Raw genomic sequence first — 131,514 nt, forward strand, 5'->3', positions numbered from 1 at the left:
TGCAATGGTTTCACCTCTCAGTGCAAAAGCAATGTTTTGAGAACATATACCATTCAAAGTAAGGGAAAATGAGTTGCATGCATTTTCTGAGTAAGAGAAAGAAAGAGGTTGTAAAAGCCTTATTTTTCCTACTTTTGAAGCTATTAGAATGCAAAGTAAACCCCATTAACTGAAACTTTGTGCATCTCCTTAGTGAACATATAGGCAAATTCACATATCAGGTATTTCTTCACCAGACCTTCGAGGATGCATTCTCTTCTCGCTTCAGTGACATCATATTAGCTCATTTTGAGGTTGATGAATTATCCTGTCTGTGGGCCAGACCTTTCACCAGTTGATAACATCTGGCTCATTATAAAATGAAAAATACAACAATGACAAAGGAGCAGGACATTTGAGAATCCTGCATCAGAAAATATTCATTTTCAGTTTGCATGTCCTCTCATTCTCTTCGGATACTCCGACATCCTCCCAAAGTCAAAATACATACAGGAAGAGCATGGATGCATGGAGATCTGCTTGCCATTACATTCTATGTGTATTTACTTTTTTTGTAACAACCACATAGTGGAGAGATAATTGCTCACTCAGAGAACCAAGGTTACAGAGTAACCGTATGATTTCAATAAGTCAGGGTGTCCCAATGGTTTCACTTCAAACCTCTGCTGATAATGACTGGCTTAAAATCTGGGATTCTACACCATCATGGTCTTAGAAATAAAGACGACAAAATAAAACATTCTTTACAAAATGGCAGGTACAAGGATAGAAGAACTGGACTAAAAGTGAGTGAAAAGCAGACAGTGTTCAAAGAAAAACTCTGAAAAACCTTCTGGCTCTACAATACCCTACAGCAGAGGGCCAGGGTATAGACTGGTTTTTAAGTCAATTTAAAAAAAAAAGTTTGTTGAAACGTGTTTGATGTTTATTGTATTTTGTGTTTTTAGTAGTGATTAAGAGGACACTAGTCAAGTTGTGCAGCAAACATAGCAGCAGAGGCACGGTAATTTAATATATTTGACATAAAGAATGTATTAATGCACTGAAATGTAATTTATTTTGTACTGTCTGTAGGATGGGCGGCACATGTGATTGTGTCAGTGTTTCCCTTTCTCTTTTTCTTGCACTTTCTCCCTAGTTTGTTTTAGAGTAAGGGTCGCGTTTTAAAAGGGATTTTTTTGGCATTTGGGTCTGCTTTTATGTTAACTGGGCCAGGTGGAATATTGGTAGTGGGAGGTCCCTGAGCTGGGGCTCACACCTTATAGAAATTAGGCCTTGCATAATGGTGATTGCAGTGGTACCAATCATTTCCTTAGGGAAACACTTGGCTTCCCCAAGGAAAAGGAAGCTGGCTGATGCTGGCTGATATTGAGAGTTCAAATGAACAATTGAGAGACCAGTTACAGGAATGCTCACTGGTGACTGGTCCAGTGCCAGGCTCGTCCACTGCACCATCAAATTTGAACCCAAAAAATGAAGCTCCAAATGTGTGTTATGCTTATGTGCCCCAAGAGCATAAATGTCTGAAGTTTAATGGGAAATTGTCAGTGGGCTTGTTAACTGTTGATCAGTGCGTTGAAGAAGTGCGTAGATGTCTGGAGATTCGCCCTTTGTCATGAGCAGAACAAGTGATGTTTATGATGGACATATCTGATGGCAGTGTCCGTTTTCACCGGAGAGATGCTCCAGTAAAGATTTTTGCTATTTTAAATGAGAATTATAGCTGTACTCAGTCTTAGGGAGCTGCTCAGTTACAGTTTTTCCAGCGTATCCAGAGAGAGGGGGAATCTCTGCAAGACTACTTTTATGCCCTTAAATCATTAATGGATGTTGGAATATCCAAGACACCAGCTTGTATCCCCAAAAGTGATACAGTGTTAAGAGAGCAGTTTAACATGTTCATGATGATACGCTGCGGAGAGAGTTGAAACAGTGGGTTCTTCAAACACCAGACATTTCCTTTGTTACTCTACGCAGTATTACCCTTAGGTTGGCTGAGGCGAGCTGACAGGGAGGGAAAACTAGGTCTCGAGTGAATTCCCTTGATACCAACCGTCAGGGGGAGAGGGAGGTAATGCAACTATGCACTCAGTTACCGCTAAGCCTAGTGATGGCATTTTAGAGATAAAGGAGTGTCTTTGTAAACATCAGGTTCAGTTGCATACTCTTATGAAGCAAATGTCTGTCCATTTTTCTTCTCAGACTGGACTAACCCCCACCTCTCCCTCAACTAGGCATTTTCGTTTTCAGGCCGATGGCAAGTCAATATAGGTTACATGGAGCTTGATATGACTGTTTTTGGTGGCATCCTGACAAAAATGGGCATAGTGGTAGAGGACCCTCCAGATGGACATATTCAGCAGCTAAGGAGTGTGCCTGGCCTCTTTTGTAATGGATATCATTAGCCGTTGTTACCGCCTACTGTTTGAGCGGTTCAGCTCTGGTCTGTTTGAATCTCCTGCCCTTGAAAATACCACTGAGACATGGAAGGAAAGTGTCAGTGCATTGAGGCTTTGGATACATTGGGGTACTTGGGTAAAGCCAAGGTCCACAGTCGAGCTGTTTGTGTCCCTGCTGGTTCTTTGAAATGGATTTTTGATATGAGTAAAATTCCCTGAACTTTTGGAACAAACATCATAGCATGTGTGTGTGTGTGTGTGTGTGTGTGTGTGTGTGTGTGTACACCACCTCCCTCCAAGTGTGTGTCCATCTGTTCCTCTATTTGTCACACTGCTTCATCTCTAAATCTTTTGCTTAGTGTTCTTCTGTCGGTCCTATAGATGTGGTTTTAACAAGATCTGATATTTAGTGGTCATGTTGATGTTATTCCTTTGTTAGTGGACCTCAAAATCAGACTGTTTGTGTGCATGTGCATAACAAAAGATATGATAAAACATGAGATTACACTATGGAGTAATAAAGTAGTAAAAGTAGCTGACTTCCTGTCCTTACAAAACCTCTTGATTTGACTTGATTTCATCAGACTGCTAAACACTGACCACTAATATATATATATATATATATATATATATATATATATATATATATATATATATATATGTCATCATATATAAATATATGCATATTTTGTAATGTGCATTCATTCTTATATTTATACTTGTATTTATTCCTATATATTTTTTTGTTTTTTATGTTTCTTGTGTTGTGCACACCTCTGTTGCTTGTAATGCTTGCACACAAGAATTTCACTCACATGTGCTGGACCAGTGTAAAGGTAATGTGATGTAACAATAAAAGTGATTTGATGTGATGTTTCTGATGAATTTCCTGTCTTTTCCTGAGGACTGTTTCTCCAGCTAAATGTCACAGAGAACATCTTATTAGCCAATTATTCTAATATAAACTTTGTAAATGTCTATAACAGTTTTAAGGGCCATAAAGCTCCACAATACATATTCTGAAGTACCACCAACACATAGAAAACTGCATTTGTACTACTCCACTCTTGGTTGTCTTTATACAGAGATTGAAAAGGCAAAGTGGTTTGTAAGTTTTCCCTGTAATGCTCTAAAACTTAAAACTAGAATTTTAAAATGGAACCTAAATCTGATTGGTAGCCAGTGCAGCGACTTTAAAACAAGAGTCATACAAGCTCCCTTGTTAGAGCGGGTCAGTAGCCTCACTGCAGAGTTTTGAACAACCTGTAGACAAGCTAGCCCGTTCTTGTTTAGACAAGTAAACGGGCTGTTACAGTAGTCAAGTCTTGTAGAGACAAAAGCATGTATTATCATCTCAAGTTCACTTGTTGACTCGATGGAAGTTTTGAAATGTTCCTCAAGTGAAAAAGCAGGTTCTTACTATCTGATTTAAATGTCCCTCCAAAGAAAAAACTTCATCAAAAATAACACCTAGATTTCTAAGGTTATGCCTCTGTGAGGAACCTAAGTCACCCAGTGGCAGTTTAATATCAGGTATTGCACTGTCGGGTGCAATAATCAAACTTTCTGTTTTGTCTGAGTTAAGCTGTAAACAGTTATTGTTCGAACATTGTTTAATGTTGGTTAAACAGTCAATCAGACCGGAGAGCTTGTGAACTTCAGAAGGCTTAAATGAATAAGGCAAGGCAAGGCGCTATAGTATAGTATAGCTGAATATCGTCAGCAAAAGATGATAAGATACTTCAGGAAACTGCCGTATTATCTGGCCTAAAGGGAGAAAGTATATTAAAAACAGAATAGGTCCCAGCACGGAGCCCTGAGGAACTCCACACAGCAGCTCTGTAGATTCCGACATGATCTGATTTGCAGCCACACTAAAACTCCTTTCCAGATATGTAGGATAAAAACCAGTCTAGAACAGAGCAGACATCCCAACAAGGTCTCTCAGTCTGTTTATCAGGATGGTATGGTTGACTGTATCAAAGGCTGAGGTGAGGTCTAACAAGACTAGGACTGTGTATTCTCCGGAGTCTGCTGACATCATAATATCATTAGTGACTTTTAGTAGTGCTGTCTCAGTGGAATGCCATTTACGGAAACCAGATTGAAAACAGTCATAGATGTCCCATATAGCAGACAGGTCCGGCCCGGATCTGGTGTCAAGCTGGCACTGCTGGTTGACTTCTGGCATGGTAAGTGTTATGTCATCCAGATATGGGCCAGGCCAGGTGCAGATGGCACTGTTTATGTGATGACATGCCACATCTGGCCTGATTGTGGTTTGGCTTATGCGGCCCAGGCTCATAAAACAAACAAACAAAAAAAAAAAAAACAGGTCTGGCCCAGATTCGGCATCAAGCTGGCACTTCTGACTGACTGGTGTCATGGCAGAGTGTATGTCAACCATATGTGGGCCAGGTCTGGCAATGATGGCACTATTTATGTTCATATTTTCCTATTTTAGTTAGAAGACCCAAATGCCATGTTGCAATACTATACTGCTATGGTAGCCAACATTTCAAATGCAGGTTTGAACGGTTTGTGAGTGTACACTTTATCCAAAACCTAGTGAGGAGTTACTCATGTTTACCACCGGGTGGCTGTAGCTCAGGAGGTAGAGCAGGTCACCTACTGATTGGAAGGTTAGTGGTTCAATCCCTGGCTCCTCCAGTCTGAATGTCAAGAGTGAATGTGTATGAAAGTAATTAGGAAGCACTCAGCGAGATAGTGGGTGAATGTGGCATGTTATATAGAGCACTTTGAGTAATCGGGGAGAGTAGAAAAGCACGATATAATTGTCAGCCCATTCACTGTGTGAAAAGGGTTTCCTCAAGTTAATTTTGCACTGTTATGTTCCGTCACATGTTGTTATTACATGCTTTGATTAAGGTACACATTAGGCTGACATCTGGAGCCAGAGCTGAAACTGTTCTGGGCCAGCACAGGGCCAGCAGTGTGTCTGCAACTGGCCTTACGTTGGCCCATGTGTGGGCCACATCTGGCAAACCAGATCTGGGCCACCAAAGGGCCGTCATTCTTTGCGGTATGTGGGCTATGTGTAAGCACAATGTGTGGCCAGATCTGGGCCATACCAATTTTGCTATGTGGGTCCATGTATGCTGTAAGGTGGACAGCAACTGTCTTCTCAAAGAGTTTTGACATAATGGGATGGGAGTTTGGAGAGAGGTCTAAAATGTTGAAGTAATGTTGGATCCAGGTTGGGGTTTTTTAAGCCTTGGTTCCACAATGGCATGTTTAAAAAAGCTGGGGAACACCCCAGTCTGAAGAGAAACATTAAAAAGGTTCACAACCCAAGGACCAATGGTGTCAAAGGCATTGATGAAAAGCTTAGTGGGAATAATATCTGATGGGCTTGAGGATGGCTTCATTTTGTCCACCAGATCTGCTATTTCATCATATGTCACCGTTGTAAAAGTTGACCCGGAGTGTAAAGGGAGTGCCTCACTTGGAGAACAAGAAAGCTTTGGGGAGATTTTAGCATTGATTTCTTTAATCTTATCAACAAATAATTGGAGGAGTTTATTACTGTCTGCTTTAGAGTGTACATCTAAAGGTACCACATCTGGGGATAATATAGCACTCTTTTGTCAAAAAGAAACTTGGGATTTCTCTTGTTTTTTGATATGCGTCTAGAAAAATATTCTGATCTAACAGTTTTCACCGTATCATTTAAGGAGAGCATGAGATCTCGAAGATGGAGCCTGTGTACTTCAAGTTTGGTTTTCTTCCATAGTCGTTCCCTTTTGCGGCATATTCTCCTTAAATTTAAGATAGACTCATTTATCCAAGGGCATGTCTTCTTTTGTAAGGCCGATTTTGTTTTAATAGGTGCCACTTGATCCAAAATGGATGTGCATTTTCTATTAAGGATAATGGAATGATGAATAAGGATGAAGGATGAATAAGAGTATTTACATTATGTTTGACAGTAAAGAACTGTCAAACATAATGTAAATAATTTATCGCGAGGACACAGTGATAGTGAGGTAATCAACAGAATCCAGAGCATCAGATGAGAAGGATCCAGTCTGTACTGGTCTGTACACGTTTCCAAACAAATCCGGAAGGCTAACTGGCAGCAAAAACCGGGGACGTCTCCAGGCCAGTCGGGGAATCTCTGATCTGTAGGCTCGTCTAATGTGTACCTGTATGCCGGCCCTACAGCCTCTTTTCCTCAATTTCTTCATGGAATTGCCTAAGGCACATTTCATAAGTAGCAAGAAGTAATCCGGCGAGGAAGAAGAGCACACAAATGGTGGGGGGAAAGTTTACTTATTACTGTCCCAATCATCATAAAGGCGTTCCATAGACTCTTTGATGTGGAGCAGGGAAGAACGGTCATAAATCACAGCAACATAGCTATGATATAATAGCATAAAATACAGTACAACGCAGACACCTCCCTTCCTTCCCTCCCCATCTCCAGCTGCCTCCCTCTTCCCGCTCCACCACAACCACCCACACATGCAGGACCTTGGAGTAGGGGTATGTCACCAGGGTGCAGAGGAGGCCACCCCCCCTGTCCCCTTCTGGCTGCCTCTGCCTCAATTTTATCCCACAACTTAGACATTCACATTACTCACACTCTCATTACACATACATATAGGATCTTGGGGGTGGGCACGATACACGGAATCCAAAGTACCATCAGGGTGTACACCCCACGCCTGGCGTCGTTGCCCACCTCTCAATGTTAAATACACGTAGACATTGAGGGCCAGCAGGAGGGACCATGCGCTTACCTGCTGCTCTCTGGCAGGTAGCTCCAAGCCCTCCTGGGTTTTAAATGCACCTTAGAACACACATGCATCAACACTACAATGAGCGGGTGGAGGGAGGTTTGGAGTCTTCTCTCACCCCCATTCTCTGCGACCTGCTGGAGCGGGGGGGCTAGGAGGAGGAGTTGGCCGTCCGACTGCGGTCTGGAGTGTGGGGCCTCCCTGCTACTGCGGAGTCGGGGCGGTCTGCCTCCCCCCACCGCAGGGAAAAGGGTAACACCACCTGGGTCTGGGGGCAGTTCCCCCCCCTCCAGGGGCAAGGGTACCTAGACCCGGGGCTTAGAGTACGCTTGGGGAGTGTGATCGTGTGTACAGCGTCTCTTTATGTCTGTCTCCACGTTGGTTGAGTGTGGAGTAAGTGCATATGAGAGCATGAGGGTGGGAATGGATGTTTGTGTCTGTGTGTGCCTGTATGTCTGTGTCTATATGTCAGGTTGGGTGTCAGGCGCCACCTCTCTGGGGACATCTCAGGCCCTCCAAGGTTTGGAGGCCTATCTCCCCCTACCACCACTTCCCCTGCCAGTGGCGGACTCCCTCAGACATCGGTGCGTTGGTGGTTCTTTGTGTCCGGGGATGGGCGTCCAGGTACACACCGGCTCACTCCTTGGCGGCCGCTTATCGGGGCCTGGAGCCTGGGGCTCGCTCGGGCCACTTCGGAGGTGGGGTGCCCCCGGCCTCTCGGCCTGGGGCTCGGTCACTCAGGCACGGCTGGCTGCCGGCGGAGCTCACGGGCGCGTCACTGCAACTCCCCCTGGTTTCTGCTCCGCGGCTGCTGAGTGAGCCCTCATCTGGGACTCTCCTCAGCTCTTTCCGGGACAGTGGCGCAGCTGCCCCTCTGTTGGTCTTCCTTGGTCTCTTGTGTTCTGGGGGCCTCTGGATGTCTGGAGTCTGGATCTCCTCCATACCTGCTTCATACCCTGGAGGACGGGGCTGTGGCCCCCCCCACACCCTCTAGCAGATCATTACATGAAGGAACCTTTTAAAAAACAAAAAACAAGCGCGTCCATGCTCACAGGTGTACACACGGGTGATCACACCCACAAACTACACCCTTTTTGGCTCCTACCTCAAAGCACACTGTGTTCTGTTGATCTTATGTGCTGCACAATAATGTTTAACATTTAGTATTTACTGTCATATTCCCATATATCATTGTGATGCTGTTTATTCTATTACTCTTGTTCTCTTCTGCTTGTTTTCTTTTTTCTTTCTCAGCAGGTGATCCAGGTGATTGATATATGCATTTTTTTTTTCTGCCCGTTCTGTTGGTTTTTGTCTTTTGCCCTTCTCCCCCGTCCCTCTTCTCAGCTGTTTCTCTTTCCCTCTTTCTTTCTCCCCTTCTTTCCCCCAGTCAAGTCTGTCCCATATTCAGTAAGTGAAAATAAAATAAACAATAAAAGGTGAATCAAATGGACCATTATGGCAAGGCTGGGATGGTCAATTTGGTAAAGTAAATCCGTTGGGCATCTTTCTTTGCCTTTAGACAACAATTCTGATGGCAAAAGAGCCAAACGGGACAGGCAAGAAAAAAAAAAAAAAAAAAAAAAATACAACGCAGACAGGTAGAAGTCAAGCTGAGCAAAGGGGCCATCTTCCTGTCACAGTCAGCTGATCTTCAAACTGATGTCATGATTTGGTTTTGTTTTATTTATATAGTAGTAATTTTTTGTTTTCTATCATTTATTAGTGAATGAGTCCTGGATTTGCTCTCTTTAGTAATATTTCTGTTTTCCTGTCACTGTCTCATCCCAGTGTCTGCTGTCAGTCTGTACTCTATGTTTCCTCGGTCTCCCCCGTGTGTCATGTGCATTCATGTGTGTTCTCCCGTCATGTCCTCTGTATTTGTTCCTCACTTATGTGCGTGTCTCGTCTCCCGTTCCTACTTTCCTGTCCCATGTCAAGTCTTAGTCTGCGTGTTTCCTGTTTTACTTTGACAGTCTTGCATCTCATGTTCAGTGTGTTCAGTTTTGTTTCCTTCCTTCATTTGTCATTATGTTTATTCACCCCAGCTGTGTTCCCTGAGTGTTTCCTTTTCCCTCCTCAGGCTCATGCGTATTTATGTAGTAAATCCCATCCCATTTATCCCAGTTAGGTTATTGTTGGTTCGCCTTTATTGTTGTTTTTCCACCAGCCTCATTAGATGGCTTGCTTTTCTGTTTAAATCAAGTTTTGTTCCACATGTCTGATTTTGGGTCCACTTTCTAACTTCCACTCAGTCTGCATCCACAGACCGTGACATGGGTATAATCTGCAGAGCTGTGAAAATGTGCGCTATGCCTTCTAATGATACTGCTGAGAGAAAGCATGTATAATGTAAACTGACGTAGTCCAAGAGCAGAATCCCATTGAACTCCATAATCAACCTTAGTGTGTGAAGACTCTAATTTGTTCATGTCTAGAGCAATGTTCCCTCTAATGTTTCATGTGTCTGAGCGAACACACAAACTCCCTGAGCGTCCCTTGGACCACTGTGAGCAACATCAGACGTGTGCGCTGTGGTCACGTCAGCATCCAAGTTACATGTTTATTAAAGTAATCAAATTACAGCATTTACATTTATGTTAGACTACTTTTAATTAATGCTTTAGCCCACTTACAATGAAAATTAAAAACAATCTTGTTCATGACCTGTGCAGCATGTTAACACTATTAGAAGGAAAAATAACTTGAACTCCAATTTTGAAAAGAAAACTCTCTCTCTCTCTCTCTCGCTCTCTTTTCTTTTAAAATAAAGCTCTGACTGTATTATGAGTCTGTGGTCTGGGAGAGAGTCTGTAACTCTGTCTGCAAAATACAGTAAATAATGACCAACGTTGGGCAATTAATTATATAGTTACTTCTTCAAAAAAGTAACTGAGTTTTGCAAACAACAAAGTTTTTTGCAGCTGTTTTTTTGCTGTGTGGACCACATGGATCACAGATCATGTCATCTGCCCTAAAGTGTCTCACCAACTCCAGACCTAATGTTTCCTGAGTCTTATCCTACAGCACATAAAGGCCTGCCTCCCATGGAACCTGGACTCTCATCAGTACAGGACAAACTGGACAAACATATTAATAGAATATTGAAGCAACCTTAAAAAGTCTGTGATAATTACCTAGAAACACCTGTGGTGGGTTCTGTGTAATAAGTATAAATAGAAACAGCCTGCAAAGAGCTGCCTGCCAGCAGGTGGCAGACTGCTGCCTACTGGGAGTCTGCACTTCCTATTTGAACCCTGGATAAAGACAAAGACGAGGGGTGCCAACTGCTAGCTTTAGCCACTCTGTACTCAGAATATAGCTATCTACCCCCAGTGCATTTTGCAGTGGTTTATTTTTAATGACAGACATGAAATATTCTAATATGTGGTTTTGCTTAGAAAAGGAAAAAGATGAATTATTTATTTTACTTCATACAAAATTATAATGGTGCACTTTTTCAATAGGACAGTCTGTATCTTTCAAATTGTTGCTCACCCATACGGTAAAAAAATATATTTTAAAATACATTTTGAAATATATTTCAAAATATACAAAAAATGGCCAAAAAATGTGCTAAAATACATTTTAAAATATGTATATATTTAAAATGTATTTTAGCACATATATTTTTTGGCGAAGCAGTAGTATTGGTCTGAATGACAACAAACATAACTAGTGTTTTGGAAAATCTGTTAGAAAACAGTTATTTCAATAATTATGATTAGCATGTGACACAGACACCGAATAAAAAACTACAACAACAAATACTTACTTTAGGAGGATGGGGGAGGGCAGCATGAGGTTGAGACTTTGACATCTGTAAGAAACAAATTCATGTATTACAAACAAGTCACTTAAAAATACATTAATGTGGCAGACTGTTCCCTGTTCAGATGCAGTGTATAAGTACAATCAGGGCTGTCACAACAATCTGTAGCCAGAAGGAGAGGTAGGATTTCTGTGAAAGCCAAATTAAATGTGAATAGGCTTTGATAGTTATTGAGAAGGCAGAATAATAAGAAAAGGCAAAAGTACGTCACAATATAATTAATTAAGTTACATATTTTGATTACCAAATTATGGAAGCGTGGAGCTGCCACCCAGGCAAAAGAAAAATAGAGCTGTATCACGTTATGACGTGAAATGTTTATTGTTCTAACATTATGCTTTTCATGTTTGTATAATATAATATCACGTTATTATAATATACATAATTGTCACGTTCGCACAATATTGTACGGACGTGATAATTATGTACATTTTTCGTACAATGTTGTTCAAACATGTTGTTCAAACATGATAGTATATTGTTAGAACGATAAACTTTTCACGTTATAACGTGATATACTTATATTTCTCTTTTGCCTGGGTGGCAGCTCTACGCTTCTGTTCCAAATACACGAGAATAAAGTAATATTATATGGGAAAAGGCACCTGCTAGCTTGATGATGGAGGCTTCTTAGACTGGCCACCCGCCTTGGCTTCTTGTCGCCACTCCATGAAATAAAGGTCCATTTCCTCCATGCCGGCTAATTATTCATCCTCATTAAAATCTCGTATATGTTCAGTTGGCAGAATTGAGAATTTTACATCTTCCAACCACTTAATTAACGCGAACATAATCGGCTTGTTTCTTCCCGTCTCCTGTATCCGGCCGTTCCTCTCGCTGTCAGATTTCGCGCCTCAGAGACGTCGTTATTTTTCAAAAAAAAAAAAAAGAAGAAAGAAAGAAAGAAACAGTAACAACTACTAAAGAGAGTTTTTGCACGTTCATTGCACATTTGTGGGAATGTTTAAATATTTAATTTTTATTAATTACTTTTCATTATATCTTTATTTTTTAAACCACCATGGCAATGCGCATGCGCATACACTCCTGCACGCAAAGGGCTTTGGAGTTGACGTAATGTCGCAATGCATTGTGGGAGCGCAGCACCATCTTGGCAGGTCACGAATCAAAACAAGATTGCTACGAACCATTCTGAAACGTAGCTCAAAAGAAAATGACGGTATAGAGACATATATATATATATATATAGGTACAGATTCTGTCCAGATGCAAAGAGACGGTACTTGATTGTTGAAATGTGGACCCGTATGAAATATAGCCGTGGAGTAGAAACCCTGAAGACCAAACCGCTATTGACTTAGCATGATCTACTCTCATACCTTGTCTGTGGAGTCAGAGCATACACGGCGCACCAATTTCGCAATTATAAATCTCTGGAGGCGCACATCCAATTCACCAAGGACTGGGTACAAGATTTGGCTATTTTTAAGCCTCCACGTTCAAGCAAAGGTAAGTCAGCTTGAGTACTGCGAGTAAAATGCGTTTGATTCCCCCCAGCATTCAAATTAGTGCTAGCAAAAATTCATTCGTGAGGGGGAAATTACAGTGAGAACATGTAGAGGCTCTGTTAGAGGGATAACATAGTGAGTTCAGTGCATTGATGTGACATTGTCCTGAAGGATTTAGTTATTCTCTATGGTTAAAGAAATTGCCCTAATTAATTCATATTTATTATAAATAATCCTAATTACACATCTTGCACACAAGAATTTCACTCACATGTGCTGTACCAATGTACCTGCACATGTGATGTGACAATAAAAAGTGATTTGATTTGTGATTTGATTTGATTTGCTTCCTTGTTTGTGTCCTGTGTCACTAAAAATACATTCATTACATACTTTAGGTTCATTTTTTGCTGATAGGTTTCTAAAAAGAAACATGCAGATTTAGAATATAACATGCAGCGTTCTATAGATGGATACATAAAAACACTTTATTTGTTACATTTATGATAAATGGATTTGAAAGTAAATAAAACACATTTGTGTCGGACTTGGCTTATTAAAGTTCTTGTCTTTAAATGAACTTTGTCTGTGTGTGTTTTAGGTGCTGCACTCTTAAAGACTGAATTGCAGCATTGCAGCCACAGGTCATTGTGAGCATCACAGGGAAGGTTGAAGCCACCCGCTGCAGCTGTATGGCTAGAGTCGTGGAGACTTGCAGCCATGTCACTGCTCTTCTGTTTAATGTAGAAGCAACAGTGAGGATCTGTGGCACAAGGACTGTTACAGATGAACCTGCATACTGGGTTTTGCTGGGTAATATGACCAAGATACAGCCAGAGGTTGGCCATAAGATAGACTTCTCCTCTTCAGCTGCCCAAAAAAAAGGTTCTTGATCAAAACATAAACAGACCATTCGTTGTGACAGGTAAAAGAAGCCATCCTCAAAAAAGAAAGGTTCCACCTGCTACTGTGGAGGAGTTGGATCAACTGATGGGACAATATTTTTCCAAGCATAGTTCTGTTCTGAATAACGCATAATGTTTTAATTTAGGGGGCCATGTAAATACTTTGCATTTACTGAATATGTACTTACTAAATACCACTGTTCAAAAGTTGAATAAAGAAACAAAGAAATGTTTGCCTATTTTTAATTAAAAGCACTTTGTCGAACATCACATCAGTTACAATGTAGAAAAAATGTTATGTATAGTTTACAAATGACAAAATGTTCACATAAAATCATGACAGCATTTGCATAATATCACCCACTACTAGCATTCTGTAATTTACTGTCTCTTTTGAAAACTTATCACTACATAAACAGCACAAGACTTAAAAGTATTTAACAAGAGCATTTTTCCCTGGTTTTACTACCACACTGGGGCACATGTTCACCAAAACGCAGCAAACCTTTGCCATCTTATCCAGGAAGGTCACCTTTTTACCCTCACATGGAAGAAGTAATCTGATTGGCATGGTGGTATGTAGCATGTAGTTTGAAGCAGGGATTTCGTAGTGCCCCATGTGTAGTGTTGGAACCCAGTCAGGATTTGTTTCATTCATTTCATAGGCTGGTTTGTTGCAATAATGCCAAATAATTAGCAACTCTATAAATAGAAGGTAGTTCTGCATGTTTGTTCTAAGTTTGTGCTATTGAAAATAAAATTAACAGGCTATAAATAATAATATGAACTTATTTAGAACTTACCTGAATGAAAATACTGGAGCACACCAACAGATATCTGTGGCTGGTAGAGAACTGAATATCAGCTCGTCTCGCAGCTGCTATCCAGGCTAGACGCCTTCTTTTGGTAACATCCAACACATAAGCTCCCTCATGATGTTTCCAGGTGAGGAAACAATGAAAAGAGAGCCTGTTTTCAAGCTTATTCCTTTGTCGGTAGTGCAATCTAACATTACAACCGACCACACAGCAAGCATTTGTTTGGCCTGCTAATATGGCGCCTTGACCAAAAATCGTGGCTACGCCCCATCCCGTAAGATCACGCTCCAGAGCCCTATTAACGTACGGATCTAGAAAGAAGACGCTGCATTTTTAACTCTGAGGGAGATGGAGAATGAGCCTATTTCCAAAACAGTGGAGTGTGTTCCTTTAAGTACTAAATTGTATATATTGTCAAAAACTAAAGTGTACATAGCAGTTGTTGTATCTTGTTTACTGTATCACTGACAGATAATTTCAAAGTCAATGAACGCTACATTATAGTGAGATATTGTGTAATGTGAAATACTGTAAGCAAATGAATAAACAACCTAATTCGTGATAGACCTTTGACTCTGTTTTGTTTGAATCCAACTGTTTTTTGCAGATGTGCATAAAACATGTTACTTTTAGTATTGTTATCATTATCATCATTATTGCACTAAATATATTTTAAATAAAGGATACTTTGATATACATTCTACTGTAAGGTTGGAAATGTATTTTCTTCACCCTAAAATATGTTTTGAAATGTATTTTGGTTTGAAAGAAATATATTTTCAATTTCAAAAATATATTTTTTTGGAGCATCACAAATACAAAATATATTTACCATATATTTGAAATATATTTTGGCCAGGAAAAATGTATTTTTTTACCGTATGGGCACAGAACTGCCAGTTACATCACGCTTGGTTTAACATTGTTTTTCTCTAAAACTTCTCATTTTTCAGTATGCAGTGGGCGGCTTTGTGCTCCTCACTGGAGGAAAGGCTGGATGTTTGGATGGTTAAGAGTCGGTTTAAAAATGTGCTCCACCTTCTCTCCTCCCTGAAATACAATGCTATGTGTTGTCATCCATGATAAACTAAGCTGTGAAAGAGGATCCTCTTTCAGTGTTTCCAGTTCATTGCAGACTTCCTGATGCTTGTTTTATTCAGCTATCATGACCAAAGTATTAGATTGCTGCTTATTACACAGAAACTGCCACAGGTGTTTCCTGGTAGTCATTACTATTCTTTAAGTTTGTTTTAGACGGTTATTTATTACCTGGTTATTAATATGTTATTAAATAGAAACAGGCAGTTTTGCAGCTCCGTTTCCTGCTTATTACACAGAAACTACCACAGGTAACTGAGTGGTAATAAAGTGTTACATAAATTTCATGGTAAAATCACTCAACTGTAACCGCTGTTGCTACCATGATATTACTTGGATATTACATTGTTATTACTCTGGTCATTGCATGGTAATAACTTTGATTACAAATGATTACACTCTTGTTTCCCCCCTCGTTACCCTACTATTACCCCTTTATTACCGAGCTGTAACAGGAAGTGCAACCTATCCAACCTGCTTAAATTATCCAAACAAAATGTGATCTTTGAGGTTGTCTTAAAAATAAATCACATGACTTAGGAAGCAGTAAAAACATCAGTAAACACTATTGTCATGGAGATTCCAGGTTTGCTTTGTATTTTTGTTGTTTCTTATTTTTGCACTATAGTAGATTTAGTTGCCAGTTGCCTCAGCTTTAATCCTTCCTTTGTGTTCCTGTTTTCCTCACATCTGGGGCCCGTTCTTCGTACCGCGCTAAGTAGGTTAGCCGGATTAGATTGTTGACGATTTCGCGTGATCCTGGATCAGTCGGTTCCCCGAAGCTCATCCGGGACTTGCTGTCATAGCAACAGAGCCGTAAGCGTAAACCTGCTGGGGAGCAGGTTTACTTTATGTAAACAGGATTAGATCGCGGCCACGCAGGTATGTCCGCTTCATTTATACGAAAGCAACAGCGATATTCCACCACTGTTTCACCATAAATAAATAACATCAGTGTAACTAAAGACAATGCAGCACCTGATCCTTTTATTGATTTCACACAGATACATACAGGTCATTTCCTAAAAAAGGGAAATGAACTATTAACATTCTATTACATGTATGTGATTATTACAGATGTAATTCATATTTCAGAGTAGTAATTGTAAATTACTTCGTGTAATCAAGATGAGAGACCACGGCTATAAAAGCGAAGGTGGATTTGGGAAGTCTGTCGCAGCCATGTCCTGTCCATATACGCGACCAACCCATTGCGGAAGGTGCAAGATTGATAAGGAGAGTCCTCAGAATTCAGCGTATATTGCGGGACAGACAGGATCCTTTAGCTCAGCGCGACAGTGTGCTCATAGAGAGATATCGATTTTCCCGTGAGGGTATTATTTACTTAACCAACTTGTTGACGAGGGGGTGCAGGACCACCACCTGTCTTTTTTTCCTCTGCCCTTTTCTTGGTTGCTGTTATGAACAAACTAACAGAGTATTACAGGCCAGTATTACCTTGCCAAGAGACGCAAAGCAATCTAAGAGATAAATATTACCATTCTGTAGAATACTCCTGTATTCCACTTTTACTTGTTCCCATGTTCTTGTGGGTCCTGTTGTGGCTCTAATGTGAAAGGGGATATAATATAACATATTATAATATAATATAATGCCATATGATATTGGACAATATAGTGTCATATGATAGATCTACCCTACCGCCTACTGGTGTTGGCCAGAGGGGCCGATGGCGCGATATGGCAGCCTGGCTACAACCGTAGCTGCCTCCACCAGTGTGTGAATGTGGGAGTGAATGAATAGTGGTATCGTAAAGCGCTTTGGGTGCCTTGGAAAGCGCTATATAAATCCACTCCATTATTATTGTTATTATTAAATTACCTACGAGTTTGATTTGTCAGCAACTTTCTGCCAGCCCTCTCTCCTTGCTTTTGCAGCCTTTGCAGTGTTCTCTTGCGTTTTAATTAAACTCTGAAACTCCTGAAATCCCTCACTCATGAGTTCTTGCTCTGCTGCCGGAAAATACCGAGCACGCCCCTTGGACATTTTCGCCGACCAATCAGCGGGTTGCCGATCAATGTTTCTACTATCGATGCGTAGCCCCTTTTACGACACCCAGTGATGTCACATTCCTGCGTCCAGCTGTAGTAATCGTCAACAGCAGGTGTGTTCGGGGAACCGGATTAGCGAGCTCACGGTTAGCGCGATGATTTGATCTTGGATGTGTCATTTGATCTTGGATGTAGTAAGCGACGTACGAAGAACGGGCCCCAGCTCCTTTTCTATTTTGTCCTGTCACATGTATGTTTCCCCATCTAGTTATTTCCCTTCCCGTTTCCTTTGCCTCTGCCCCGTGTTTTGTCCTTTTGTGTGGTTAGAATGAGCCAGCACAGCGGGGGAGATGCGCGCTGTAGCTGCAAACAGTTTTTTGACCGTGACATCGTGCTGTGGTAGCTTTGTTTTGTGTGTACGAGTCAGATATAAACCTGGACAGCTCACATTAAGAAGTGGAAGAATTATTTTTTCGACGCTTGGGACAGAAATGTGCAACTATAGTGGCATTATTAATTATCTGCAAATAAAGCTGCAACTCTGAGTGTTTCCCTGAGTCTGGGGTCCTTCATTTTGGATCCTTATGAACAAGTTATGAAAACTTTCAGTCACCATTCTTGGGAATTTTTTTACATAAGAGCAAAAACTTGAAACATGACATTTTTTTTTTTTAAAACCCCACAAACATTTCTAGCAGCAACAACAACAACAAAAATCTATTTTCTGGTGTAAATGAGGCAGTTATTTAAATTAAATAGTCTTTTTAGTGAATCTCAAAAAAGATGAGGACATTATTCATGGACTTACAGAATCACAATGATTTTATGGCATTTTATACTCACCAGATGATAAAGATGATAAGCTGTTTTTTGTTTTTTGTCATTCATAAACCTTTGAGTGTGACTTTCAGGATTACTGTGTCCTTTGCACAACCATATTTTCACAACAGGCATCACAGGCTGATGAACAGCAAACAAAGCTAGACAAAGTTCTTCATATATCATATATAGCTTTATTTATTTTTGCATGAGGAATACATGGTGAAAATCCCCTGCAAATAGAGCCCCAGTCAGCCCCTGAAAGCGACAGAGGAGGCTATACACAAAATGTTTAAACATCAGCAAGCAATCCTTACGTTTTGTAAGCTATACTTCAGCAATTAAGCATACAAACCTGAAATGAAAAATAAACTGTTTAGGATCAATAGACTCTTAGGCGAAAGCACTGAATTTGTATAAATTGTTTTTCAGAGAGGCTGAAACATTTATTAAAAAACCATCAGTGTGTTTGTTCATGTAAAGGAACCCACTGTAACAATAAATAAATAAGTTGTTAATTATTAGAGTAACCTTTAATTACCCTGTGTAATTTAGAGCTAGGCCATGGCTTCATTGACCCCCACAAGGAGAGTTGAAAAGGAATTATAAATTTATATGTAGTCTCATAAAAATCTTGACATTTATAATATGATTGTCTGAGTGATGTCTATGTTGTTTCAGTTGGATGCATGGATATTCCTCCTGTGTTCATCCAGCTTAAATATCAGTTGCAACTAACAGCATAATATGAAAATACAGTTAATATACACCGACCAATGTCACATTTTCATTATCAAGACATACAATAACATCAAAAATCTGACTGACATGTATAATGTCTCAAAGGTTAGCAAAAAGTGGACAGTATTATATATTTGTCAGGGGCAGAAAGAACAAACGCTTTCACTGAAGGACTGGTTCAGATTGTGTCATCGTTCTCACAGAGCCCTTGTTGTGCTTCCAGGTTTTATGATTCTGTTTCTCGTTTCATCCTTTGACACTAAGTTTTTTTGTGTCTAATTTCATATGTTTTTAAAGGCAGATGAGTCTATTCATCATATAAAACTGAGGCAAAGCTGTCTGTCTATGTACACCTTCTGGGTTTTCCACACAACGTTGCTGTTCTGATGATTTCAGCAGCGAGAAAGAAAATGGCATTAAAGGGACTGAGCTGGTTTTAACTAGTCTCTTGTTTTTCATGCATGTTCCTTTGTCTAACAGCAGAAACAGAAACATATTGGAGCCTTTTTGGAGAATTCAGTTGTGTTAAAGCAGAAAAGCACATCAACTGCAACGACAGAACAATAGAAAAGCAAACAGATGGTAACTATAGCCATATGAAGCATCCACCATACCGTGAGTTCCTCTTGTTGTGAGTAATCCACAGGGCCTTAAGATGCTGAGAGCCTGGGACTATATGAAGCCTGCTATGCTCATTCTTGCCACCAACAACAGAACAATTGATGCACTTTTCTCCCAGCAGAGACATTTCAGGGTCACATTCTTGGTTAATAAAGGTACAGAGCTCTATAAATGCAGTCCATTTACAGTTTTACACTCACATTATTGGAGGTTTAATACTGACTAACTCCAATCAGTCATCTGACATGGCACAAACAATGAAATGATCCTTTATCCAATCTATTCCCACAGAAGGAAATCTTCAGCAAAAGACCAGGATCCACTAAACACTGTAGTGCATTAACAGGACATGCACTCAATGCCATATCAAACTGCTGAGGTCTGTTCTTATTTTACTGCACTGTTTGTCAGTTTTAGGACCTTCTGTGCTTCTTCACAAGCCAAAACATAAGAAGAAAAATAGTTGTTTAGGGTTTAAATACAAAGTATGTTGGCACTGCTTTTAGTTGTCTAAGAAACATCACTTTACTAAAACAATTACAGATTTTGTAGCTTATTAAGACTTTAAAACAGCAGCAAATATGAGTATTTATTCACAAGTAATGAACAAATGTCAAATGCGTCTGGGTGTTCACAAACATAATAGGCACCTCTTGGCCAGAACTGAGCGTTATCAGATCCGCCATCAGTGCTCAATAAACTTTGTTCAGACTAACGTAAGGATAAACACTCTTTGCCCAAGCATCACACGAAGCAGAATTTAGGTTATGTCACAACATGAAACAAACCATTTTAACAGTGCATCTGACTTGAATGAGAATAACACAGCAGTGAACCTTTGACTTGTTGCATTTCATTCATTCTTTGTAAACTCTCCCGCCTCCCAGCGCAAAGCCATGGCACTCTTGCGTCTTCCTCCAGTGTGGATCTCTGGAAACTGGCAAAAGACACTTTATTGGTTTACTGCATTCACACCACTCCCTCCACCTCTTCCACCAGCTTTCTCAGCTTATTAGAATAAAGATGGGATAAGCAAGTTTTGCAATGACAGTCTACCTTTTCTTTCTGTTATTCTATTGTGACTCAAACTATTGTCAGTTAAGACAGGATGTGACTTCTTTCTTTCCGAGGTACAACCCTGTCACGCCAGCTGCTGCTATATTTGACGCACATACTTTTTTCAGATGTACAAATCATCATCGAAACTATAATGCAAGATGACTTCAGAGGGAGACTGATTCAACATGGCTTCCATTACTTAAATATAAATATTTGTCTTAAAGAGACATGTCTTTACTGTGCATGGCATACTAACTTTGACTAAATTCATGGTGAAAATTGGACATCAAATATGATACAGCCGGGTGCATGAAGTAGAGTTTATTTTATAAAGCTTGTAGTTTTGGCTGCTACAATAAATTGTGTGGAGGGCGAAATGTCCTAGTAAAAGTATTTCACCACAAAGAAAAAGGATGTAAAAGGTTTCCTGAATAAGCAAGTCTGTTTTTTCTGCCTAAAATAAAGACTATTGTAACAAACAAAGCCATAAAATATACCCCTGTGATCAGGAGTTACATACACTCAGTGTGCATTTGAATGTCAGAGTAATATTTTCTTTGGATTTGTTCAGCAGCACTCACTAGAATAACCAACATTCAGAATAAAATTCATCTCAGTGAAAATCTGGGAAGGAGAATTGTAGATTTCAACAGAAGATCTTTTGGAGCCATTTCTGAACACTCACAGATTCCAGTATTAATCCCAATAATATTTGAATGGAAGCAAGTATAATGTAAATAGAAATGACTCTAACACTGAACCCTGTGGAACTCCATAGTTAACGTTTATTGCATGAGGACTCTCCATTTACACGAACAAATAATCTACGCAGAAGCTTTAGTATCTGTTTATAATAAAATAAAAATAATAAAATTGTTTCTGGTGGGTGTCGGACTCTGACAAGGCTGCTCTTGGTCACAAATTCTGATTATAGTTTTTATGGAAGGAATATCAGAGCAGCCCGGACTGAGAGTCAAACTCCGAACTCTGTCGTCATGGCCATTGAGCTCTGCGGCTTTCCTGAGAGAGGGATGTTTCCAGACAACAGCATTGTTGTGGGCATATCCATGAGCAGAGACCAGCTACTTGTAGTTGGGTGCAAACACCAGGGACGAGATCTGGGACTGTGTCATGTGAACTGATACAGGAGCCACTTGGTGAGGTGTCTCCTCTTTAGTGGCCTCATGATTAAATTCTGCCTCCAGCCTTGCACTGAAGTAGCTGCACAGCTCAGTGTAAGGTGACATGAATGAGAAGCTGCCAGCTGGAAAAGGGTGGAGCGCCCACTCCAGCTCCAGAACGAGTTGCTGCCCCGAGTGGAGGAGTCTGTTGGGTTTGTGTTCACAAACGAGGGTGTGAGAGCAGAGTGTGTGACTAACAGACACTCTGCTGAGCATAAAAGTGAAGCTGTCAGTTTACCTATCAAATCTACGTTGCTCCCCTCAGCTATGATCACGAGCTGAGGGGAGTGACATGAGATCATGGACATGATCACTGAAAACAAATACTTCAAGTTATCGCTGCTAAACGTGGCTCCACATGCTTTTAAATCACAACATAGTTGTTGCAGTCGTGTTTTTCACAGGACTGCACAGTAGACTACAGTCCTCTGAAAAAAAGATTAGACTTTGAAGTTTAATAATGTCCCTCCTCAGTGAGCGCTTAATTCCTCATTTATAAAGTCGCCAGAAGCGTATTAACCTCTCCTGGTTAATCAGCTCATATACAGTAGAACATGTGCATGGTATCATTTAACAAGTCCAAATAAGTGATTTGTCATTTCTTACTGTGATTCATGGCTAATTCAAGCAGTAAATAGTTGTTGGTTAAGCATTCTGTGTGCTTAACTAACTTCATTAAATGAATTAATAAAAGAAAATTAATGAATTAATTAAATATCCTAAATTTAAAGTGATGACTACTTTTTTTTGCCTTATAAAGCATTTATAAATGAAAATTAAAGTACCTCAAGTACAACAAGTCTCAGCTCTATTCACAACAGAAACAACACACAAATGATGCACATAGAGATACAGAACAAAGACAAATGTATTGGCAGGTACAAACATTCCCATTCGAGGTTTCCAGAATACTGACATGTAAGAGGAACAGAGCCTTCAGTTCTTTATCTGGTAAAATTAGGACAGAGAAGAAAAAATACTAGAAATATGAGAAAGAATAAAAACCAAAACATCTGGTGTCAATTTTGTGGAAAATAAGGCAAAAACAAACTGTAGTGTGGGCTTCATAGGTGCCGTTGTCACTGAGGAGTGTAGAATTCTTAGTGTAATAATGTGTTGAGTTTACAATAACAGTGCACCTCCCTTTTGTGGCTACAAACATGGTGTTTTTATTATACTGTGAGTTTAGACGGAGGAATTCTTGCACCTTGGCTCAGGTGATGAGGCATATGATGTCCGTGTGAACGGCCAGTGTTTTTCCGTCTCCTCTTGTGTTTTCCCGGATCCTGGGCAGGACCTTGGACACTCACCTGTTTCATTCAGTGACGATCAGCGTGGCTGCATTTAAGCCCGGTGAGGTCATCTCTTCTTCTCCAGTCCATCAGCGACTCATGGTGACAACATGGCTCTATTTCCTTGTGATTTAGCTGTTGATTGTTGCATACTTACCTTGTCTCCTTGTGCCTACAGCTTTCTTTGCAACCCTTCTCAAGAAGCGTCATGGAATTTGTGATCAATTTGCACACCATGCCAGCTGAGGCAGGCTGACCCGATCGCGCCCTTCAGGGTATTTTCCTTCAAGGCCTGAATGATCAGATGTGGGACAACTTAGCCTCCCAAGATGCCTGAGTCCTTCGAGGATCTGGTCTCTCTCTCTCTCTCTTAGGATTGAAAATGGCCTGAGGGAGAGAGGGCTGAAAGGAGTCTCAAGTCTCAGCCCACCTATTTTCATTAGTCTCCGATCCCGGTCCCCGCGCCACCTCCTCTGGTCCTAGTTTCCATTCTGTTCTATATTCTGGATTCACTGGCAGCCATCCCATCATCTTTTTGAACCCATCCATGGTGCCACCATCTTCACAAAACTGGACCTGAAAAACACCTACCATTTAGTCCACATCAGATATGGGAATGAATGGAAGAGAGCCTTTAATTCCCCACTGGGTCACTTTGAATACCAAGTCATGCCTTTCAGTCTTACAAATGCATCATCACTTTTTCAGGCACTAGTGAATAACATTCTCAGAGATTTCCTAAACCTTTTCGTGTTTGTCCACCTCAATGACATTTTTTCCAAGGATCTCCCAGATAATTGAATCCGCTTTCACACGGTGTTTCAGTGGCTGCTGTATGTAAAGCAGAGAAGTGCGAGTTGCATTCACCATCCGTCATTTTTCTGGACTAATTTCTGGCAGGGGGGCAGGTGAAGACGGACCCTGCCAAAATCTGAGCAGTCGCTGAATGGCCCACTCCTTCCACTCGCAGGCACCTTCAACAGTTCCTTGGGTTTGCAAACTTGTACAGACGTTTCCCATTTTATCCACAACAACAGTCAGGTAGCAGCACCTGTAACTTATCTCCAAAGGTTGATTCTGTTCATCTGGACGTAGTGTTTTGTGGGAGAAACGTTTCTCACTCATCCAAGTGACGTCTTCAGTCTCAGCTGACTGCAGGTTTCAATCTTATAAACAGTACTTTTGCATAATGACTGAAACCAGCCCACTGAAGGAACAATGGGCTGGGAGGTCAGTTCCTTCATCATAATTATGCAAATTCTCATGACTCAACAACCACTGGCACATCTGTCACCATCTTACAATGCTGTGATTGCAGCTAATCCCCAACTCTCTGTGAGTGGTACTCATGGCCATTGATCAGTGGGCTTTGATCAATGGTCATGCGAATTTGCATAATTATGATGAAGGAACTGACCTCCCAGCCCATTGTTCCTTCAGTGGGCTGGTTTCAGTCATTATGCACATGTCCTGTTTATAAGATTGGGGAAACCTGCAGTCAGCTGAGACTGAAGAAGTCACTTACTCACCAGGTTGGTTGAGCATGCATCAAGACACCTGTAACTTACCTCATGTCAGCAAAGGTTTTGTTCACTTGGCCACCTGAAGCTGAATCAGATCACAAGAACTTAACCTATTTGAGAACAGCCAAGAGACTGAACGCCCGTCAAGGCTCACTGGTCACTATTTTTTGCACGTTTTAACTTTAACTCCTATCGTTCAAGGTCCAGAAATGTCAAACGCTCTCTCCCGCCAGTTCGTCACCAACACTAGTACTGCTGAGCCTGGCTACATCCTCCCTGGTTCCTGCAGGGTGGGTGCAGTAACCTGGAGAATCAAGGACACGATCCAGCAGGCCCTTCAGGAGAAGCCTAACCCAGGCACTGGCCCGCCTGGTTGCCAGTTTGTACCCACCTCTACATGTGCCACAGTACTCCACTGGATCCATACCTTCCATTTTTCCATTCATCCTGGGATGAGTAGGACCATATGTTTGCTTCGCTGTCACTTTTGGTGGATTCGGTAGAAAAGGATGTGAGAGAGTACGTAGTAGCTTGCCTGCAATAAACACCATAACCAGTGCTTTTTCAGGTTGCTCCAACCACTAGCCATTCCACAGAGACTCTGTTCCACATAAATTTTGTTACTGGTCTCCCCGCTTCCTCGGGAAAAACTGTAATACTCACCAGTGTTGATAGGATTTCTAATTCAGCCCACCTTTAGCATTGGACAAACTGCCATCAGCTGTTGAGACAGCTAAACTATTGACAGATCATGTTTTCCGACTCCACGGAATTCCAGATCCTGTCTGATCGAGGTCCTCAGTTTACTTCACAGGTGTGGAAGTCCTTCTGTTCTGCATTGGGAGCTGCTAGGGTTTAAAATGATTAATTAAAGCTGTTTTTATTATTTTTATATACACAACGCAATGTGCTCAAAAACAAGTTGGCGCTCCATGTTTTGAGGATCTAAAACGTTGTTCAGGGGTGGCTTGGGGTGGCTGTGGCTCAGGAGGTAGAGCAGGTCACTTACTGATCGGAAGGTTGGCGGTTTGATCCCTGGCTCCTCCAGTCTGCATGCCAAGTATCCTTGGGCAAGATGCTAACCCCAAGTTTCTCTCCGATGCATCCACCGGAGTGTGACTGTGTAGTTAGACAGCACTAAGTCCAAATATTGAGAACTGACGGGAAGCAGAGGGTTTTGCTACATGCTTACACATCACACTAGATAATGGTTAGAAGGATATTTGCTAGGCCGAAGAGAGTTAAATAGAAACAGTAGTAGGATATTATTAAAATGATCAAGGCTAGGCAGGGAGGTGTTTTCTTTTCTGTCTTGTCATTCCAGGAAAAGAAGCAGATAATGAGGGTCATGACTAGGGATGGGTATCGAAAACCGGTTCTTGTTGAGAACCGGTTCCCACTGTTTCAATTCCTTGGAATTGTTTGCCATTTTTGCAAACGATTCCCTTATCGATTCCAGTCGCCCCAAATGACGTCACCACGTTGTGGAGCGTCATTTACCTGGCAGGAAACATGGCGGCTCAAACGCTCAAAAGTTTGGTTATACTTTACGAGAACGGATGACAACAGGGCAACTTGCAATACTTGCAAAGTAGATATTTCATTTAAGGGAGGAAACACTACGAATATGCAAAAGCATTTGCTCACAAAACACGCGATGACCTTAAATGAATGTCGTGTTTTTAATTCCGCTCGACTCGTGAATCTCAACCCAGCAGCAGCGGTAACGTTTGCACGTCCTCTCCCGTTAATGCAGCAGGTAAATAATCAACTAACAGTGCATATTATGTTAGCGCGATCTGCCTTATTACAAAACCATTACTGTGCATTTAGTGACCATGATGAGACAGAGTCTGGCTCAGATGCTGGCAGCTCTCGCTGCAGTCTACCGGTAGCGTCTCCTTACAGGCCAGGATAGACGAATGTCACCGAGCAGTGACTCAGTTTGTGGTCAAAGGCTTGCACCCATTTGCCACAGCAGATGCCCCGATTTCACTTTGGTAAGTGAATGTGTTTAATTGTAGGCAGGGACATTACTGGATATTCTTGTGTAATTGCTACAGAACAATTTATGTTATACTTTGTTATTGCTACAGAAGAATATTTATTTTATTATTTTACATTTACAATTTTTTTTCCTGGGGATCCTGTGACACCCCATTGAAGAGCTGTAGGCTGGATCTCTTAAGATGTCACTGTTGGGTTTCTAAGGCCATGTTACTCCTAAATTTCTATCTTGTTCAAAGAGAAGATATAAACTGAACTGTGTGCTGTTGGACTCAGGCCGTATTATTTACCCAGGGAATTCTCTCACGTCATCTTGGTGGCTGTTTATGTTCCCCCCTCTGCTAACCCCACAGCTGCATGTGACACTATCCACTCTGCCATAGCTCGGCTACAGACTCAGCACCCGAGTGCCTTTATTGTGATCTCGGGTGACTTCAACCATGTATCACTGGACAATACACTACCAACATTCAAACAATATGTGGACTGTCCCACCAGGGGAGAGAAAACTTTAGACTTACTGTATGCTAACGTCAAGGATGCATACAGCTCCTCCTCCCTCCCCCCACTTGGTAGGTCAGATCATAACCTGATTCACCTCACCCCCCGCTATGTGCCAATTGTGAGGAGGGAACCTGTGACCACCAGGACTGTCAGGAGGTGGTCAGAGGAGGCAATAGCGGAACTACAGGGCTGTTTCGAGGTGACCGACTGGGAAACACTCTGTGAGCCTCACGCCGAGGACATCAATGGGCTTACTGAGTGTATCACAGACTACATAACTTTCTGCACCGACTCCATTGTTCCAGCTCAGACTGTTCATTGTTACCCAAATAACAAGCCGTGGGTGACTAAGGACATCAAAGCCCTCCTCAACAACAAGAAGAGGGCTTTCAGAGGGGGCAACAAAGAGGAGGTGAGGAAGATCCAGGTGTTACTAAAGGACAAGATCAGAGAGGCTAAGGACAATTACAGGAGGAAGCTGGAGTGGAAACTCCAGCAGAACAGCATGAGAGAGGTGTGGAGGGGCATGAAGACCATCACTGGATTCAGGCCAACCAACAGCAGGGGAGCTGAGGGAGGTGAGAATAGAGCCGACGAGTTGAATCTGTTTTTCAATAGATTCGACACCACAGTGTCTGCTCCCACCCCCACAACCTCACCTGCAGTCAGCCTGGAATCCAGAGCCACACCACTGTGCCAGCCTCTCTCTTCACATGTTGCCTCCTGTGAGATTCCTGACACCCCTCCCCCACCCATCACCTTCACTCAATACCAGGTTGAGATGCAAATGAGGAGACTTCACTCAGGCAAGTCTGCTGGACCAGACGGAGTGAGTCCCCTTGTCCTCAAGGCCTGTGCCCCCCAGCTGTGTGGAGTCTTTCATAAACTGTTTATGCTGAGTCTGAGTCTGCAGAGGGTCCCGGTGATGTGGAAGACATCATGCCTCGTCCCTGTACCAAAGACGCCTCGTCCCAGTGGCCCCCAGGATTACAGGCCCGTGGCACTGACCTCCCACATCATGAAGACCCTGGAAAGGCTCATCCTGGACCAGCTGCGACCCATAGTAAGACCACATCTGGATCCCCTTCAGTTCGCTTATCAGCCTCGTCTCGGAACAGAGGACGCCATCATCTACCTGCTCAATCGTGTCTACACCCATCTGGACCAGCCGGCGAGCACTGTGAGGGTCATGTTTTTTGACTTTTCCAGTGCTTTCAACACCATCAGGCCGACCCTCCTGGGTGATAAGTTAGCAGCGATGCAGGTGGATGCTTCTCTGGTGTCCTGGATTGTTGATTACCTGACAGGAAGACCACAATATGTGCGTCTCCCACAGTGTGTGTCTGACAAGGTGATTAGCAACACAGGGGCACCACAGGGGACTGTCCTCTCCCCCTTCCTCTTCACCCTCTACACCACAGACTTCAGCCACTGCACAGAGACCTGCCATCTTCAGAAGTTTTCTGATGACTCTGCGGTGGTTGGATGCATCAGCAGGGATGATGAGACAGAGTACCGGGCTGTGGTCGACTCCTTTGTCACGTGGTGTGAGCAGAATCATCTGCAGCTCAACGTGGCAAAGACCAAGGAACTGATCGTGGACTTCAGGAAGACCAGGAAACACTTGACCCCTGTTTCAATCCAGGGGGTCAGTGTTGACATTGTGGAGGACTATAAATACCTTGGAGTACACATTGACAATAAACTGGACTGGGCTAAAAACACCACAGCACTTTACAGGAAGGGCCAGAGTCGTCTCTATTTTTTGAGGCGACTGAGGTCCTTCAACATCTGCCAGAAAATGCTGAGGATTTTCTATGAGTCTGTTGTGGCCAGTGCGATCCTCTATGCTGTTGCATGCTGGGGGAGCAGGCTGAGGGTCGCAGATGCCAACAGACTTAATAAACTAATCCGTAAGGCCAGCAATGTTGTGGGGATGGAGCTGGACTCCCTCAAGGTGGTGTCGGAGAGGCGGATGCTGTCCAAGATAAAGACAATGTTGGATAACACCTCCCACCCACTCCATGACATGTTGGTCAGTCACAGGAGCTCGTTCAGTGAGAGACTGAGATTACCGAAAAGCACCACTGAACGACACAGGAAATCATTCCTGCCTGTGGCCATCTCCCTGTACAACGCATCCACTTAACATACTGTTTGCTGCTACAACTACACATGTTTCTTTTCCAAATATTTATTTATAAGTGACTTATGTATGTATGTATGTATATATATGTATATATTGTACTATTCTTAGTTAGCGTATTGTCTGTCTTGTCTTAATGTTGGTTTAAAATGGAGCACTGTAACAAAAAATAATTTCCCCCAGGGATCAATAAAGTATTCTGATTCTGATTCTGATTCTGATAAAACAAAGTTCTAAGCTAATCGACCTTAGTGTTCTCCTTTTTTAAAAATAATCAATAAGAGAATCGATAAAGAATCGAATCGTTAAACAGAATCGAAAATGGAATCGGAATCGTGAAAATCTTATCAATACCCATCCCTAGTCGTGAGTGAGGAGAAGGCCAAATGGAGACATCAGGATGGTTCGGGGAAGAAGACAGTTATAATAATAGTGTGTTATTGTTGGGTTATAAAAACGATACGGCCCGATCCAGGGCCGTCCTTTGTGTGAAGACAGGTGGCTGTGTTCACATGGAGGTCCAGTCCAACTTGTAATTCCAACTGCTGAAGCAAATTAAATCTTTTTAAATTACATATATTTCTCCTGTAATTCCTTCTGAAGAAACTGAACATGACAGAGCCCGGATCAGTCTCAGTTCCAGATATCATCCCCAGACCAACAGCCAAACAGAAGGGTTGGATCAGGAGCTGGAGGCTACGCTTCACTGCTTCACTTCCAACAATCCATCAACTTGGTCATCATATCTTGTCTGGGTGGAGTATGTACACATGTCTCACACCTCATCTGCACAGTTTTGTCTTCTGTTGAGATCTCCCTAGGATACCAACCCCCTTTATTCCCAGAGACACAGATTGAACTTGCTGCTCCTTCTGTGCGACATCACTTGCAGCGGTGTCAACATGTCTGGACACAGGCCAGAGACATTACATTTATTTATAAATGTTTATAAGGCAAAAATAGTCCTTACGTTAGATGAGGTCACACAAATTACTAGTAAATGCCGGAATTAACCATGAAAAAATTTGTATTTATGAAAACACACAAACAATCACCTCATATCTTATTTACACTATAAATGAGACAATGAGCACATTATGTTTGAGCTTATTTATCAAGTCTCAGGTTTCATAATGACAGTATAAATATGAAATGCAAAGCATGAAATTGCATGTTTTGGTTGATGACAAAGAAATTCAAAGATGTTTCATCAAGAACTCACTCTGTGATCACACGATAGAGCAGCACGATCCATCCTGTGGGTGGTTTTCATTGGTGAAGATGGAGACGACTTGCACTTCACAGGAACATCAACTAATACGACACACCACAATTGATAATTAGCATTAACATAGGCAAATGGAGGGAAAAACATGGTGAATATCATGCTAGCATACCTGAGTTATTAAAGGTCAACGTTTCCATGCGATTTGACAATACTCTTTCTGCGCAGAACCTGTCTTTGGCATACAGATTTTCCCTCTCCTTCTTCAGCTCATCCTCCCTCTGCTTTACCATCTTGATCTCTTCATCCACCAAGGATATTGTGCTTCTCGAACGTAGTTTGAAAAATGGGTTGTTCAGGAACATTTTTTCCTGGGGCTGCTCACATGCTTTACTGAGAGAGAACTCAGAGGCACTGCGAATAATCAAATTGGACGTCTCCAGGATGATGACACTGGAGCTGGTCTCTTTGGAGTGCCACTCACTAGACTGAGCTTTCATGTTGTCTTTAACATGCCTGGGACTAGAGGTAAAATCATTGCTAGGGTCCAGAATAATTACATTGTTCGCTGACATTTCATGTTTGAATGGTTCCTTGGTAGGTGAGGAGGTGATGATGAATGACGGCGTCAGTGGAGTGCTTATTGATCTAGGGATACTTCTTGATGGTGCACAATCAGTAGATTTGCCCATCCTGGAAAGGCCCCTCTCCCTTTTGAAATTTTCTTCCCTCTCCAGTGATATGCGAATATCCCTTTCAACTGCTTCTGGATCATCATAAGGGGACCTGTAACTGGAATCATCCAAACCAGAATCCTCTGAGCAGGGGCTGAATTGGGTGTGAGGATACTCCCCAACCAGATCTAAGTTTTCCAGATCATGTGCTTTCTTGTGAGGTCGGTCAATGTTGCGTACTGGAGTGTACATGAAGCTGTGGCTGCCGTGGAAGCTCAGCTGCTTGGTTGTAGGTAAGACTACCTTGTTTTTGGTTTGTTCCTCCATTTCCCGCCACTGTTTACGAGCCAGCTGGAAGTCCACGTGCTCTGTACTAACATTCTCACTCTTGGTTTCCTGTATCACACAGAAGTCTTTAGGTAGCTTCTTGACTGCATCTACACTGATGTGCGGTTGGTGAGTGATGTGGTTATAATTGGCATCTTTACCATTCTCACTCTCATCTTCAGATATTTTAGACAAGCCTTGAAGGCCTAACGGGTTATATTTAACCTCTTGTGAAGGGCTGGGAAAAGGAACGTTAACCTCGGGCTGTTCCAGAACGTCTTCCACTTGCGGGACCTCAAAACACACTTCATGAAAAGCGTTGCTGTCTTGGTCTTCAGCACCTGTCATCTCAGCTTTTTGTACAAAGAGCTCCTGGGCACTCAACTGAAGACTATCCAAGTATGAATCATCATCTTCTTTATTAATAGAAGAGGAGAATATTGTTCTCCATTTTTCATCCGTCTCACTATCTGAAGATGCTGCTGCAATCTCAACTCTCAGGCATTCTTCCATTTCATCAGGACCAGGTTCATGGCAGGATTCGGTGGAGACGTCTGACATAGCTTCTTCTCTAATGCACTGTGCTAACATAGACTCCTCTGTGACGGATGGTTCAAATATGAGTTCTTGGGCCTCTGGGTCTTTATATATTTCCAGATTTAGATAGCCATCTTGTTCAGAATGCAGATAATTGTCAACAGCCCCAGGCTCTGGCTCAGGATACTGATCTAGCACAGGGTCTAGCACTGGTTCAGGGTATTGCGTTGATTCTGGGAACGGCTCTGGCTCAGGGTCTAGCACTGGTTCAGGGAATTGCGTTGATTCTGGGAACGGCTCTGGCTCAGGGTCTAGCACTGGTTCAGGGTATTCCTCTGGTTCAGGGTATTGCGTTGATTCTGGGAACGGCTCTGGCTCAGGGTCTAGCACTGGTTCAGGGAATTGCGTTGATTCTGGGAACGGCTCTGGCTCAGGGTATTCCTCCGGTTCAGGGTATTGCTCTAGTTCAGGGTATTGCTCTAGTTCAAGACTTAGTTCCTCAGGATCTTCACAAGGCTCTGGGCTTTGTACTGGTACAGCATCTTGTTCTAGCTCAGGGGTCTGTTCTTGCGCAGGATCTAGTTCTGGTGTTTTCCTCCTCTTATGTTGGGGGTCATTCTCACACACACTGTCTACACTGGAGAGTGGGTCGGACACAGATGAGGTGACTGATTCATTCCTGCTGAGCTCTTCACAGGCCGGCTCCAAAACCAAAGCTTCTTTTTGATTCTGACAAGCCGTTTCAGTGCAGACGTTGGGGTCAGAGCAGTCAAGCTTGTCATTTGCGTCTCTGCTGCGTGGCATGTCAGTTAATAAAGTGTCGAGCGTTACCTTTTCCAATGGAGACTCTGGGACTAATGGCGGTGTCGCTGAACAAAGAAGCTCATCATCTGCAATAAAATCCTGTTGCTTAGGTGAATCAGCCATGCCAACATCCACTTCACAATCCATCTCCAACGCTGATTGTTCTGCTGTTTCCATGGTGATGGACATGGAGTTGTGATCCTCAGCTGTGCTGCAACCTTTCTTCAGCTCCTTTCCATCTGCCTCTCTATCCACTGAGGTAGCCTTCTGAGAGAAAAGAGAATAAGAGAAGGAAAGATTTGTTTTTTAGAACGGAGAATTGCTGTTTGTTTGTTTTAAACACACACACACATATAGAGGTGTGTGTGGGTGTGTGTTAATTTCTCTGTTTCCTCTGTCATTGAGTGCAGAAAGAAAGGCAGCGTATAAAAAACAGCTAAATTAGAGAGTATTTTTTGTCTATTGTGTCTACCCTTATGTAAGGACTGGGTCTGGGTACCACCACACACTTTAAGTAAGCTTTGTAGGGGCTGATTGCTGCTACATCAGGAAATGTGTCTGAAATCTTGTGTTGCAGCTTTATCTGTCAAAAAAATCAAGTCTTGTTTGCAGCGTTTTTGATAAATAATGTCATAGGAAAATGTAGCCTGTTCAGACCATAAGCCCTATATATGCTGTTTAGTTACACAAGTAACCAAATAATAAAGACAAGAAGTAGTGACAGAAATGTACACAATACAAAAGACTCTCCCTGTGTGTTTGTGTGTCTGTGTGCACACGTCTGTCTGTAAATATGTTTGTTAAACAAATAGAAAAAGTGAGTACTGCCATTACAAATGCCAGGATGCTACTTCCTACATACATTAACATTCAAACTATCAGCCACAACAGTGGCTTCTTAGCTTTGCCACTGAAGGATAGCATAAACTGTGCATGTATTTAAGCTGCAAACTTTCCTGTTATTAAAACTAAATTAGAAATAACACACAGAAAAGATATATGCTTACTAAAATGTATTTAATCTTTTGCACAAAAGCCTTTGTTGATGATGGCAGCTTCAAGCTGCCTGCTGTATGGAGAAACTAGTCGCATGTAGTGTCATTTTGGCCCATTCTGCCACACAGATTTTAAAATTCTTCTCATGGAAAAGAAGGTGTTGAGTAATCAGGCCTCATCCTATTTCAATGACCTTACAGTACCAGATCATCCTGTGGGTGATACGGTACAGTGAGCAATTTCTATATATTAGTGCTATTTTTTAAATATGTAAACTCTGTAACATGTTGTACTACTTAATTAGTTTAGTCTGTTACTGTCTGGAGCAACTGTAACCCACATCATTTCCTTAGAGCAGCGGTCTCCAACCTTTTTTGCGCCACGGACCGGTTTGTGCCCAACAATATTTTCACGGACCGGCCTTTAAGGTGTCGCGGATAAATACAACAAAATAAAACTAGTACCGGTACCGAAAAAAATAAGATTTATTCATAACACACGTGAAAAGACCCAGGAAAACAGAGTTAACGATAAAAACGATAACACAATAACTCTGACAACCGATAACAACCTTGAAAACCAGACATTTCACACCTGAGCCTCAACTCTCGCGGCCCGGTACCAAACGACTCACGGACCGGTACCGGTCCAAGGCCCGGGGGTTGAGGACCGCTGCCTTAGAGAATAATAAATAATATTCTGATAACCAACAAAACTACTATGGCCGCTGTTAGGGCCCTCACCTTGTTAACTCCCATTGTGTTTATACGGCACTCTGTATTTAGTCATTAGTTATCATTAATCTCTGGCTCTCTTCCACAGGGTGTCTTTCTCCTGTTGCAGCACATCCTAAGCCTGGTTCTGCCAGAGGCTTCTTCCTGTTGAAAAGGAGTTTTTTCTTCCCACTGTCAGCGAAGTGCTTGCTCAAAGGGGCTCATGTTTTGTTGGGTTTTCTCTGTTTTCTTTGTACCGTGAGGCAACTGCAGAAGCATCCACCCTCATTTTGTCTTCATCATCCTGCAGCAGCAGATTTTTAACAAGACTGTCTCGGTACATTTTTCTAGAGGTTGCAGATTTTACTCCACTCCTGAATCTATATCCACTCTCAGTGGTGGGCTGGCTTAGAGCAGCGGTCCCCAACCTTGTGACCACTTTAATCTCAGACAATATTTTCATGGACCAGCCTTTAAGATGTCGCAGATAAATTCAACAAAATAAAATGATACGATTAAGGCAAAAACTGTGGTATTTTGTAAATAAACACGAATTCACTGTGTAACTGTGTAACTTTATTAGCAGCGGCCTCCTGAAATGCGCCAACAATAACATCCTCCTCTTTCCCCCTTAATGCTCTCTGGTCGTTATGGTAACGCGTAAACATTTCTTTCAATATAAGACACAACTACAACACGGGAAAAGACCCAGGGAAACCCAGTTAACCATAAAAACCCTGAAAACCATAAATTTCACACCCGAGCCTCAACTCTCACGGCCTATGGCCCGGGTGTTGGGGACTGCTGGCTTAGAGGACTGAGGCCTGTGCAGATCAACAGTGGGGAACAGTGCATCACATTGGTATATTCCACATGTGATGGTAACTTGTGTGATTGCCTCAGAGTTCGTCTTAAGTGTTGTCGTCCATAGTACCATTAAGTTCCTGATGTTATTACAGTTCTCCCAGCAGGGATGTCATCTTCACTGCTCTTCATGCACTTCTTATCAAGTTATGGCATTTTCATAACACAGACTTGCTTGTGCAAAAGCCATGAAAACAATTAAACCTTATTTGACATTTGTCTAAACATGAATAGGAATTCAAACACTTTCAGCACAGTATGAAGACTTTGTTATCAAAATGTTTCATTTTATTATCAAAGCCTTGCTGACATTGGAAATAGTTCTGTAAAAATGTAGACATAAGCTAGAGAAAAAGTGTTCAGACAGAAAAATGAAACGTGAACGATTTGTTGAAACAAAACTGCGCGAAACTATATGCATGAGACAACAGATGAAGAAAATATATACAGTCTTAAAACAGCAGCAAGTCAAAGTGTGTAGGCACGTAGCTACAGTTGAGACAGCTCACTGAAGTTCAAACCAAGCCTCAACATAAAGAAAGATGATTGTTGATGCAGATGAGCTGCTGTGAGTAATTCAGGTTGATGTACAACCATGGGAATGGTCTGAAATGAGAAAATACTCAGTGAGCAGCAGTTCACCCTGTTGATGTCAGGAGTCAGAGGAGGATGTCCAGACTGCTTTGAGCTGATAAGGAGGCAAGAATAACTCAGTCAGCTACTTCTTACAAACGAGCTAGGCAGCATCTGTATATAGACATAGAAAATAATGAATCAAGCAGAAAAAACAAATTGAGTTCCTTTCCATCTTGCAGGAGACAAAAATGGCTTTTCAAAGAGCAAAAAGTGCAAAAAATATCATCAGCTGCATCTTCCTGGAAGATACTGAAACCCAGGCCATAACTTTCCAGAGTGAAGCAATATTTTAATGGATGTTTCACATGGTGGCCAACACCTGTTTGCTCACTGGGGAATCCTACAGGTCTTAGAAACTTCAACAATAAAACTCATGGACTTTATGGCTGGTCTTTTCCTTCTTTAACTGTATAAATTTACCGTGTAGTCTTAGTGTGTTGTAAGGCAGCGGTCCCCAACCCCCGGGCCTCGGACCGGTACCGGTCCGTGAGTCGTATGGTACCGGGCCGCGAGAGTTGAGGCTCAGGTGTGAAATGTCTGGTTTTCAGGGTTTTTATCGGTTTTCAGCGTTATTTTGTTATCGTTTTTATCGTTAACTCTGTTTTCCTGGGTCTTTTCCCGTGTGTTATGAATAAATCTTCTTTTTTTCGGTACTGGTACTGGTTTTATTTTGTTGTATTTATCCATGACACCTTAAAGGCCGGTCCATGAAAATATTGTCGGGCATAAACCGGTCCGTGGTGCAAAAAAGGTTGGGGACCGCTGTTGTAAGGTTTAACCTTTCGAGGTGGGGTATGGTTTGGGACCACAGCCCTTTATAGGTTTTAGGTTCTGTTAGCGATGCTTGTTTACATGTGGCTAAAATTCCTCCCGATCCTACTTTTAATTAGGACCAACAAGGAGTAATATTTAACTGTACTTTGGTCACTTTGTTATATTCAGGTCCTCAAAGCTGAGCTCAGTGTTTGTAGAAGACCCCGTCTTTGTGTTTCAGTCTCATCATACCTTCCTGGACCATGAATCAAATTGTTTTCTATCTGGTTTCATCTGCAGTTGGATAGTGACAGTGGCAAAGACTGCCAGTGGAAGGTTTCACACTCACAGACACACACACACGCACGCACGCACGCACACACACACACGCACGCACGCACGCACGCACGCACACACACACACACACGCACACACACACACACACACGCACGCACACACACACACGCACGCACGCACACACACACACACACACACACGCACGCACGCACACACACACACGCACGCACATGCACGCACACGCACGCGCGCACGCACGCACGCACACACACACGCACTCTCTCCTGTAACGACACAAGAATGCGACAGACTTGGTGCCATGGTAACCACTGAAAGGCCTGGCACTTATACTGCAATGCTCAGCTGTCACCTCCTCCACTTCCACCTCCCCCGCAACAACTCATCAGCAGCCTGTTAAATGTGACTGGAAGCAGTGCTGTACTCAAAGTGGACATGAAACACGACATGTATTAAGTCTAATTTACATCATGGGGCCCTACACTAAAACCTGTCATAGATTTAACACAAGCCGGATCTAAGACAATGCACAATGTCTGTGGATGGTTACTGCTAATGTTAGGTAACTAGTGACAGAACCTAGACTGTGGTGGAAAACAGGGAAGCTAAAACTAAAAAGCAGTTGAAGGGCATCACTTTTATTCCATCCCTGGCTGTAGCAATGAGCTTTGTGTTTAAAGAAAAGGCAAAGATATACTGTTCAGTCTGACTGTCACTTTCAACACCTCTTTAAGCAGTAATTAGTTCTTCATTAGTAGCTGTAACACTCTACATGTGTTGGAAGCACTCAGAGAATACAAGACAAATAACTATCTGATTATCTGACCACTGGATGCACAGCTTTGTGTATTTTTTTATATTCAGTTGATACAGATGGGTATCAGATTCTTCATGTTAGTATAAACAATACATTCAACAATAGTCACGGATTAGTGTTGGATAGATTTTGTGAAATCTCCAAATTTCCTTTTCCTTTTTTAAAAGGAAGAACAAAAATGTTTGGAATCCAGCTGTGTTGTTCTTTTTCACGTTCTCTCAGATGAATTTCATCAGCACCATATATGTGTTGCATCTATAGAAAGATTGTAATCGTTGGGAAAAACCAACACAGCTACCATACACCACCTTGGCGACAGTGGGAAAGAAAACCCCCTTTTAACAGGAAGTATGATGTTGGGCCAGAACAGAGTTCACTGCCGCTGGTGGTTGGATGATTCTGGAAAAGTCATTCCTTCATTCATTGTTTTGCTGATTTAAATTTTATCAGCAAACTGTCCTCCTCTGTATACAGAACACTGTCTATATATGGGACCTCTATAAAGCAGTGGCTTTGTCCTCCTCTCATCCCCGTCATGGCTCCGGAGGTTTCTTCCTGATAAAATGGGGGTTTTTCTTTCTCACTGTCGCCAAAGTGCTTGCTCATAGGGAGTCATTTAATTGTTGGGGTTTTCTGTTTTTTTGTGTATTATTTATAATATAAATTCAAATTCAATTCAATTCAATTTTATTTATACAGCACCAAATCACAACAACAGTCACCTCAAGGTGCTTTATATTGTAAGGTAGACACTACAATAATACATACAGAGAAAAACCCAGCAATCATATGACCCCCTATGAGCAGCACTTTGGCGACAGTGGGAAGGAAAAACTCCCTTTTAACAGGAAGAAACCTCCGGCAGAACCAGGCTCTGGAGGGGCGGGGCCATCTGCTGTGATTGGTTGGGGTGAGAGAAGGAAGACCAATGAATTCAGTTTAATTTATATAGCGCCAAATCAGTTACATTAAGGTGCTTTGGCGTGGATTCAATTGCAGGATCAACTACTGGATTTAGATTCAATACAATGAAATGCTAAAATGTCTAAAACCAAACAAAGACAAAAGAGCTTTTTGAATTATCATCTTAAATGATTGTCTACTTATCAGAAAACCATTTATTTCCACACTTCTTGAGCAACGTCTCAAACATTTTGTTCTTCTTTAAATGTCACATTTATAATTGTGGGGTTTGACAAATGCACGTTCACAAAGGGCTCACCTGTGATTGGTTTAAATCTGGAAGAAAAGAAAGACCTCGAAGTCTTTCAGCAGTGGTGTTCAGCTTATATCACAGCAACAGATTTCTTTCAGGCTTTTAATATTTGGCCATTTTATTTTTTTTTATAAATCACAATAGGATTCACATCAGATGAACCTTTAGAAAAAAACACTGGTGAGTAAACAGCAGAATCAGGAAAGGCTGGCCAGCTGTGGACTGATGCTCCACACTTTTACGTGTGACAACAAGAAGCAGGCAGGTGTCTAGAATAGAATAGAATGCCTTTATTGTCACTATACAGTTGTACAATGAGATACAGAGCATCTCCTACTCAGTGTAAACATGCTGGGGGGCACAGTTCTGCAGCGCTATGTACATATGGACAATATTAACATAGGGAAAAACATATATACATAAAATGTACAATATACAAGACGTAAGTAATATGTAATAAATAGTGTTATGTATATAGTTATTGCACATAGAATTGGTATTGCACAGTGGTGGTCCATAGAGGAAGTGGGAAGTGGGGGGCTGTGTTATCTGTGCATGTGTGAGTTCAGGGTGGTTATGGCTTTGGGGAAGAAACTGTTTTTGAGTCTGAGGGAAGCAGGCTGAACATGTTGGAGCCAGGGTGGGAGCTGTCCTTGATAATGTTTGCTGCTCTGCTGAGGCATAAATGTCCATCAGGGAGGGGAGAGGGCAGCCGATGATCTTTTGTGCTGTCTTGACCACACTCTGAAGCCTCGCTCTATCCGCCTTGGTGCAGCTGCCGTACCATACCGTGATGCAGTAGGTTAGCAGGCTCTCAATGGACGAGCGGTAGAAGGTCAGCAGCAGGTTGGAGTTCAGCTGAGGACTCTCATGAAGTGCAGCCGCTGTTGGGCCTTCTTGATGACCGCTGAGATGTTGTCTGTCCAGGAGATGTCAGCAGAGATGAGGACACCAAGGAACTGGATGGTGTGGACCCTCTCCACACACTCCCCGTTGATGTAGAGGGGAGCCAAGTCAGTGCTGTGTCTCCTGAAGTCAACAATGAGCTCTTTGGTTTTCTTAGTGTTCAGTGCCAGGCTGTTCTCTGAACACCAGGCCTCCAGCTTCAGAACTTCCTCTCTGTACTCTGCCTCGTCTCCCTTCGAGATGAGTCCGACTACCGTGGTGTCATCAGCAAACTTGATGATGAGATTGTTGTTGTGGGTCGAACTGCAGTCGTGGGTGTAGAGAGAATACAGGAGGGGGCTCAGCACACAGCTCTGTGGGGAGCTGGTGCTCAGTGTGCGAGTGGAGGAGAGATGGGGGCGGAGTCTTACAGTCTGGGGTCGGTTTGTGAGGAAATCCTTTATCCAGGCACATGTGAGAGGAGGGAGGCCAAGAGTGACCAGTTTGGTGATGAGGATGTCCAGGTTGATTGTATTAAAGGCTGAGCTGTAGTCCACAAAGAGCAGTTGGACGTAGCTTTGCCGCTGCTCTAGGTGACTCAGCACAGCGTGGAGGGCTGTGGCGATGGCGTCTTCTGTGGATCTGTTTGCACGGTATGCAAACTGGTGGGGGTCGAATTCTGGGGGGAGGTAATCCTTGATGTTCTGAAGGACTAGTCTCTCAAAGCATTTCATGATTACCGGTGTGAGGGCCACAGGGCGGTAATCGTTCAGGCTGGAGATGGGAGACTTCTTCGGCACTGGGATGATTGTGGCTGACTTTGATCTTTTGATCTGCGTGTGCTGCTGAAGTTTAATCTTCATGTTCAATGTGTGGAGGCCGAGCTCAAAAGAATGAGGAACTGGTCACTTTGATGGACAGTTACTGCATTAAATCAAAGGACAGCTTGGCAAGTCAGTTGCAAGAAAACAGATTCTTAGTTTCTTAGTTAACAAAGTAAACTGAACTTTTAAAAATGTGATCAGATACAGGCCGTGCTCATGTTGCCAGTGAGTACTAAACATCTGGCTCCAGAGCTCAGCTGTCTGTGGGTTCAGGCTCCAGTGTTTCATCTGGAAACAGGAGAGGACGGTGTGACCGGCTCTCTTTGATGAGGAGCTCATTTGTCTGATTAAACAGGTTTCTGCTGTCATCATGTGTAAATCTGAAGGATATTAGAACAAATTACATGCAATGCTTGTAGCCACTGCGTGCTACTTGTGTTAGGTTTTTATGTGTTGTGGTTATCTGTGTGCAACTACACGGCAGATTAACTTCAGCGTGTCTGTGGATCCGTCACTCTGGTGTCCTGCCTTTCACCCACAGTCCACAGGGAAACCATCTATCTGCTGTCTGTTGTCACTGCTCAAATATTGCTTACAGTTATTTTAATTTGAGTTTGATAAGTTTGTGTATTTGTTCATTTAAAATCTTAACAGTGTTCATAAAGAGACTAACAGGACCATCATTACAGAGCTGTTTGTGTCAGTGCTTTGATCTGTGCTTATTAGTAATTATTGTTTCCATAAAGAGCCAGAAAACACTTTGATCAAATACTGATGATCAGCTATCCCGAATCCTATATAAAAGTTGTAATAGTATATGTACATTCTGTAAAAAGACACTTTTACTGAAGTAGAAGTACAGATGTTATGTGTTAAAATATACTTGTTGAGGCATTAAACTGTAAACCACAGCTGGAGCTATTTCACTGTGGGTAAATCACACCACAGTTTATTAGTTAGACTGTGTTATATTAATGCTACATAACATTAGAGTTCTCTATGAAATATCTGCCATTGTGAAAGAGTGATCTGTGCTACTTATCAGTAACTTTGTGTCTTTTTGATGATTTGTTGATGTTTTGAAGGTAAAGTTTGACGACGTTGTTATTTGTGTTGTGCACGTGTGGATGTCCTGATCTATCACCGGCTTCACTTTAATACCGAAAAACATCTTAAAAACCGTTGAACTCGGGGGCAGGTTTCTCATGCTCAGTACTGTGTTTGCTGCAGACGACATGTCTGTATTTTGACCAGAGTTTACAATAGCTAGATGTACCTGATCCTCGTTTTGTTTTTAAAATCATGAAGGCTGTGTAATACTGTACAGATGAATGGGACATCTGTGCAGTCAAACCTGACTCCTCTCTAAGTGCACAGAGCAGACACGCTGCATATGACTTGTATGCGTGGGTTTTTGAAGTTACAAGCAGTTGCACTCATGAAATGAAAATATTTGCTCCGATTATGTTTTTTTCTTCTTCACGTGTGACTTATGATAACAAATCTCTCCACAGCCATCTGCCATGACAACATGGGGTAAGGGCAGGCAGAGATGCGACGAACACGCGTGATGTTAATAATAAGCATTCAGCACGTTGGTGGCAGCCACAACAGACATGATTACATACATGCTGTGAAAACACATTTGCCCTTTTCATGACTTCTTAGTTATTTGCAAATTTCTCACACTTACATATTTCAGTTTTAAATAATGATTTCCTTCATCATGCCTGGCAGGATCTACACCCAGACATGATTATTAGCAGACCTGTGGACTCACTTGCATAGAACCTGTCTGACAAAGTGAAGTGGAACAAAAGATCAAAAAGCATCGCGATCTAAAGAAAATGATGGACATGTGAGAAACCTGTGAGTCTCATTCCAACAGTTCATGTCCTGAAGGTTAAGCACACTTGTGTTATGGAGCAGGACGATGGTCTGAAACACCCAGCAGCTCCACCTCTGAAGGGCTCAAATGAACAAAATGACTTCAGTTTGATTCAGATGTCATCTCATGAAACAGGCTGTTCTTTGCCCACTGAACCATTTATTAAGGCTGAATTCATTTTCCCTTTTTAAGCCTTTTTCTCTGTTAACTGAAAAACTGCATTTTGTATCTAAGATATTAAAATTAGTTTGATGATCAGAAAGTGCGTTAAGTGTGACAAATCAGCAAAATGCTTTTTCACAGCACTGTGTATCATGTTTCTGCATACGAAGTTCATTCCTATATCCATCTTAAGGAAAACACAAATGAGCTGCATGATTTCTATTCAGAGTTCTTTCACCATTATAAAAATGAGGCAACACAACATGTTCCCAATCATTGATGTTACTGTGTCACTTTCTGCAGAATAAGAAAAAATCTTTGAATTTGAATTCATACAAATGAATTTAAAACACAGCCACTCATCCAACCTCACACACACACTGGGCTCCTTCCTATACCTAGACCACAATACACTCCATAAGAACAACTGTGAGTGAGTGAGCATATCTCCAAGCACACTCCATTACAAGGCTAAATGAAATCTGTAGAATTTTACAGTTAATGTCAGCACTGAAGTGAAAACTGAGAATAAGCTTTCTATCAACAACATAAAGAACAAAAGCATCTCTCCTCAAGGGCAGTTTAACCCCCCCGCAGCATCACGACGTCCACATCAACAAACAGCGTCATTTCCATGTTAGAAGACGAAGTCGATACTGTGGTGTGACTCTGCACTCTAACAAAGGTAAACTTTGTGTGTGTGTGTGAATGGACCTACCTGAGAGAGGGTCGCAGGCTAATGCAGAGGGCTCTGCTCTGTTTCTGAGTGCAGCTTTATACTGGCAGCTCTGCATGGCTGCATTTGCCTCTGATTGGACAGATGGTGAAGGAGGGCTACACTGGAGGCAGCCAATGCTTGAGCTTTCTCTGATGAACACAGTCAAGCTGAGAGGAGATCATCTTGTCCTTTTGGACTCGTTCTATCCTACACTGGGACTGATTTGAAACACGTGCTTATTTTCTCTCTCGGGGAGGAACGGACATGTAGTGAAATGAATGTAAATTTCACTACTTATCTTTTGAAATTAAACCTACATTAAATTCAGTTAAGGTCACTTCAACTGTATGACAACAGTTGGCTCAAGACACTTTATACAACAAGCTATAGACCCCACACTAATACAGAGAAAACCCCAACCATCAGAAGACCTGCTGTGAGCAAGCACAGGACAGTGATCGACACATGACGAGTGCGAATAGAAAGGAGTGTGAATGAAGTGTATCATGCTATCATCCTATTGCAGCATAACTAAGGGAGGATTCAGGGTCACCTGGTCCAGCCCTAACTATATGCTTTAGCAAAAATGAAAGTTTGAAGCTTCATCTTTAAGGCAGAGGAAGGCTCTGAAAATCTACTTTTAAATACTCTAGGAACAACAAGTAGACCTGCAGAGCGAGAGCGAAGTGCTCTAATAGGGTGATATGGTACTACAAGGTCATTAAGATAAGATGGGGCCTGATTATTTAAGACCTCGTATGTGAGGAGCAGGATTTTGAATTCTGGATTTAACAGGAAGCCAATGAAGAGAAGGCAGTAAAGGAGAAACCTGCTCTCTTTCAGTACTCTCTGCGGCATTTTGGATCAGCTAAAGAGTTTTCAGGGAGCGATCGTGGCTCAAGAGTTGGGCGTTTGTCTTGTAATCGGAAGGTTGCCGGTTCGAGCCCCGGCTCGGACAGTCTCGGTCGTTGTGTCCTTGGGCAAGACACTTCACCCGTTGCCTACTGGTGGTGGTCAGAGGGCCCGGTGGTGCCAGTGTCTGTCAGTCCGCCCCAGGGTGGCTGTAGCTGCCATCACCAGTGTGTGAATGTGTGTGTGAATGGGTGGATGACTGGATATGTAAAGCGCTTTGGGGTCCTTAGGGACTAGTAAAGCGCTATATAAATACAGACCATTTACCATTTAAGATAATGTGATTAGTAATAAATACATGAACTAGGTTTTCAGCATAATTCTGAGACAGGACGTTTCTAATTTTAGAGATGATGCACAAATACAAGAAAGCAGTTCTGCATGTTTGTTTAATATTTGCATTAAAGGACATCCTGGCCACATCTCACTGAGGCCAAGGTGAGGACACATAGACTGATAGGACACCATTTCTAAGATTTTCATGGCCAAATACAACAGTATCATACAGTGAACTGAGGTCTAGCAGGACGAGCAGTCCACTGTCAGAGAAGATCATGTGTAACCTTCACTAAAGCTGTTTCTGTGCTGTGATCAATTTTGGTGGACAGAAGGATGGGCCTCTGCGGACATAGCCAATAAAGGACGATGGAAGAGCCGTGGCGTCCAGGTCCAGGTCCAGACTGAGCAAACGCAGCCTTAGCCATTTAGTTATTCCGGCGTGTGTGTGAAGTGCGGAGTGAGTAGGAGTGAGCTCCCCAATATTTTTGGGAAGCCTTGTTTTCTCCTGTGTTGTTAGACCAGGGAGGTCAGACTCAGAATCAGAATCACGTTTATTGGCCATGTATATGCACAGACACATACAAGGAACTTGGTTCCGGTAGATGGTGACTCTCAAGCACAGCAATGTATAATGTAATAATAATGTAATGTCCACAATGTAAGCAACACAACACCCCCCCCCCCCCCCCCACACACACACACACACACACACACACACACACAAGCTGTGTAAACCAACTATAAATAACGAATCTAAACTTATATACATAAATACAGAAATGAATGAGGTGGAATGAATACTACAAAATGTACATAAGGTGCAGCTGCAGTCTGGCAGTGGGAGCAGTGTGACAGGTCAACTGTTAAGAAGGGAGATGGCGAGGGGAAAGAAACTGTTCCTGTGTCGGGTGGTCCTGGTCTGCAGGCTTCTGTACCGTCTGCCAGAGGGCAGCAGGTCAAAGAGTCTGTGTCCAGGGTGTGAGGGGTCTGCGATGATTTTCCCTGCCTGTTTCCTGGTTCTTGAGAGGTACAGATCCTGGATGGAGGGCAGGGGGGCGCCGATGATCCTTTCTGCTGCCCGTACAGTCCGCTGCAGTCTGCTCCTGTCCTGTTTAGTGGCTGCTCCATACCAGACTGTGATGGAGGAGCACAGGACAGACTCAATGACCGCAGTGTAGAACTGGATCAGCAGCTCCTGTGAGAGACTGTACTTCCCCAGTTGTCTCAGGAAGTACATCCTCTGCTGGGTCTTTTTGAGGATGGAGTTGATGTTGGTCTCCCACTTCAGGTCCTGGGAGATGGTGGTACCCAGGAACTTGAAGATCTTCACAGTCAACACAGGGCTGTCTGATATGGTGAGGGGGAGCAGAGTTGAGGGATGTCTCCTGAAGTCCACTGTCATCTCTACAGTCTTAAGAGTGTTCAGCTCCAGATTGTGCTGACTGCACCAGAGTACCAGCCGCTCAACTTCCTGCTGGTATGCAGACTCATCACCATCCTGAATGAGGCCAATGATGGTGGTGTCATCTGCAAACAGTCACTGGTGTAGAGGGAGAACAGTAGTGGTGAGAGGACACATCCTTGAGGGGCACCAATGAGGGATCGAGTTTCAGAGGTGATCTCCCCCAGCCTCACTTGCTGCTTCCTGTCTGTCAGGAAGCTGGTGATCCACTGACAGTTTGGAGGAGAGAAGTTCAGGCACGATGGTGTTAAAAGACGAACTAAAGATTCATTAGAGAGAAATAGTCTAAATAAATAACAATTGTACTGAAAGTAGCTGTACGCTATACAACCAAGATAGCAGCATGTACTGACAGTGACTTTAGACCTAAAGTCCTCACGTCTGTAGTCATGCTGTGCTTCGAGCAGATAGTGTCTCAGCAGAGACTAACCCCCTCCCTCCACCCTCACCAGTGTGCTCACAGAGGATCACCATCAGCGTTCACAGAGAGCTGAACCATCTGAAGAACAGGAAGAGCCACGTGAGGATGCTCTTCATGGACTATGGCACAGCGTTCAACACCATAATACCAGACATAGTGCAGCATTTACCAGGGCAGAGGTAGAGAATTGTCCGGCTGGTACTCAGAAAGTAACCTCAAGCTGAACATCCTTAAAACCAAAGAACTCATAATGGACTTCAGGAGGCTCAGACAGATCAGAACCAATCTGTCTGCACCTTCAAGTTTATGGGGACCCACTTCCCCGCCAATCTCACCTGGACCCACAACCCCATCGCCGGGATAAAGAAGGCCCAGTAGCGTTTGCACTTCCTCTCTGTCCTGAGGATGAATAACCTGGACCAGCTGGCCTTCTACCGCTCCTCAGGCCTCCTGCCTGGTGTTTGGTACTCAGGGGCCACGACTGAGAGCAGGAAGGCTGCATAGAGGGTCAGTAACACCAAAAAAATCATTGTCTGCTTTCTGACAGGCCATCGCCAGATCCTCCTGTCTCAGGAACAGCAAAGCCAGCACAGGTGAGCCCTCACACCCTGCTCAACACCTGTTTGACCCGCTCCCCTCCAGTCAGCACCTCAGGTCAATCAGGTCCCACATCTCCAGACTTACTAAAAGCTTCTTCCCCTGGGTCATTCAGACAAAAAAACACTATCCCCCACACCCCACCCCTGCCCACTCACCTCACCAATCTGAGCCATGGTCTGAGTAAATGCCGTCACTGAGGCCACTCACATATGGACTCAATACTCAGACCAAGTCCTTTTGCACTGCTTCCAAGCACTTTGTTCTCCAAAGTGTTCCTCTGCCTTGTTTTTATCTATTCCTCGTGTCTGACTGTTTATATTTTATTCCTGTACAGTTGGTGTGGAGCACCCATCATTTCTTTGTCCATGTACAATGACAGTGAGGGGCTATTCTTTTCTATTCTGGGTATTCCTAATAATAAGAAGTTATGTGAGTTGGTAAGGATTTGTTTCTTTAATGGTTAAAATGTTATTTCTGAAGAAATTCATGAAGTTCTTAAGTTTAAACAAATCCTCTGCTCAACAGACTGACTCTTTGTCCACCTGGCCACAGTGCTGAAAAGAAACAAGAGTTTTTCTTATTTGTTCTTATTTATTATTCTGGCTTACCAGATCAATTTGCACGAGCTTAAGCCTCATTTTTGTGCTTCTGTACAGCATCTAAAGATTCTTTTTCTTTCATATTAAAAACGGTAACTGTTACTTTAATGTTGTGTGGCTTAACATTAGAACTTTAATATTACCTAGTACCGTCTCTTATAATGACTATCATTTACAAATTGACTGCATATTGTTTTAATATGACTTGAAACTAGCACGTGAGACCATAATATCTTTAGGAAAGTGTTAGCTCTTCCTAGATTTACTCACAGACTTTCAGAGAACTGGAAGTGTTTCCAAGGCCACTGGTTTATGTTAAACTGATTTAAGACACTTTCATGTTTCTGAGATCCCAGAAGCTTCAACATTTTCATTAAGAGATTCTTTTCATAACCAACACCAATCCTGACATCCATACCCAATAACAGGGGCCCGTTCTTCGTACCTCGCTAAGTGAGTTAGCTGGATTAGATTGTTGACGATTCCGCGTGATCTTGGATCGTTCGGTTCCCCGAAGCTCATCCGGGACTTGCTGTCATAGCAACAGAGCCGTAAGCGTAAACCTGCTGGGGAGCAGGTTTACTTTATGTAAACAGGATTAGATCGCGGCCACGCAGGTATGCCCGCTTCATTTATATGAAAGCAACAGCGATATTCCACCACTGTTTCACCATAAATAAATAACATCAATGTAACTAAAGATAATGCAGCACCTGATCCTTGTATTGATGTCACACAGATACATACAGGTCATTTCCTAAAAAAGGGAAGTGTACTATTAACATTCTATTACATGTATGTGATTATTACAGATGTAATTCATATTTCAGAGTAGTAATTGTAAATTACTTCGTGTAATCAAGATGAGAGACCACGGCTATAAAAGCGAAGGTGGATTTGGGAAGTCTGTCGCAGCCATGTCCTGTCCGTTTACGCGAGCAACCCATTGCGGAAGGTGCAAGATTGATAAGGAGAGTCCTCAGAATCCAGCGTATATTGCGGGACAGACAGGATCCTTTAGCTCAGCGCGACAGTGTGCTCATAGAGAGATATCGATATTCCCGTGAGGGTATTATTTACTTAACCAACTTGTTGACGAGGGGGTGCAGGACCACCACCTGTCTTTTTTTTGCTCTGCCCTTTTCTTGGTTGCTGTTATAAACAAACAGATTATTCCAGGGTCTCTTTCCAAGAGACTAAAACCAATATAAGTGATAAATATTACCATTCTGTAGAATATTCTTATATTTCACTTTTACCTGTTCCCATGTTCTAGTGGGTCCTGTTGTGGCTCTAATGTGAAAGGGGATATAATATAACATAATATAATATAATGTAATATAATATTGGATAATATAGTGTGATACAATAAATTTACCCTACCGCCTACTGGTGTTGGCCAGAGGGGCCGATGGCGCGATATGGCAGCCTGGCTTCTGTCAGTCTGCCCCAGGGCAGCTGTGGCTACAACCATAGCTGCCTCCACCAGTGTGTGAATGTGAGAGTGAATGAATAGTGGCATTGTGAAGCGCTTTGGGTGCCTTGAAAAGCGCTATATAAATCCACTCCATTATTATTGTTATTATTGAATTACTTACGAGTTTGATTTGTCAGCAACTTCCTGCCAGCCCTCTCTCCTTGCTTTTGCAGCCTTTGCAGTGTTCCCTTGCGTTTTAATTAAACTCTGAAACTCCTGAAATCCCTCAATCAGGAGTTCTTGCTCTGCTGCCGAAAAATACCGAGCACGCTCCTTCGACATTTTCGCCGACCAATCAGAGGGTTGCCGATCAATGTTTCTACTATCGATGCGTAGCCCCTTTTACGACACCCAGTGATCTCACATTACTTCATCCAGCTGTACTAATCGTCAACAGCAGGTGTGTTCGGAGAACCGGATTAGCGAGCTCAAAGTTAGCGCGATGATTTGGTCTTGGATGTGTCATTTGATCTTGGATGTAGTAAGCGAGGTACGAAGAACGGGCCCCAGGACTGCAGTAAGCTTCCTGGTGTTTGTGTCTAACCAGATACTTACTCATCTCCTTGGTCTCCAGTAACATTGTGACAAATTCTTAACCAGGATGGACAGTGGTGTGAAAAAGTGTTTGCCCTCTTCCTAAGTTCCTATTTTTTTGTGTGTTTGCTCACACTTAAATGCTTCAGATCATCAAACAAATGTAAATATTAGACAAAGATACCAGAAGTAAAAATGCACTTTCTAAATGAAGGCATTTATGATTAAAGGGGAAAAATCCAAACCCACGTGGCCCTGTGGGAAAAAGTGATTCCCCGTAAACCTAATAACTGGTTGGGCCAGGCTTAGCAGCAATCTGCTGCAAATTGCAATCGAGCATTTACAAAACTGACAGTGAGTCTTTTACAGCACGGCGAAGAAATTTTGTCAAGAAATCGTTCAGTCTCTTAACCCAAGCAGCTGTTTCCTGATCTGCTGCTGTGAAGATGTTAGGATATGAAAAAGGTCTCTGTGGTATAGCTGTAGTTCAGGGCCATTTTTAATTGGCCCGTCATTTTATAAATTAAATAGAATATGGCCGCACTTCAACTTTTGCTTGAGTGTATTGCACTTCTTAGTTTTAACACCAGGGGGAGCTGCTGTTGATCAAGGCAGTTGCTCCACCAAAAAGGACAATCACAGAAGAAATTTACCCCAAGTTACTAAACATGGCAGAACCAAAGAAGCGAAAAGTAGAAAGTGAGTGCAGAAAATTTCAGACATGGTGGGAGAGTGAAGATTCCTTCAAAGAGTTCAAGACAAAGTGTGTCTGTTTGATCTGCACTGAGACTGTGGCAGTTATGAAAGAGGATAATGTACGACGTCATTATGAAACCAAACATCAGGCCTGTGCATCCGACACTGGTGCTGAGCCAGAGCAGAAATTAAAGCAAAGGGTAGCTCTCCTGTGGGGTCAGCAACAGTATTTCTTTGTGCTCAAAAGGTCCAGGAGAAGGCTCCAATAGCCGCTATGAGGTCGCCCAACTCATCACAAGACATGGCGAGCCTTTTTCAGATGGAGACCTCATAAAACACGGCCTCGTTAAAGTCACCGAAATAATGTGGAAAAAGTGCAGGACTTCAACAACGTCAGCGTGTCCAGAAATCCAGTCGTGCGACGCATTGAAAACTCGTCAGCCAACATTAAACTGCACCTGTCTGATGAAGCTGCGCTTTTGATTTTTACTCCATCGCATGTGATGAGAGCACCGACGCCACAGACGCCGCACAGCTGCTATTTTTTTTGCAGGGAGTGGACGAGAGCACGAGCGCTTTAAAAATATATCCCACAGTACCCGTGTGTTAATAAGCATGCACGTGCACACATGCTTCAAATATCAATAAAGCGCATTGATTCTGTCACTACCCTGGTTTTGCGTAACACTTTCTTTATACGCACAGCGCACGCACACGTAGTCAGCTGATCTCATCTGATGCACATCTGCTCCTCGATCAAGTGACATTTGAATTTTGGCACGAGTGGTGATCAGCACCACAGCTGGACGGCCCGATTTACATACCCAGCGCAGCTGATACTCACCAGAATAATCTACTAAAATGATGCACTCCTGTTATTAAGTCCAGTTCAGCCTGTTAATGTTGATAATCGTTTGAAGCGAACGTTAATAGATGTGTTGCTGAGCCTAATAACTTAAATAACAGGCTTGAAATGTACCCGTCCCATCTTCATTGTTTTTCTCTGTGCTGTCTAAGAAGAAATCTAAGGCTGTTCTGAGAACGAGCTACCAAAGCTTTTTCTGAATAAATCAATAAAGATCCATTTATGGAAAGCTGTGATGAAGGCAGCTTTAATTATATTCAACAATATAACACATTTGACCACTTTTAAGGGATTTTTCTAACTTTAATACACTAAAGTTAAGGTTATATACCTAATTCCTAGTAAGCGGCCCAGCCCCTCCTATATATTTATGTACGTGGCCCTCAGTGAAAAAAGTTTGGACACCCCGGCTGTAGTTGGTCGGCAGCACCTGTAGGGGGAGCATTTTTAGCCTTCTTAGGAAAAGTGACCTTATCCAACAGAGCTGTGATGTTAGCTTTCCTTGATAGATCTTAGGAGATCCCATGGAATCTAAACCATGGTACACACTCCACCCTGTTACTGTTGATGAAGACTGGAGCATTACCCTCATGAAAGTCAGTGGTAACAAGTTTTATGGAGTGATGAACCCAAATTTGACATCTTGATTCAGTTAATTGTGGATGTGTATGTTGGAGGTCAGGAGACAGTTAAAAAGGCTGTGTCATGGTTTGGGGCTGCATTTGAGCCAGTGGTTATTGGGGATGTATAAACACAGAATAATACAGTAAGATTTGCTTTCCATCGTGCTACGGCTTCATTTTTCAGTTTGACAATGACGCCAAACTGCTGGTGCAGTAAAACCGTACCTAGCACTTTCTGTCAGCTCAGAGATTCGACCTCAACATTAGTGGAGCAGTACATGATTATCTTAACAGAGAATGGAACATCTGAAGTTAATGAGTATTCACCAGTTGCCCTCACAGTGTATTTCTTGACCCAGCTAAAACCACAGGTGAAAACATCTAGAGAGTTTCTGCAGTTAGCATACAAACCAAATCTGTGACTGGATGCAGCAAAGAGGTTAGTCTTTGGGGGGGCTCGCCTTCTTTGATTTTTTTAAACACCATTCAGCCACTGATACTGAGAGAGAAGAAGCTACAGGACATCTCTCTAAATGCATCCACCATTTCATGGATCACTGAGCGCCTGACAGACAGGCACAGTATCTGAGGATGAGCTGTGTCAGTGTAGTACCATAAAACTGTGTGTGTGATTTGGTGATGTGAAATTCAGAGCTCCACAGGGTACTGTGTTGTCTCCATTCCATTTCACCTCAGACTGTCAGTACAGCTCAGTCTGTGCTCATTCTGCAGTGGCTGCATGTGCTATTGACAGGCAGGAGCAGTGCTTAGAGAAATCATCTGCATCTGAATGTGAACAAGAACAGAGGGCTAATGATCAACTTTAGAAGGAAGAGGCAAATGGTTTGTGCTGGGACAGAATGGTAAATGGACTGATTGCTATATAGCACTTTTCTACTCTCTGTACTCAAATACATACAACATGCCACATTCACCCAATCACACCCATTCTCACAAGCACTGTCTCTAAACTGGGTGCTTTTCTAACTACATTCACACACAAGCATGGATTCATCGGAGAGCAACGTGGGGTTAGTATCTTGCCCAAGGACACTTGACATGCAGACTGGAGGAGCCAGGGATTGAACCAGCAACCTTCCGGTCAGTAGGTGACCTGCTCTACCACCTGAGCTCTACAGCACAGAATGTTAATGTTGCAGAAAAGTACAGCTACCCAAGTCCCTGATATATATATATATATATATCTCACACCCACTGGATTATTAGGTGCATCAAGCAAAACAAAACAGGCAGATAAGTCAAACTTTACTCAACTCATTCTTCTTGCTTCCTCCACTTCTGTACCATTGATTCGTCAATGTTGAATTCTCTGCAGCTGCTCTATTCCCATGTTGCTGCAGTATATTAATGACTAACCTCGTATTGTGGATGGATCATCTCAGTTGTTCTCCTGACTGAAGTTTGGTCCGTTTACAGCATCCTGCCATGTGATTGCATTTGTCTCTAACCATCAGGAACCTTCACGTTAACTTTTATTGAGAGGAAAAAAGTTAGCGTTCATCCTCCAGCTTCACTGTGTTTATGCTAACATAGCTGTGTCTAGGGTTGCCAAGTCCCTGAAAAATAAATAAGGGACACCTCGTGGCCATGGCCGGGCAACCCAGTTGTCTTCACCCTTCCCAGTGTGGTAGCTCTTTTTTTTGTGTGTGAAATTATTTTTTAAGCATTTGACTTGAAGTTGATTTAAGCAGATGCATATTCTTTGTGATATGACCATATGGGAAACAAATGATCATTTAGCCATTTATTTTTAGCTCACAATGACAACATTAACACAGTAAAACAGGTCTCCTTCTTAAACAGAAGCCTGTCATGCTTAGCTTTTGAGAATATAAGTAAATCTTTCTTTAAAAGAACTCTGTCCTGCTTAACTTAAAATCATATAAATTAATAGAAAACAATAGAACGAAAAATATTCTTGTAACAGTGCACATTTAGTGCATTTAGTACAATTAGCTTCAGCTGAGTATTTCAGCTTTTCTAATGCTAATCAGCTGCTCCTGTTTGTAAACCCGCTTGTTCCCATGATTACGCATCATAACTCATCATCATTATTAATCTATTACTTTTATGTATTAGTCATGTATTTGTTGTAATCATCTATCCTTGCAGTTGTTTATTACACAAAATAAGTTATATTATTACACTTCTGGCCACATAGCGCTGATATTCACTGCACATGCCCATATTAACCTTAACCAGAGGGTTTAAACAACAAACCAGTGTTTACATACCATATCTGCTTCTGCTGTGGCCTGGTGGACAAGAAATTGGTTAAGGGTTCCCCGAGCTTTCACGCCCCTCATGTTCTTCATGTGCCCACCACTAGAAGCATGCCTATGGAAAAAGTGCGCCGGCACACAGTGCAGTGCGCTTTAAAGGTGTTATCGTGCACTTTTCCAGCCAGGTGTTTTTCCCATTCCTCCCAGTACTTTTGCAGCCTTTTTTTCTTTTTCTGAGCGAACAAACATTGCTGCTCTAATGCTGGGCTTACACTGTGCTTACTTCATCGTGCATCGTGTAGTATACGTGGGGTAACGAGAAGCGATTAACCCCTTCACGACCAGTTCCCAATCATCAATTGCTCGTGAGCCGCTCACACTGCTCACGCGCAAACACATAAACGTCGGTGAAAAAGACGGAGCAGCTCGGCTGTGCAGCGTGTGATCTGGACACAAGCGATGGAGGCACAACTTGTAGAACTTCCATGTGGCATCACAAAATGATCACGACCACAACAACCCTGAAAATAGTTGGATTTACACTGCTGCTTAATCACAGCTGCCTGATCAGTGTTTTTCATTAGCAATTTAACAAAGTTGATGGTGGTGGTGTGTCTGTGTGAGTGAAAGACAGAGAGAGCGAGCGACAGATTTTCTGTTATAACCTTCATTTTATGGAGGCACAGTGTGAGCACTCAGGTCGCATCAGAGCATCGGGCGGTATAGTGTGAGACCTGCATCGTGACCTACGAACTTCTAACCCCTGTGAGTCAATCGTGCAGTTTGAGCAGGAGCTGAATATCGTGACTGAAAAAATCGCACAGTGTTTGCCCAGCTTTAGGTGTACTGTCGTCCGAGACTTGCACCGCAGTGTCGGCGTTTGTTTCCCTGTTGGCCATGCTTCTTGTTGTGGTCATCTGTTGTCTTCCGGTATTTTCTCCGTAAGCGACCTTTCCTCGACCAATGAGATGAGCGGTAATCTGAATTGTCAAACTCGAATTGTCATAAGTGTGCTGTCAGCTCATTGGTCACAAAGCAGGAGAGGGGCTGGGAATTATGTTTTCAAACAAAGCGTTAATTCCATAAACATTTATAGACTACTTTTGATTGTCACTGTATTACGGGACAAAGTGCGTCCCTTATTAGCTCAATACGGGACGTTTACTTTTGTTTCTAAATACGGGACGATTCCGTATTTTAAGGGACGGTTGGCAACCCTACACTGTGAAACGGGCTGTGTTTATGTTAACATAGCTGTGTCACTAGCGGTCACGTAGCACATCAGTATATACCAGCTAGCCCAACTTCAGTAACCCTACAAACGTCACTGCTGTTTAGTTTTCTGTCTTCATTTATGTTGGAAGTGATAGCAGAGCTGTACGTTTGAATGTTTCAGAAATCTCTAAGTCAGAACATGCTATATCATGCTTAGGTGGAAACTCGCGAGCTAACTTCCTGCTAACTAAACTAAAGCAGCAACGCTGATCATTTTATTAAAGGTGAAAGAATTTAGACAGTTTGTAACTCTCATTGGCGCCACAGTGTTCGTTTGACTTTGGGACCTGAAGCTGACGGAGTTTTGGACCCAGATTACTCCGCGAGGCTCCTGACTACGGTAATCGTAATGCTCAGACAATCCATCAAGCGGTGCGGCTTCGTAGCTTAGCAAAGTCATACTACAACATTTTTTGATAGATTTTTGAGCGCCGTGTACCACATAAAATCGGTCAGTAAGCCTAACCAGAATTCATACATGAGGCGCACCAATTATAAGGTGCACTGTCGATCTTTGAGAAAATTAAAGGATTTTAGGTGCGCCTTATAGTGCAGAAAACATGGTATATGAAGTCCAACACAAAGGCTATTTACAAAAAAGGAGTGAGCAGGTGCAGTCCCAAAGGAAGGATATTTTTGATATTCAGAAAACATTTAAATGAAAGGTAAAATTAGAAATCATCTAATCAAAGTTCAAGCTGACTAAATTATGAGGACGGACATCGTAATAAAATGATATATTTAATATTTTTACAACAAAGGTTTTAATATTTTGACATGTTTATGCCCCGCCAATACCAGACTTTCCCATTCCAACTCCTAAAGTGCACTAGAAACAAGGAAATTTGGTAGATAACTGCCATCAGAAATTTAAGACATAGACTTGACCAAACAAATGAACTTAGATCAAAGGTATGAGCACAGGTTGATTCACAGCACAGTACCATTTAATGCAACTCAGTTACAAAGCAACAAACTAACTGAATGATAAAATTTAAATTCCAGTGGCACAGTTACTAATAAACAAAAAGTCTATCAGGTGTTTCTATCACTCAAGAGAAGTTAAGGTTTCATAATGGCACGAATCACAATTTATTATTATTAAAGATTGGCAGGCTGAGAAGTACTACATTGGCTTGGCAGCAGAAAATGCATGCATGAGCACATTCACCAGAAAAAAAGACAAATGTTGGGGAAGAAAAATCACCTAACAAATTCTATTCCCAGTTCTTTTCCTAACAATTCAGTTTCTCATTTTCCTGTTTGACTGAGCTTCATCGTCTCCATTTTGACCGCTCCTGTAAATAAGGACTGTGCTTTCCATACTTGTGGATGAATGTTGGCTTGTGGAGTCCTAAATCCTCCTGGTCTCTTTAGGTATCTGTAATGTCTCTGAGCTCTATGACCTTAGCTGTATGCACCTTGGGTTGAAATACTTTGCTTCTGTACCCCTGTGGGTGGTATAAAAGATACTCTTCCCTGTTGATTTCATTTTCATCCTCATCGTTGTCGTTATTATCAGAACTGTTGTCAATAATCACCAACTCAGCTTGAATGTCTTCCTCCTCCTCAGCATTCTCGTAGCCCATGAAGATCATTGATATGGGTTCTAGCTCCCCTGGCAGAGTGCTGACAAGGTTCAGAGAGACATTATTTTCTGCACAAGAGGGTAAATCTTTGTTAGAGTCACCTGAGGTGCCTAGCAAGGGATCAGGATCAAATTTATGGTGGACGAGTGAAGAACTAGATCTATCTAATGTTCTGTAGACTGGCTCTTTGGGTCCAGGCATTCCTTCAGGCCTGAATTTAACTGAAACAAGAGCTGCTGTGTTTGGACTGCTTGTATCTGTTGTGCTGTTGGCAAATGCTCTTGGACACTTGGTGCTAAAGTGTGACTGTGGTATTAGAAAGGTCTCACACTTGGCCTGCTCTCGAGAGTGCAGTTTGGCCCCTTCTCCAACTCTTCGTACTTTTAAAGTCGAGTCTTGACAGATCGATAGAGGAGTTTTGTTTGGGGGGTTTTGTTCCTGCAGGCCTTGGCTGCAGTGGTTTTTCTCATTTAGGATTAGAGATCCAGTTTTGAATGAGTTTACATTCCGTAAGGGGCTGGGTTTTGAGTTTTTTGTTAGTGATTTAGTTGATTTCCTTGGTGTTGATGGCCTATTCGTCCCTATATAGGGCACAGAATAGACAGGTAGATGGTACTGCACCTCAGTAGGTACATTCCTATCAGCGGCCTGATGCAGAAGCTCTTCTACCTCGGTAGGGGTCATCTCTCCAACTGTTTCACTATGGATTTTAGTTGTCCCTGGGTGCAGTGCATACACAGACTTACGTCCATCATCATACACCTTTATCCCATTCTTTTGGATGGTTTCTGGGATGATGGTTGAAGCTGACACCACATGACTTTTGCCTGTTTTCTTATCATTTTCCACACTGATCTTCATAGCAAATGTAGCTGGAATGAAAGACATAGATGAACTCTTAGGACATGTACTGGACAATAAATATTGTTCAAATAAAGTTCATATTGCTGAATTTTCTTCTAATGCTTGATTTGGAAGAGTTTTCTTTGTATTTAATGACAGAAAACCTCCCTCAGCACCTCATGAAAGCTCCTGCAGTCATCATAGTGGCTAAGATGAACAGGTACATGGCTCAATACATGAGCCCAGAAAGGAACTAGCAGAAACCAGCAGGAGAAAAACACCAGCTGCTAGTAGACAGAGCAGGTACTCGAGATTGCAAGATCAGACTGAACAACCTGTGCAACATCTCCATCAACTACAAGAAAACCTGTGACTCAATGCCTGGGATGCTTAGAACTGTACAAGATGAACAAGTGCCTAAGAGCCATCATCAAGAGCTCAGTGGGAATGTGGTGAACAACACTACAGGCCAATATGTCTGTGTAGGTTCTCAGTCATTAAGGCCACAGTAGGCTAAGGAGCTTGGAAACAAAGCCAGTGGACTTTTGTGAAATTTTGTGATTTTCACCTCTCATCCAAAAGACTTGTTTACTTCTAAAACCAAATGGTGGAAAGTCCCAGGTATTCAAACACTAGTGGGGGTTGACCCTGAAGAGGGTCACTGACCCACTATCAATCATGTGCGTCATCACAAGAGCCAGGGTATGAAAAAAGGCATGAGTTATTAACACCAGGGGTTTCACGGGAAACCATGTGACATACTAAGGTCAACTGATGGGTTGAGGCACCTGGGAAGGGATCTGAGGACTGCATGGTCTATATTACTTCTCTCTCAAATCATCTGTCTTCTTCATCCAAAGTGTAAACATTGGCATCCTCAAATGAGTGACCTGTATCCTTACAGTACAGCTATCTCTTGTCCTGTTGAGGTGGCTCTTCTATGTTGTGCAATTTGTTTATGGACTGGCTGTTTAGTTTCTCCAATGCAGACGTTTTAAGCACTTCTCCCTGCACCCCACAGCATACACTATGCTGCTTAGCTTGTTTGTTTGTGAGTTTTGTCCTTGGGATTACCTGTCATGGTTCTGGTCTTTCTGGTCGGGCTCTTTCTGTGTTTAGAGTTGGGTTTTGAGAAATGGTTTATGTTCCTAAGTTCTATTGATATACTTTGGTTTCTTTTTGTATTTTATGCTTAGTCTTTTGTTCGTGGTTTGCCTTTATTAAGATGATTCTGTCTCCGAGCGTTTGGATTTGGGTCCTACACATCACACTCAGTCTGTAATTCCACAGACCTCGACAGACCTAGTTTCCATCTAAGGGTGTGCCCGTGTCGGAAGTGCATTGGGATGTTGATGTTGTGCTTGGAGTTTCTCTGACAGACCTGCTACATAAGGGATGGCAGTGTCGTTCCATTTGTCATTCTGTTTCTCCCCAGTTGGTTTCTGACCTTCTTTCCTGTGCGTCTTGAAGACCCAGTTGGAATAACCACATGTGATAACACTTTTCTTTATGTGTGTGTTCCCTAATGCTGTCCACAAACGTACACTGAATCAGATAAAATCATATTGTCCTTTGATTTGGTTTCACTCTTCAATTGTATCCCTACAACTAAGGCATCAGAAATGCTCAGGAAACAACTACAGTAACAAAAGCTTTGACGTACAATATAGATTTTTTGCTGGGGGAATGCATTTGATACGTGCTGCTTCAGTCTATCTTACTACAACCATTGAAATGCAAACTGTGCATGCATGTATTAACTTGGTGATATCAAAAATGTATAAATATTGTAATTGATTCTAATCTGCTGCTGAGTCTATGTTACACTGTTGAAACTGAAGCTACTAGAACACAGGACACACACCAAGAATTCCTGTGGAATCACGCATGTTAATTTCACTTTGATCTGTGACAAAGTCACAAACCTTCTTTATCAGGTTGTGGGACAATAAACAGTTGCAGTGCTCTAAAGTACAGCCATCACCTTAGAAGTACAAACTGATAATTTTCTGGAATTACAATATTTATTTTATGCTCTATCACTAAAATACTAAATTAAGATTTGCGTCAGCATTTATTGCCTGTGCTTTTTACAACAGATTTATAGACTTTTAATCACTACGTCATAAAATAGGTAGCAGTCATAGGGATCATTTTCTGTGGAAAAAGAATGATATAATCTGGGAAATGGAATAAGGGAAGCATCCCCCTGGTATGTTGCCTGAGCTTTGTGGTAGGTCCCAGGCCTCTGGAAGAAGCCCCAGGAAGTATCTTCAACAAACTCAATAACATATTCAACAACAGTTTAACCATGAAGTCTAAGTTGAGTAACACTATGTAAGCAAGTCCAAGAGTCTCAACTCTGAGTAAGCTCACGCTCAGTTAAGCATGTGCGTGACAAAAGAATGAAAACCATTGAAAACCAGTTTTTATACTTTCTGTGGTCACGAATTACCCAACATTTTACTGAAAAATACAGGACAGCATGTTTTATCAGGAAAGGCAAACAAAAAAGTCTACGATTTCATTGATTTTAAATATTTCAGCACAGTTTTCATTTTAAATAAAGAATACAGATCATTTTGGGAAAGAATAAGCTGGATCCAAAGTGGATACACATCCAGTCTGAATCTGCAATCCTTATGTCTTTTGGATTTGTCCTGCAGTGCAAAAGGACTGAGAGCAGACACGAGTCAGGGTAATCAAACTCAGTGTTGCTGTATTGAGACTTTAGATGGTTCTCGCTCTGACTTTCAGACACTGTGCCTTTTAAAATGTTTTTTTACAACATGTAGTCCTGAACTAATTCTCAATTTGTAAACAAATGTAACATAAAATATTGAGAACTCGGACAGGATGCAGCTAAAAGTCCACTTTAAAACACATTTTTTGAGTCTTAAACTCATTTCAACCTCATCGTCGCTCAAATATTCACATCATCGTTACCCAACTGTAACAGACCTTTTTTCATTAGTTTGGCTAATTACAAGATAACAAATGACTAATTATTGATCAGTGTGTTATGTGTCTAAAGTTTTATATAGATAAGTTGTGTAATGTACCCGAAAGGTTGGTTCTGTTCATCTGGACGCAGCGTTATCAGTGGGAGAAACATTTCATCAGTCATCCACGTGACTTCTTCAGTCTCTGACTGCAGCAACAGGACCGCTCTCAGCACCGACCAAGTGTGTTTGAACTGCGTCTTCTTTCCACATATTTCACATACAAGGGTCAGTTCTACAGGCAGAAACATGGGTGCCATGGGCTCCCAGTTTCACCCATCGTGGCCAATTTGTACACAGAAGAAGTGGAAAAGAGGGCTTTGCTATCCTACCCTGGAACACCACCAAGCCATTGGTTCAGGTATGTGGATGACACCTGGGTGAAAATCAAATCTCAGGATGTACCACAATTCACGGATCACATTAACTCGGTGGACCGACACATCAAATTCACCAGGGAGGATATGAACAGTGGCAGGTTAGCCTTCTTAGACTGTGAGATTTCCATCAGTAATGGAGGACATCTAAAAGCTGATGTGTACCGTAAACCTGCACATACGGATCAGTATCTAAGGTTTGACACTCATCATCTACTGGAGCACAAACTGGGTGTCATCAGGGTACTACAACACAGAACGAACACCATCCCCACTGACACAGCAGCCAGGGAGGCAGAAGAACATCAGGAAGGCCCTGAGTAAATGTGGTTACCCCAGCTGGACTTTTGTCAGAGCTGGAAAGGCTCCTAAAGAAACCTCCAGCTGATCCAGGAGAGAAGGACAACCAATGACTAAGCGAAAACCTGTAGTGATCCCGTACGTGTCAGGAGTATCGGAACAGTTGAGACGCATTTTTACTAAACACCACGTATCTGTGACCTTTAAACCCCAAAACACGCTGCGGCAAAAACTGATCCACCCCAAGGATCGGGTCCCCCGACACAAACAGAGTAACATAGTGTGCGCTGTTAAGTGCAGGAGGATTGGCAGGATTTATACATCGGGGAAACCAAACAACCAAAGAGGACGGCACAACACAGAAGAGCCACCTTGTCAGGCCAGGACTCTGCAGTCTATTTACACCTACAGGCCAGTGGACACTCTTTCAATGATGAGGATGTAACATCCTGGACAGGGAGGAATGCTGGTTTGAGGGCGGAGTCAAGGAGGCCATTTACGTGAAAAGGGAAAGACCATCTCTGAATGGAGGAGGGGCCTAAGGGTACATCTGTCACCATCTTACAATGCTGTGATTGCAGCCATTCCCCAACTCTCTGTGAATGGGACTCATGGCCATTGATCAGTGATTGTTGATCAATAGTCATGAGAATTTGCATAATCACGATGAAGGAACTGACCTCCCAGCCCATTGTTCCTTCAGTGGGCTGGTTTCAGTCATTATGTAAATGTACTGTTTATAAGATTGAAACCTGCAGTCAGCTGAGACTGAAGACGTCACCTGGATGATGACGAAACATTTCTCCCAGTGAAAACGTCCTGATGAACAGAATCAACTTTTTGGAGATTTACCTGGATGACTGAGCATGCATCAAGACTGATGTAATGTACATTACATTTTTCCAGTGCAAGGAAACTGACAGCTGGCATCAGATGTATGATACGAACAGCATGTACCAGTCACATAACCACTGAAACATGGTAACATTGTTATAGACTAGCATCAATATTATAGGTTTCAATATTGTGGCTGATCAGTGTATTCTTAGCATCATGCTGAAGGATGATCATTGTAATCCATCTGCACCAATGTAATATTTTACAGCCTGTCAGAAGTATACCTTTCTTTGGTTCATGGCTACCGAGTTCACATACAGGATGGGTTTCTGCTGCTGCCAGTGGAATGAGTGATAGCATATCTGGTAGTGGTGAAGGGACATGATGGGTCACATCTAAGAAGAATATAAGACCAGTGAAATGAAAGCAAGCACAACATAAGCCAAGATTAGCTATATTTGGGCAAATATATACATATGTCACCATTTTTAAGATTTCATTATATTAGTAATATGACACATTATTCCAGTATGTGACAACAAAGACACTTATACAAGAAATTACAGATCAAAATGAAAACTGATATCCATCTTCTGAATGAATTCTCACAACTGATGCTCAGTTTTATCATGCCATAAACATTTTATTATGTTTCTAGTAATCTGAGCACACTCGGGATAACCAAGTATCCCATGATGCAAAAGCTGCTATTATGCTTTAATGAAGCTCTAATAAGTTTTGTAACCATTTACCAGGAGAAATTACTCACAGCACATCAAAGAGCTAAAAAAAGTGCACACCTGGTTGGGACTCTGCGTGTACCTCCTATATGTGGAGACAAAGTAGTTGAGGTTCAAAGTAGTGAAAGAAGCATGAAGTAAACATCACAGCAGTGCTACAGTTCAGCTTGTTTAGTAACGGCAGTCCACAGCTGTCACATTAGTAATTTCACTAGGTTAAATGAAGACAGAAAGCAAAGCAAATCAGGCATATTAGTCCTTGCACTGCATCCTCACAATGTGAGTAATCCATTTATCTGCCACCTAATTCACTCGAAGCAGTCGCTTGTGCAACAAAGCCCACCCACACAGTCTTCAGTGAGAACATCTTATTAGAAACAAGCAGAGCTTACAGATAGCATAGCAGTTAGCAGGAAGTCAGGAGAAAACATCATTCCTTTAAAAAGGTGCTAGAATCTGTTCACAACAATGAAAATTCAAATCATCATCGTCCTCGGTAAAACTGCCGTGGATTGCATGAAACCACACCAGCAAAACACATTTAGCTACTCTGCACACTTAAAAAATGCAGTAATTGAGTACTTTGTGTTTTTAAAGGTGACCCCAATGGACAATGAACAAGCCTTAGTCTAAGACCTTAACTGATCTAACTGCAGATTAACACTACAGTACACATCTATAGTACACTATGCACAGTGCTTTGTGTGTATATCAGTTTATCATTTTAAAGTCTAACACTATAATTCTATTTGTGTGATCATTTTCTTCTTGTAGGCATATATTTCTGCTGGTAGTTGTGTGGCAATGAAAACTATACACTCAAGGCTGATGCCGTTGCCTTCATCATCAAAATATAGTTTTCTCAACTGATTGTAATGAAACAGCTAACACGTAACATTAACTAAAATATTACTAATTACCAACTTCATCCCTAGTTCGAGTCAAATGTGTTCAAGTCAAATGTGGTTGTAACATTATAAGATTAAGATACCCTGCTCCTCGTATGAAGATAATATGACATTAAGGCAACATGACATCACTAACAGCAGACCAAATAAAAGACTTAACGTGGCAGTGGGGTCAGGTGCAGAATTAAAAACTCTAGAACAGGGATCGGCCACAGCTGGCACGCGAAGGGTTAACTGATGGCACGACCATAGCTGGACTGGCCATCTGGGCCGACTGTGATTTTTCGTTTCTATGGGCCGATGATTTTTTTTGTAATGGTATAAACAATGAGAGGTGGTGGATTGGCCAGATGTGTAAAAATAACTCTGGTGGTGGCTATGGCACAGCTTCCACTGAGGCCAGCAGGTGGATGAGGGAAGGGGAGGCAGGAGGAGGAGAGACCCGAGGCGGCCGCTGGTCCGAGTGTCAGGTGAACTGAACTTCAGGTAAGAAGTTATGACCTGCAGTCTATCTGGGTCAGATATGAACCAAGTTTAGATGGAGTTTATTTTCATTGTGTTGACTTTTTACAGTCAGTTGCAATAACTCGTACTGCGTGCTAGCTAGCATGATGGAGTTTCTATACAGCTGGGTGGGTGCTATGATGTTACTGATAGTGAACTTTATTTATAAGGTTAATTATTAGAGTTGCCAACCGTCCCATACAAACGGAATCGTCCCGCATTCAGAGAAAATATTACGCATTTCGTATTGAGCTGAGAAGGAACAGTTTGTCCCGGACTTCAGCTAGAATAGAAAAAGACACAAAGCTGGAGTTACTCTGTGTCTTTGCTGCAGAGCTGCCTCTTCTTTTGTCATTCTCTGCCCCTCCCACTCCTGTTGCTACTTCAATCATGAAACTGATCAATGATCAGCTGATCGGCTGTTTGCTGGAGCCACAGCTGTAAAGCTGCTGGTCATGATATGGTTTGGTTATCTGGTGAGAGGGAAACATGAAGATGAAACCAGGAGATGTCCTTACTGAATCATCAGAGCTGAACAGGTGATGGAGAAACAGGTTTACCTTTTAGGTGACATGAATGAGTTGAAGTTATGAACTGTTTCTGAGAGACAAATAACACCAGGATCCTTTTCTAAGTAGCTGACAGCTGGTAACTGTGCAGGGGCGGGTCTAGCAAAGTTATGCCAGGGGGGCAGGTAGGACATTAACAGGGAAAGGGGGGCACAAAGACATACTTTTCTTTCTTATTCTCATTTAAAATGTCTAGCTTTTATTAAATAATTATCTGAATCAGATAAAAAACAAAGTTTTTATCTGATTTAAAATGTATAAAAATCATACATATACCAACAAGACTGTACATCACTGTCACAACAGCGTTTGTTTTCATTCAAAGGCTCTATGGCTTTAATACCTGGTGGGTCGGTCTCTAGTCAAAATGCCCAGGCTGATTTTTTTGTCCCAGTCCAGCCCTGGGCACGACACGCAGTGAGTTAATCTGAGCAGGTGCATTAAAAAATGAATGGCTGGGACAGCGGTGCACATTGCAAATTAGCTCGCATAGACACATTAGTTGTGCCGCTTCTTAATGACGGTATCTTAGCTAACAACCCCAACTACCAGATGGAACTTGTAATTGGCTAAAAATAACTTAGCCTACCGGTGAGAGGGACGTTGCTAGGTGGCAGTTTTTTCAAGCAATGTTGAAATTTCCACATTCCAACACTTCAAAAGATTCAGCAGCTGTTCGCTCAGCGCAGCACCGTGGAAACACACGGATACATCCGTAGACTCGAGACAGAATTCACAATGTGTTTTCGGGACTTTCAGGCGTATGGACCAATGTTTTCTTTTCTGATCAAACCAGAAAGCTTTAATGAGCAGCTGGGTTTGTCTCGCATTAACTGGCTCGACAAAGAGGACATCGAAATGCAGCTGATAGAACTGAAAAGCTCGACTCTGTGGGGTCAAAGTTTGCAGAACTACGGACGCAGCTGGAATCCACAGCTGTGCGTGTTCATGGAGCTGCATGTTCACCTGCTGGACATCACTGCCTGACAAGTTTAACTGTCTTCAGAACATTGCAGAGGCCTTATTGACAGTATTTGGCTCTACATGTCTGTCTGAGCAGATTTTCTCTCACACGAGTCCTCAGGTAGCCTCTGAATGCTGGACACTCGGAGACCTGTGTCTCTGAGTGGGAGACCAGAGATCATATTAACATGTGTGTCTCTGTATTAACAAACATGCCATATTGGCCCAGTTTATTTTTCTTATCATTGTTGTGAGGAGACCATAAATAGCATTTGCATTTTCTGTATTTGCTGTTATGGATAAAAAGTCTTTGTTTTTTTTTTGTTTCAAAATAGCTGATAACTATTCGCTGACAGCTGCCAACATCTGCCAACAAATATAATTCTATAAAGTGGTTCTATATAGTGTGTAACTGTTAATATAGAGCGTTATTAAATTTATTGCTATTTATTTATTGCAGAAGTCAATAAATTGCTACTGCAATTTATTGACTTCTGAGGAAAATTTTAGATGCACTCATCATCAGAAAGGTTGCCGACCCCTGGCCTAGGCCATGTGCCCGGGGACTGCCACCAAAACTTCTTGGGGTACTGAATAGGGCCGCAAAAAGCCCGGCCACACAAAGGTGGAGGCTCAGCTGCTGGATCTGATGATTCTCGAGCAGTTTGTCAAGGGACTCCCGACAGGAACAGCGGAGTGGTCCTTTGCCATCACTTTGCCCTCTGACACCTTCCCTCAGTCCACGAGGGACGCATAGTGGTAAGGTGGTAAGGGGTATACACCAGGCTATTGTAGACTCAGGGTGCACACAGACCTTGGTCCACCAAACTCTGGTTTGGCCCGGAGCATTGCTGAAGGTAGAGTGGGTGGAGATTAAGTACATGCATGGGGACATACACAAATATCCTACTGTGCTGCCAGAAATTAAGTACAAGGACAAAAAGCGTAGTGGGAAGGCTGTGGTTAGGTCATGCCTGACACATCCTTTAATTCTGGGGACGGATTGGCCATGATTTAAAAACCTGTTGGGGCAGTGTGTGGGGATGCATTCATGACCTGTAGCAGCATGTAGTGTATATGCTGTGTACAGCGGTGATCCGAGGCCATCCATCGCTGACTCTGGGGAGGAGACGGCACTGATTCACTCCATGGAAGATTTCCCACTACAGCAGTCTCATGACAAAACTCTATACTCAGCCTTTGACCAAGTGATAAAAATTACTGGTCACATGGTGCGCCCCGACACAGCACTGGCCTACCTGAATTTTGTATTAATCACACATAGACTGTATTGGGTGAGTTGTAACAGTCGCACAGAAGAGGAACACACCCAGTTGTTGGTGCTTTAAAGCTTTTGGGAAATTCTCTGGTTAGCCTGGCGAAGGAGAGAGATGATAGTGCCAAATTCCACTATTCCCAACTCCCCCCATTGTAATGACCATCTCACACAAGCCCAGAGAATGGGTGTTGCTGCATTGCAACAGTGTTTTGCAGATGTGTTCTCCCCCCTGCCTGGCCATACCACACTCAGAGCACAATTTTGAAATGTGTCCTGGTGAGATGGTGCATTCACAGCCCTACAGGTTACCTCAACATAAAGAAAAAATGTTCAGAAAGAAGTGCTTGGTTTAGCCCCATAGTTCTTATCTATACGGTTCTGTGGCGACTACCACAAGGTGAATTGTTACAGTTTGATGCATATGTCATGTCCCGGGTCAACAAGCTCCTGGATCAGATAGGCATTGCACCTTTTTCATGACACTGGAGTTAACCAGTGGCTACTGGCACATCCCCTTATCTCCAGAGTCTAAAGAAAGTCATTCTTCTCCACTCTGTACGATTTGTACCAATTTGTCACACTTTCGTTCAGCTTGTTCAGCAACTTTCCAGTGTCTCATGAACCTGGTGTATGACATCATCATCCATAGTGACACCTGTGCAGAGCATGTGCAGCAGGTGGCCATAGTCCTAGAGTCTCTGAGGCAGATGGGGCTCACAGCCAACCTGAAGAAGTGTGTGAGCAGACAAAGGGAAGGTACAGTATCTGGGGAGGTGAGCAAGTGGGCCTGCAGGAGGTGAAAACAACACCCATCGTATACTGCCCATGTCCCAAGACTAAAAAAAGAGGTGAGGCAGTTCTTGTGGCTGGCTGGTTATTGCCACCGGTTCATGCCAAACTTCACAGAGCTGGCCAGCCTCTTGACTGCTCTAACCCAAAAGGGTGACCCAGATCTGATCCAGTGGACAGAGCAGTGCCAGACAGCGTTCATACAGGTGAAGAAGGCCCTCTGTGGGAAGCCTTGTTCCACATGAAAATCTCCACTGAGTGATCTTGGAAAAAAGCTGCAAATAAAACATAACTAGTACTCCAATAGTGTGTATGTATGGGTCCTTTGTGTCACACAGCCTTTAATGTGCATCATCTGTTATTGGGAGCTGTGTTGACACATCAACACATCAAAATACAGGTGTGTGTCTTTGATTTCTTTTATTGTTTTCCTTTTTCATTGTCCATTATTCTTAATCGTACTAAGGTGAAAAGCAAATACTAGCGTACTAGTAGCACTAATCCGCCCAGATGTATTTAATAAGTGACATGCATTAGTGTCACAGCCAAAAAGGCAAGCTGAGTGTTAAAAGGCACTTGATTTTTGCTTACCTTGATAATGTCTTCAGCTGTTCTCTCCACCTCTTTTAGCCGCTTCACCACAATTTCTTCATTGGCAGAGATATTGAGTTCTTGTGTTTCCAAGGCCTCAATCTCCTTCTCCATTCTGTACAGTTGAATATAATGAACAGTGTTAGCAAATACAAAAGGAAATCACTTGTGCATCCAAAACACTTGGATGTTAGGGTGTCTCTGAATAGCTTCAACAAGGTAAGTACAAGACTTTTAATATATGGCATTATGGGTTGTACTGGGTAGCTGTGTATTTTGCATTTTCAAAAGATTTTCAGTAAAATCATAATTCACATTGGCAGTAATGACACCCGGTTACGCCAATCGGAGGTCACTAAAATCAATATTGAATCGGTGTGCAACTTTGCCAAAACAATGTCGGACTCTGTAGTTTTCTCTGGTCCCCTCCCCAATCAGACCAGGAGTGACATGTTTAGCCGCATGTTCTCCTTAAATTGCTGGCTGTCTGAGTGGTGTCCCAGAAACGAAGTGGGCTTCATAGATAATTGGCAAACCTTCTGGAGGAAACCTGGTCTTGTTAGGAGAGACGGCATCCATCCCACTTTGGATGGAGCAGCTCTCATTTCTAGAAATATGGACAAATTTATTAAACCACCCAAAATATGACTATCCAGAGTTGGGACCAGGAAGCAGAGTTGCAGTCTTACACGCTTCTCTGCAGCTTCTCTCCTCCTGCTACCCCCCCAAAAACCCATCTCCATAGAGACTGTGTCAGCTTCCAAACAGACAAAAAACAAACTAAAAGCCAGCAAATTAAACATAAACAATTACAAAGAAAGAACAATACAGTATCCACATCTGAACCAAAGAGTAAAACAGTGAAATGTGGATTATTAAATATTAGGTCTCTCTCCTCCAAGTCTCTGTTAGTACATGACTTAATAATTGATCAACAAATCGATTTACTCTGCCTTACAGAAACCTGGTTGCAGCAGGATGATTATGTTAGTTTAAATGAATCAACACCCCCGAGTCATTCTAACTACCAGAAACCTCGAAGCACAGGCCGAGGGGGAGGTGTGGCAGCAAGTTTTCACACCAGCCTATTAATTAATGAAAGACCAAGACAGACTTTTAATTCATTTGAAAGCCTGCTGCTTAGCCTCGTCCACCCCAGCTGTGAAACTCAGAAACCAGTCTTACTTGTTATCATCTATCGTCCACCTGGGCCTTACACAGAGTTTCTGTCTGATTTCTCAGACTTTTTATCTGATTTAGTTCTCAGCTCAGATAAAATAATTGATGTGGGTGATTTTAACGTCCATGTAGATTGGGGTGGAAGAACTGTAGGCCTCGAGGGCCAGTGTCCTGCAGGTTTTAGATGTGTCCTTGATCCAACACAGTTGATTTAAATGGCTAATTTACCTCCTCAACATGTCTTGAAGTTCTCCAGAGGCCTGGTAATGAACTAATCATGTGATTCAGGTGTGTTGACCCAGAGTGAGATCTAAAACCTGCAGGCCTGGAGTTCCCCAGTGCCAACATAACATTTCCCTCGGGATGAATAAAGTATTATCAATCAATCAATATACAGTGCAAACAAGGCTTGTCCCAAGATAGAGCCTTGAAGTACACCATAATTTAGAGAGAGTCCTTTTTTTAGCACTAGAGGCCCATGTTCACATAAAAAAATAAAGATAAGTAGAAAGGAAACCACTGAAGAGTAGACCCTTTTAGGCCAGCATATGATTCCAGCCATGATAGGAGGATATAATGGCTGACTGTGTCAAAGTCAGCTGTCAAGTCCAACAACAAGAGGGCAGCAGGGCTGCCAGAATCCAGAGTTAATACCATTAAAAACCCTTAAAAGTGCTGTCTCAGTGCTGTGTACTGATTTAAAACCAGACTGAAACTTTTCAGACATCCCATTAAGATCAAGGTGCAGCTGTAAATAGACCACTTTCACAGACCTTTTGAAAGAAAGGGGAGCTTTCAGATTGGCCTGTAATTAGCCAGAATGGTTGTGTCCAGATTGTGTTTTTTAAGAAGAGGCCCGTTTCCTTGGGCGCTTGTTCCAGGGTGTGGCATGAGGATGGCTGCACAGGTAACCCAGAACAGATGACTCAAAGGTGGTGGAGGAAGTCCGTAACCTTGTCCTGTCTCAGTTTGTTTGAGAACTAGATCGGAAGATGCTTTGATTTCTAATAGCAACTGGTGATTAAACACATGTAGTCCTAGGACATTTTGAGACATTATAAAAAGGAAGAAAACTAACAGCAACCAAGACAAAATGGTCAAAGCTGACAGACGTGTCACCGTGCATACTCCATCGTCTGTGAATGTTGTGTGTAGTATATTTAACAATTTGTTTCATTAAAGTGTTTATTTATTTGTTCATCGTCAGGATTCAGACAGTTCCTACAGTTTCCTGGTTCATTCCCTACATTCAGGCTGAGGGCTCAATGATGATGATCAAGCTTTGATTGCACAATCCCTGGAAAAATTATAGAAATGTCTAAAAATGTCAGCTGCTAATAATTTTCCAATAACATAGTTTAAAAAAGATGTACAGACCAGGTTGAACCCTAATAACTTACAGTGGGGCAAAAAAGTATTTAGTCAGCCACCGATTGTGCAAGTTCCCCCACTTAAAATGATGACAGAGGTCAGTAATTTGCACCAGAGGTACACTTCAACTGTGAGAGACAGAATGTGAAAAAAAAAATCCATGAATTCACATGGTAGGATTTGTAAAGAATTTATTGGTAAATCAGGGTGGAAAATAAGTATTTGGTCACCTCAAACAAGGAAAATCTCTGGCTCTCACAGACCTGTAACGTCTTCTGTAAGAAGCTTTTCTGTCCCCCACTCGTTACCTGTATGAATGGCACCTGTTTGAACTCATCATCTGTATAAAAGACACCTGTCCACAGCCTCAAACAGTCAGACTCCAAACTCCGCCATGGCCAAGACCAAAGAGCTTTCGAAGGACACCAGGAAAAGTATTGTAGACCTGCACCAGACTGGGAAGAGTGAATCTACAATAGGCAAGCAGCTTGGTGTGAAAAAATCAACTGTGGGAGCAATCATCAGAAAATGGAAGACATACAAGACCACTGATAATCTCCCTCGATCTGGGGCTCCACGCAAGATCTCATCCCGTGGGGTCAAAATGATCATGAGAACGGTGAGCAAAGATCCCAGGACCACACGGGGGGACCTGGTGAATGACCTGCAGAGAGCTTTGACCAAAGTAACAAAGGTCACCATCAGTAACACACTACAACGGCAGGGAATCAAATCCCGCAGTGCCAGACGTGTTCCGCTGCTGAAGCCAGTGCATGTCCAGGCCCGTCTGAAGTTTGCCAGAGAGCACATGGATGATACAGCAGAGGATTGGGAGAATGTCATGTGGTCAGATGAAACCAAAGTAGAACTTTTTGGTATAAACTCAACTCGTCGTGTTTGGAGGAAGAAGAATACTGAGTTGCATCCCAAGAACACCATACCTACTGTGAAGCATGGGGGTGGAAACATCATGCTATGGGGCTGTTTTTCTGCCAAGGGGACAGGACGACTGATCCGTGTTAAGGACAGAATGAATGGGGCCATGTATCGTGAGATTTTGAGCCAAAACCTCCTTCCATCAGTGAGAACTTTGAAGATGAAGCGAGGCTGGGTCTTCCAACATGACAATGATCCAAAACACACCGCCCGGGCAACAAAGGAGTGGCTCCGTAAGAAGCATTTGAAAGTCCTGGAGTGGCCTAGCCAGTCTCCAGACCTCAACCCCATAGAAAATCTGTGGCGGGAGTTGAAAGTCCGTGTTGCTCGGCGACAGCCCCAAAACATCACTGCTCTCGAGAAGATCTGCATGGAGGAATGGGCCAAAATACCAGCTACTGTGTGTGCAAACCTGGTAAAGACCTATAGTAAACGTTTGACCTCTGTTATTGCCAACAAAGGTTATGTTACAAAGTATTACAAAGTTGTATTTTTGTTATTGACCAAATACTTATTTTCCACCATGATTTACCAATAAATTCTTTACAAATCCTACCATGTGGATTCATGGATTTTTTTTTTCACATTCTGTCTCTCACAGTTGAAGTGTACCTCTGGTGCAAATTACTGACCTCTGTCATCATTTTAGGTGGGGGAACTTGCACAATCGGTGGCTGACTAAATACTTTTTTGCCCCAATGTAATTCTCTCCAACCTGTCAGCACATGGAGTTTTTCCATCTATAGCTAAATAAAATAAATACTGCACATTGGACTCTTACATGTGGAACACATCCCTTGTGTCCCTTTCACATAAAAACCACAAAGGTGATAGACTGAGATTAGCGGCAGACAACTGGAGTAAGCAGGTGTGACTGTGATCATTACCACTATGACTGTTAAATTAGTTGGAAAACCTAAATCTTGAGAATTACTAATAGTTTTAGGCACAGAGCCAGAGCTTTGTGGCTCACCTTATTAATCATCAGAAATATATAGTGCAAATACATGTTTCTGGCAGAAATACACACAGACTAAACTTTGAATATTAGCAGTTCAGTGAAATAATCGTTTAATGCTTTCATGTTCAACTTAGTAATAATCATAGAATGCAAGCATCACTTCCTGTTTGGCTTGTTCAGTGTGCACAACCTGTATTTTATTTGCTGAAAACCTGTATCAATATTTTATAGAAAGGCTTATTCTGTCATAATTATATATTCTCTGAACAAATTTACAAGGTATAAGTATATATAGTATCAAGGGCTTAAATCATGGTTTCCAACTCCAGGCCTGGAGGGCCGGTGTCCTGCAGGTTTTAGATGCGTCTTTGATCCATCACAGCTGATTAAAATGGCTAAATGACCTCCTGAACATGTCCTGAAGTTCTCCAGAGGCCTGGTAAAGAACTAATCATGTGATTCAGGTGTGTTGACCCAGAGTGAGATCTAAAACCTGCAGGACACCAGCCCTCGGGGCCTGGAGTTGGACACCCCTGGTGTAAATGAACGCGCCTCCACACTGCCCCCCCGGTGAATACACAAGACATTTCCACTAGTTTTCCTAATTCTCATTTAGGGGTGTTATTACTCATGGTTGCATCATCCACATCACAGGTGAGGTGTACCATTATGTCCACCCATCAGCGGGCTATCATGATCTGTAGCTGTATGTGAGCTTGTTAATCAAGAATAAACATTAATATCTGTAATTATAAATTACATACGAAGGAGTAGTGCTTTATAAATGATGAATTAAACACTTAATAATACCTTACTAATGCCTAATATTGTGGCATTATTAGGCAGACAGTGACTATAAAGTGTTACCTTCACCTACTTGATTTGCTCATACTGAGCTGTGCCCCATGTGTCCACTTTGGGATGTAGTGTGAGCTTCAGTACAGGTTTGGATTACCTGATGATGTTGCTCTGCAGGTGGTCACTCTGCTGCTGTTCGTCTTGAGCTTGAAGCCTCATGGCCTCCTGCTCCTCCTCCGACTGCTGACTCAGACCGTCCATCAGCCACTGCTCCCTCAAAGCCTTCTTCTGTCAGTCAACCAACACACAGGCCTCTGCTTTAGCCTCAAACCGAGCTCAGTGTTCTTCTCATATTTAAAATGTTCAAATCTACGGTGACACCTGCTCTGTTTTCCATTTGACACTCTCTGCTTTCAAAAACTCTTTTCCTATCCTGTTAAGCAAAGAAAAATGTGTAGCTGATTTCTCTATCAGATATTTTAAGGAACATTACGTTTGCACACACTCCTCAGTTTCACAAACAGCATACTAGATCCAACACTATGAAGCAGCAGCTGCAGTGGAGCCAGTCCCTCGCTTCCCATTCAGCTGTTAGTCTCAGTCTGACATATTTAGATTTGCCAGAATGGGAAGCAAAGAGCTTCTCAGTATAGTTGGCATGGACTCTGGGAGACAAATCTTTAGTGAAATTGTAAAAACTAATGTTGTCCAAATAATAATGAGATGGATCTTAGTTTTTAGCATGTACAGTTTGGAAACTCAGACACAGGAGCTTTTGTAAGCACAAGTTGTAATCATGACTGGAAGAGTACGGATGTTCTCAAAGCTCTGCTATAAATATGTAGATGTGTATTAAACGAACCCGTGTCCAACAAAAACCTTCACTATGTTAAAGAGACTGAATGTAACCAATATCAGTGGACAGTTCCACGGTGTGGCAACAGGAAATGAAAATGAGTGTGGAGTTGACCCAGGCATCCTAACAGAAGCATGTTTTTTAAAACCTTTTCCACTCACGTGAAAAACACTGGGGGCGGGGGGGGGGGGGGGGTGCAGAATGAGTATAAAAGAGCTTCTGGGAAGGCCGAGGGTTCGTATTCATCCATGGATTAATGGAGAGCAACATCAGAAGAGAGGACTCTGGAGTTTTGGGGGGTAAATATTTTTACCAAATCAACCACTGCCCAACTACTGAAGACTTACGAACTGCAATTATCATTTTTAGCTTTATCGCTACTCATTGTTGCTCCATTGGATTATGGTCTCAGAGCAGTCGAAGTATTTTGTACTGAATCACTGCTTCCCCACCTGGACTTTACTGGGCATGGGTCAGGCCTGTGTGTTGCCCTTCTCCTTACCCTCATTGCATTCAAAAGTTTAAATTATGTACATTTGACTCAGCCATGAGGCAGTCTGCAACATCGGCTGCAGACTCACCCACCCCCACTGCTGCTGTTCCACCTCAGACACTTCACACCTCCTCTATTCACCCTGCTCACTCCCCCCCCACCCCCAACAACAGCATCCAATACACACTCAACACAAGGCTCCAGCCTGTCTCTCTCAACCACCCAGGTTAGGAGGGAACTGAGGAGGATTAATGGCAAGAAGGCAGCGGGTCCAGATGGCATCAGCTCGAGGGTCGTCAGGTCCTGCGCAGACCAACTGTGTGGGGTGATGGAGCACCTCTTCAACCTGAGCCTGAGGTTGGGAAGAGTCCCACAGCTCTGGAAAACCTCCTGTGTTGTTCCAGTGCCAAAGACTTCAAGCCCCAAGGACCTCAACAGCTACAGGCCGGTGGCTCTGACATCCCACCTGATGAAGACCCTGGAGCGGTTGGTCCTGGCTCAGCTTCGGCGCCTAATAAGCTCATCACTGGACCCACTTCAGTTTGCCTACCAGCCTGGCATTGGAGCGGATGATGCCGTCATTCACCTCCTACATCGTTCCCTCGCTCACCTGGAGACCGCTGGAAGCACTGTGAGAATCATGTTCTTTGATTTCTCCAGTGCCTTCAACACTATTCTTCCCTCGGTTCTGAAGGACAAGCTGGTGAACTCTGGAGTGGACCATCACCTCACTACCTGGATCCTGGACTACCTCACCGACCGACCACAGTATGTGAGGACTCAGGGCTGTGTGTCGGACAGGGTCGTCTGCAGTACGGGGGCCCCACAGGGAACGGTTCTGGCTCCGTTCCTCTTCACCATCTACACTGCAGACTTCTCCCACAATTCCACCCAGTGCTTCCTGCAGAAGTTCTCTGATGACTCTGCAATAGTCGGCCTCATCACTGATGGGGACGACAAGGAGTACAGAGGTCTGATCCAAGACTTTGTGGACTGGTGCCAGCTGAACTACCTCCAGATCAACGCCAGTAAAACCAAGGAACTGGTGGTAGACTTCCGCAGGCACAAGCATTCTCCACTGCAACCACTGAACATCCAAGGTATGGACATTGAGGCTGTGGACAGCTACAGGTACCTTGGTGTTCATCTGAACAATAGACTGGACTGGACTCATAACTCAGACGCCCTCTACAGGAAAGGGCAGAGCAGGCTGTACCTGCTGCGGAGACTCAGGTCGTTTGGAGTGGAGGGCCCACTCCTGAAGAAATTCTATGACTCTGTGGTGGCTTCTGCTATCTTTTATGGCGTGGTCTGCTGGGGCGGCAGCATCTCTGCTGGGGACAGGAAGAGACTGAACAGGGTGATCCGAAGGGCCAGCTCTGTTCTAGGATGCCCTCTGGACCCAGTGGAGGTGGTGAGTGACAGGAGAACGGCGGCTAAGCTGTCATCCCTGTTGGACAACGTCTCCCACCCCATGCAGCAGACTGTGACAGCACTGAGCAGCTCCTTCAGTGGGAGACTGCGGCACCCACGGTGTGGGACGGAGAGATTTCGCAGGTCTTTCCTCCCCACTGCTGTCAGACTCCATAATAAAGACTTTAACTGATCAAGCACACACATCCATACATATGCAATAATACTAAGTGCAATAATCCTTTCTGGCATCGTTGTATTTTTACAAAGTTGTATATAGTATTTGTATTTGTATTCTATTTTTATCTTATTGTATATTTTTATTCTATTTTATTCTACTGTATATAGTATTTTATTTTATTCTATTCTGTACAGTTGTGTACTGTATTTATTCTTATTGTATTCTAATTTTTGCCTCATAACTTTTGCACTGTCCACTTCCTGCTGTGACAAAACAAATTTCCCACGTGTGGGACTAATAAAGGTTATCTTATCTTATCTTATCTTATTCCCAGTAGCTGGGTGGCCTTAGCTGAGGAGGCAAAGCAGGTCATCTGGTAATCAGAAGGTTAGTGGTTCCCAGTCTGTATTCCAAATATCCTTGGGCAGGATGCGAACCCCACCTCTGATGTATCCGTCAGAGTATGAATATGTGGGGATGATAACTAGAAAGGCCTCCAAAGACAACTCTGTAGTATCATTTACTAAAAATAAAGTTTGATTGTATTTACTTTGCTTTTTTGTAAAATAACCAAAACATTTTCTAACATCCAGTTTGGTGATACCTTGTTTTATAATATTTAATGGACATTGTATTAAAATGCAACAAAAACTCTTAAATATGTTGTTTATTGTTAGATTTATTCATTTTTCCAGCATGCTTCCATAGGGAATTTAGATATTTTTTGGTAGTCACTGATATAAGAAGGTGATATCATTACACACCACTACAACACCAGCAGTGACCAGTTTGCCAAAGATGCAGGAAACAGCTCAGTGGCGTGACACAGTTTTAGACAGCCCCCTTGTGGTTAACTGTAACTGGGGTTAACTTGTGCGTAACTGCTTCTTAAGAAAACTTCAGATGTGTGCCCAATTTATCTTAACATGAAAAAAATATAACTTGGAACGATGGAAATATATAACTTGGAACGATGGAATGAAAAAAGAAGATTTGACTTTTACAATAATGTATGAAATACCCTCAGTTGTGTTGAAGAGGAATAGCTGTAGCTATAATATGAACAATGCTACTGCAGTGAGTATATATCTGTGAAATAAAGCTCTGAGACTGCATCAAGGAAAATGTGGAGAAATATAACAGTAAATGAAATCATTAAACCTTCAAGCGAGAGTTCCTCACATTCCCTGTACACTGTTACACACTGACACATTTTCTCCTGGAAATTTTTGCTTTTTGGCTGTAAATTAGAGACATACCTTTATGTACTGGAGTTTTAACTTCTCTTCTTCTATCTGTCTCCTCTTCTTGGCAATTTCTTCCTGGATTCTTCTTTTGTCCTGTGAGGGCAGGTCAAACATACATTTGTGTCATATGCACAATTACAGCATGGAAACTATTCCACCTGTTGTCTCCTCGTGCTGACACTTCAACCTTGAGCTGACAGACGGACAGCAACAGCTATAAATAGACAAAAAGCAGCACAGGCTTCATGACGTGACCTACCTGTTGCTTGAGTGTGTGTGTACGTGTCTGTCTGTTTGCTATAATTTCAACAACACTCTTTGCTAATTAGTACACTATGTAGCAAAGACATCTAGAAATTTGATCAGATACATTGGACAGAATAAATTGTGCAGTTGTTATCCTGGATATCAGGCAAACACGCTGCTTAGTTCCTTTATTTTTAACTAAGCCTCACTGCTCACTAATATTAGCTCCTAGATCCAGGATCAGTGTGGAATTAAGCCGGAGTAAAAGGGGATCTCCCTGTTGATGTCTGCTAGTATTTATGACTCTGTCTCAGTCCAGACAGCATTCTAAGCAGAGAAGCCCAGAATTCTCTTCATACCGTTTCTAACTCATCCGGGAGGACACAGAGTCATTATCAAGTCAGCTGAGAGACATAATCTCTCCACCAAGTACTGGGTCTGCCCCAGTGCCTCCTCCCACTAGATCATTCCTGAAACACATCACCCAGGAGGCGTCTAGGAGCTCAGGTGCCTGAATAACTTCAGCTGCCTCCTCTCGACGTGGAAGAGCGAGGACTCTCCAAGTCCCTCTGGAAGGACCAGTGAAACCCATTCCTGCTACTTGTATCATGACTTCATTGTAACTACTCAGAGCTTATGATTAAAATATATTTTCAACTCACTTTAAATTATTCATTTTTATTTTTACAGTGCCAAATCACAACAACAGTTGCCTCAAAGTAACTTGTATTTTAAGTTAACCATGCTACAGTGTGAAGTGCCTTGAGACTGTTGCTGGTGAGGGTTCATCGTCTCCACGGACACCGCCCAACCCATCTGTAAATCTCACGGGCCACTCTCTTCTCACTAATGAACTAGACTCTGAGATACTGAAACTGCTGGTCAGAACTCACAAGCATGCTTTGGACACTCTACCCTTTTTCCAACTGAGAACCATATTAAAAGACTTGGAGGTGCTGATTCTCATTCCTGCCACTTCACGCTGGGGCACAAGGTCACCACCTGATGAAACTAACAGAACCACATCAACTGCAAAAAGCCAAGATGAAATTCTGAGGGTACCAAAGTGAAGACCACTCCCTCAGGATGTCCAGAGCTGTACGGAACAGAGTGACTCTTCTTACATGGTTTTATTAAGCATCACAACATATCATCATAGCTTTAAAAGCCTCAACATAAACACTTTTCTAAGAGCCTGGTGGGAATTCTTTACAATTCTTAAAAAGTCTGCACTTATCCCATGTAAACTAAAAAGTTTTTAAAATAAAACTATAAAGAAAAATCACTGAATACTAACTACTAGAAAAATACTAACATTCTCATCGTGGCATGAGAATAAGACAAAAAAAGAAATTTTAAAAAAAATCATACAAGACCCAAACTTTATTTCATTTGAAGAAATTTGATCAAAATATAAAATCAGCAAAGGTGAATTTCTTTAATATATCTGCAACTGAAACCATCATACAGGAAAATCTGAATCCCTGTCAACTGAATCCCACTTGGGAAGCTGTCATGTGAAGGCTGTGCGCAGGCAGGAAAAGCACCCAAAGTGCAGACAGTCGGAGACAAAAGGTGAACTTAAATACAGCGTTAATGCTGAACTCCAAAAAGTAAGAAAACTGAGACTCCAAGGTAAACTTATGCAGCCAGAACACACAGCGAAATAAGGGTAGATCACAACACGGACACAGAGAAACACAGGGCTTAAATACACAGAGGGAGCAATCGGGGCAACAGGAGGGAAACACAGCTGGGGCAAATCAGGCCTAACGAGACAAAGGAAGCAAAACCAGATGCACTTACATGAGACAGACTTTCAAAGTAAAACAGGAAACATAACACAGAGACGCGAACTTGACGAGGGGATACAGCTGACAGAGGAGACAGAGCAACTAGAGAACACAGAGACATAAACCATAAGACAGAACTCAAAGAAACCAAAGACTAGAAATGATAAATAATATAATAAACTCAAAACCCTGGGTCAACGACCCAGGCATCCTAACAGAAGCATGTTTTTTAAAAGAACTATACCCCCAAATTGTCATCAATAATTTATAATCTATTGTTTAAAATTGACTAATCAATTTCCCTCCCAAAGGCTAAGTGGCAGCAAGATCTTTCCACCAGTCCAGATAAAAACATCTGGACACAAATATGCTTGAGCACCCTCAAAATGACTAAAAGCCCGACTTACAACTTAAACAATACAAAGTTCTCTACAGAACGTACTACACAGGACAAAGTTTTTCCAAATGGACCTTACACACTCAAAAAAAATCAGAATCCATATCAGAATATTTTATTAATCCATAAGGAAATTATGTGGTTATAGTAAGAACAGACTGAACTAAATCAATAATACAATAATATATACAATGAACCCAATTTTAAATATTCAGAATATTACAGAGATTAAATATATTTGATTGACATTTTACTCTAAAGTGTAAAACTTTATTTGCTATTTTCACTATGGAAGATGGGCAAAGGGTGTAACTGTTGCAGTGTGTTCTGTGCATTAGATGGAGGAGTTGTACAAAGAGATAATAGAGAGATAATACAGATACAGAGGGAATGATTTCCTGAGTCGCTTAATGATGCTTTTGGGTAATCTCAGCCTCTCACTGAGCGTGCTCCTGTGACTGGTCAGCACGTCATGGAGTGGGTGGGAGGGAGGTATGGTTCAGCATTGTCCTTATCTTGGACAACATCCACCTCTCAGACACCGCCTTAAGGGAGTCCAGCTCCATCCCCACAACATTACTGGCCTTGTCGGTCAGTTTATTGAGTCTGTTGGCATCTGTGACCCTCAACCTGCTGCCCCAGCCTGAAACAGCATAGAGGATGGCACTGACCACAACAGACTCCTAGAAAATCCTGAGCATTGTCCTACAGTCAATGTTTTCTCTTTATAACATCAGAGGGTGAAGAGGAAAGTGAAGAGGACAGTCCCTTGTGGTGCCCTTGTGTTGCTGATCACCCTGTCAGACACACAATGTTGAAGACACACATATTGTGGTTTTCCTGTTAGCTAATCAACAATCCAGGACACCAAAGAAGCATCCACCTGCATCGCTGTCAACTTATCACCCAGGAGGGTCGGCCTGATGGTATTGAATGCACTGGAAAAGTAAAAAAACATGACCCTCACAGTGCTTGCCGGCTGGTCCAGATGGGTGAAGACTCGATTGAGCAGGTAGATGATGGCCTGCTCTGCTCAAAGGCAGGGCTGGTAAAGAAACTGAAGGGGAGCCTAATGTCACCTGATTATAGTTGGCAGATGGTCATGAAGACCATTCCAGGGTCTTCATGACGTGGAAAGTCAGTGGCACAGGCCTGTAATCCTGGGGGGAACTGGGATGTGGTGTCTTCGTACAGGGACGAGGCATGGCGTCTTCACAGCACTGGGACCCTCTGCAGACTCAGACTCAGCATGAACAGTTTATGAAAGACTCCACAAAGCTGGGAGGCACAAGCCTTGAGGATGCCGGGACTCACCGAATGTCTGTCTCTTTAAAAAACAACATTGGATGAATTTGTCTCTCTCTGGTCCTCACTGATGAACTCCATTACTTAGTGGGGGTGGTCGGCTCTAGTCTCGTTTCCCTGTATGCCCTTCAGGTGGATAAGGATGCTCTCTGGGACTCCCCGTGTCTGCCAGCCTCGTGGGAGCTGGACAGCAGTGGTTGCTGTTGGGTGGGTCTTGGTATACGAGTGCTTGTGGTGGCAGGTGCTGCCCCCCAGTCTTCTGGGCAAGGGTAGATGTGGGACCTGGGGCCCAGGTGCCCCGGGTCACCTGGTCTCTGGCTCCCTCCTTGTGCAGGGGTGGTCTAAACCCCAAGTCTTGGGACTCCTCTAAACACTCCAGTCTACTTTTTCTGGTGGGGGTGGTGGCTGCTGCCCTGGACTCGGTGGTGCTCTGGGGCATTGTCCTTGCAGGCCATAGGCCAACTTGTTCCTGCTCTGTGGTGGGATGTTGGGAATGGGGTGCCTACTGAGTCAGTCGTTTACTGGCTCTCTCCTTGCAAGGATAGTCCTTTACCTCCCGTTCATACATTATCACCGCTTCCCCCCTGGATGCCTCTGCCCCTCCCTGGGATGTGGGTGATTGTTGGTTCCGGGGTGCGTGGCTTGATGTTCAGGTGTGCTTGTTGGCCCATTCCCTTGGTGGCTAGGGGTGGCTTTGATCTTCTCAATGTTGAGGAAGGGGCAGCCAGATGCCAGGTGGTTCTTTGGCACCTGTTCTTGATTTGTACCAGGGTGGCAGTTTCTGGAAGGGTTGACTGCCTGTTGTCTCTGGTCTTCTGAGACACTCACCCTTTGACCGTGGGCACTGCATCTGTGGCCTCCCTCCTCCTGCTTGGATGGACACGCGGATGTCACCAAGACGTGTGGCCTCAGGTCATCAGTACTCTTGGGAGCTGAGGATGGCTGTGATTGTTGTCCTAATTCAGACTCCATCTGCCTCCAGGACCTGGGAGGACATTATTGCACCTTTCCACCCTCATTATCAAGTGCATTTGTTTTAAAGACACACACACCGAGACACTCACTCTCTGTCTCTCTCTTTCTGTCACATTCATACTCACACTACTAGAAGACTGTTGATTTATGTATCTGTGTATTTTCTCATTTTTGTATGTTGATGCTTTAAAGGTGCAGCAGTTGGCGATACATTTTTCATTTCTATCTGTACTCTTTCTTGTTATTATAATTCCAGCATTAATCCTGTTGGAATTAAAATAATGGAAAAAATAATCTGTTTATTATTAATCAATATTACCTTATTATTATGACTTTGGTACCTAAGTCAGAATATAAAAATCCTAATGCACAGATAATATAAACATTGTTAACAATTTGTAACCCACTATCAGTGAAATCAACGACACTATTACTAATTGACTTCACCTCATGGGCATAGGTTACATTATTGTGCTCGGTTTCTGGGCTTAAATTTCAGTGTAACATTACTCAGTTAATTGTTTATTGCTAATTTAATTAATTGGTAATTGTTAATTAACAGTGTTAATATAAGATAATTACTTGGCTTTAAATAATCCTGAAATGGTTTCCACAGCATTCCCTTCTTGTTTCCAACTTATGGCCCAACTTTAAATATTGAGCTGTAAAAGGCTCCCAAAGATTCATTGATTAAAAAGAGAGTACTTCAGATGTTTGATTGACTGATTTGGTATCCATCAGAGGGACTATGCGATCTACACAGTGAACCTGTGGGTTTTTGTCTGTTACAGAAGAAGGACCATGCTATTTGAAACTGTGGCCCCAACATGACTAGCTATAGTCACATTAACCTCCTAAGACCCGAACTCTTCCACTGCATGCATTTTTAATTTCTCTTTGATATTTGGGCATATTGGGGCCCAATGAATGTAAAAACAAAGAATTACCAGATTTATTTTTTTTTACCTTATTTTTGTTTTTAAGAAAAATAAGAGCCACACATCAGGATATTCGTTTAACATTTTGATAGAATAGTAGCAGCATAATGTCCTTGTAAGTGGATATCAGGCCCTTGTAGAGAAAAATTTAGTATTTTGGTTTAAATAACCCAAAATGTGATGTTCACGTATGTGGACGCCAGGTCCTAGGAGGTTAAAGTTCATTAAAGTTCCATGAAACATGTTAAGCTGAAACTGATAACATAATAACAAATATAGTAAAACTCCAAGTTAGATATTGTAAAAAGTGGAAGCCCCTGTGGATGAACAATAAAGCCAACACAGAAGTGCCAGAACTACTCCAGTTATACTAGCTGCCAATTAAAGCTGGCTCCAAAAGTCCCCTCGATTGTTTCACTTCAGCCAATAAATTAACATGTTCACAGCCTAGCACTACAAAAGTTTTGGCCTGGACTCCATCTTCTCCTTCATTACAACTGTTTTTATAACTCACCTGAATGTTGGAAGAGCTACAAGTTACCAGGGACACCATCGCTTTGACTGACAGGTGTGCCAACAGAGGCAGCCTCTCACCTGTGCTTGTGCTACTGATGCCATATTTAATAGAATTAACCAAGAAACAATATGGGCTGCTGTTTCGTACATTAAGTCTGTGCTCTAGTTTTAGTGAGTGCTGGTAAGTATTCACTGAACCTTATGTCATCATCAGTTAGTGCTTTATGTTAATATCTTTCTGCCTCAGATGAAAGCGATGCAGCCTCTCTGCACATTGACAGGCGAGTTGACTTGCACAGCTACAACTCTTTTCTGGCTGGATTTTCTCTCTACGCCATCTTGTAAATACACACCCACATGTTTTATTTTCAGGCTGTGCTTTGGTAACAACTCTTAGTTCTGCATCCTGACATCCTGCTAAAGTAAAGTATCACAGCTCTGAATTACAAGAATGCAGAGATTTACACAATGAGAAACATCTACTGATACACAGGTATTTTGCTGACATATATATATGATGGCATCAAAGAGTGTGACTATGAGCTCTTTACCATGATGGCCTGGAGCCTCTACTTGACGTCGGGGTCACCAGGATTCAACTGACATTTTTAAAACATGCACCTATGGAATGAATGTGAAGTGCCAGGCGACTTCCTTCTTTAATCATCGCATTCACAAGATGTTCAGAAACCCTGGAACCTTGACCTTGGACATAGACATGAAGGTAACCAGGATTCAAACTCATCTGAATCTTTTAGTAGATGCACCTACGGCATGAATTTCAAAATCCTACATCGCCTATTTCTCAAGTTGTTCATTTGTGTTTGGTAAAAACTAAAGACAAATTCCACTACAGTCATTCATTGTAAAATATAATTTTCACATTTCAGAAGCTAATATGAACTTTCAGCAGGACAAAAACAAGACAAAACAGTTACTCAGACTCTAAAGCTAAGTGTGATTATAAGCTGCCCATTTTATTACAGTTCCATAAGCGTCTGTTGTATTAAAATGTGAACTTATGTTATGAAGATGGACCTACTGTTCACACTGTTTCTAGCCTAAAGCTACCAGTGGAATTACTTCCTTGTTTGTTTTACTAAATCATAAAGACGCACTCACCTGACGTCACTAACTAACTCATGTGGACACAAATCAGATCATTCCGATGACAGACTTCCAGCTCTGCCCCTCTAGATATGATGGTCAACTTTAGTGCTATCTTTGCCATCTACACAAATGGATTAGAACCCATCACCACCAAATTTTTAAAAATGAAGTTTACTTCAAGTCAGTATGTAACACAGATTATTTGGAAACTGGCTTTTTACTTAAACTACAGAGACTGTAGGACTGCTGTTTACCATGATGGCCTGGAGCCTCTCCTTCAGCAGGTCGGCCTCCTCCATGTCCTACGTGAGAGACAAAGCATGTGACAGTTAATCAGCTGCAACTGTGGAGCCACACAGGAACACAGCAAATTAAAGAAGTTAGAAGCCATCACGAATCACTGTGATTACCCACTCTACAACATCTTTATGGAACATTCTCTCTCTCCGTCATACAACAGAGACACAGAAAATCAATCACACCCATAGACTTTTTACTTCTTATACAAACAGCAGATGAGCTATGTCAGAGACAGGAAGTTCCCTTTGGGATGTTCTTCTGATATGTAACTGCTTATTGTTGAAGGGCTCATAATTCTGTGTTCTATGTTCCCAGATTTTACTCTTTGATGCTCATTTGTGTAAATAATTACAAGAATACATAATCCGTATGGCACTTTGGTCAGCAAAACCTGTGCTTTAAAAATACATTTTACTGACTTGTATTAGTAGATCTAAATCATTCATGCATCACACAGCATTGTCAAACAGAGTATTCTACCTCTTTATATTGATAATGATTTCTTTTTAGCTTTTATTTGATCATCAATCATCATCATAAACATCAAGAATATATTTTGCTATCGTGGGTTTAGCTTTAAAACATGAAGTGAATAATAGCACATCATACATCATTTCACCAGTGTTGGGAAGGTTACTTTTAAAATGTATTCCACTACAGATTACAGATTACATGCCCCAAAATATAATTTGTACTGTATTCCATTACGTTACTCAATCAGAGTAACGTATTCTGAATACTTTGGATTACTTAATATATTATCATGCTTTTTACAACTACATGAATGTACTACTGCTGTGTGATTTATTACTATTACTGAAGGGTACTCTCCACACCAACACCAACTAGATGTTTAAATCATAATATAAATGAGTAACAGTAGGTGAACATTAGGTAAGGCTGCACTTTTTGCAGCGATCTCGTGTAGAAAACTATTCCGCGCGTATATAAAACAGGTCCGCGGCCCCAAACCGCAGTAAAGGGACCTCTGGCTAATATGTCGGGTTCGTGTCCATTTTCCCTGCAACACGGATTACACTACCCATCAGGCTACATTCTTTAAAGCTATGCCTGTAACACTCTGCCTGTTGCCTTCATATTAAATAATTTTTTTAATAATTTTTAAAGATATTTCTTCATGTCATTATGCAGGCCACAAGTAGAGGTGACATGGGCCGCGAGATTGAGACACAGGCATTAGAGCCTCTTAACATCCTAAGACCTGGCGTCCACATATGTGGACATCATATTTTGGGTTGTCCAAACCACAATACTAAATTTTGCTCAATAAGTGCCTGATATCTCTTACAAGGACATTATACTGCCACAAAACAAATGTCCTCATATGTGTATATCCAGGCCCTTGTAGAGCAAAATCAGGTAAAAAGATCATTCTTTGTTTTTGCATTCATCAGGTCCCAGTCAGTCCAAAGAGAAATTAAAAATGCATTCCATGAAAGAGTTCGGGTCTCAGGAGGTTAATGCGTGTTTTGTTTGGGTTTCCACCGGTGTGGAATTACCAAATTACCAAAAACAGAGAGGGGACAGCCTAACATGTGAAATAGGAAAAGACCGCCATGTAATCCATTTATTTCAACAAAGTAACTGTATTTTGAATACCACCTTTTTAAACAGTAACTGTAACGGAATACATCCATCCATCCATCCATCCATCTTCATCCGCTTTATCCGAGGCCGGGTCGCCTCCTCCCGGTGGGACATGCCTGGAACACCTCACCCAGGAGGTGCCCTGGAGGCATCCTTGTCAGATGCCCGAACCACCTCAGCTGGCTCCTTTCGATGTGGAGGAGCAGCGGCTCTACTCTGAGCCCCTCCCGGATGGCCGAACTTCTCACCCTATCTCTAAGGGAGAGACCAGCCACCCTTCGGAGGAAGCTCATTTCTGCCGCTTGTATCCGCGATCTCGTTCTTTCAGTCACTACCCACAGCTCGTGGCCATAGGTGAGGGTAGGGACGTAGATCGACTGGTAAATTGAGAGCTTCGCTTTTACACTCAGCTCCCTCTTCACCACGACGGACCGCATTACTGCAGCTGCAGCCCCAATCTGTCTGTCGATCTCCGGCTCCCTTCTCCCATCACTCGCGAACAGGACCCCGAGATACTTGAACTCCTCCACTTGGGGCAGGAACTCATCCCCGACCCAGAGTGGGCACTCCACCCTTTTCCGGCTGAGAACCATGGCCTCAGATTTGGAGGTGCTGGTCCTCATTCCCGCTGCTTCACACTCGGCTGTGAACCGTTCCAGTGCGAGCTGGAGGCCCTCACCCGATGAAGCCAACAGAACCACATCATCCGCAAAAATCAGAGATGAGATTCTGAGGCCACCAAAGCGAAAGCCCTCCGCCACTTGGCTGCGCCTAGAAATTCTGTCCATAAAAGTTATGAACAGAACCGGAGACAAAGGGCAGCCCTGGCGGAGCCCATCACCCACCGGGAACGAGTCCGACTTATTGCCGGCAATGCGAACCAAGCTCTTGCAACGGTTGTATAGGGATCGAATGGCTCGTAGCAATGGGCCAGACACCCCATACTCCCGCAGCACCTCCCACAGGACACCCCGAGGGACACGGTCGAATGCCTTCTCCAAGTCCACAAAACACATGTAGACTGGTTGGGCAAACTCCCATGCACCCTCAAGTATCCTCGAGAGGATAAAGAGCTGGTCCAGCGTTCCGCGACCAGGACGAAAACCGCATTGTTCCTCCTGTATCCGAGGTTCGACTAGCGGACGAACTCTCCTTTCCAGCACCCTGGCATAGACTTTCCCAGGGAGGCTGTAACAGAATACAGTTACTCATATTTTGTATTTTAAATACATAACAGCGGTATATGTATTCCGTTACTCCCCAACACTGCATTTCACTAGGTACATCTGAGCTTGTAGTTAAATACATGTAAACGTTTCATATTAAACATGACTGCATATTGTTATTCTTATTTGCACTGACAGCATTACACTATGCTTTGCAATCCACTGACATGGGACAAAAGAAAACAATACTACAATTCACATTTAAAACTTCTATTCATTTTATTCATGTAGAAATATTCTGCACTGACCGCACAACCCGAAACAGCAGCAAATGTAACACAATCTAAAGGTTAGCTGGAAAAGTAGAGCTCTCCATGCTTACACCACACACACAACAAAGCTACAAGGCTAATTAGCCATGCTAGCTCAACTCAGCAGTATGTAATTAGTCGGAAGAAAAAGTAAATTTTATTTTGTCATGTTAGGAAATCTGTTGGAGAGGTAAGTGACGGAAGTGACGAATGGTAGCTTAGAATTGAACAAATTCCTTTAAGCTTCAATTTTACCAAATACACTTATCAATTGTCTTATAACTAACAACATTTGTCTAAATCTTCTCCAACACCCTGGAGAACAATGGGGAGAGTTTAGAGGCTCTCCAAGATTACATTGATCGGTGCTTCCAGGATCTCATGATGAAGAAGGCCCAGAGTGCAGCTTCCCCGGCCAAATCTGAGACGCTGTCATTGAAAAGATGTCGCCCAGCAGATTCCCCCGGCACAACATCACCAGCCGGCAAAGATATTGTCGACATACTGGAGTCAATCAACAAACGATTGTCCAGTTTCGACGCAAGGCTGTCCTTGGTGGAGATTCTACACCGAGAATTTAAATCCTTGCGAGAATCCCTCGAGTTCAGCCAGCAGCAGGTGGAAATGCTCGCTGCTGAAAATGCCACGCTAAGGGAGTCGGTGAAATGTCTCACAGACAATGTTACCCAGTGTGAGTACAAGAAAATAATTATTATAATATAAATATCTCTATATTTAGACTATAATGACACTCCCGAAACATCAGCTTCTGTTCTATGGGAAGCAGGGAAAGCTGTGATGAGAGGTAAAATAATTTCTTTCTCATCACATAAAAAGAAAAAAGAAAACAAAAATATTCAGGAATTAGAAAAAACCATCAAATCACTAGAAGAAGCCTACGCGTCCCACCAAGATCAGGAAACATTGAACAAAATACGCAAAACAAAACTAGAATTAAATGAGAGAATTGATTTTTAAAAAAACTAAATTCTTAGTACAAAGACTACGCTTACAAAATTATGAACATGGTAATAAATCCGGTCAATTTCTAGCAAACCAGCTAAAAAAAGAAAAAGAAAAAACAATAAAAGGTGTTGTTCAAGATTCCACAGAATGTTGCAGGAAATCAAGGAAAATGGCAGACTACCACCAAATATGAATTCTGCAAACATTAATCTCCTGCTAAAACCAGGCAAAGACCCTGTATATCCCTCAAGCTATCGTCCAATATCCCTTATAAATGTAGACCTTAAAATAATCTGCAAAGCTCTCTCAAAGAGACTGGAGAAAATAACCCCCCTCTTAATTCATCCTGACCAAACTGGTTTCATAAAAGGTAGGCACTCATCAACAAATACACGCAGATTACTTAATTTGATAGACTACTCATACAGTAAAAACCTAGAAACTACAATATTCTCTTTAGACGCAGAAAAAGCATTTGACAGAGTAAACTGGAAATTTCTATTTGCAACTTTACACAAATTTGGTTTTGGATCCTCTTTCATAAACTGGTTAAAAATATTATATAATTCCCCAACAGCTTGTGTTAGAACAAATGACCAGACATCCTCCAGCTTCTGTCTCTTGAGGGGCACCAGGCAGGGATGCCCACTCTCCCCTTCTTTTTTTTTTTTCTTTTTTTTTTTAAAGGCAAGATGGGATTTAATTAAAGTCATTACACCTCTCTTCCAGCTGTCAAAAACTGCTTACAGCTTGCAACCTCCTCCTAACCGTTGTCCTTTTCCTCTCCTCTCTTCTCTGCCTTTGACTTCTCTTATTTATTTATTTATTTTTTTTGCCTGTCCCATTTGGTTCTTTAGCCGTCAGAATTGTTGTCTGAGGACCAACAAGGAGACCCAATGGACTTACTTTGCCAAATGGATCATCGTGGCATTGCCGTATTGGTCCATTTGATCTACCTTTGTTTTTATTATTTATTATATTTTATTTTCAGATGTTACAGACGGGACAGACATGAGTGAGGGACAGGAAAGGGAGAGAGAAAGAGGAAGGAAAAGAAAAACAGAAGGGGAGAGGGACAGTGAGAAAGGGGGGGAGAAAAAAAATCTCCTGGATCACCTGTTGAGAGAAGAAGAAGAGAAAACAAGCAAAAAAAACCCCAAAGCAACATACTAAACACAACACCATCGCATTAATCTAGCTAAGTGTAAACAGCATTAAATACTAAATATTGAATGTTGTTGTGCAGCACGCAGGACAGACAGCGCACAATGTGCTTTGAAGTAGCAGCCAAGAAAGGTGTAATTTAAGTCTACGAGCAGTGAACATCCGTGTGCACACCTGTGTGGATCAGCGCGCTTGTATTCAAATGGTTTCCACATGTAATGGTCTGCAAGAGGATGTAGAGAGCCATAGCCCCGCCCCCCAGGGCATGAAGCTGGCATGGAGGAGAGCCAGGCCCCAGACATCCAGAGGCCTCAGAGTGCGAGAGCCCAAGGAGGACCACCAGAGGGGCATCCGTGCCACCCTCATGGGAAGGGCTGAGGATCCCCAGACGAGGCGTCACCCAGTAGCCACCGAGCAGAAGCTAGAGGGGGCTGCACCGGCGTGCCCGCGGGCTCTGCCGGCAGCCAGCTGTGCCAGAGTGAACCGAGCCGCAGGCCCAGAGGCCGGAGGCCCGAGGGCCCCCCGCACCCCGGAAGAGGCCTGACCGAGCAACAGGCACCAGGCCCCGCCAGGTAGCCACCGGGAGTGAGCCGGTACATACCTGAGTGCCCAGCCCCGGACACCAAGAACCACCAGTGCACCGACCCCTGAGGGCTTCAGTCACCGGCAGGGAGTGTGGTGAGGGGAGACAGGTCTTGGAGGGCCTGGGAGTTTCCCAGAGAGGTGGAGTCTAAGACCCGACCTGACATATAGACACAGACAAACAGGAAAACAGAGAAACAAACATGCATTCCCACCCTCATGCACACATATACAAAAACTCAGCACTCACCCAACACCCACTCTCCCCTTCACTGTTTGCAATTTTTATTGAACCACTAGCAGCAGCAATCAGACAGAATTCAGTAATTAATGGCATAAAATGCAAGAACGTGGAACATAAAATCAGCCTTTATGCGGATGATGTGTTACTCTTTCTCCAAAATTCACAAACCAATATCTCTGGGGTGATTGAATTGATAAACTCTTTTGCAAGAATATCAGATTACTCAATTAACTGGTCAGAATCTACAGTCCTACCGATTAATTGCTCCCTCCATAATTCCTCTTCTACACCACTGCAATCGGGAAATATAAAATATTTAGGTATTAATGTTTCTCCCAAGCTTGCAGATCTAACTAAATTAAACCATATCCCACTTTTAAAGAAGGTAGAAGATGATCTGGCTAGATGGAAATGTCTACCCATATCACTCATGGGAAGGGTTGCCACTATAAAAATGATGGTCTTACCAAAAATAAATTATTTATTCTCAATGATCCCAACTAAACCGCCACAAGATTGGTTCAGATCTCTAGATTCATGTATGTCCAAATTCCTTTGGAAAAATAAACCCCCACGTATAAGCTTAAAAACACTACAAAAGACCAAGGATAAAGGAGGACTAGAACTGCCTAACTTTCAGCACTACTTCTTAGCCAACAGGCTTCAGTTTATCTCAGGATGGCTAAAACATACCCTCTTAGATGAACCTTGGCTAGACGTAGAACAAGCACTTTGCAATAATCTAGAGATCTCAGACCTACCATTTATCAGCTCAAACATCCAACGACATGAATGCTTTAAAAGCATCAACATCAGCTCTTCTCTGACAGCATGGTGGGAGTTTCTAAAAATGACGGCGTCTTCATTAATCCCATGCAAACGTACACCTATCTGGAACAACCCTGACATATTACAAAACAATAATATGATAAACTTTTCAGATTGGAGTGGTAAAGGAATCAAATATTTAGAACATATACTAGAAGGAACAGAATTTATTTCATTTGACGGACTAGTTACACAATATGGGATCAACAAGAAAAGATTTTTAGAATATCAACAAATTAAATCCATAGTAAAAAAGAAATTTAAACCGGGTCAAGTTGAACTACAAACACCACCAAGTGTGGTTCAATTTCTTACTCTTAAAACCCCCAAATTACTATCCAAAATATACAGAATGCTTTCTAAAACAGATGAATCAATATCACTTCCTATTGCAAAATGGGAAGCAGATTTATCAGTTAACTTAGACCTAAACTTCTGGTCTCAGATTTGCTTAAAGACCTTTCATCTAATTAGAAATCCCAGTCTTCAATTAATTCAATACAAAATATTACATAGAGTGCACTATACAGGTCATCGGATGTTCAAGATGGGCTTTACATCTACCAACAACTGCTCACACTGCCAAACCAATTCACCGGACAATTATATCCACGCTCTTTGGTTCTGTCCACCAGTTCAGAAGTTTTGGCGCGAGATATGTGAAGACTTATCGAAGTGTCTGAAATGTAACATTCCAACTTCCCCCTTAGTGTGTTTGTTGGGCAGCTTAGATAATGTCCCTTCAGAAAAGAATATCGCCCATATGGTTTTCACTGCCCTATGCATAGCCAAGAAAACAGTCCTCATGAACTGTCCATCCATCCATTCACTTCCACTTATCCTTTTCAGGGGCGCTGGGGGCGCTGGAGCCTATCCCAGCTGTCATAGGGCGAGAGGCGGGGTACACCCTGGACAGGTCGCCAGTCTGTCACAGGGCCAACACACAGGGACAGACAACCATTCGCACTCACATTCACTCGCACATTCACACCTAGTGACAATTTGGATTATCCAATCAGCCTATCCCCACAAGCTGTCTTTGGACGGTGGGAGGAAGCCCGAGTACCCGGAGGGAACCCACGCAAACACGGGGAGAACATGCAAACTCCACACAGAAAGACCCCGGCCTGATGTTGGAATTGAACTCAGGACTTTCTTGCTGTGCGGCAACAGTGATAACCACCGTGCCACCATGCTGCCCAGTCCTCATGAACTGGAAAAATAAAAATAAGCTTAATTCTAACCAATATAGAAATTATCTATTAGATTACATTAGTCTTGATACAGCCTCTGCCACCACATCAGATCAATTGCTCTGGGCTCCTTTGATCAGCTCCATCACCTAGTGGGGTTGGGGTAGGGACAGGCTTGGAGCGTCGGGTGATTCCCCAGGAGCATCTTCTTTGGGGGGCTCAACTCGGGGTAGCGGTCATGGCCTGTTAAGGGCTCTGTTGGCTCTTAGGTGACGGTTTCCTCGTGGCTGCGTGCAGCGGGGCTAGGGGAGGGTCTGTGCTGACGGACATGGGTTACTGACCTGGTAGCCTGGCTGCCCCTGGGTGGGTCTGGGGCGGGGGTGGGGTTCTGGGGGTGCTCCGTCTCCGGGCTGGGGCCCTGGATCCTGGTTGGTGTGTTTCCGGGGGTGTGGGCAGGTGGGTGTATGGGGGCCCAGCCCTGGCGCAGGGTGCCGCCGGTGCATCAAGCCACCTGGGGGGCTCTTCTACTGGTGGGGGAGGCTGTTACATCTTGCAGGAGGTCTCCTCTCTTCAGGAACTCTCTCTGCAGGAGGGGGAGGAAGATCTCAGCCTGGGCGTCTATTGTCTCATGTAGTCTGGAAGATGAGTGGATGGTGGGGTGGGTGCAGTTTTCTCTGTGGTGGGGTCGGGTGGGCTGTCCCGGGCTCTGTGGGGTTGGGCGGTGCTGCTGTACTGGTCCCCGGTCCAGATGGGCCTGGGCCCCCTTTCCCTGGTGGGTTGCAGAGTATGGGGGTGCCTACTGGGGTCAGCGGAGGAGCTGGCCCCAGGGAGGGGTCACTTGCCCCTCCCTTCCTTCCCTCCCCATCTCCAGCTGCCTCCCTCTTCCCGCTCCACCACAACCACCCACACATGCAGGGCCTTGGGGTAAAGGTGTGTCACCAGGGTGCAGAGGAGGCTACCCCCCCCCCCCCCCCTCTGTCCCCTTCTGGCTGCCTCTGCCTCAATTTTATCTCACAACTTAGACATTCACATTACTCACACTCTCATAACACATACATATAGGATCTTGGGGGTGGGCACGATACACGGAATCCAAAGTACCATCAGGGTGTGCACCTCACCCCTGGCGTCATTGCCCACCTCTCAATTTTAAATACACGTAGACATTAAGGGCTAGCAGGAGGGACCATGCGCTTACCTGCTGCTCTCTGGCAGGTAGCTCCAAGCCCTCCTGGGTTTTAAATGCACGTTAGAACACACATGCATCAACACTACAATGAGCGGGTGGAGGGAGGTTTGGAGTCTTCTCTCACCCCCGTTCTCTGCGACCTGCTGGAGCGGGGGGTGTAGGAGGATAGGTTGGCCATCTGACTGCGGTCTGGAATGTGGGGCCTTCCTGCTGCTGCGGAAAAGGGTAACACCGCAGGGAAAAAGGGTAACACCACCTGGGTCTTGGTGCAGTTTCCCCCTCCAGGGGCAAGGGTACCTAGACCCGGTTTGTAGAGTACGCTTGGGGAGTGTGATCGTGTGTACAACGTCTCTTTATGTCTGTCTCCACGTTGGTTGAGTGTGGAGTAAGTGCATATGAGAGCATGAGGGTGGGAATGGATGTTTGTGTCTGTGTGTGCCTGTATGTCTGTGTCTATATGTCAGGTTGGGTATCAGACGCCACCTCTCTGGGGACACCTCAGGCCCTCCAAGGTATGGAGGCCTATCTCCCCCCACCACTCCCCCTGCCGGTGGCAGACGCCCTCAGACATCGGTGCACTGGTGGTTCTTTGTGTCTGGATGGGCGTCCAGGTACACACCGGCTCACTCCTGGTGGCCGCTTATCGGGGCCTGGAGCCTGGGGCTCACTCGGGCCCCTGTGGGGGGGTGGGGTGCCCTCGGCCTCTCGGCCTGGGGCTCGGTCACTCTGGCACAGCTGGCTGCCGGCGGAGCTCACGGGCGCGTCACTGCAACTCCCCCTGGCTTCTGCTCCGCGGCTGCTGAGTGAGCCCTCATCTGGGACTCTCCTCAGCTCTTTCTGGGACAGTGGCACGGCTGCCCCTCTGTTGGTCTTCCTTGGTCTCTTGTGTTCTGGGGGCCTCTGGATGTCTGGAGTTTTGATCTCCTCCATACCTGCTTCATGCCCTGGAGGACGGGGCTGTGGCCCCCCCACACCCTCTAGCAGATCATTACATGAAGGAACCTTTTAAAAACAAGCGCGTCCATGCTCACAGGTGTACACACGGGTGATCACACCCACAAACTACACCCTTTTTGGCTCCTACCTCAAAGCACACTGTGTTCTGTTGATCTTATGTGCTGCACAATAATGTTTAATATTTAGTATTTACTGTTATATTCACATAGATCATCACGATGATGTTGTTTATTCTATTGTTCTTTTTTCTGCTTGTTTTCTCTTTTTTCTTTCTCAACAGGTGATCCAGGTGATTGATATTTGTATTTTTTGTCTGTTTGTTTTGTTTGTTTTTGTTTTTTGCCCTTTAGCACCATTCCTCTTCCCCGCTGTTTTTCTTTCCCTCTTTCTTTCTCCCTTTTCTTTCCCCCAGTCATGTCTGTCCTGTGTGTAGCAAGTGAAAATAAAATAAATTAAACAATAAAAGCAAAAGTGAATCAGATAGACCAATACGGCAAACCTACATAAACCTACAATCTACAGTCTCTATGATAATGAGGACAGAAATATCATCTTTCCCCAACAACACAGATGTAAACCAAACCAAAAAGGCTTTAAATTGATTTCCACAGTGGTTCTACTTTAGAAATATGAGCAGGTAGAAAGGTTGCTCCAAGCCTGACTGCACTTGTTACCTGTTGAAGATCAGACTTTGGTTCCTGGTCAGTGGTGGGCATGCACTGGGTGTGTTTGGTGATAACCTCTCATCTTTTATTTTAACTGATGAAGCTATAGTATATGAAAGTACCATGTGGCTTCACTGTGTCGCTTTACACTATGAAATTAGATCTGGGGCTACACACTTTTTGATGAAAGTGATGATCTTCGTCTTCACCTGCAGTCCATGTTCTGTATCACTTCATGCTTGTTTCCTGATGAGAGCAGCTAAGATGTTTTTGTTTTTCTTTGTTGGGCTTTTGTTTGCTACCTTTCCACTGCATTCTTGAACACACTGTAACATATAGATAGGCCTTAGTTTAGATGAGCTCACACAAAATACTTACAAACGGGGAGCCTCATGAATTAATGATGAATTTCAAAACAAAATAAGTATTTGAAACCCAGATAACAAACAAACTGTCTCATACCTTTACCATTATATGTACTGATGTGTGTAAAATTCTATATAAATGATTTTCTAATGATTAACATCAGACTTAAACTTGGAAGAATTTATTTATGTCTGTGGGGTAGATATGAGGACAGTCATACAACAGTTAATTTGATATGTCCTGTGATGATAAAGTGCTAAACATTGTCCATCTGCAGGGCCAACGACCCCTACACAGGAAGTCTGATAAAAAGGTCCTAATCTCTGATCCTATCAGTCTCACCCAGTGGGTAATGCAGAATTCAGCTGGAGCTGATGTGGGTGAGGGGACTGAGCTGGACTTGATGTCCTGGTGTCTTCCCTGATTGAGCTGATATAGAGAAACCTGAGCAGCCTTACAGGTCAGATTGTGTCAGTCCCAGCTGTTATGTCAGCTCTCCTCTCAGTCATGGCACTTGTTAATCTGGGTTGGTTTTAGAAGCCTGGACCCAATCTACTGTTACTTTAAAAGGCTGGAGAAACCTGTGAGGGCCATTTACACTAAAATAATTAAAAACTCACACTTTTTACCCCTTTGTGAAACCTTTGTCCTCGATTTAGACTTTAATTGTGGGAGATTTTATTAAAGTAAATTTGCAGGAGCAAAGCAAAAGCAGAAATAAAAATAATATGTATCACAAAATAATAGCCATATCCCATCAGTCATCCTTATCTATTTAACCTACTGTGGAGTAGGGAGACGTTGGAAGGGACACAGGTACATCTAGCAATGAAGATGTGGTCCGTCTCATTGCTTTGAGCTACTGGAAACACTCCAACATGGCAGTGATGAGCGAAGATAGAGCCACGTCCACTTTACAAGTCTACAGTTTCGATCGTGGTCTGCTCCTTCTCAGCATCTCTGCTGGAATTTCCAAAGGTGGACTTCTGAGATCTGTACTGATCTCACAGGAACAGGCCCAGAACATCTCCAGACATTCCAGTTTATACTTTGCTCACTTGTCCCACCTCCCTCTCTCTGGGATCTAGTGTTTACATACAGATCCAGCGCTCTTCAGCCACAACGTTTCATTCTCTATTTCTTTCTTTTAAAATGGAAAATTCTGTTATATTTAAACATTCGGTTACGTAATAATAAGCTTCATTCAGTTTAGATTTCATTACCACGTTCACTTTAGCACAATCTGTCTTAATCCAAATACTTTTCACCTTAAACTCTGTGTTTGTCAGTCACAGTTTACTAAATACAATCTGCTTTCTTACTAAATCAAACACTTTAAAAGTCAGACATTCACAGATCTATGTCCTGTGTGTGCGCTCTCACACACACACACTCATATCTCTCAAGGTCATTTCTACACCAGTTTTCAGTGAGGTCTTTCAAATCATTATTGTCTTACACTAAACTTAAACATATTTATATTTAACTGATCATGTTCTGACCGGCATTTAATATAATTAACTATCAGCAAAATCAAATAATAATAATCTGTGTTTACTCATTATTGTTCACAATCATGGAAAGACGATGACAGATCACCGACACAGATCTTATTTTCTCAAACCCAGACATGGCTATAAAAGGCTGATGGTGGATCATGTCCACACACAAAATCTGGACTTTAGAATAGACATTTCCAATACTCAGACTACATTTCTCTGTTAACATACTAAAAAGAATTATATTTTTAATTGATCTTTTATTATGATCCTTGGGGGTTTCCTCCAAATCTGGACTTGGTCATGCCTGAGCTTCTGGACAGTGTGAGGTTCAGCCTGGTGTAACGTCTGTTGTGGACGTTTTCCATTAAATAAAGCCTGCAGACAAGCGGTGAGCAGTAGCTAACATTCTTTAATCAAGACACAAAGAACCCTTCTCTCATCCCAACCGGTTGCAGCAGATGGCCCCGCCCCTCCCTGAGCCTGGTTCTGCCGGAGGTTTCTTCCCGTTAAAAGGGAGTTTTTCCTTCCCACTGTTGCCAAAGTGCTGCTCATAGGGGGTCATATGATTGTTGGGTTTTTCTCTGCATCTATGAAGCGCCTTGAGGCGACTTTTGTTGTGATTTGGCGCTATATAAATAAAATTGAATTGAAATTGAATTGAAAGAACAGAAAAACCAAGCTTGGTGGAGAGCCTGCATGATCGTGGGGCAGACAGTCAGCAGAGTCTGAGCCCAGCATGGCTCTCAGTTAAATACCTTCTCCAGGAACAAAATGCAGTACACAGCTGTTTCAGACCTTAAGGTTCACACTCCCTTGCTACCTCCCAGAGTCCTCAAAGAGACAAAAGATTCTTCCTGTGGAGTCGTCTGCTTCTCCCAACTTCCTTACCAGACCCCCACGTCTGTCTAACTGTATGAGTGTGAGACATGTGAAAATCCAGTGGCACCAAGGCATCATACAATAAAATAATGTGAATAATACATAAATAAAAGAAATTCCTATACACTTCCCAGAGGTGTTCTACTGAATTTAGGTCAGCCAGGCATGACAGTTAATGGTATCAATTGTTTCATCCTCCAGGAGCTGCCTGCATACAGGCACGTGAGGCTGGGCATTGTCATGCGTGGGGAGGAATTCAGGACCCACTGAACCATCATCGGGTCTTGATATGCCTCCCCAGACCATCATCGTTCTGCCACCAGACCCTTTCATGTCTATCAAGTGTTCTCCAGGTTCTCCTGCGCTTATCACGTATTCTATCACAAATGTAAATGGACTGATTCTTATAGAGCGCTTTTCTACTCTCCCAGAGTACTCAAAGCGCTCTATAAAGCATTCACAAGCACTTTCTCTATACTTAGTGCTGTCTAACTACATTCACACACAAACACATCAGAGAGCAACTTGGGGTTAGTATCTTGCCCAAGGATACTTGACATGCTGGAGGAGCCAGAGATTGAACCACCAACCTTCCAATCAGTAGGTGACCTGCTCTACCCCCGAGCTACAGCCACCCCTACAAGCAGCTGAGCATGTCAGGTCCTCAGGCCATCCTCATAAAACGTTTTTTTTACCTGGAACCCCAGCCAAGTAGGTCATAAAAAAAGAACCTGGTTCCAGGTACTACCACCTAATGAAAAACCCTAAAACACAAGATGAGCTAAGCCAAGTAGGTACTAGTGGAAGAGACAACAACCAAAACTTCTTACACCAGAGATGAGCTCCTGAACATCAGGGCTTCAAGTCCTGAGGACTTGAGGAGGTTTCTGTTTTTACATAAACAGTGGTGTAATGATGGTGTTATTTAAATAACTATTCAAACTGTGCTCCTCATCTGGAATCTTTAGTCATTTACTGCAAACCTTTTTACTCCCTACATGAGTTTACTTCATTCAGTGTGGTAGGTGTGTATATTCCACCACAGGCCAACATACAGGAGGCCTGGGAGACAAAGCTAGACACCTTAGTCATTGTCCTTGGTGATTTTAACCAAAGAAACCTCAGTCAGAAGCTCCCTAAATGCATACACGTTATTCAATGCCCAACCAGACAACTCTACTGTTACACCACAGTAAGCAATGCCTACCATGCAGTCCTTCATGCTGCATTAGGAATCTCATGGTTTACTTGATCCCTTCATACTGGTAGAAACTACAACTCTCTAAACGTGTATTGAAGACATGTAGGTAGCGCACTAATGATGCAGGCATGTCCGGCTTGCACTGACATGGAGGTTTTCAGGACTGCTACCAACAGTTTGGAAGAGTATACGGATGTTGTGACATCATACATCAGCTTCTGTGAGGACAGCTGCGTATAATGACGCACCAGGGTGAGCTATATTAATGACAAGACCTTGTTCACACCTAAGCTATGGAGGCTTAGCTGTGAGGAGGCTGGAAAAGGAAGAAGTGTTTTGGCATGGGCACAGAGATTGTTTCACCCCTTCAGAAGTTTCTTGATCTCTCAGGATACTTTTCTCCATACTTGAAAGAGATGGAAAAAAGAGACAGAACACCTGCAAACACCATCAACATTGCGTGCAGCAGCAACCACAGCCTCCCAGACACTGTTCAGAGAGGTGTACTGTTTTCCCTCCTTGTAAATCTCACATTTGATGATGGACCACAGGTTCTCAATGGGGTTCAGATCAGGTGAACAAGGAGGCCATGTCATTAGTTCTTCTTCTTTTATACCCTTTCTTGCCAGCCACGCTGTGGAGTACTTGGACGCGTGTGATGGAGCATTGTCCTGCATGAAAATCATGTTTTTCTTGAAGGATGCAGACTTCTTCCTGTACCACTGCTTGAAGAAGGTGTCTTCCAGAAACTGGCAGTAGGACTGGGAGTTGAGCTTGACTCTATCCTCAACCCGAAAAGGCCCCACAAGCTCATCTTTGATGATACCAGCCCAAACCAGTACTCCACCTCCACCTTGCTGGCGTCTGAGTGGGACTGGAGCTCTCTGCCCTTTACCAATCCAGCCACGGGCCCATCCATCTGGCCCATCAAGACTCACTCTCATTTCATCAGTCCATAAAACCTTAGAAAAACCAGTCTTGAGATATTTCTTGGCCCAGTCTTGACGTTTCAGCTTGTGTGTCTTGTTCAGTGGTGGTCGTCTTTCAGCCTTTCTTACCTTGGCCATGCTCTGAGTATTGCACACCTTGTGCTTTTGGGCACTCCAGTGATGTTGCAGCTCTGAAATATGGCCAAACTGGTGGCAAGTGGCATCTTGGCAGCTGCACGCTTGACTTTTCTCAGTTCATGGGCAGTTATTTTGCGCCTTGGTTTTTCCACACGCTTCTTGCGACCCTGTTGACTATTTTGAATGAAACGCTTGATTGTTCGATGATCACGCTTCAGAAGCTTTGCAATTTTGAGACTGCTGCATCCCTCTGCAAGATATCTCACTATTTTTGACTTTTCTGAGCCTGTCAAGTCCTTCTTTTGACCCATTTTGCCAAAGGAAAGGACGTTGCCTAATAATTATGCACACCTGATATAGGGTGTTGATGTCATTAGACCACACCCCTTCTCATTACAGAGATGCACATCACCTAATATGCTTAATTGGTAGTAGGCTTTCGAGCCTATACAGCTTGGAGTAAGACAACATGCATGAAGAGGATGATGTGGACAAAATACTCATTTGCCTAATAATTCTGCACTCCCTGTATAAAAATCAGTCCATTTACCACTTATCTGGTTAGGGCCAAGCACAATAACCTTAGTTTTATCTGATTTTAGAAGCAGTAAATTCGGTAATTAGAGGGGTGTTATCTGGCTTCATAGTTGGGTGTCATCTGCACAGCAGTGAAAATGTATGCTATGCCTTTTGATGATGCTGCCTAAGGGAAGCATGTATAATGTACACAGAATTGGTCCTAGCACTGAACCCTGTGGAATTCCATAATGAACCTCAGCGTGTGAAGAAGACTCTCCATTTACATCTCATGTGTCAAACCCAAGGCCCGCGGGCCACATCCGGCCCAGCGTACATTTCTATCAGGCCCGCAAGATCATTTTATAGAGATTTATTGTTATTGTTATGCATGGCCTGGCGATATGAGGTGCTAATAACACACAAACTACAGATCCAATAATGAAGCGCTGCAGCCTCCTTGCCAAACGCTAGGCTACCTGGGAACATTCCTGCCTCAATCAAGTCAAACTTCTGTGTTTGCCAAGCTAACCCCTCACAATGGCGAAGAGAAAAGTTGATTCCTAAAGCAGAGCCTTTCAGCGCCCGGTGGGAGGATGAATATATGTTTACGTCTACGCGATGTCATGTCTCCAGACAAAACGCAGATTTTGGTAAATGTGAGCCTGAGCAGAAATACGACTGCTCATCGGGTTTGTGAGGATGCCACTGATTTAAGAACACAGTTGTGTGAAAGAAGCAAAGACTTTATTGCATACTCTCTTGTTGTGGATGAAAGTACAGTTGAGGCCAAAATTATTAGCCCCCGTTATGAAATCAGAGAATACACCTGATTTAAGTGTGAAAATGACCATTAACAACAAGTCTGTGTTTTGTATAGTGTATCTGTTCCCAAAATAACAATGTCCACTAAGTTTAATTAGGATATTTTATTGATACACCAAGCTGAAACAAGAAAGGGCAAAAATGAGACATCCAAAATTATTAGCCCCATGGCCATTAATAGTCAATACTGTACACTTTCTGAGCCACAACTGACAACAATCTCTTAGAGTAGCTCTTTACTAGGTTGGCACAGGTCTCCTGAGGGATTCTGGCCCATTCCTCCATTGCAAATTGTTCTAGCTAGTCCAAATTGAATGTTTTCCAAGCATGGACATTCACTTTGAGCACTCGCCACAGATTCTCAATAGGATTGAGGTCTGGGCTCTGTGCAGTCCACTCTGGGATCATGCTTTTGGTATCCTTGAGGAACTGTTGGACTAATTTTGATGTATGCTTTGGGTCATTGTCTTATTGGAAGACCCAGCGACAACCTAAGCCTAGATTATTTCTGCATATTCTCCTTCAAAATGTCAACATAATTTCTTTTTTCATGATGTCATGCAATGAAACAAGGCTCCCTGTGCCTGAGGCTCCAAAACAGCCTCGCAGCATGATGTTCCCAACTGTGTTCCTGGGCTTGAAGGCCTGTGCCTTTCTTCACCAAACATAAACAACAACTATGTGCTGAAACTGTTCCAGTTTATTCTCATCGGATCAAAGCACAGACTTCCAAAATTCATGTTTACCTTTCCAATGTTCATGGGCAAACCTCATTTGGGCTGTGATGTGCTGCTCTTTGAGTAGAGGGGTTCTTCTGGGACGATACCCCTGAAGTCCACCACGATGAAGAGCAGTCACAACTGTGGTCCTTGAAACATCAACTCCAGATGCCCGCGGTTCCTTGCAGACATCTGTGACTATTTTCCTCTCCAGAGTTCTTGAAATCTTGTGCTTACGGCCACGGCCAGGTGTGCTTCTTACAGAATTCGTCTCCTTGTACTTGGCAATGATGCAACATACAGCATTTCTAGACACTGTGAATTACTTGGAAATGGCAATGTAGCCTTGCCCCTTATCATGAGCCTCTACTATCTTTTTTCTGAACTCCAGAATTATTTATTTTGTTTTTGGCAATGGTCAGTAACACTAGTTCCTCTCATGTGTTCAGGTGTCCTGTTCTTTGCACCCTTTTTATGCAATTGAATCTTGTTAGGAAGTCAATTGACTGCACAGATGTGATTTCAAAGCTGATTGGTTAATTACTCTCAGTGTTTTGAAAGCAAATAGGGCTAATATTTTTGACCACCCCATTTTTTATTATATTTGATATAAAGCAAGCCTAAAAATGTATTTTATATTACAAATTTTCCAAAAGCTACTAATAGCACTGGTGAATGTTTGATTATATCAAGTTTCATCAATGCTGTAAACATTGGGCAGAAGTTTAGGAAAATGTTCCAAAATTCCTGGGAGGGATAACATTTTTGAAAACGTATGTCAAAGTGTAACTACCAGTGAAATAAGTGCACTAGTCAGCAGGATGTGATTAAAGATGCAGGAGGAGGACTGTACTGGCGAGTTAACAGCATATCACTGCATCACACACCAGGAAACGCTGTGTGGTAAAGTCATAAAATGGAGCATGTAATGATCACCGTAACGCAAACTGTAAACTAAAGGTTTAAATCACCACCAATTTCAGTCTTTTTTGTGGAAAATAGATTCAGAGTTTGCCGACATTCCTCATCATACAGAGCTCCGCTGGCTGAGTTGGGGAAAAGTTCTCAACAGAGTTTTTGAGCTCAGCAAGGAAACCTGTCAGTTCATGGACATGTATGATGCGGTGAAGGCGTTTCAAGTGAAGCTGCTCTTATGGGAGTCACAAATGCACCAGTGCAACTTGCCTCACTTTCCCTGTTGCCAAGTAATGTTGAACCAAGTCGGCGCAACAGTGTTCCCAAATGCGCACTTTGCAGGTAAACTGAGCGCACTGCACACCAAACCTAAACGAACTTGTTGACAAACAAAAATGCCAAGCATCCAGCTCTGACAAAATGGCATAAGAGCAAAGAAAACTGAATGTTATGATTTGTTGTTATTTTAACTTTTGCTGAAAAGCAGAAATTTTATTTATATTTTTGGGGGTGGTTTTGCATCTTGTTCATATTTTGAATTTTGTATAATTTTCACAGGAGATATTTTTATGAAGAGCAAAATATGTTACGTTTATTTTATTTTTTATAAAATGGCATAATAGCAACAAAATCTCATTGTTTTGATTTGTTTGTATTTTAGCATTTACTTAAAAGTAAAATTTTCATTTATTTTTTCTGGGGTTATAGCAGGATGTTCATATTTCTAACTTGCATAATTTTGACAGGATATATTTTTATGGAGAGCAAAATATTTAAAGTTAAAGTTTATTTTCTCTAAGTTTATTTAATCTGGAATAATATTCCTGTCTGCTTTTATTCATATTTATGTTTAAAAAACATTGTTTTAGTGTTCAATAAATGTTTATCTTGTTTGGCCCGCGACCTAAAGTCTGCCTTGAGTTTTGGCCCCCTGTGCAATTGAGTTTGCACAAACTGGAGTCTATTAGATAGATATGATACAAACCACTGCAGCGCAGTACCTGTAATACCTACAGCATGTTCTAATCGCTCTAATAGGATATTATGGTCGACAGTATCGAACGCTGCACTGAGGTCTAGCAGGACAAGCACAGAGATGAGTCCACTGTCAGAGGCCATAAGAAGATCATTTGTAACCTTCACTAAAGCTGTTTCTGTGCTGTGATGAGCTCTGAAACCTGACTGAAACTCTTCAAATAAACCTCTGCAGATGATCTGTTAGCTGTTTGACAACTACTCTTTCAAGGATGTTTGATATAAAGGAAGGTTGGAGATTGGCCTATAATTAGCTAAGACTGCTGGGTCTAGATATGCTTTTTGAGTAAAGGTTTAACTACAGCCAGCTTGAAGGCCTGTGGTACATAGCTGATTATTAGAGATAGGTTGATCATATTTAAGATGGAAGAATTAATTAATGGTAGGACTTAATTAAAGATCAAAAATAAAATATTGTACCACGTAGAGGCTAAGCCTACACTTGAAGCCACTGAGGCGTTCGGTGTGACGGGGGTGACATGATGTCACTGGTATGCATGAATTTATTAAACAGTCCAATAACTCCAGTTGTACTTTAGATGTTTAACACAATTTTACACAACAGCGCAGCGGTCACAAACTGTTTGCCTTCTTCCGATTAACAACACACCTGATGCTGATTACGTGCGTCTACCTTAAATACCTTCACCATACCAAAAACTCAAAAAATGACCTCTAGTGGCATACATAAGGTATCAACCGAAAAATGGCTCCTACACCCCTTATAATCAAAAATCTAGAATCCACTGACAGATTTTACAGTGTAGTCTCAGTGTAGTCAACCTTTTCCTCACCAAAAGCCTGTTCACAGGCTACTGTGTTTCCTGTCACAAGGATAACATCATCCCAACGTTCACCACTGCTGGTGATAAAGCAGCCTACAGAATGGAGGTGAGGAGACAGGCACCAGGCACTGAAGAGCATCAGTGATATTTAACAGCATACAGCTGGTTGGGAGGACTCAACAGCAGCTATACTTTCTGAGGAGGCTGAGGAAGTTTGGTATCTTGCCTATGATCCTCAGCAACTCTTTCAGCTGTGTGGTTGAGAGCATGTTGATCAGCTTCATAACAGTGTTGTATGGCAACACTTATGCTATGGACTCCAGAAAGTGTTGAAGACTGCTGTAAAGATTATCAGGACTCCACTGCCCTCTCTGCTGAGCGTCTACCATCACAGAATCCACAGGATAGCTACTTCCCTCCTCAAAGACCCCATCAGCCTCTAAAACAAGGTGTTCATACGTCTACCCTCAGGTAGAGATACAGAAGTGTGAAATCTAGGACCTGTAGGCTAAATAAGTCTTTCTTCCCCGCTGCCATTAGACTCCTAAACACCTGACACGCTTTTAATACACTTTTACATACTCACTGCTTTCTGCACATACATCTGATGTAGCATTCAATTTGTCCGTCCATTCCCTTCCACTTATCCTTATCAGGGTCGCAGAGAGGTGGACCCTATGTCAGCTACCATAGGGCAAAGGGCAGCGTACCCCTGGACAGGCTGCCAGCCTGATGCTGGGCTAGCACAGAGAGACAGATGACCATTTACACCTATGGGCAAGTTAAAATCAGCATATAACCCCACTAACTGCATGTCTCTGCACTGTAGGAAGACGGAGAACTCACACAACCACAGGGATTTATTTATAGTACATATATTTATATATTTATTTTATGCTTGCAAACATAAACACAATCCAATAAGTGATCCCCTTTCTTTTATGAATTTTTTACATTTTTAATCCTTATCAAATCTTTGTCAAATATGTTTATTTTACATTTTTTGTAAATTAAAATTAAAATCAAACAATTCTTTTTAACCAGTTACATTGTCTTAGGTTTCTATTCCAGTGCTTTGATCGGTGTCAGACTCCAGGCCCAGTGACATGATTCCAAAACCTCCTTCTCTGTCTGGCCACTCAGTCAACATCCTCTTGCTTTTTAATCCCTGCTCCTCCCTCCTTAATCTTATCTGTGATGGATTAGCAGTGCACAGGCCAACACCATGTGCCTTTACTATCATCACCTTGATAAACAGCACTTTATCAAGGTGAAATACATTGTTAACATCAATTAATATTTCCCTCTCTCCCTCTTCCATTAGTATCTGGATGGGTTGCAGCGGTCTCTCTGGGTCCACTGACCAATTCCAACTAGTCGCAGTGGTCGGCTGTACTCTCGTTTCCCTGTTTGACTTGCACATGGATGAAAGCGGTCTCTGGGACTCCAGGGGTCTGGCAGATCCCAGTGGACTGGACAGCTGGGTTTGTTGCTTTGGAGTGTCTAGGGTACTACCTAGTGTTCTTGGGATGTGGGACCTGGGGTGCTTGTGGTGGGGGCTCCTGGCCCCCAGCTGAGTGGCTGGCCTCTTCTGGGTGAGTCTGGGTGCGGGGCCTGGGGACCTGGTGCTCAGGGTTGCCTGGTCTCTGGCTGGGTCCCTCCTAGCACGGGGTTGGCTGCCTCGCCCTGTAGGGTGGGTTGGCCCATGTTGGGATGTTTGGTCTGGGCCTTGGGGGCTCATGGATGCCCGCAGGCCCGTTGGATGTGGTGGGATGTCTGGGTGAGGGAGCAACAGTTGGGTGCAGCTTTTCCCAGACCCAGACCAGTGTGTCTTGTCCCTTTGCTTTGTGTCTCTGTTGTAATTGAGTGGACAACTGGTTCTGCACAGTCCATGCTACTCTGTGGTGGGGGCAATGGGTGCTACCCTTCACTCAACGGTGCTCTGGGACATTGTTGATGGCTGTGTTGCTGCTATTGATGCTATGGTCTGTGCTAAAGATCTTGCTGTCGCTGCCCTCCTGCTTTCCATGTATGCAGGTCCCAGAGCAGAGTTACTGTAAATGGAAATATCAACACTGGTCTAGAAAACCATCCTATTGGTTTCCTACAGCCCCTGTCGCAGGGTGTAGGAAATGGGCGTACATACCGTATTCCATATATAATGTAATAACTGAAATAACATGAATAGAAATGAAGAAATAAGCAGAAAAACCCTGAACAAGAGGAGCCTATAGAGAATAAATAGAACTGATCTCGGAATGGCAGTGCATTCAGATCATAATTCTGTTTGCAAAAGCTGCCAGAGACAGAATTAAGAAAAAGGAAATAGCACAACTGAACAGTTTAAACATGTTAAAACGGTATTTCTCAAAACCAACGTGTAAAATGAAAATGTTTATTTTAAACAAAAATCTGTACTCTCTACTCCTTATTTTTTCTAAACAGGCTTGTTTCTTTTTGTTTAATGCAGAGCTATTTTTTCACTACATGTCTTCAGACATCAAACGCATTTAAGCCCAAACAGATGAAGCGCAGTTTGTGTAGTAATCACCAGGGTATGTCACATAAGAAGATACGAAATAGGTAAAACCGTGTGCTATAGTCAGGGGTTAAAGTCGACGGGTGGTTTTGTTTGTTTGTTTATTTGTTTTGGAGTATTTTTCTTTTTTTGCAACACCAGAACGAGCGTCTATAAGTTGCAATTGCTGTACTTTAGCATCCAGCTAGTGCTACAAAAGAAGCGCGAGAGGAAGATAAAGGGAGTTATGTTTTTTAAGTGGCAAATAATTACAAATACAGCGTTATCAGTTCAGCAAACATCAACCAACACAAACTGTCTGTGTCCATCTGAGCATGCAAAGATTGTATCAAGCACTTCAGTTGGTCAAATAGAGCAGAAAAGACCTACATAAGAACCAGTCCATTCACAGTTTGTCACACAAAGTGTCTGCTAACTAAAGGTACAGCCGCTGTATTTCACAGGTAGAGAACAAAAGAGCTAACTTCACTCAGAGATGGAGAAAGATAAGAAAGACAGGACAGGAGAGAGAGCTTAAATTTAAGGGTAAGGACTGCTCAGTGGTGTTTGATAAACTGGACATTTTGTGCTGTAAAACAAGCTGGGGAAGACTAACTGTGCTATTTAAAGGTTGCATGAAAATACTCTGCAGCTTACTGCAGCATAAATCGGTTAGCTTGTGATGGATTTGAAAGAAAACAGTGTGTGACTGGTGCACAGTGGTTCTGGTGCTCATGGTCAGAGTTACATCAAGTATAGCAAAGATTTATTTGAAGTTAAGATGATGATGTCTGGATGCATACGTCCAGATGAAGAGAATCACCCTGATGATGCTTAGATTCATTCACTGACAGACAGCATAAACAGTGTACTGTCAGTGTAGAGGATGGAACATGTCTGTACTCTTACCCTCTCTAATTATTTGGTAAATGGACTGGTGCTCATTTATGCTCTCACAGCATCCACTGAGACTCACTTTCATGCACTTTAGTGTAACTGTCAGTTGCCTCAGGACAATTTAGCATCAGTCACTTGGCCAAAGACATATTAACATGTAGACAAGAGGAGCAGGGGATCAAACCACTGACCTTCTGATCAGTGGATGACCCTGAGCCATGCTCCCGAGCTCCACTTTGAAAGCCAGGGACAAGTCAAGCAGATTGTACTGGTGAGTCCTGGCAATCATGTGCATCTTACTTAGGCACATACCACCCATCTAAATACTGTCACAGAGCAAGCGTATCCTGCCATAGCAACAACACTCCCAAGAGCAGCCGGCCCCTTCACTGCAAAAACTGCGCAGAAAACTATCTGCCAAAACAACCGAGCAGCCGCACCATTCACCAGAACAAACTGAACCCTCATTTCAAATTGTGAGAAATTAGTAAAAACGAGCTCTAGTTCATTATTATTTCCTCTCTGCAGCCTTAAACCGGCTGAATTATAGCTCAACCTGAAATGAGTGGGAAGGAAAAGACACTGGATGACTGCTGTACTGCAGGCAGCCCAAAACAACAGTATGTATGTGGGAGTGCATATATGTGTGTCTTTGCATATACATTCATCACACCCACACACACTCTTTCAAATGTCTTTCTTTCTGTTTCTGACAGTGGAATAATGTTCAGAGATGTAACGTAGTGATTCTTTAGCTGCTCTCTGTATGTGCCAGTGCATCAGTACACACACTGGTTATTTAAAACCCGACCCCCGCTGAGATGTTGCACACAGCTGACAGCTTAAAGGAATTAAAAGCTTACAGAATCAAGAGACCCTTTTGAGACATTTCAGTTCCACACATACATTACATCAAAGTAACTGATGGTACAAAGTAGTTTGTAACACTGGGGGCTCTACATGCAGCACTCTGTCTGACAGAAGAGTATCTACCTGTGAAAGCCACATTCCACGCAAAGCTTGAAATACATCACATATATTAACGTAGAGACAAACACAAACAGTACAAGGATACAAAGATCTACTCACCAGATTTGTGCTTTGTGTGTCCTCGAGCAGCAGAAAGGGTACGGATGGTACTATTGCAGCGTACCGAGCATTACTGAGCCTGAGGTTTTGTCGGGAGATTGTGTAAGCTGAGAGAGATTCAGATTTACTGAGAAGATTCCCTCCTCCCCCCTCCCTCCCGCTCACTCTCTCTCTCTTTCCCTCTCTGCTCTCTATGAGTCTGTCACAAGGCCCAGCCATGCGCCACAAATACCACTCGCCAAATAATTGCTCCACACATGTGAACCCCCCCCTCACCCCCGGCCCCTTGATCCCACCCCAACACACCCACCCACACACACACACACATCCACCGACCCACACACACACACCCACCGACCCACACACACACACACACCCACCGACCCACACACACACACACACCCACCGACCCACACACACCCACCGACCCACACACACCCACCCACACACACACACACACCGACCCACACACACCCACCGACCGACACACACCCACCCACACACACACACACACCCACCCACACACACACACACATCCACCGACCCACACACACCCACCCACCCACCGACCCACACACACCCACCGACCGACACACACCCACCCACCCACACACACATCCACCGACCCACACACACCCACCCACCCACACACACACACACCCACCGACCCACACACACCCACCCACCGACCCACACACACCCACCCACCCACCGACCCACACACACACACACCCACCGACCCTCACACACACACACACCCACCCACACACACACACACATCCACCAACCCACACACACCCACCGACCCACACACACACACACACCCACCGACCCACACACACACACCCACCGACCCACACACACCCACCGACCGACACACACACACACACACACACCCACCCACACACACACACACACACATCCACCGACCCACACACACCCACCGACCCACACACACACACACACCCACCCACCCACACACACACATCCACCCACACACACACACACATCCACCGACCCACACACACCCACCGACCCACACACACACACACACATCCACCGACCCACACACACACACACACCCACCGACCCACACACACACACCCACCGACCCACACACACCCACCGACCGACACACACCCACCCACACACACACACACACCCACCGACCGACATACACCCACCCACACACACACACACACCCACCGACCGACACACACCCACCGACCCACACACACACACACCCACACACACACACACACCCACACACACACACCCACACACACACACCCACACACACACACACACACACACCGACCCACACACCCACCCACACACACCCACCGACCCACACACACACATCCACCGACCCACACACACCCACCGACCCACACACACACACACACCCACCGACCCACACACACACACCCACCGACCCACACACACCCACCGACCGACACACACCCACCCACACACACACACACACCCACCGACCGACACACACCCACCGACCCACACACACACACACCCACACACACACACACACCCACACACACACACCCACACACACACACCCACACACACACACCGACCCACACACCCACCCACACACACACACACACCCACCGACCCACACACCCACACACACACACACACCCACCGACCCACACACCCACCCACACACACACACACACCCACCGACCCACACACACACACCCACCGACCGACACACACCCACCCACACACACACACACACCCACACACACACACACACCCACACACACACACACACACCCACACACACACACCCACACACACACACACACACACCCACACACACACACACACCCACACACACACACCCACACACACACACACACACACCGACCCACACACCCACCCACACACACACACACACACACACCCACCGACGCACACACACCCACCGACCCACACACACCCACCGACCCACACACCCACCCACACACACACACACACCCACCGACCGACACACACCCACCGACCCACACACACACACACCCACACACACACACACACCCACCGACCCACACACACCCACCGACCCACACACTCACCCACACACACACACACACCCACCGACCGACACACACCCACCGACCCACACACACCCACCGACCCACACACACCCACCCACACACACACACACACCCACACACACACACACACACACACACACACACCGACCCACACACACCCACCGACCCACACACACCCACCGACCGACACACACCCACCGACCCACACACACACACACCCACACACACACACACACCCACCGACCCACCCACCCACCCACACACACACACCCACCGACCCACCCACCCACCCACACACACAGTGCAATGGAAACCTACTTCTTTTTGTTTTCAGCTCATGTCAGTGTTACGTTGTCTGAACTCCAGCACACTGTTGTACAATTTGCCATGCATTTTGTAGAGAATCCTCAATTTAAAAAAAAATTGATTGATATTGGAGACGGCGATTAAACATTCAGGAGTGAGTGAAGGTGAATGACATACAGCAAAAATTTGTCTTAGGGCTTGCAGGCAAACCCTCGGCTACTGTGTACAAGGCAAAGTGGACCTTTTCTTCTTTAGCAGTCATCACTGTCACACTGAGTATAAAGATCAAAGCAAAGACTCTATTGATCTGTTCAGACGGCTTTTATGTGTTATTAATAGTTTTTGATTGACAACAGGCTGTTATGGATAGGCTAGTAAACGACAGTCATATGAAATCAATACACAGGGCATCAGAGGATTTCACAGTTTTACTTTGGTCCAGGTTACACTATCATATGAATGTGGAAAATTCTAGTGAATATGAGTTTAGATTTTATAGCCTAAATACAGTGACTCTGTTACATATGGCTGAAAGGCCTGTTTCATATTTTAGAGAAGTAAACCGATAACCAGGTAGAAACTACAGGTACGTAATCATACAATACATCATGTAATCCATGATTGTCACTGTTCAGTGGGGGAATCTACCTTAAATGTGTGTCATCTACCATATATCGCAGAGTGAAAATTATTTCTTTTTCTACTTTTTTGCCACTTTATACGGCCTCATTCATTCTCTGCAGTAACCAGTCAGTTTAGGTTTTTGCTGAATGCCACCATCCAACTGCTGTTTTTCAAAGGCTCTATCTTTAGAGCAGCTACAACACTCCACTTCAGATGTTGCTATAGGAACAGGAGTGCCAACCACCATTGCCAGCATTACAGTAGTAACTGTGTGTTGATGAGCTGGGATAATAACGTGATGAGAATGGGCCTGCTAAAAATGACAGTGAAACTGGACTACCTGGCTCTATGTGGTGACCATATTTACAAGGAACTCAAAGCTTTCAATTTGTTGTAGCACCAAATCACAACAGTCGCCTCAAGATGCTTTATATTGTAAGGTAGACCCTACAATAATACAAAGAAAACAAAGAAAACTCCAACATCATATCTTTGTGAGATGTGTGTTCCCTAGTATTCCTCTGATTCTGCATTTCTTTCCTTTTCCTTCTTTTTCCCTGTCCTTTATTATTTATCTACTTTTAAGTTATTACAATCAGAACGGAGAGGACTGGGAGTTGGGAAAGGAAAAGATGAAGAAAAGAGAAGTTGGGAAGAGACAGAAGGAGAGGGAAAGAAGCAGCAGCAGGGAAGCCCAACAGCCCAAACCCCGGCCAGACGGCCTCCTCCTCCTTGCTGATGGCGAACAGAGAACGGGGGTGTGAAGACCCCCTTCATTATGCTCTCTCATTGTGGTGTTGCCGTGTGACATTCTAAAGTGGATTTAAAAACAGGGGCATCGTACCAACAACTCTCTGCCAGACAGCAGCTGGTGTCAACACCACCCCTACCGAGAACCTTCAGTGTCTACATGTATTTCAAATTGAGAGGTGGGCACCGGTGCCAGAGCTGAGGCTGAATAAACAGATCCTCCTCTGGGCGTGCCCACCCCCAAGGCCCTATATGTATATGTTATGAGAGTGTGAGTAATGTGTCTAAGTCGTGGAATAAAATTGAGGCACAGGTGGCCAGGAGGGGCCACCTCAGTGACGCACCTGTACCTCAAGGAGCTGCATGTGTGGTGGTGTGATGGAGTGGGAATTTGAGCCAACTGGGGATGGGGAGGAAAAGATTGGCAGGGTAGGGGGTGGTGGGGTGGCCCCGATAGAAATCCATCAAGGGCAGGAGACCAAGCCGGGAGACCCGGGCATGGTCCTGTCACTAATGACAAATGACAAAGAGCAAATTCAGTCTAATGTGGTGGGAGGGAAAAGGTGATTATTATGAATAGGTTTCAAATGGAGAAGATTTTTAAACCCAAAGTTCTTTCGAAATTGAACCCATATTTTGAGGGTGTTAATAACTATAAGACTGGTGGTGTGCTGCCGTGAGGAAACTGGAAGGCTGGAGGTGACCAAGGCTCTAAGGGAGGTGGAAATGTAAGATGCCGCTGCAATTTGGCACCAATCTTCATCTGGGGTGTGGAACCATTAAATTATTTTTTGAACATTTGAGGCCCAGTATTAATGGTCGAAATTTGGAAGGGATAAGCCACCTAGGTTTTTAGGCCTCTGTAACAAATCCAGCCGTATTCTAGGATTTTTCCCATCCCATATAAATGAGATCAGAGCTTTATCAATAGATTTAAAAAATGATTTTGGAAGGTAAAGTGGGATACACTGAAATAGATAAAGAAACTTGGGGAGTATGTTCATTTTTATACAATTTGCCTTCCCTGCCAACGATAAATGAAGTGGCTTCCATTTCTTTAAGTCTGATTTGACCTTTTCAAGTAGTGGGCAGAAAATTTCTTCATAGAGATTGTGCCAATCTCATGTTATATTCATGCCTAGATACTTAAAGCCGTTTTGGGCTGTTTTGAAAGGTATAGACTGTTCTGTATTTGAAGAGCCAGGTCATTAACAGGATAGCATTTGCTTTCACTGAAGTTCAGTTTGTACCCTATTAACCCCGATTCTTTGATCCCCATGGTAGAACAGAGAAAACCCGACTCAGAGTGGTCAAAACATTTATAATTCTTTATTCAATCATCTTCTGGAAGAGAGAGCCCTGCACAGCCCAAAGCCAGTTGCAGAATCTCTGACATTAGAAGCTAAAATGTGTCTCATATAGGTGTTATTTTGGTACTTTACACGTCACACACAGCCTCGATACAAACACTCCTTATATGTTACTAGTTCCTGTTTTATTTATATGCTTGTACAGCTCTACACCAACTTCCTGTTTTTCAGTCTGGCTGAGCACTTAGTTTGTGAGTCAAAAGTGGCCTTGCTTTACAAGCCTTCAATATTAAAATACATAAAACAATATACTCAGAAAATAAGCACTAAGAATATGTTTATTCCTTACCAGTTTCCCCCTTTTTACCTTTCCCTAGAAAGTTCACCATATTTCTCTTAGTTAACCTAATTAACTGACTCCCTCAATAACTACTGTGAACTAAGAACAGATATAATTAGCTTTTTCTGGTAAAAGGTCCTACATTACTTTTATCACTCTTTGGAAATATCCGCTATAGAGTTAACCCGTTTCCTCTTTAAAAATTTACTCCTGGTTTTCCACCCCCTTTAGGGGTAGCACATATCTGACCTTAACACTATTTTGGGCAACTTACCTAACATAGAAATCCTGCAAACTATTACTAAAGTCCCTCTCATTACTCTTCATTACTTTTATGCTCACATTTAACCTTAACAAGCTTTTAATTTCCTAAACAACAAATTTTCTGAAACTGCGATTCTCTGTGCTTCTTTTGGGTGCCCCTTTCTGGTGGTTCCGTTCGGTCTGGTGCTTCCTTCTTGCCAACCCCTTCATGATTTTCACTGTGGTCCTGAAATCTCCTGTAAAGGATAAACAAAACACCTCTCCCTGCTATGCCTTAATACTCTACTGTGCTTATCAATTGTTCGTTCAGTTATTCAAAGTTAGTTCAGACTACCACGTTTGGGACTCTAATCAAAAGGATTAGCTTAATTATGTGTGTAAGTGTGTTTGCATTTTATCCCTCCATACTTCAAGTCATCCCTTCAATATATCAGTTCAGTCGGTCACGCTGAACGAAGCTTTTGACCTCCACATGACTGAGTAGCACTCCTATGAGCACAATTGCAATGTGTGTATGAAAAACCATTATATACGCTTATTTTAGAAATCAAAAAGAAATCAAACATTTTCAACCCTGTTAGGGAAAATATTCTAAAACACTTCTTCAGTAAAGACTCGGAGAAGAGAAACACACAGAACCTCTTGCTAGCAAGGGCAGCCTCCAGACTGAGACTCGCCCTGAGCACTGCCCCGGTCTTTATTTTATACACTCAACAAAAATATAAACGCAACACCTTTGTTACTGCTCCCATTCCCCATGGGATGGACGTAGAGACCTAAAATTCATTCCAGATACACAATATAACCATCCCTCCCAAACAGTGGTCACAAATCAGTCCAAATGTGTGGTAGTGGGCACATCTCCTATATTGAGATAATCCATCCCACCTCACAGGTGTGCCACATCAGGATGCTGATCTGACATCATGAGTAGTGCACAGGTGTACCTCAGACTGCCCACAACAAAAGGCCACCCTGGAATGTGCAGTTTTTTGCGCTATTGGGGGTCTGGGGACCCAGAACCGGTCAGTATCTGGTGTGACCACCATTTGCCTCATGCAGTGCAACACATCGTCGCATGGAGTCTATCAGATTGTCAATTGTGGCCTGTGGAATGTTGGTCCACTCCACTTCAATGGCTGTGCGAGGTTGTTGGATATTCGTGGGAACTGGTACACGCTGTCGTATACGCCGGTCAAGCACATCCCGAACATGCTCAATGGGTGACATGTCCGGTGAGTATGCTGGCCATGCAAGAACTGGGACATTCTCAGCTGCCATCTGCCCTGAACAATGTGAACCATGATTCATCCGTGAAGCGCACACCTCTCCAACGTGCCAGACGCCATCGAATGTGAGCATTTGCCCACACAAGTCTGTTACGGCGACGAGCTGGAGTCAGGTCAAGACCCCGATGAGGACGACGGGCATGCAGTTGAGCGTCCCTGAGACGGTTTCTGACAGTTTGTGCAGAAATTGTTTGGTTGTGCAAACCAATTGTTCCAGCAGCTGTCTGGGTGGCTGGTCTCAGACGATCTTGGAGGTGAACCTGCTGGATGTGGAGGTCCTGGGCTGGTGTGGTTACACGAGGTCTGCGGTTGTGAGGCCGGTTGGATGTGCTGCCATATTCTCTGAAACGCCTGTGGAGACGGCTTATGGTTGAGAAATGAACATTCAATGCACGGGCGACAGATCTGGTTGACATTCCTGCTGTCAGCATGCCAATTGCACGCTCCCTCATTGCTTGTGGCATCTGTGGCATTTTGCTGTGAGACAAAACTGCACATTCCAGGGTGGCCTTTTGTTGTGGGCAGTCTGAGGTACACCTGTGCACTACTCATGATGTCAGATCAGCATCCTGATGTGGCACACCTGTGAGGTGGGATGGATTATCTCAATATAGCAGATGTGCCCACTACCACACATTTGGCCTGATTTGTGACCACTGTTTGGGAGGGATGGTTATATTGTGTATCTGGAATGAATTTTAGGTCTCTACGTCCATCCCATGGGGAATGGGAGCAGTAACAAAGGTGTTGCGTTTATATTTTTGTTGAGTGTACTTCCGTGAGCGCGTGTGTGTGTGTGTGTGTGTGTGTGTGTGTGTGTGTGTGTGTGTGTGTGTGTGTGTGTGTGTGTGTGTGTGTGTGTGTGTTGCTGATCAAAGGGTCATATAACATAAAAGCACAAAAGGTACATCCTTGGTCAGGAAAAGGGTGAGGAAGTCCAGCAGTTACAGCACTTAGACTAGAGCAGACGTAGCTACGTTAATCCTGCCATAAAACAAAAAAACAAGGTACGAGCTCTCATGCTCCCAGGACGTGGGGGTGCATTCCTGGGGTGCACACCAAGCCTGCGGCCTGCTAGAGATCACACATCCTGTCACTACACAATTGATTATACGCCTCTAAGTATACATGGTTAAATATTTCCTAAAACAAATAACTACATGCAGTATTCTACCATATGCAAACTTATACAACTAAAAGATTATACTGACTACTAAATACAATTTCCCCTTGACAAACCCAGAGAAGGAGCCAAAGCTGCTTAGGGTGTGGATGATATGGGGGACACTTGAAACGGGATCAGATACATACATTAACAGCTCGTCTGCATAGAGGGACACTCTATGCTCTTTATCCATCCTACAAATACTTGCAATTGATGGCAAGGTTTTGAGTGTAATAGAGAGGGGCTCTATGGCCAGGGCAAATAACTATGGGCTGATTGGACAGCCCTGACCGGTACCCCTTGTCAACTTAAAATATCGTGAACGTTTACCATTAATGATTATAGAGGCTTTGGGTGATGCATATAAAAGTCTAATCCATGAGATAAAATTAGGACCATAGCCAAATTTTTTTAAACAAGCGAATAAATAACCCCATTCCACCCTATCAAATGCTTTCTCTGCATCTAGCGCGATAACCACCTCAGGCACCTCGCCGGACACAGGAGAGTGGATAACATTTAGGAGCCGACGGACATTCGTAAATGAGTGACGGCCTGGGATAAAGCCAGTTTGGTCAGCAGATATTACGTCATGGATTGTAGTTTCTAGGCGTAGGGCAAGAGCCTTAGCCAAGATTTTTACATCACAGTTTAGGAGTGAGATAGGACGGTATGAACCAGGCTCTGTGCTGTCTTTACCTGATTTCAGCAGGAGGAAAATAGATGCTTCAGTCATTGTCTGTGGAAGTACCCATCAGGGCCCGGTGCTTTGCCATTTTGCATCGCCTTTAGCGCAGTAGTCACTTCTGCATGATTGAGTGGAAGTTCAGCTTCAGTCCTATGGGCCGCTGTTACAAGAGGAGCCTGAAGATTGTCAAAGAAATGCTCCATATCAGAGCAGTCACTTGTAATCTCAGATGTATAAAGATTTGAATAAAACGCAGTCAAGGTTTCTTTAATTTCTTCGGGGTCAATTGTTAACTCACCATCATCTTTTCGTATTTGTGGAATTTGCTGTGCGGCTCGCCATGCTCATATACATAACCTCGTGACTTTAACAGAAGACGTTCAGTTTTTTCGGTTGATAACAAATTATATTGTATTTGGAGGTCTAGCTTCCTTTTATAAAGCTCAGGAGAGGGAGAGACAGTACTGAGCATCTACCATAGAAATGGTGTAATTAGTTCCTCTCGCCTAATTCGATTCATTTTGTTTTTTCTAAACAAATATGAGATGATTTCTCCCCTGATTACAGCCTTTAGTGTGAAACATTGTCTTTCTGGTTAAAAATGAGAAAGTCATCTATTTCTTTTGGCATGATCTGACTCTACAGTGGTTAAATATTCAGTTTTCCTGACGAAGGGGAGAAGATTCTGATCAATGAAGAAATAGTCTATTCGACTATATGAATGATGTACATTAGAGGAAAAAAGAAAATGACTTACTTTGTGGAAATAAAAACCGCCAGAGGTCGACACATCCTATTTGGGCCATAAAAACAGATAATATCTTGGCTTTTTTGGAGAGATTTGTAGGTTTAGAGCTGGAACGGTCAAGTGCTACGTTCATCACACAGTTCAAGTCTCCACCAAAAATCAGCTGTTTTGAGTTCATATCTGGAATTAATGATATTATTTTGCCAATAAACTTCTCATCATCCCAGTTCGGGGCATAAATATTTATCAGGACCACAGGCTTATGGTACAGGAGTCCTGAGACCACCACAAAACGCCCCTGCGGGTCTGAGACATTTTTCCTACCCATCCTTTCTTAAGTCTGATGTGATCTTTTACCAACAGGTGGGTTTCCTGGAGAAATACAATGTCACATTTTAGATACTTAAGATGATTAAAAATCCTAGCTCTTTTGACAGGCCCATTCAAACCCTTCACATTCCAGCTAATGAATCGCACAGCAGCCACCCCCACATCAATACCATTCGCCATGCTTAAGTAAGGCGATTACGACATAAGTGTCATGGTCCTGGGTCTGTTGGCCCAGCGTTTTGAGTTTTCGTTTGTTTGGATGTTATATTTAAGTTCATTTGTTTATTAGGTTCTTTGTGTTTTCTACCCCTGTATTTGAGTTTCCCTCTCCCTGTTTCATGCTGCGTGTCTTATGTTGTCAAGTTTATATTGTCGCGTCTGCGTCTCATGTTTCCTGTTTTATTTTGAAGGTCTGTGTCCTATGTCAGTGTAGTCAGCTTTGCTTCCTTTGTCTCGTTATGTCAGACTAGTGTCAGCTGTTGCCCCATGTGCTTCCACTTCCCCTAATCACCCTTGTGTGTATTTAGTCTGTGGCTGTATCCCAATTCAGGGTCTGCAGCCTTAAAGGCCGCATTTCAAGGCCGATTACGTCACAGCGGTGCGCCGAAGGCTGTCCCAATTCAAAGGCTGCTCGAAATGCGGCCCTGAAATGCGTCCTTCCTCTCCCTGAATTTTAAGGCTGTGGCAGTGTAGACTTCGTGGTCCCACATATCCCACAATTCATAGCGCGGCAGTCTGTGTGGAGAATTCTGCCGCAGACGGCAGAAGCGGAGCGGCCGAAGAGTAAACTTTAAGTAAGTACTGAATATTATGTCACTTATTTATGTGCAAATGTTTAATAACGAAGAACATTAAAACATTACTGTTGGCCACATGTCGGCAAAGTCATGTGACATCAGTGACGTTTGTACTAACTTGGTTTTAAAGCCTTTACTTTAAAATATACGCCGTTCAGTAGCTGAGCTTAATCTTACAGAGAATGATCAAAGCTCATGTAGAAACAAAGAAATGAACAAAAGATTTTCTCCTTCATCTCTGTCAAACACAGCTGTATGACACGTTTCCAGCTGTTAGTATCATGGTTGCTAGGCAACCTGGGCAGCGGGACGGAGGCTGGACCGTCCCATTTCACAAGCCTCGCACTTCTGGCCTTAGCGGTCTTTGAGTACGCGGCCCTTGAGGATCGTTGAGGCTGCAGACCCTGAATAGGGATACAGCCAGTGTGTTTGTTCATTCTTTGTGAGGTTGTCTGTTGTTCACGCCATGTTTCATGTCTAGGGCTTTCATGTTGTTTGTTTAGTTCTCCCAGTTTAGGTTCATGTTAGTTTTATTTCAGCTTGCCTTGCCCTTTGTTTGTACCTTTTTCTACCAGCCTCATTAAACGGCTCGCTTTCTGTTAATTCAAGTTTTGTTCCACGTTCTATTTTGTCTGCATTTTGGGTCCTCTACGTCAACTTCCTACAGTCTACTTCCGCAGTCTGTGGCAATAAGAGTAAATAGTAAGAAAGGGAAGCAGTAGTGATGGCCAAATGAAGCTTACTGAAGCTTGTATTGAAAAACGGTTCATTACTCGAAGCTTTTCAACACAGTCCTCTCCGGTGACATCTGGTGGTGAAAATTATGAAGAGCAGCTTGAATCTGCAAAATAAAAAAACAGACTGCTCAATTATCACTGCTCACTCCAGAGAGTGGAGTTCTCTCTGATATTGGGCCACCGTTGCGTTGCTTTGAACATGTAATTGGTTTTTTTTGTTTTGTTTTTTTTCGAGATTGGGGGGGGGGGGGGGGGGCTTGTAATGCGTATCTGCGTAATACATTTTGATCAATAAACTTTCCCTATTTAAACATGCACTATGGTGGCCTTTCTTTGCTCATAACTCCTTGATGTTGGTAAATACAATAAGTGAGCAATATATATATAATATACATATGAGACTGCACAGCACATTATGGAAGTGAAGTCCTGCCTCCATCTACTTGTGGATTTAATCACTGGACAGGTTCATACAAAATATTAGACGAGGCCAATTGTCCTATGCATATTTTTGACCTAGGGGTGGGATTGATTGTGAACTGGAAAGGGAAAATGCTTAGGAAGCTGAGTACGGCTGCATCGTCACTGATTTGTAGAATCATTTTGGTTCGATACAGGATCCGATTCAATTTGATTGGAATCTGGAAAGTTTTGCCTCAGTCAGAAATATTACAATTCTGATCATTTCAGTATATATCCATAATTTCGTATCTAAAAGAAAGCTGACACATGTGAGACTCAATTAGAGATGTAAACAGAGTTATGAAAGCTGCAGAAGCCAGCGGGGGAAAGGGAAAAAAAGAGGCAAACACAGCGCGGACCCGACGACACACCAAAATCTGACTCTGACGCGTCGGGTCCGCGCTCTGTGTTCACGTTTGTATGCAGAATCCGTAAACCTGCTCCCAGTTACTGTTTTAGCTGTATGGTGTTTGACGACATGTTGTGAGGTTTAACCTGAGATGCTGGCGTTTCAGGCATAATAACGTTAATTTACAAATCGACACGGGATTTTAATGAATCAATATCACTTTATTCAATTTAGCATGGATTGTAATCAGAAAGGCGATAATCAAAACCCACCCCTAATCAAGAACTTGCAAAGTAAAAACATGATCTATGTAAGGTAGCCCTTTTGTTTTTTTTTGTTTTCCTCATTTAAAAAGAGGATTAGTGTTACTGTGCACCGGCTGAGTCTGTTTCTTTTCTTAGAAATAGTTTCTCCTGCCCTGGAGAAAATCCTCTCGCATGGAACAGAAGAGGCTGTGGAGTGCAGGAACTGCACTGCAAGTTGGTAGATATGCAGGTATGCGGTCTTCCTGGGTCCTGCAGACTATCACCTGAAAACAATAAACAAAATGATTTTTCTAAAATGTGTAGCAATGTCATGTACGTATAGTGTCAAATAAATTTTTTTTTTTTTTAGTCTTTATCAGCTTTAATTCACATGGAAGTGTTCCTAAAGTCATATGCTGTAATGATATTTACATTATGAAAACATGATTTTGGACATTTCAAGTTTTTCACTTCAGCAGATAAAATAAATTGACCAAAATCAACTCAAAATCCCGCGAATGATTCACTTTCCTATAAACCACTGAATTGTGTTCTAAATGAAGCTTCGGACGTCACTGATGACGTGACTCTGGCCAAACGACACAGTGCTTCTGCAGTGTGTTTTTTGGGTACGCACTGGAGCGCTAGCTTCAAGCGGGCCATCATTAGTCTCATGGATAGATTTAATCAATAAACCGTTCTTATGTAAACATGCACCATGGTGTGGTATTTCTTTGCCTGTCACTTCTTGATGTTGGTAAATAAAATAAATGCAAAATACATATAATAACATACAACACATTATGGCGCATGCTGTGAGGTCCTGCCTCCAGGTACTTGCAATTAACCACTGGACACCTGGACAGGTCTGTTTATAGATCATATTATATTTGCTAAATCGCTGATATATTTTGAAACTGGGGAAAGAACTGATTGTGCTCATTATAGTGCTAACTATAATGAGCATTCCCATGATTACTTCCTTTAGCATAGGATGAACTCGGACCATCAAAAGCATTCATGAAAATAATCAGTAAAACTGATGAAGTGGTGCACAAACAGATGTTCTGTATAATTCCATTTGGATTGATGTCAGTAGGTCTCTTACAGCCTTAAGACTCCCATACATCCACTGGGATAAATGACAGATGGTCACTGGAGTCATCAGCGTTTAAAATGATGTAACAGCCGATTCATCTTTTCACTGTTTAGGATAAACAACGGATAACTACAGCTCAGAATAACGAGAGACTGTAACAATAGCTACACGTACACGCATGATTTTTATCTAAAGACTGATTATGACTCATAAAATGTTGCCACGTTTCGCCTTTAGGAGACTTGTTTTGATTTGGTGCTATATAAATAAAATTGAATTGATTAGTGAATTGAATATTTTCCACTGTTACAGTTTTTATATCCAAGCATTCGTGACCCATGATACTGAAATAGTGCTCTTTTGACTAGATGGTTCGTAGCTTCCAGGTGTTTCGATGTCAAAGCCACAGTGTTTGATAGTGTGGGGGAATTACCAGTTAGTCCGCTCAAAGACAAATCCATACATTTCAGTCTCTTACAGCTTCAAATTTCCATGACACTGTTTTCATTATGGAGTTTTAGGGGCTCAGCCTTCCTGTGTTGTTCAGTTTCATCCATTGTGTCTACTAACAGCTCTTTAAGTCATCTTTAGGTGATTCTCAAAGAGTTAGGTGCTCGAATTAGCAATGGGTCTGATTTCTCTGAAAATGATTACACTAAAAACACAAAGAAGAAAAACTTTAAAAGGTCTAAAAAAACTACTGACTGAGATTACTAATTGTAAAAAGTGTAAGTATGTCTGGCTTTGTGGCTCTGGCTCAATACTGTATTACACTAACAGTATGTGAAAAACTGTGGGGGGAGCAGTCAGATTGTGTTCATCTGGACATAGCGTGACTTCTTCAGGCTCAGCTGACTGCAAACTGACCTCCCAGCCCATTGTTTATCAGTGCTGCTGGTTGCAGTCATTGTGCAGAGGTGCTGTTTATATGGTTGGGGAAACCTGCAGTCAGCTGAGACTGAAGAAGTCACGCTATGTCCACATGAACAGGATCAACCTTTGGGGATGTCCTCGCCTGGATGGTCGAGCATGCATTTAGACATAATCATGATCGCGCTCTTTAAACGATGTGTTCCACGTGCTGTTAGAGCGCCGAGTGTGCAGCATTCAAATAAAGCTGACAAACACAAACGTGAGAGTGAAACAGGGTTCCTTTATTCACACCACTTTCTACTCCAGCTACGTTAGAAGTTAACATGTGTCTATCCTCTAGCTCTATGCTGACCTCTCATTCATCTCTCCACACTATATAAACATTTCAAGATTATAACATACGTCTAGAAATCCAGAGTTTTGAGGTGACCTCCACAGTTCAGGGGTTTCTGCTCAACAGTCTCACCCCACTCTTCCAGCGTCCCACTTCCACTTTTTTTCCCCTCCTTTGTTCAACAAAAAAACAAAACCATACTGAACAAGGCATTTGTAACCAGAGAAGAGGGCGTGGACGTTTGTAAAGCGCATCGACTATACAGTTCACGCAGAACACAAGCGACAGGTCACACACAGAGCACGGTAACAGAGGAAGGAGAGTATACTGCTCGCTCACAACACTAACACATTACAGCGCCATGTGACAGAAAAGTACCATGAAAAAGAAGAAACCAATCTTTAAGCATTTCATAGAAACAAAAACAGATCAATTGCAAAGTCGGAGTAAACAAATCAGGAATATATACAGTGAGGTAAAAATACATTGGTCTTTCAAAGAGGTATTTTCTTTTTGATTAAGTGTCCTTTTGAACACTTTAATTACTGGATGCTTTTTACAGATCACGTTCAGCTTTTGGATGACATCTATGAAGCGGGTTATGCAGACACATGCAGTCTCGTCGTTGCAGGTCAAAAGCAAAAGTCAAACTTAGGCACCAAATAAAACATGTTAAAGCTTTCTACTACCTTTGCTGCCAAAGAGGCCACGCTGCAGTATTAAACCAGGTTGGAAAAGGTTTGTTCCAAGCAGAGGCAGAGCCCTTTAGTGACCCACACCGCCTTCCTCTGGTCTGTGAGATGATGGAGGGCACTCAGGAGAGGAGCACGTCACCCTAATGCGGTCACAGTGTATAGATGCTGCTAGCATAGGTAGGTCTCTGAACATGTGTGATCCAACGGGACTCTGTGGGCAGACGCCACCGAGCCCGGCTTTGCATATTGAGAGAAGGAGACGGGCGATATCTGCACGATTGCAGACACAAGTTTGGGCTGAGATATGCAGGTTGTGCTCGGGTTGGGATGTTGACTCTGAGATGACTGATACATTCGCAGCTGTAGCTGTCAGTGCATGGTTTGAAGCTGCTGGCATAGTTCACGACACCTCCCTGTTGTGGCCATCCATCAATCCGCACAAAGCAGGAAAACAGGCCTGACGTGTACACGAAGTAAAACGTGGAAAGGCTGCATATTCTACGGTGCTGCTTTAATGGGTCTGAGTCACCAAACAGCTGAGCCATGCTGCTACTGACCGGTGGAGTGAGGTTTGAGATTGCATGGCTATACGTCACAGCGCACCTCTCCCCATTTAACTGAGAGCTACAAAGAGAGAAAGCAGAACGCGAGTCTCCAAAATGAGGTACAGGTTTTCTTGCTAACAGTTTGAAACATGGTTGATGATCCAAATAACTAAACAAACACTTCTTACTTAAAAGTATGAAGGAAACAACACAGTCTCATAGCAATGTGAGTTTTAGTTTTGTCCTTTCGTATCGGCTCGTGTTAAAGTCAAGTGCCCGTTTAGACAAAGAGCTACAAAGTCTGAAGGCTGGAGGTGTGGTGGCCCGGACTTTAACACTGGGCATCCAACATCGATTCAGACTTTTTATTCCGGTTATTTTGGGGCTTTTTAACTAAACATATACTTTTGGTTGGATTTAGCCAGATTGCAGGGCAGCAGTGTAAGATGGGACATGGTCCACGGTCACCTCCTCCAGCTCTTTGGTTAGTTTTAGGCAACAAACAGTTCAATAATGTTGATGAAAGACCATGGACTGGGTTAGAACAGACACTTCTGCAAAGTTAATCACACTTTACAAAGCTCCATATTTAGCTAGGCTGCAATGGTGATGAGGACCAAAGCAGCGATGACCCATTTTGCTGTCAGACTGTGTTAAAGGGAAAGGACTTGTTTACTCCCATTGCTTTCCAGAAAACATCACCGTGATGAAGGCCACGGTCCAAAAAGCATCGATCACGTAACACAGCTGTAGTGCTGATGGAGCTTTGACCGACAGTACGCCATCTTTTCACGGTCAGCCAACCACAAGGACGCTTTGATGATTCGGGTATTATACAGCTAATATATATATTGTTTAGTATTAAGCTTTGCTTGTTCCACATTCAGTTTTTCAGCAAAACTTGTTTGAGTCTATAAGAAGAGATTCATTCTTATATCTGAGAATCTGAAGATTTTTTTTTTCAATAAACGTTAGCCCGCGACTTTGTTCCAGTTTTGAATTTTGGCTCACTGTGTATTTGAGTTTGACACCCCTGCTCTACATGGTTGCACAACTGTAAGAACAATGACCGACCAAGAGCGCCTTCAATTTCAGAATGGTCACGGAGGTTTCATAAGTAATATGGTCACCTAAAATCAACTGGGAGATCTCCTGAATTTTGTGACTGGTGTTAGGGAACAAAAAAGCCCTTTTTAGTCTCCAGAAGGAGCTGCTTATGTCTAAGAACCCTCAGACGCTAGCACCGAGGACAAAATGAATTGTATTAAACTCTCTTGGTGCAGAATTGTGTTCGTCATTAAGCAAGCCTCTGCAAACTAAATGGGTTCTGCACACCTATAAGGAGAATACTGAAGAGCATTTGACTGTACCTGTGGTTGTTTCCAAATTCTACTGTTTTAAACTCATTCTTCTTCAAGCAAGCACGTACAAAACTAAAAACGAATGAAGTTTACATCCTTTCTCCGGCTTCTTCCCACTGTCCAGTGTCATGTATTTAATGGGTTCATTGGTGAATCTAAATTGCCCACAGGTGTGTTAACTATCTCTCCCTGTGACCTGCACCTCGACTCTCGCCCTATGGTAGCTGGGATACGTTCCAGCACCCCTGCAACCCTGCTAAGGTTAGTAAAAGGGAACAGATGGATGAATGAAAAGAAATTACAAATATTTAAAAATCCAAGTTTCATGACCAAACACCAGGACAGCTTATGGGCCTAGTGTGATCATCACAGCAGTAAGATGATCCTCCAGGTCAAGCCTAGAAATGTTATAAGGAGAAACCCAACAGCTTCCCAAAAGGTAGCCACTGGACATCAGAGTTAAACCATGCATTAAAATGTCCACCGTGAAAATCAAATATACTTGTACATTAAGAAAAGTTGTGTATTTGAAATGAAGTGTCTGATGGAACGTGTCTGGTCCAATCAACACAATCTGATAAACATGCCCACTTTAGTATTGATGAAAGAATTTAGTGCCTAGATTTTCACCTTCACTGAGATCATCTTCTGCACTGCCTTAAGAGACCAGAGGAGGCACTGTCATCAAGTGCGAGCTCTTTTCCCCAATCACTGCGTCAAGCCGAATGCTTTATTTGACTCCTACTCCAGCCTTAACGTGTTAGTTCACAAAGAAATAAACTGAAAAACAAGCAGGGGTGAGTGTGAGTTGCTCTACTCGGTACAGAGCTGTTAAGCCACTGAAACCGCTGCAGTGAAGCGTGGCCGTTGTAGCTGTTGGATCAGTTCGAGAACGTGGAACAAGAAAAGCCAAGACAGACTCAACAGACCGAAGTGGTTCTGTTCAAGAGAGAAAAATGCTGGGTAAACATCTTTATACACTTATGTTGGGATTGGAAAAGAGAAGGTACAAGGCTGCTGGTGACTTTAAGACAAAATGAAGATTGACCTATTAAAGGCATATAAGGAGAGCTGTTCACTGAGCTTTTGTTGTGGATGGCACACATTCCCAGTCCAACCTAAAGGCCCACCTGTGCAGAGCTTAAAGGGATGTAATCTCTTTCCCAGACCTCTACCAGCAAACCTCCAACCTACACCGTGGAGCGTAAACAGCTTGGACACGTGACGCCCTAACCTCCTCGACAAGCCTGCTAGTTCAACAACTTTTGCAGACATGCAACATTTAACCAGCCTGTCACCTCGTTTTGTTTTCCTCCAGCAGATAGTTAGAGGCTATGGCAGGGGCCAATCTTTCTTTTGTCTTATGTTTCTATGATGACAGAGGCAGAACTGTAAAAAGCCAGCAGCAGGTTGTGAGAATGTTGTGTAGGCTTCAGAAGCTGGTGAAATGATATTTAGCTTCAGCCAACTGGAGCTTTTTGTCTTGATTTTACCTGAAAATGTTGTGTACACTGAGGATTTCAGAGCCAACTGAAAGGTCCCATAATGACGGCTTTTCAGTGATGCAGTTTTTACGCTTTGACAACAAAGAACAAGTCCCAACCTCAGCTAACCCTTCCTTAAAATAATAAACGGACCTCCGTGTTAACCGATCAGCACAGAGAAGCAGAGGACTCGCTCGGAGCGAGTTTGCGTTAGAGCAACATAGCACACAATGATTCAGGCAACAGATGGATATTCACATCCAACGGCAGCTCTCGCCTCGACCTGGAAAGCGAGCTGGCCAATTAAGCAGCAGCACAACGATACATTATAAATGGATAAAAGGAGAAGAAACCACGAAGACAGACTGATTCGCTGACAGCCGACTTACAGATAAACACCACAGCAGTACAGAAGTGCACTTATTGCTGAACAACAAACAGACTCTGTGGTGTCTTTGTGCAAATCACGGTGTGGCAGACGTCCCAGTCAAAGTACCCAGTTCTGGACCTGTGTGTTTGATGTCATGGCAATTTGGCAACAGGACAAACACACCTGGAACGTCAGGTGCGATATATACATCTATATATCCTTTACATAGAATAATGACACTTACTCCATCAAAGCATTCATTATATATGTGTATAATAGATTTATCGATTTTTAAAAAACGACACACAGAATGAAGAGCATATCCTGACTCTTACGTGTTGGTCCCTTAAGGCTTGCTAAGCTGAAATGACAAAATTGTCGGTTTGATTTTGATCATCTCATGTTTTTGTAAATGTACATTCTAGTAGAAAAGACAAAAAAGAAAATCATAATAATAATATGCAACCTGAAAAACCTATGGCTTAGTAAATATGCATTTGCTATATTTAAATGAATGCACCTCACTGCTTTTTTGTTAAATATCCTACAGAGAAAGAATGTTCATCGTTTGATTCATGCTGTCGTCGTCAACACAGAAACAGAACATCGGAGAGTCCGAGTTTACACTTAGAGAGCGACATCGTTAATGCTTACGAGTCTTTATGGTTCTTTTCGAGAGAGCTCTGTCTGCAAACAGTCTACGGTGCTGGAGCTCCAGAGGATGAGCTGTATGAGAAGTTCTCGTTGAGGTGGCGAGGTGTTCCAGGGGAGGTCTGATGGTATGGCACCAGTGTGTCGGTTGGGCCGTGGGCGCAGCGGCGTCCGGTGTGCGTCTCCTCTTCCTATCCTCACTGTATCGCGGGTATGCATAGGATGAGCTTGCTGCTCAGTGGGGTCTCTGCCAAGCCTCCTCTGACGCACACCACACAAAGCTGCATCCGCAAAAACCCACGACAGCCAACACAGGACACGGTGGCTTTGAAGCACGGCACTTTCCAGTAACGACTGGCTTGGAAGGCATGGTGGCAGCTGTTGGTTGTTGTTCTTGCCGTTTGTGGTTTAGCAGAGCACAGTATAGAAAATAGACACATTTATCTACTGTATATTGCATATGTTGCAGCATGTTTGCCAGAAATGAATGACTTCGCCACGTCCGCTTTGCTTTTTGAAAACCACACTGAATGAGCGGAGCAGCTCGAACAGCAGAAAGTATAAAGGTGATGCATAAATCAGAGAGCAGGTCGGCGAGCCG

The 131,514-nt window shown here is 43.1% G+C and overlaps 1 protein-coding gene across 2 annotated transcripts; it reads right to left on the minus strand.

The window, feature by feature from the left end:
- Nucleotides 1-18,283: 18,283 nt before the first annotated feature.
- On the minus strand, nt 18,284-111,193 carry palmdb (palmdelphin b). 2 transcript variants are annotated; one of them, XM_080306279.1, is made up of 9 exons: nt 111,020-111,193; nt 85,787-85,834; nt 78,265-78,345; nt 74,220-74,350; nt 68,818-68,932; nt 30,584-33,020; nt 30,409-30,500; nt 23,437-23,582; nt 18,284-23,393 (listed from the first exon to the last, which is right to left on the minus strand). In XM_080306279.1, exons 2-9 carry the CDS (start codon nt 85,829-85,831, stop codon nt 23,228-23,230), a joined length of 3,213 nt encoding a protein of 1,070 aa, XP_080162405.1. In that variant the 5' UTR covers nt 85,832-85,834; nt 111,020-111,193; the 3' UTR covers nt 18,284-23,227. The 2 variants fall into 2 exon arrangements, with proteins under 2 accessions (XP_080162405.1, XP_026034987.2); XM_026179202.2 differs by lacking the exon at nt 23,437-23,582 and having other exon boundaries at nt 18,284-20,411.
- Nucleotides 111,194-131,514: the final 20,321 nt, after the last annotated feature.

The sequence above is a fragment of the Astatotilapia calliptera genome, chromosome 9, assembly GCF_964374335.1.
Source record: "Astatotilapia calliptera chromosome 9, fAstCal68.1, whole genome shotgun sequence".
Classification (NCBI taxonomy): domain Eukaryota; kingdom Metazoa; phylum Chordata; class Actinopteri; order Cichliformes; family Cichlidae; genus Astatotilapia; species Astatotilapia calliptera.

What these genes read in the sequence shown, in the direction of transcription:
- palmdb (XM_080306279.1), bottom strand. Translation starts at nt 85,831, where the DNA reads ATGGAGGAGGCCGACCTGCTGAAGGAGAGGCTCCAGGCCATCATG. An exon ending in CTGCAGAGCAACATCATCAG is followed by an intron (nt 68,933 to 74,219) that starts GTAATCCAAACC and finishes TCAACTGTACAG; the next exon opens with AATGGAGAAGGAGATTGAGG. An exon ending in GTTGACCTTTAATAACTCAG is followed by an intron (nt 30,501 to 30,583) that starts GTATGCTAGCAT and finishes GTGTCGTATTAG; the next exon opens with TTGATGTTCCTGTGAAGTGC.